This window comes from Thermobia domestica, chromosome 15, assembly GCF_964235325.1.
Source record: "Thermobia domestica chromosome 15, izTheDome1.hap1.1, whole genome shotgun sequence".
NCBI classification, from domain to species: Eukaryota; Metazoa; Arthropoda; class Insecta; order Zygentoma; family Lepismatidae; genus Thermobia; species Thermobia domestica.
Genome location: NC_137468.1, coordinates 71,135,246 through 71,257,141, shown reverse-complemented (window position 1 = coordinate 71,257,141; position 121,896 = coordinate 71,135,246). Strand labels below are relative to the sequence as shown.

Sequence of the window (121,896 nt, the reverse complement as noted above, 5' to 3'; positions counted from 1 at the left end):
TAACTGTTGTCCATCAGAACTTGGTGCCTATTTTTGAGATTTAAATTCTTTTTAAGGCCACTCGTACTTGGCTCTTTTACAGGAATGTTTTTGGTTGGATATCACTTCTTTTTGTAGGCTAATTTCGAGGATTTTTTTTTTTGGGGGGGGGGTATCAAACTCAATAACTTGTAACATGCGTCTTACTTTTCATGTACAAGGGAATTATATCAATATTTTGTAAAGAAAAAAATAATACTACTAATTGTAAAAAAAGAATACCTGTGCCATACACAGTGTGTAGAAGTTTTTATACCCTTCAATATCCTTATAGAACATATTTAGTATTGTACACTACCAAGACTACTAATAAAAGTAATGGCATTTTTATAATTACTACTGCCCCTACTACTACTACAAGCATTCTATAATACTACTATAGGAAATAAAAACAACAACAAAAATAACAATTACTAGTACTATAAAAACTACTGCTACACTGGCCAATTGCTTTTAGAGGACTTGAGTTTTGAGGAGGGAAGAGATTATTAGTTTTGGGGGGGAGTGCGCCATCAGTTTTGGGGGGATGGGCATCCCTGGTTACCTTTATAGTTATGCACAAAAGTATAGCGTTTGGTCCCGGGCAGTAGTTCTTGATTAAGCATAATAAAAACTATCTTGAATATAATTTATGGATAATAATAATAATAATAATAATAATAATAATAATAATAATAATAATAATAATAATAATAATAATAATAATAATAATAATAATAATAGGGTCTAATAATAATAATAATAAACTAAAATAGTGTTTTTAGTTTTCCAGAAGAAAACCAAAATTTTCCTTTCTTTCAGACCTCAAAAACACTAGCAGCAACACTTTTTTTGGCTTTGTACATTGTAGCTGGCCCCCCCTGAAAAACGGCGGCCCCCCCTACACAAACCTGCTGGCTACACCCCTGCATCAGACACTATCTAGCCAAAATAGTGTCTGATGAAGCCAAAATGTTAGTTGGCGAAACTGTAACACGCATGTAGTTTTTTTTTTTATGTGAATATATTGTTTTGCTCAGCAAATAGTTTGTTTGGATAAAGCAAGATTGTCCAAATCTTGTACTTATGCGGTGTATTTGTCACTCTGCCGCCATAATTGCCAGTAAGGCATGTGAAAAATTGCCGCGAACCCCAGAAGAATTGCTTCGTTCAATATCTTCATATATTTCAGGAAGCTCTAAAAGGCATGCCACACTCACAGAAATTCAAGAACACATAAACGTGGCAAAGAAACGAATTTTAAAAGTTTCAGGGACTCGATGGCTGTCTCTTCACCAATGCATTGTTCGAGTTCTGGAAAATTGGGGGGTACTTCAGAACTATTTTCAAGCGGCTGTCGCAGAAGACAAACTAAAAAGTGTTGAGTTCATTCTTGCTGAACTTAATAATTTATACACAAAAGTATATTTTTTGTTCCTTAACCCTTAGGAGCTCTTGGCTTTTTGGGCTATTTTTGAGACTTTCAGTCAAGCAGCTACTGCATCGTCACTATTTATCCTAGGATCATGGTTCATACCTCATTCTCTTCAGAATAGAGCTGGCTTTCAAATGGTACCACTTGCATGCTCATACCATATACCAGAAGCGGGAAAAAATGTCAAAGTGAAATTTTCGGAGGGAAATTTTTTTCTCGAACTTTGGCCCCCCCTGGACCCCCCTGTGTGATCGTAGCCACCTAAAAAAAATCTGATAAATAGTACTTCGTATCCTGAATGTGTGTGCCAAATTTCAAGATTGTATCTTGAATAGTAAGGGCGGGAAAATTTTTATCAAAAATTCCCACAATGCCCCAAATCACCATAAAACACTATGATCTCAGGAAAAAAAATTCCTGAGACATCCCTAATTACCCTAGGACTATAATCCGCCAATCATTTTCTTCAGAATAGAACTGTCTTTCAGGCGGTACCATTCACATGTCTCCATCATGTATCTAAGGCGGGAAATTCCTGGAAAAAAGGGATTTTTGGGGCAAAATTTCCCTTTTTCAACATTTGCCCCTCTGGACCCCCCCCTGTTTTTACGCAGAAATCGAAAAAAAAACTTCTGGTAAATACTACTCGGTGGACTGAATGTTTGTGCAAAATTTCAATCTTCTACGTGAAAAAATAGGCCCGCCAGAAAAAAATTCCCTACCATGCCCCACTTTTACCCTATACAGAAGTATATTTGGATAAAAATTCACTGAGACGGCCCTAATTACCCTAGAATAATAATTCGACCGTCGTTCTCTTCAGAATAGAACGGCCTTTCAGACGGTATGACTCACGAGGTCCTATCGTGTATGTGAGGCGGGAAAATGACGACAAACGGGATTTTTGGGGTAAAAATATCCCTTTTTAAACCTTTGCCCCTCTGGTTCCCCCCTGTTTTAACACTGACATCGGAACAAAAAATCTGGTAAATACTACTCGGTGGACTGAATGTTTGTGCAAAATTTCAATCTTCTACGTTCAAAAATAAGCCCGCCAAAAAATAATGAACATAGGCTTAAAAAGGGAAAAAATACATTTTAAGATTATGACGTCATCACCTCCCATGTCTGGACGCAGGACGGTCTGAAACCATACGTAATGTCTTCTACAATGTCTCTGGACTTGAAAAACAAACAAAAAAAAAAAACGGACGAAAAAGCTCAAATAGAAGAGAAATAACGCAATGTACCATGAAAAACTCGTATGGTACAAAATGTACCATAATATCCCCAAAGGGTTAAGTATGCTTTGAATTATTTAAATTCTTTCAATGCGCTTTTTTAGTCTCGAAAAATTATGCTACCATTTCTAGCTGAAAATTCAAGGAAACTTTTTCGGTCTTTGGCACAAAATTTTCTGCACCCTTCTTTGACATCTGATTATAGCGTCAATCTTTCAAATCCAAGAAATTATCTGCCTTTGGACCAGATATTTCTCGGGCAAGAATGCGAAGATTTCTTGAAAGAATTGCCGCAAGAAGGTGCTAAGAACATTAGACTTCGTGTTCTTGAATTCTATGTTGAAGCGACGGAAGAATTAAAGTCTAGGCTCCCGCTTCATGTAGATATATTTAATGAAATGCAGTTCTTAAGTGCAGATGTTGCACTTGATATTAAAAGAAAACTACGAGATGTTTGCCATCTTCGACATCATTTCGCAATAGCAATGAACTTGTCGCAGAATGGAGGCGCCTTCTCCACGAATTGAGTGAAGAAGAAAAACTAATGCTAAGGGAGAAACCAACAGGTGAAATGTGGTCCTACATTTCTCAACTGAAAAATCTCGAAGGAAATTTACAGTTTCCAAACATTTCGAAGCTAGCTTCCCTGACTCTTTCGTTACCTCACTCAAACGGAGAAGTTGAACGCATTTTCACCGTCGCTTCGGATGTAAAGTGTAGAAAAAGAAACCAGATCAGCTCAGAAGTTATGTCTGCCGTTGCTGTTGTGCGATCTTCATTTCAGGCAAATAATGTAGATTGCACCTCTTTCAAAGTCATTGACGAACATAGGAGAATAAACCTTTTCAGTGTCCGGAAGCTGATGGTGAAACGGAAGACTGAATGTTCAAGCTATTTTTGTGATCTTGTGTGTGTGTAAATAAGTGTAAATATTCGTATTTGTTCCTTCGTAAATGTGTTTCAAATAGTAACTGCTTTAGCTAATAGCTCTGTAAATATAGCCACATACTTATTTTCAGCATAATTCATTGTATATAAATATAATAGTGAACTTACTTTAACTGTGGGTGTGTGGTGTGGACCATATTTTTGTACGTAAGTACTTTCGTTCAAATTGTCCTTTTCCTTACTAGTTAATGCTATATTATGTTTCTATTATTTAAACTTGTGTAAGATTGGTCATGTCATTTGAATATAAGTGAGAAATCGAGACTCTAATTAGAGCTCGGTGGCTCAGTGCTGGAGTGTTGGGGTCCCTGGTTCGATCTCAGATGGCGCCAAGCGAACTTTGTAGTGGACAAACACAGTGGGTGGGGTTTTCTCGGGGTTCTCCCATTTTCTCCCTCTTCCTTCATTTCATTCATTTCTCATCACCGTCTCCTTAGTCTAGCTGCATAACGTGGGACGTAACACTCAAAGATTTCATTTCGTTTTCATTTTCGAGGCTTTAATTGCTGGTTTCTGTAATATCACTCTCACAATACCGGGAACGACCATCAAATTCCTTGTAACTTTAAAAAAAAATGATAAGATGCACACTTGAAGTAGCTCTGGAGAATGTCAAAGAGCATAAGGATAATTCTGAAGCATAATAATAATCTGTTAATTAAAAGAAAAACCAGGAGGCACGGGGGCTCAATGATAGAGCGCCTATCTCTGGTCCCTGACTCTATCCCGGCCAAATAAGTTTGTGGTGGACAACATCGTACTCATGGGTTTTCTTGAAGTACTTCCATTTCCTCCCACTTTCTCATTTCACCAATTCTTCCATCACTCATTTGCTTTAATTATCGTCTCCCTTAATCTAACAAGCATAATTGTTGGACGTTAAATCCAAAGATTCCATTCCATTTCATTTTAAAAGAATAACCTCGGCCTCAGGTACTCCAAGAAAACCCACAGACAAGATGCTGCACACCACAAGCTTACTTGAACGGGGATCGAACTAGAGACCTACCCAGCAGAGGAAAGCGCTATACCACTGAGCCACCGTGCTACCAAGAGCAGTTGATGTCACGAGGGATGCTGGTACAGTATAACAGCTCTTTCAAAAGTACGTACAGGACAATATGTAATTGAAATTGACAATTACCAGTCTCTTTTTCATCTCTCTCTCTCTCTCTCTCTCTCTCTCTCTCTCTCTATATATATATATATATATATATATATATATATATATATATATATATATATCCATGGTGTGTGAAGGGAAATTTGGGTCTCAAACGGGAAATTTCAAGGCTTGTGAAGGGAAAATGCCTACGTAGAAATTGGCAACACTGGTGTGACTTCAAAGATGATAAAAACTAAACCTCTGAGCATCTGAACGTGTGGTTTCGCCGTACTGTGCATGATTTGCGTGAGCTGTATATAAGTGAGGTGTGATTGTGAACTTCGAACTTATTTCTGTTTGAAATGAGTGTGTAATGAAAAAGTGTTCAGTGTAGTATTCTAACATCTAGAAAGTACTGTTTTGTATTTAAAAAGAGCAAACTTTTAATTAGTTCGCAATGGCTCAAAGTAAGTTAAATGACTGGGCTGGAAAATTCGGCGGGTCACCGAAGGGATTTACTCTTGGAATGAAATTGTTGGCTGCGGCAGGAGTTGCAATATATGGTGTTACTCAGTCATTGTATACAGGTAAGTAAGTTCAATATTCAGCGTATAAACAGAATACTAGAACAAATTTATATAAATGAAACCTTTATGGGAAGAGTATCCTCATGTATTTGTTGTTTTTCGTGCATACCGATACTTCAATTGGAACAGAGTTGAGAAGCACCAACAGAAATAATTGTTCAGAAATTACGCTTCTTTCTCAAATTATCTTCTAATGCATTCTAGACATATTTTCTTTGTGTCTGCTTACCAGCTGTGTACACATTTAGGGGGCGCGGTGGCTCAGTAGCGCGTTCACCGGTGCTTGGGGTGCCTGGTTCGATCCCAGCCGGCGCCGTGTGGACTTTGTGGTGGACAAAAACCGTGCTCTTGGGTTTTCTCGGGGTTCTCCCGTTTCCTCCCACCATTTTCACTCATCTCTCGTCGTCACCGTCTCCTTTAGCCTAACCGGCATAAGCGTGGGACGTACAACTTAAAAGATTTCATTTCATTTTGTGTACACGTTTATATAAAGTCCGCAAACCTAAAACGATTACACAGTTCGTTTTCGCAGGTGGGAGCCAAATAACAGTTAAAATTATACTCCATGAGAGTTAGGCGTAAGGAAGAGAAATAAAAAAAAGTGCCCGGTCGTCTTTGTTGGCCACCAAACAAAATAACCTAACCTACCCTACTTTCTAGGGAATTTCTAACTTTCTATTCTCGTGCTAACCCAATACAACGTATTTCTAACTGACCGTGTGCGTTGATGTGCAGAATTATGGTACAGCATGGCTGGAGAGTCCATACAGGGTACATCCGTAGCAAGCACGCTAGCGAACGCATATAGGAAGATACGTGCGATAAACACGCACCAACCTGTACCAAGTAATCACAAGAAGGTAGTTTCTCCATTACATTTTCATAATAAACTACATTTCTTAACGATATTTCTGAGTTTAGAGGTGACTTCATACTCTCCACCTACATAAGTAAATTCCTTAGATATTACTCTTACTTTCAGAATTATTATATTTTACTTGTATTTTTTCTATAACAATGCTCCCAAATTCTTAAGTTATTCCGTGTTTAGAATAAAAGTGTATATGAAAAGATTGACATTACTCGAATAGATTGTTCTACGAAATTTTGACTCATTTCTTTTATTCTCAGGTAAGGTTAAAGCTTTGTATTTCCTTTAGCAGAATATGCACTAAATGAGAAGCTCTGTTACTATTTGCAGATTGACTTCAGGAAGGTTGAGTATAAATACAGTGTGGAAGTATGAAAAAAAAAAGTAAATAGACCACGAACCAACTTGTGCTAGGTGACCACTAAATGCTACCGCCCCCCAAACCTCCCGCTCAAGTATCATAAAAACATCCAAAACAACAATAAATAATACCACTGCTATAAAGCTAGCATAAGGGAAAAAAAACACTTGTTACTAATCATAAATCAGTGCATGACAAAGAAAAATAAATTACATCTCAACAAGACAATAGGACAACCAGCACCATTAAGAGTTACTTTGCTTAATACTCAAATGCAAAACAAATCAAGAATAAAAATAATATGAATTAAAAAAAGAAAACACTCACCATTTCGCCATAGGAGAAGACTTATGAATAATGAACTCATAATTGCTTTTACCCACTTTTACCATACGTCGGAAATATCTTCAGCCTTAGACCACAACCATGATAGGTTTTCTGTAACTCAATTAAACCACACACTGCTGCAAAGCGATATGAGTTAATATCCGAATCTAATACAAACTCATTTAAAAACGACAAGTTCAAAATTCTTTCTATTAAATCCATGAAACGGTTTCTCAATAGCATTTGCTAACTCGATCGTCGCCATGAAACGAAAATTCAATTACGCGCTCCTCGCATGCCACCAACAACAGCACACACATACAAGCACACAGAACATGTGACATCACACTAACAAACTACCATATGATTGTACGCAGACACCTAGTAGGAAAAATATGAACTACGACGTCACACCAAAGGCACGAGCAATTCCAACAAGCGACTCACGCAGAAACAGTTCCAAGAAGTGACTGAACCTATAAGAACCGATTAATGTCACAGTTTGAGTCAAAGTAAAGACTTGCCCTACTGATAATATAGATAGAAATACTGTACTTTGGGGGGGGGGGGTCATACAAACCCAACGAGAGGCATTTACTGAAATCAGAAGTACCTTTGGTATCTATTTATGTATAAATGGGTCAGAACCAAAGTGGACTCAAATAATTCTTATCTTTATTCGCTTTTTTTACTGATATGCAAATTAAGTCGTCGTATTTTTTTTTCTTTCTTTAATTTGGACTAATAAAAGTCGTAGTGAACTAACTTGGACTTAGTCCTTCTGTACTCTGCAACATTTTGAATTTGTCCATATGTAATTCTGTATAATGGTTTCACCTGTGCAACTGTTTATCTTTCTGTCCTTCTCAAATGACTCTTCATAATTTGACAATTATATTTCAAGTATGTAAAGATTAGTGTAACGTATCAGGAGTCCTTCATGATTGAGTCGGCAGACGTATCAAATTTGTGGCCAATTAGTTCTGGTTTCAAGTTCAAATGGAGGACAATTTGTTTCGGATGTAAGTCGAGAAACGGTTTGGACTTCGCTTTAAGCTTATGTGACCCCTTCCAGCATAACCCGGTTGTTGCATAACAACACCAAATTGAAACAAACTTATTTCTGTCCATATGTGATACAAATGCATAGAGCAAATTATTTAAACCAAAAACACTGGTTTAAACCCAAAAAAACAAGTTGGTAAGTCTTTACTTTGACTCCAACTGTGACTTTAATCGGTTCTTATAGGTTCAGTTACTTCCTGGAACTGTTTGTGCGTGAGTCACTTGTTAGAACTGTTCGTGCTTTTGGTGTGACGTCTTAGTTCATATTTTTCGCACTAGGTGTTTGTGTAGTCATATGGTAGTTGGTTAGTAGTCACATGTTCTGTGTGCAGCTGTTTGTGGCATGCGGGAGCGCGTAATTGAATTGGTTGAATTGAGTTAGAGAAAACCTATCATAGTTGTGGTCTAAACTGAAGATATTTTCGACGTATTCTAAAAGTGGACGTTTATTGGTTTCTTGTTTGTAATAATAGCAAGTGTGCTCGGTTTAATAAAACGACGTGTGTGCGGAAAGGAACATTTTTCAGTAATGTTGAGTATTGTGCATGAGTTCTTGGTATCTTATTTTTTCGTGTGTGGAATCAGCAGTTATGAGTTCATTATTCATGAGATTTCTCCTATGGCGAAATGGTGAGTGTTTTCTTTTTTTAATTCTTATTATTTTTATTCTTGATTTGTTTTGCATTTGAGTATTAGGCAAAGTATTTGGTTTGCTGCTGCTTGTCCTATTGTCTTGTTGAGATGTAATTTTTTTTTCTTTGTCATGCACTGATTTATGATTAGAGACGAGTGTTTTTTTTTTTAATTTTTCCCTTCTTATCTTAGCTTTATAGTAGTGGTGTGATTATTTATTATTATTTTGGATGTTTTTATGGTACTTGAGCGGGGGGGTTGGGGGCGGTAGCCCCCCATTTAGATCTCAAAATTCATAGTCACCGCTTCACCTGAATTGATGTTTAGTAACATTGTGGCCCTTGTACTTATAGTATAATTCTTAACTTCGTATAGTAACATTGTGGCCCTTGTACTTATAGTATAATTCTTAACATCGTATAGTAACATTGTGGCCCTTGTACTTATAGTATAATTCTTAACATCGTACATTACTTTCACTGTGTTAGTAATTGTAATCGATTCATGTGATCCGGTTCCGGGAGCAGTTTAGGAATGATTCCTAAACTGCTCCGGGAACCGGATCACATGAATCGGTTGAAGTCACAGTTGGAGTCAAAGTAAAAATTTGCCATCAGTAGTATTAAAGCGAAACATTATTTGAATTTTTTCTTTGATTGCAATTGCGTAACAACAAACTAAAAAAATCACAAAAGAAACATTCATAAACTTATATATATAAATAAAAAGTTGCTTTTGTAGTATAATAGCTTTGAGTAACGAATGGGTAATTTAGGTCTGAATATAATACGAATAATATGCGGGAGTGACACGCGATAACTCACAAATGTGTGTTCATCAAGATTTTAGGAACAGTTACACTTTTACGAACATTTTTCGTTTTTTGGTTTAAACCAGTTTTTTTTTTTTTAAACCACCTTGGTTTAAACCATCCAACTCTGCCCAAAAGATTATTTGATTTTTGGTTTGATAACTATAGGTCTGTCCTGTAATCGTATACTAAGTTTGGAGCTTACCGTTTGGTTTTTAATGTTATGACTTTCTGGCAGGTCATTTACTGCAGTTTGAGAAGTTTCCATTTACTGTACCCTGTAACTAATGCCTTCATTTTGCTCTAGGTATTAATGGGTAATTTAACCGTGTACATTAATTAGATTTTATTTTTTTATTATTTTTTTTTTCATTGTTTATGAGACGTTTCGGATAGTAAGGGCGAACTCAACAAATGTTACGTAATCTGAAGCTCGGAAATTATATTTGAGAGATGTTCTAGTAGTAGTAGTAACACTGCACTGTGGCAGCCATGTCTCGTATCAACCAGGTGTGTGCATAAGTTCCATTCTTTTATGTATATATATATATATATATATATATAAAGAAAACACATAATTTGTTTTCATTCAAAATATTGGCCATCGACTTCTACAAATTTCGCGTATCTTTCAGATAAGTGATGAATACCATACCAGAAAAACTGCTTGTCTTTTGCGCCATACCATTCATTGAGCCATTTTCCAACTTCCTCGAAATTGCTGAAATGGCGTTCTGCGAGCGCGTGCCTCATTGATGCGAAGAGGTGATAGTCCGATGGCGCCAGGTGTGGGGAGTACGGCAGGTGCGGAAGAACGTCCCATCCAAGCGATTTCAGTCTCTCACTGGTTTTGCTGTGTGAGACGGTGCGTTGTCGTGTAACGCAATCACTTTGCCATGTCCTCTGGCCCCTTCCGGTTGTCTTTCGAGCAATGCATGATTTAAATTAATCATTTGTTGGCGATAGTGTTTGTGCAGTAACGGTTTTGCCGGGTTTCAAGAGTTCATAATACACACTATCGCTCTGGTTCCACCAGACACGAAGCATGGTCTTTCTTGCCGAAGCGATTTGACCTTGGTGTTGAAGGACTGGCTTCCCCTGGTGGAAACCATGGTTTTTTCCACTTCGTGTTTTTAAAATAAACCCATTTTTCGTCACCCGTCACAATTCGATACAAAAATGATTTTCTTTCGTGGCATTGAAGGAGCATTTCACTAGTGACTTTGCGATTTTCCATTTGATGATTATTCAACTTGTGTGGACCCATTTACCGACGGGACAGGACGTTTGGGCGCCACCATTTGGGCGCGGACGTTTCGGCGCTGCCGTTTGGGCGCGAAGCCGTTTAGGCGCCAGACGTTTGGGCGCGAGGTACATAGTAAAAATCACAATTTACGAAATATAAAGTAAGCTAGACACTGAAAACTAAGCGCGAATCAAGATATATACATTTCCTACACTTCTATCTTTATCTCACCTCATTTATCTATCTATTTTCTATCTTATTTATTCATCTAAATTAAATATTTTATGCGTTTGTGGCATTTGTTGCCTAACCTCGTCATGGATTGATTTTTCGCTTGTTCACGATTCTTGTACTTCTGATCTAATGTTGATCTAATTTTTGTATTATATAAGAAAGCTAGGAAATGAAGGAGTCAGACGAACTGTTAATAATTTTCTTAATGTTATTTAAAACATATTGATTTAATTTTTATATTTTTTAAAAAAGTTAATAATTACATACTTATGAATATTAAAATTTGCTTTCTTTCGTATTACGTTTGCCAAACTCTTCTTCCGTAAGTCCAATAAAGAACTACGAATAAAAGATTTCCGCGCACTCGAGTTGAGAGAAGTGGCCCCGCGTAGCGTAGTCGCTAACGCTCTCGCCTTCCGTGCGAGCGGTCCCGGGTTCGATTCCCGGTAGGGGCACTCGTTCGAAAAAGTGTAACACGCTCTTTCAGGCCGGCCACCCTGAATGAGGTTTTCCTCATTCACATCAGGCAAATACCGGGGTGATACCTAATTTATAGGTCCAGGCCGCTTCCTTTTTTCCCCAATCCTTTCTTCCTCTCCTTTTCCCGGATAGTGTGCCCCCTCAAACGTGACGGGCTAAATGGCCTTACATGCCGAGAGCCCAGAAATCTAAAAATCCTAATCGAGTTGAGGGAAAGCTGTTAATACAGGGTGTCTAAGACATTGAGTTTCGGAACTGTAGTATGCTGTATTTCTGGTATCACTTTTTTTTTTTTTTTTTAATTAACATTCCAAAATAAATATCAAAACTTAACACTTTTTTTTTCGTCCCATTGTAAGCATTTAATCTGCACTAAAGAAAGTGGCGAAAGGAAAAAAATGATTTCAAAGTGAAAAATAATAGTTAAGTGTACATATATTGGTCATTTAGCCACTAGAAATGTGTTTGACATTCACACTTATTGCATAACTACAGTAGAAGTTTTTTTAATGGAATAGGCTTACTATGTACGTAATGCAGTCAATCATATTTAGTCTGGTCTACTTACCTTTGGCTTGAAAAGTTATCAAACAAAAAGCATACTTAACTTCGGTTGAAACTTAAATTTACAAATTTAATTGTTAATTCAGTTTTTAGAATTTTGAAATTCCAGTATTTCTAGTATGTAAAACAAAATCCAGTATAATTCAAGGATTTTCACTACAGTAGACACCTTGTGATATCTTGATTCGAAGTTAGTACTCAGCGCCTAACATAATGACTTTTTAATTTAACTCGCGCCCAAACGTCTGGCGCCCAAATGGCTTCGCGCCCAAACGTCCAGTGTCCAAACGGCGGCGCCCAAACGTCACGTACCGTTTACCGAGTTTATTGATCTTCCCCATTGCTCGTCTCCTGATTGTTTCTTGTGACACATTTAATGCTTGTGCCAATTGCTTTTGAGTTTGAGTTGTGTCACCATTCAATAACTCCTGCAATTGCTCGTCTTCGCACTTTTGTGATCTACCAGAGTGCTCACTGACTTTCACATTTATATCACCACTTTTAAGTTGTCCAAACCATGTCTCACATGTGCTAATCGATGGAGTGTGTTCACCGTATGTTTGTACCAGCACACGATGATTTTCAGCAGCCTTTTTGTTTTGTTTAAGTAAGAAAAGCAATGTGTACCGCAAATGTTCTCTGCCAGACACAAACTTCGACATGATCACTGAACGATACAACAAAGACGCTAGCTTGTGGTGGACTAAAGTTGCGTGTTTGTACTTCACTGTCAGACGAACAAAATAATGTATGTGTCAAATTAATACGCGGCGTACTTGTTGCTGGCGCCATCTCTTAGTTAAACTGGTTAAAACTTATGCATACACCTGGTATATGTACAAGATAGCCAAAAAAAAAAAAAAAAAACTACCGTTTGTGGTCGTCAGAAATTGACGTACAACACATGCAAAGCGTTAGGTCTTGAAACAAGGTTTTAAAAAGTGTTAAAAATCACGTTCTTTTTTCTTTAAACATCTTTAAGGAGGGAACTAAATTGATATTCTGATAACAATTAACTTACTGTATTTGTTTTACTTACATACTACATTATTTTAATTTCTGTACTTCTATTTATAACTAAAAAGGAAATAGATTTTAAAGTAATTTATGGATTAACATAGATTTCCCAGTGCTTTTTAATATATATATATGTTTATGAAATTTGAAATTAAATGTGTATAATTATAAACAATTTACTACTCTGCTCAACTTTACAATACACGCTCTTCATACTCATCGAAAAGTAAGTTTCATGTGTAAACTTTCCTTTTTCTTTTATTTATTATTATTATTTCTTTTATAATGTTAGGTATCTGCTAGGGATAGTGCTCTTGTTTCTTTTTTATCTTGGTTAGTTATTGTGTCGTTCCTATATCACTCTTTGCTGTTCTGTTTTTAGACAGTATTGTGTGATCACGTAGTACTTGTGTTTCGTGTAGAAGCTTTGCAGAAAGAGTTCGTTGTGTAATTGATGGGACATAAATTTGCGTGAGTTTTCGTCTCATTTGTAGAATAACGAGAAGGAATTGTTAAAGTTGATGGAGAGGCATGATGCCATGGAATAAGAATGCCAAAAGTGTAAGGCACTCTCAAATTATCGTAGGGGCCGCGGTGGCTCAGTGGTAGAGTGTTCACCTCTGGTGCTTGGGGTCCCGGGTTCGATCCCAGCCCCCGCGAAGTGAACTTTGTGGTGGACAAACACCGTGTGCGTGGGTTTTCTCGGGGTTCTCCCGTTTCCTCCCATTTTCTTCATTCCACCATTTCATTCATTACTCATCATCACCGTCTCCTTTAGCCTAACCGGCATAACCGTGGGACGTAAAACTCACAGATTTCATTTTTTTCTCAAATTATCGAAGGATAGAGAGCACTTTGTCTTCCGTTATAACCCTTTCCTTAATGAGATAAAACTTTTCTGACGTGTGTCATCTTGCGGGAAAACAGTTTTTGAAAAGTGGAAGCGTTCAGTAAGTTCGCCGCATCTTGGACTCCTGTCACAGTCTTTGAAGTTCACAGCCACAGCCAGACCTTGGCGTTCGTCCACGGCATCCTCTCCAAATGTCTCACGTATTCGACTACTTGATGGTTCTGCTGAGAGGTCCACCTTAAAGTCAGCAAACAACCTTGAACAAGATCTTCGATATCTGCATTTCTCTTCTACGTTGGTCGAGCTGTGATTGTTGTGTGCGCGTAACGTGCCTGTATTCGGACAAGCCAATAGTTTATTATCCCCCTTTTCCTCAAAGCCCCTCCCTTCTCTCTCTCTCTCTCTCTCTCTCTCTCTCTCTCTCTCAGCCCCCAATAGGTTTTCGTACAGCCTTAAAACCCTCAAGACTTTAAAAAGGAACATTACACAATTTAACAGTTATTTCACGGATCCCAATGAAAAATCGGGTACTTATGAAATAAAATTCAGTTGCCAAGAGTTATACAAGCAAAACGAAAATAAATTTTAAGTCCGAGTAAAGAAGGAACACATTAGAGATTCGAAAGCGGAAAATCCGGTGTTAGGTTTATCGAAACATTTAAAAGAAACGCAACACTGGGTAGAAAATTAACAGATTTTATTTGGATATAGAAATGAAGTAGAAAGACTTATTGAAATTTTATTTATTTATTTTAAAAAAAATCTAGACGAGGGTTGGTTGAATGACGAATGGGATGCAGTAATTACAAAATTTTCACAGCATTGGCATGACAATAAAAGTAACAACATGAGTTGGCAACCTTCCAGCAAGGAACAGGAAAGGCGCGCAAATTGATTCCGCCATATTTTAGTTCGCTTCAACATCATCTTGACAACATGCTTTTTTGTACAGCACAACTGTTCCCTTGGTAAGTCCATTTCTTTTTCTTCCTGTTTTTAACCATTGTAACTAAGACTCCAGGGAAGAGTCGAAAGTTTGGAACTCTAAAAATTTAGGAATTACAGGAATCTGTAAGTAGCATGGTAATCGTAACTAGTTGCACAATACTTTATTATGTATATCTTAATCAATAGACAACACTTTCTGATATATTATTATTCTTAATTAACTTCCTTCTTTAGTGCGTAATACACTATTTGTTAATTATAACTCATCAGTATCGTTAGTTTAACTAAAACGATACTCCTCTTAAGAACTTCTATAGACATACCACATTGACTTGACACCTAGTCTTCCATTCCAAGCATTGCTATAGGCTGAAGGAATTCCACTCCCTTTCCGCTCTCTCGCTTAGCAACAGCTGAACCCTTATTGGCTCAACGCGTGGGTGTGTCGAGGGTGTGAGGTTTAGTTCGAATTTTTGCTACGGATCCAGACATTTTGGCAGCACTATAGTACAATATCTGAAATCGCATTTCTTGTTAATCTTGCTAATCTCTCTTCCACAGACTATCTACATAGACAGCCCAAATCGGCATGTTCTGTTTTATTAAACATTTTCTGCTTGAATTCGTCTAGACTAACTTCCAAGAATATCTTCTGTTATGTTCCTTAGAATAAACCTTTATCCCAATATCCTATCCAATTTTTTCCCCACTTTTGTTGCTTCAAATCAGTTTTTTCTTTTCTCCTATCATTCGTAAGATTTCCTCCGTGCTTTTATATTGGATCCGTTATTTAAATTTTCTGTAACTAACGGGCTGGGCCCGTTTGGGCAAACCCTGGTGGATGCTTAAGCTCACAAGGTGGGGTTAAGAACCCTTCTGTGCCTATTCTTTCTTCTATTGTAATAGTCTTTCAGTTTTCTCTCGTAATAGTTAACGCTCCGCTCAACGTTGTGTGTATGTGTGTGTGTGGTTCATCATGTTCGTCTTGTGTTACGCTTCTTATTTATACTTAAGAGTAGGTGATGAATTTGAATATTTCATGGCTTTGAGAACTTTCAATGCAAAGTTAAATATAATGTCTGAGATGAAGAAATTCGGAAATAGTTCAGAACTGGTTCTACTTACTCAGAAGCTTCTTACATTTGCAAAGTCTGCTTACCGTAAGTACAAAGCATACTTAGAAAATCTAAGAAAGGAGGAAGCTCGAAATGAAGAAGAAACGATGAAACAAAACAACAAAGAGAGAGGTGATGGAGAAATTGACGAAGGGAAAAAGGGGCATGATGAGATTTTGGTAACTTTTTCGTGTACTTTTGGTCACTTTTCAATTATTTGCAAGAGACCAGACCACTATGAGCCCTGATATTAGCTTTGCTATCTAGAAAAACAAAGCAACATTTATTTAATAATAATAATAACTAAATGAAGATATTGGCTTCATCAGACTTACTATTTCTTAAAGTAAACGTTGCTGTGTTCAGTGATTTGTTTTTCTAGTTCAGGTTAACTTTTCTTCTCCATTCCCTTATTTCCTTCAAAAGTGCTGGTTGTATGACCATAATTACGAATATGCGATTAAGTTATTTGTGCATGTAGTCTTCTTAAAAAACAGATTTACAGGATGAGCATGTTACTTTGAAATTGATGAATTATTATTCAACAATGTTAGTGGGATATATGTTCTTGTGTGCTCAAAAGATATATTTTGCGCATTGAAACCGATGGAGAACACGTAGAACATCTGATTTAGATAATCCAACTTATATATTTTGAAACAACTTATAATAAGTTAATACTTTTGTAGTTGATAATTAGTTCATTTCAAATGCATTTTTGGGAAATGATATGGTCGTTATGGCACACCATGTGTATCTGTCTTCAGGTTGATATTTGTCATTGTTCCTTTACATGTTGTTACTTAATTGTCGTTGTTCCTTTCAGTTGAAGGTGGACACCGTGGTATTATATTCAGCAGAATTGGTGGTGTACAACCAGAGGTATATTCCGAAGGACTTCATTTTCGCATTCCGTGGTTGCAGTATCCGATAATATACGATATAAGGTAAGAAATATGTTAATAGTTTATGTAATAAATTACGAAGTAAACACGTATTAAATATTAATCATTTTTGGGTTTCTCTATATGTGTGATAGAAACAAAGCTCTTGGTCTACTATTGATTAGCCTAACTAAACTAGTAGCTTGAGTCTAGCTACTTTTGATTTAGAGTGTGATTTCCTGAGTACTTTGATTATAATATTAACTTAAAAGACTGAAATGCTTGATGTTAAACTAAAAAAGATGCACATTGATTCTCCTACACGCCTATACGTGAGTGAGTCAGTGTCACAGCCTGCAACACTGAAGAGTATAAGTTTGCGTGCTGCTTCCGCCATCGTTCGAACAAAACTCACGTGCGTTGGTTTCTTCATTGATTTCCGTAATAATCGTCATTCGTTTACTTTGCTGTTGTATTCATTAACCTAGAGGGTGTGATATTATAAGCAACAGATTTACCCGAATGTAAACTGTTTACTTTTTACATAATTTAAAAATGCCCCTCGGTTTAAAATTGGTATCGTTAGACAGCCGGTAAAGTAGATATCATTTATCGACGCAATAGGAAAAATTTCGAAAATATTATCATAAACCGCCACAAATAAGCTTTTGCCTTCGTGTTGACTTAAAGTTGGGAAGTCATTAGATAATCTTCTAATTGCAGTGGATTTTTGTTTCTATCAAGAAAGAGATGCGAATTTCATGTTGCTCATGGTTGAATTTACCAGATATTTTAAGTATTAAGCATATTAATTTAGTGGAATTCATGAGCATTTAGCAAAATTTATTCTTTATGCTTAGTATGTTCATTAATAAATTTCAATTCTTTGTTTAACATTTATTTTCGTTTTGGAGTTTCAGAAATCGGCATTCAATCGAATGAATACGATATTAAGATTCCATATTCATTTCATGCCTGCATTAAAATCAATTATGGGAATTTGATGATGAATACTTGAAGAATATCATAATGTTAAAAGTTGTGTTGATAGAGAAAAATTGAACATGATTAAGTAGATATTGCACACTTCGTAGTCGGAAGTCTTTGATCTCTATAAGTAGTGTGTTTCCTCTCCTATCAGCTGAAGGTCATAATTCCTTCGTAACTAAAGAGATATTATTTTATACTAATGCATTGATTTTGATCTACTTTTAAAGGCTAAAATTTATTACAGGTCGCGTCCCAGAAAAATTTCTTCGCCAACTGGAAGTAAGGATTTGCAAATGGTGAATATCTCATTACGAGTGTTGTCTCGTCCAGATGCGATACAGCTTCCTATAATGTATCGTCAACTTGGATTGGATTACGACGAAAAAGTACTGCCTTCTATTTGTAATGAAGTTTTGAAGAGTGTGGTAGCCAAATTTAATGCTTCTCAATTAATCACACAGAGACAACAGGTAATATTTAAATTATGAAAATTGCCGTATTTGCGCTTGTAGAACGCATAACACAATTAAGGTACTCGAAATGGAACACGTTTATAGTAGGAACTAGATAAAAGCCTAATCTTTTTTCTTTCTTTCTTTCTTTCTTTTCTTTTCTTCGAAAACACGAAAGTTCAAAGTTATTGCTGAATATGGTTCGGTTTACGATATTTTCCTGGTGTTCGGAATTACTCCCAAACAAACGTGTGGTACGCTTGTATATCTAAAGTGTTTATATATGAAATTACTTGGGGAGAAGTATTCATAGTTTCATGTGACTATCTCAATTATTCCATGTGTAGTGTTTTTTAAGTTAAAATTTTAAGAAAAAGAGATGTTTGTTATACAGATATAGATAGGTAATTAGTTACATGACTCACAATAGACACCCCATGAAAGGTAAATTTGAAGATATGCATTATAAGCGTATGTTTGATGTTTATTCTATTTGGTCTAGGAATTAATTCGTGCGGTTGGTACGCACACATTGAAGCTGTAGTACAAACACAAAATACATAAATACCTTAAGAAAAATATTGTCCATCGCTAGCCACCACTTTCGCCCATCTGTCAGGCAATGTACGGATTCCGTGGCGAAAGAAGTCCTCATCCTTGGAAGCGATCCAGTCAGAGACCCATGTTTCGATATCTTCTGAAGAAGTAAACCGCTGTCCAATCAAATCGTTGTTCATGCAATCGAACAAGTAGTAGTCCGAAGGAGCAACGTCTGGTGAATACGGCGGGTGGGGTAAAACTTCCCATCCGACATTTTCTAAATAGATTTTGACCGGTTTTGCGACATGTGGGCGAGCGTTATCATGTTGAACAATAAGTTTATCATGTCTGTTCTCCCATTCTGGTCGTGTTCTGGCCAGAGCTTGCTTCAAACGCATTAATTGTCGTCGATAACGTTCTCCATTCATAGTTTCACCCGGTTGCAGCAGCTCATAGTACACCACACCTTTCATATCCCACCATATGCACAGCATAACCTTTGCACAGTGAATATCTCGTTTTGGTTGTGATGGACCTGGTTCACCTGGTTTCACCCAGGCCTTTTTTCGTTTAGGGTTCTCGTAATGGATCCACTTCTCATCACCCGTAATAATTCGATGCAGAAACCCCTTTCTGCGCTGTCGTTGAAGCAGCAATTCGCAAATGGTTTTTCGTCTTTCAACGTCTCTGTCTTTCAATTCATGTGGAACCCAATGTGACATCTTTTGAATCATTCCCATGGCTTTCAAGCGTTTGGAGACTGTTGTTTGATCAACGCCTAATGCTGCTGCAAGTTGTTCCTGCGTTTGACACGAATCCTGCTCGAGCAATGCTGTCAATTCTTCGTCTTGAAATTTTTTTGGCTGTCCAGCTCGCTCTTGATCTGCCAAGCCGAAATCACCACTTCTAAACCGTGCAAACCACTTCTGACACGTTCGCTCAGCTAGAGCATGGTCACCATACACTTCCACCAAAATACGATGACTTTCAGTCGCACTTTTCTGCATGTTAAAGTAATGCAGCAGGACACCCCGCAAAAACACTTTATCAGGCACAAATTGCGCCATGTTCACTTAACTACAAACTGGTGTTGTTGACGCTTTAATCCACTGCCCTATACTACGAACGATACGCGATGACAGGGGTTTGCAACACATGTGTGGATACACGGAACTGTGGGACGCTCCGTTCGTTGCGCCATCTCTTGTCCACCCGCACGAATTAATTCCTAGACCAAATATATGTCATCTGTCTGGTTTTTAGTCTGCTACTGATCATAGACAGAATAGTTTTATTAACAGTTTCGTAAGACAAACTTCAAAGAGAAGAAGTAAACTATGATCTACCAATGACAATAATGACTTTCAGTTTTAATAATCTGAATTCTCACTCATCTCCATGTTTCCTGAAAACAGATAAAGTGCATAAACCTCAGCAATATTTCAAAAACTTCTTGGTTTTTCTTCTTTCGGCAGTAAACATTGTTACTTTTTATCTTACACATTTCATTAGTGAGATTCCTTAGATGTGTCATCTGTCAGACCTTTTCAAAATTTTATAACTTGAAAGATAATACATAGCTGAGCTTATAATTTATACTTACAGCTTTACAATGGTATTGACTTACTTGCATTCAAACACAACAGATGTGCCTAAGTTGTGTCGTGTTCATGATGCCGTTTATTATTTATCCGGAATGATTTGAGGTATCAAATTGCTTTAAACCACATTATGATCTTTACGTCTTTTAAAAACTATTCATGTAATTGGATGTGGTACTTACTTAAGCATTTTTTCGAAAGAATATCTTTAGAAAAAAGGGAAATGTACAATCCTTCGTAACTTCGTAAGTACCTCATAACATGATCATAGTTTGGCAGTACGGTACTAGGAACATGAATTGTCACGTCTGTCCGCACATCTGTAATTTGAACTTTGAACTGTAATTTGAACTTGAAAGGTTCGTAAATATGTGTGTAAAATTTCATGTTCGTATGTCTTAAAGTTTAATAAATATATGCATTCGAAATACGTATATTCTTTTTGAAACAGGGTGTACTTCCAGTGTACTTCTAGGGTATTGATTTTGTTTTCTTCAAGTTTTGCTTCTTAAATTTTGCACGCCTCATCCCGAACAAAACTTTGAACATATAGAGTTTTTTCCGTAACATACATACTTGCTTGAATTTTAGGAATTCCGTCGCTGTGAACGGGGGAAAAGGAGCGAGTTCAGTGTAACGGATGCAAGGAGAGGTGGAAGGCTTTTTGTGAGAACCGATGAATTGAGGGTCGACTGGGTTAGAGGCATTCCAGTGATTTCGAACTTGCTATCAATGTTTGTCCCAATCAACTCACATATCTGAATACCATTGAGATATTTTTCATTAATTTATGTCGACGAAGAAGGGCACCTCCAACTACTGTAATAAATTTTAGGAGTTTTATACTATTTTCAGTAAATTTTCTAGTAAATTCTTCTGTTACGAACTTACTTTATTTATTAATTTACCTCATTTCAGGTTTCATTGCTGGTACGAAGAGAGTTGACAGAGCGAGCACGAGATTTCAACATTATATTGGATGATGTTTCCATTACAGAGCTTAGCTTCGGAAAAGAATATACGGCTGCTGTTGAAGCTAAGCAAGTAAGTTAGTGTGTGCTGGTTGGATGATAATATTGATTTCAGAACCCAAACGTATAGAGACCAATACTATGTTAAAATGATAGTGATGTTGACATGTTTTGAAATTTGATTTTGGTAATTTTTAGTACCGGAAATAACAGTGATTTTATAAATTCTCAGGTCAAGTAATAGTTGAGTTTTAATAATTACTTGACAAATAGGGCAGTGTCATTCTAGTATGTTAAGGAAGAAAGTCATGAAAGTTCCTTATGTTACTGCAAGGGAAGTTTTTCACGTATTTTACGATTAAATATTCTAGTTTATTTTATGCACAGCGCAGCAGTTAGGAAATATTAAAACAACTTGCGGAACATGTGGCATTGATTATAAGTTAATAACAAATTTATATGTCCCAAGAGATGCAAAAGATAGTCAGTCAGTCATGGTATTTAAAAAAGAAATGTAAAAATACTTCTGGAAACATATATAGAAGAAAACATTCTTTAGGTTACAAATTCACTAGGTAACACCACCAAATACCTTCATTTATATGGAAAATTGCTCTTCTGACATCGTCACTTAGTAGTACTCGTCGGAACATTCAGAAGGCTTTTTTTCTTAACCTCCTTCTAATTCATGTATTCATCTTCTGTATAATAATACTTCGTAGTTCTGTAAAATTACTTCATAATTTCCTTCTTTTTTGTTACTATTATCGTAGTACTTTGAATATACATATATATATATATATTGTAGAGGATATCAGGATTAGCGCCTATTTTGAAGTCTCCCTGTATGTTGTTATTATTCTTCAAACAAGAAATTATAATTATTAAATAATAAAGAAGAGACTTCCCTATGTCGTCGCCTTATCCCAATACAAATTCATGCTTATCATTCTCTTCCTAGTTTCCGTAACTTCATCAAAACAAACTCAACCACGCCGTTTCGGCAATTAACAAACTTCCCTATTGACCAAGATAATTTTGTCTTGCTGTACTGTACGGTTACAACCACAGTTATTTGTCTCAAATATCAGTTTTTTACTAAATGAATGTGGGGATAGCACTCCGCATGGCAAGAAAGAAAGCACGTGGGGATCTGAGCAGTACAGCGCTGGAGTGACTAATTAGGGATGAATGAAATGAAATGCACGTTTTCTAATAGAAGAGATCATAGAGACGTAAAGGTTAGGAAAGGAAAGGGTCTTACTGTACCTCAGCCATTTCGATGTGATGAGCCTCTTCAAATATCGGGTAAAGTCTTATCCTCCAATCCGTTGAGTGTTTCCGTCTGGTATCGATCCCGCACCTCACGTTCGGGAGTGAAGAACCTCTCGACCTCAGGGCAACAGCTCCCAGATGTCCTGGCCTCTTCGGAATGACACCTCTGTCATGCAGTGTATGGTGAGGGCCCAGTCGTGCCGACCGTCTCTCAATTGCTGTTAGGACGACTCTTCTGAATAGCGGTCCAAAGTGTGTTTCTGGCGGCTTCTGTCACACTTCTCACCTTGAGGGTCCCGTGTCCCCTGGTTTTGTTCTACTTCCCTGCTTTCGCCTCTTCCTGGTGCTCCGCACGTGGGTGACTAGCTCGTCAAAATTATATTGGTCAATAGGGAAGTTTGTTAATTGCTGAAACGGCGTGGCTGAGTTGGTTTTGATGAAGTTACGGAAACTAGGAAGAGAATGGTAAGCATGAATTTGTATTGGGATGAGGTGACAACATAGGGAAGTCTCTTCTTTATTATTTAACTAGCAGCGTTCACCCCGCTTCGCTGCGGTCACCCCGGAACGCAATAAACTTTGTTACTTAGATAATTTTTACTTTTTCGCTTTCAAGTGATATGATAAAAACCATAGAAGATTGCAGTAAATCTTAACATTATATCGCCTGTCATTTATGTTAACCCGCCCCGCTTCGCTGCGGTCATCCCGGTGCTGGCATATTGTAAAAGTGTCTGTAAAAATAAGCAAATCAATTAAAAAATTTTAAACAGAAGATTCAAGCTATTTTCCGCTGTATATCGCCTGTCATTTATGTTAACCCGCCGAGTGACACGGTCATGCGGGTTGCATATAAATACGTTTATTTTTACCTATGATGAACTAATAACAAAGGATTTGTACGTTATGGACACTTGAATGGTCAATTATCTCAAGACACTGGTAATTAAAAATTAAAGTGATATGATAAAAACCATCTAGGGTCCAAATCCTAATAACCCCCCAAAAATGAAAGAAATTGGTTCAGCCGTATTAGCGTGATGAGCGGACAAAGGATTTTGTACGTTCTCTTTTATATATATAGATAATTATAATTTCTTGTAATTATAATTTCTTGTAATCTTGAAGAATAATAACAACATACAGGGAGAATTCAAAATAGGCGCTAAGCCTGATATCCTTCACAATATATGTAAGTAATTTAAAATTGTATGTTTGGAAGTCCCACTGTGCTTTAGCAACAATTTGATTCCAACATTTTTTTTTAATACCTTTATTCATAACGTATTTAATCATGATGTCGAATTAAAATGTATAATAAATATTTTTCACATGTTCTCGGAGGAAATTAAGAAGAAATATCTGTTGAGATAATTAGAATGGTATTCGCGTATCGAGTTTTACATGTGATGTCTTTGTATAAGTCCCCTTAGCAGATGGCCCCACGTGCTGCTGTAGGCAATATATTGCGTTTTTCCTTCTAAGTCTTCATATAGATTTTTTTCTGATCTCAGTCTCGCACAAAATTCGAACGTCTCGTATGGGCACCCCACTTCTATTTCTTCTACTCAAGGTCAAACATCTAAAAATGCTGAAACACGTGTTTAATATAATGGGCCAAAATACCAAAGTTAATGTCTCTAATTTATTAAAAAGCTCCCTCGTGGCTAAGCGGTTAGCGTATGCGCCTTTGGAGCGGGAGACCCGGGTTCGATTCCCGGCGGGAGCTCATGTGGTTCGGATTCCACGTTAATCGGTAGGTTCACGTCCCTATAGCCTCGCTGCTGAAAGGGGAGCTAAAATCAACTCAACTCAACTCTTAATTTATTAAGGCCCAAACGGGTTTTCCCAATATTGGTAAAAGTTGAATGATTTAGGGATTCACCTTGAATGCTTAAATGATTTCGAGATACTTACATCTCATTATAATAATTGCAATCCTCATCCCTCTTTTTTCCTTCCAAGGACAAATATTTTTAAAAATATATTTCAAATAAGATTTTAAGTATATAATTTCATGAGAAAAGGCGGAAAGGCTATTACTCACCTCAAAAAAATATGTAGCAGAATTTTCTTCTACATGCAACACGTAGCGCTTTCGGAAGATGCTACTTCCTTCATCAGCCTGTGGTAGACTTCAAAAAGGATTAAAAAAAACACGAAGGATGGTTAAAAATGGTTAAAAGGTTAGGATCTGTCAAGCATTAAAACACACGGGAATAGAAACTCACATTGTTCCCGTGTGTTTTAATGTTTGATAGTAGATTTGTTTTTTTTTTTTTTTTTACATATCCTAATCTTTTAACCATTTTTTAACCATCCTTTGGTTTTTTTTATCCTTTTTGAAGTGTAGAAGAAAATTCTTTTTTTTTTTTTCTTTTTTTGTTCCTTCTAAGTGAGATATCCAAAAAACATTCTAACATATATTGATTTTAAATGAGAGGTCCATATACCAAATTTCATGACTAACCTTCATAGATTTCGAGATATGGACATTTTTAATATAATTGCTACCGACCCCCTTCCTCGTCGAACTTCCAAAATTCCTTCCGAAGTGGTGCTTTACGTCACTAGTTTTATGCACTGTCCAAATTTGAAGTTTCTCGTTTAAGCGGTTTGGGGGGGACGTTGATCAATCAGTCATTCGGGGGACTTCTTTTCTGTATGAAGATTGAATGCTAGTATCCAGTAGTTTTATTAGAGTCGTCAAATGAGCCTGATCGTAGTTTCTTACGTAATTTGTATATTGTGTAAAAGATTTTATTTTAATTGTTCTTGTAGGTAGCTCAACAAGAAGCCCAACGAGCGGCATTCGTTGTGGAACGAGCGAAACAAGAAAGACAACAGAAGATTGTTCAGGCTGAGGGTGAAGCTGAAGCTGCAAAAATGATATCCTTTTCATCATTTGGGAAATACTTTAATATTTTACATGATATTTTAACTTTTGTAGATATATAAGCATTGACATAGTAGTCCTTATTAGTATTAGAATTTATCGTTATTTGGGAATCGTGGTTCCACTTTTTAAGACTAAGAATATAGCATTATCAGAAATCGATACGTGATAAATCTGGCTGAGTATTTTGATAGACAGCCATTGCTTGTTGATTCTGAATTGAAAATTATAAGCGTTGGTTTAACCATCTTCTGACTACAGTTCATTTAAAAAAGAAATTCCCAACTTAATCAATAGACGAATAACAACATAAAATGTCTTAAGTTATTGGTAAGTATGTCATTGGAATGACTCTGGAAGTAATATTTTGATTTGAAATGGTCAGAATGATAAAAGCCAGGAATCATATAACAAAGTACTCACAGAAAGGTAGGCATAACCCAATTTTACCATATATTTGTTCAGTTCCAGATAGATGGCAAGCAAGAGAAGTAAATGTCAACGGCAGTACATTAAATAACGCAGTGAATTACTATGAGATGCAACAAAATAAAGAAGTGATCTAGTAAATAATTGGTATAGGTGAATTGATCATGAGACTCGTGTTCCTCTAGTCACACTACAGAAAATAGGAAATTCAGTGTTTGTGATTTTTCAAAAAGCTCACAGATACGCCTTATCGGACCATTAAAAGATTTCTAAGACTGGAATTAATAATGAGTGCACCATGAGGATGTATCACATAGATGAAGATGAATTTGTGAAAGGGGGTAGCAATTCGAATTCGAATAAATCTCGTTAGAAAACAAACAGCGATGGCTGGTGAGTTAAACATTTCAAAGATGTAATGTTTCAATTGCCTAACTGACCTAAGAATAAGAGTATATCGTCTAAGTAGAGGCCACGTTCTTACTCTACAGCTTAAGAGTATAGGACAGTGAGGGCCAGACGCCTGCTTAAAATTACGGAAACAGTGGTCATGGAAAGAGTCCTTCCAGTGGTGAAGAAAAAAATGTACGTCAGTTGAAGGGTCTTTAACCGACAAAAGACACAATTTATGCCACAAATTGTTAGAAGGTCTTAAGCCATTGTCCTGTCTTATCAGGATTTGGTAGATGTACTATGACCCTACGACTGAACTGTATTTCTGTGAAAAAAGGAAAGAAGAAAAGATTTGATACCTGCGTCAAGGTTTATCGATAAAGGGTTTTAGAGCCTGTGGTTAAGTAATTACCTGAGGGAAAAAAAAATCCTCGAAAGGGAATGGCTCCTCCTAAATGTGTCAGACTTACTTCCAACAGCCCTGACATCAGTCCATTAGACAATGTATTGTGGTGCATACTAAGGAACATCGTTTATAGGAAGAAGGTTGGCAGTATTGTCAGTTTTAAGCTTTCGTAGTGTAGAGGGCAGCAGACTTTCCAGTGGTAGTGTGTAATGTGGTTGATGAGTAGTTTCAGTGACAAGAATTGCGTAAAATCTAATGATAGGCATTTTGAAGAATTGGTGGCTCAGATACCCTAACCAGTAAACAGTAGTTCTGGATTCATAATTATCGAATCTCTCAGTAAGGATAATAAAATATTTTTAACATCTTGTTAATAATTTCGTGAAAACCCTGTAACAGGGACTAGTTAGGAACATTTTCCAGTTTGTATAACACAGTAGACACACGTATTTATTACTTATATATTTATTGCTTTTTTTGACTAAGTTCTTTTCATCACTGTAAAATCGATTACTGTGGTATTCCAGTCTTTCAGGTGCATTTGCGAAAAATTAATCATAATTTTTATAGCCAGTATTCGATTATGCTGTGGAAAATTTTCTTAGCGTACTTACAGATAGCGTATTACAACGAACAAAAGTTTGAAAAACCATGAGCAGCTTATAGAAGACACAGTAGTGAAAGTACATTTATGTCGATTATCGAAATTTATGACCACCAATGTTCTAGAAAATATTAATGTGCTCTGTTTTGGAAGTTGCAAACCCGAGAGGCTTTTTACCTATATTGTTTCAGTGCATTTTTCGTATTACTTCAAGTCAACCAGCTTCTATCTTCCATAATATTCTTGCCAAAGACCTTGCATAAATAATTACGTGTACCATTAATTCCAAATTAATTAGGGTTACAAAGAAAAGATATGCTAAGTTTCTTGATATTGCAGACTGTGTATGAAGATGAACATTTTCCTTAACTTTCGTTACTTAGGTGAAGCTGTAAGCCAAAATCCAGGGTACTTGAAACTGAGGAAAATCCGAGCAGCTCAAAATATTGCTAGAACGGTATGTATTGTTAAAAGTTTTCAGTATTTTTGAATGAGAATAGCAGAAAATGAAAGTAAAGTGTATCGAAATAACCTAAGGAAAATTTAATAATTGAGGCTGCCAGTGTGTACAAATTAAAATTGAAATGCAGTCGTCTTCAGACACCTTATGAACATTTGATAGTTACAGCGTGAGCTGCTTCAAAGTTCATAGTGTTATACTCTTATTTAACTGTAGAATTCTTTTTCTCTTGTCCTGTGTATTGTTCCGAGTTAAGTTCCCATTTTATGGGAGGAGGAGATGGCACTTATTCTCAAATAATAGTCCCCATCAGCATCGACGACCTTCTGCCAACGTTCTGGAAGGCCATGGATTCCATCGCGGCAGAACTTGGTGGGCCGTGAAAGGAAGATATCAAATGCATTTTGCACCTCTACTAGGGATTTGAACTGGCGTCCTCTAAGGTGATTGTCCAAGGAATGGAACAAGTGATAATCGGGTGGTGGAATGTCCGGGGAGTATAGCGGATGCAACACTTTCCCATTCAAGGCATAGAATGGTGTCCCGAGTCGTCATAGTTACGTGGAGCTTAGCGTTATCCTGTAATAGGTGCACCCCTTTGCGATTCAGAAGTACTGATTTCAGTTTTGAGTTTTTCTTGAAAACGGCTCAACTGCTTACAGTACACAGTTGCATTGATGCTCTGATCAGCTGGTGCACGATGCTGCGAGCATTTCACCAAACACACAGGAGGACCTTCTTCTGGTGCATTGCTGGTTTCGGCTGTTTTGGAACCGGTTCGTGGGATGCTAACCAATGATGATGGCGCAATGGAGCTTCGTACAGGACCCACTTCTCATCACATGTCAGAAGTGGCTCCTTCTTCAGACGAGACAGCAAAGAAACGCAGATGTTTGCTCGCTTTGCCTTCACCGAGCCTTTAGCAAACTTGTTAAACCACCGCTGCACGTCCGCGTAGTCACGAGACGCCCTCACCAAAGGACTAGCATATCTTCCGCCCCACTGCAGTGTCGTTTAACTCGTACAGCATACACGCCCTTGGTCCAATGCTCACTCTGTCCTTACGCAAGTTCACGGTGTAACTGAAGAGCACAGCCAGGTAGTATATTGAATATACCCACATCAACAACTGACCTTCGCCTTATCCCCATTCACATTCAACTCACGATGTGAAGGTCAGTTGAACACAAACCTCCACAAAAAGCGACAGAACTTTCTTGGTTACCTTCACACGAACATTGTAGAATTAAATTCACAGTGAAAAGCATTATTATAGAAATTACAAGACTGCACTTCATCCGTTCCGTATTGCAATATCTAAACGTCCGCATTTTCGAATTTGTTCGTACTTTATCTTCAGGGAAAAGATTAAAATTAATTAGGTTGGATTAGAGTTTAGCGTCCCTTTCAGTATGGACGCCCTATGAGACATAGACCTGCAACTTAACCGTGGGATCCCGCCGTGAGTTCCCGCCGATAATCGAATTCTGGTCTCCTACGCCGTAGGAGCGTTTGTCAACCGTATAGCCATGAGTGAGCTCCTGAAAAAGCAAAAGGAAGAATAAAGTACGTAAAGCTACTGGGGGTTTGTTAAGATAAAACAAATGTGAAATGTTATTCATTTTCATTTACATAAGTAATAGACAGAAAATGCAGGTGGTTTACAGGCGCCTGTGAAACATGCAGAAACATGCATAAACAGGCATATTTTTACAGGCGCCTGTACATGCGCATGAAAATGGAACACTTTTAAACGCATGAGACAGGTATCGATTTTTTTCACAATGATTGCATGTTCATTTCACGGAAACAGGTAGTTTTCATGTTGATAGGGTTGCAACCTTGCAACGTGAAAAATGAATTGTAAACAACATGTAGAGAGTGGAAAGACATGTACGTAACCGGCATATTCCATGTAGTTGACATATACGTTACCTCATGAGGATCCGACAACAGCTGCTTTTCATTTGATAAAAATGTAATTGACATGTTAAATACATGTGAAATACAGGTTTAGCGAATTAGTGAGCGTGTTAGCAGAATATACATGTAAAGTACATTGCATTAAGTACTATACATGTGTCAGGTCCTTGCATGACAAATTGGAGACTTCGTGCCTGAATATTACATATTTCCTACACTTGTAACATTAATTATTCACTCCAATCAATCTTGTTCATTGCATGCACCTGTTTAACCCATTTATTGGCAATCATGATCAGTGCATGTTCCCGTTCACCTATACATTGCTTGTACATTGTACGTAGGGAGTTACACACTTCGCATGTACACGAAAATGATAAATGTAAAATAACACTTTCTACATCATGCGTTTCCCATGCTATACGCTAATACATGGTATTTACATGTAATGCGAATGTCACACATGTATATTACATGTTGATAAACAGGCATCTTCCTTGTACTTTACATGCACATATTCCCTCCATTTACTTGCATGTGAGTGACTACGTGTACATTGCATGTTCTCTTTTTAAAGTACAGGCTCTGTACAACGCGTGTTTCCGTGCAAAATTTCCAACAGAAGTTTAATACTTTTTCGACATGCACATCACCTGAAGACAATGTGCCTGTAATATTTTCTTTACATGTATTTTCGCCGAAACAGGCGCCTGTATAATGCCTGTCAAAATCTGACAGGCTTTTACAGGCAGTTCCATGTGCAAAACATTGCATGTTTCCTCAAAAATTTCCATAATAGGATTGATAGAAGTGGATTCGAAATGTTCCTACTAAAGAAGAATAAATTCAGAGGAAAAAACTGGTTTCGGATATTATTTCAGAATTTATGAATAACGATTATAGGTACGGACAGGAGATTAAAAATTCATAAAGTCTAAATGTAATAAAGTATTCACATTAATTTTTCGCAATCTACGTGAAGAAAATTATGATTGTTTGTATCTGTAATTTTTTCATAGTTAGGTGGAAACTCTTCAAGTGTATAACTACAGTAGTTATTACAACGGATAAGTGGTGTGATTTGTTGTGATTTTGAATTTATACTTTTGTTAATACCAGTTTTACTAACTTTTTGCTTTTTGCAAAAAGTATTTTGTGTGTTTTATATGCGTAAATGAAATAAAATTTCCAGTTTCACATCTCACAATTATGCCTTTTAGGGCAAAGGAGACAGATTATTAATGGAAGTGAATGAAAGTGAAAAAAATTGTGGATGATAATCAAAAATAAAAATGTGGAAAGAAAAGGAAAAAAAAAAAATTCGAAAAACTCGGACACAATGGTAGCCCCCACAAGTTCTTGAAATGAAAAATAAAAGTTTTAACGTTCTACGTTCCACGCTTATGCCTTTTAGGCTAAACGGGGCCGATGATGGATGAAAGTAAATTTTTAGTACCCTCTCACCGGGAATTGAACCCGAAGCCACGTGCACCAGTGCGGAGGGCTAATACAAATTCTTATGGTTCGGGATCAAGATAGGGCCCTCTCACATCAGAGAGGAGAGTTTTACTACTGAGCCACTCTGGCCCTCCATGGGTTTATATATTTCTATAAATCGTAAATATGAACTAACTTTGTCAATTCTACAAAGTCTTGTGATATGTCATGTAATGTTAAGTATCTGTCTTAAAGATATAGTGAAGGAAGAAAGTAGTAATTTAGTAACCTTAAGGAGCCCTGATGATGGATGACGCATTGTTCGAAACAGGAAATATTAACTACAACTGTACTTTACAAACACAGTACTTTGTAATAGTTTGATTTTAGAGTACATTGATTTTCTGCAAATTATCCATTATTCATTAGGATTGATGATGGCTAAATAGGTAGTTTTCATGTATAGTATATGCAACATTTATAATATTTTTTCTTTATTTTGCAGATTGCTAATTCGCAGAATCGTGTGTACCTCAGTGGAGGTAGCCTTATGTTGAATATTAGTGACGTTGATTTCGATGCCGCTTCTGAAAAGCTAGTAAAAGGCAAGAAAAAGTAGTCATTGACATAAATAATGGTAGTACCTAGTTATAAGAAGAAATTGCCTTTATATTTTATATGTTTTGTAACGTAGGGGAATTATTTCTATATATTTCCTTGCATGTGATTTCTATAGTACACATAGTGGAAAATGTATTGCTGGAAATCACGTTTGTATAAAACAATTTGTTATTTACAAACAGAAATATCAAGAAGAATCAATCATCAGTAAGGCTATAAACAATGTACAGTGCCGGCCTTAAGTGTTAAATAAACTTTCTGAACAAAATTATTTGTTTAATTTGGCTTTCAGCCAGTCTGTTGTTTGGTCGTTAAGCGTGGCAAGCTACTAAGGTTCTCTCAAATAGATTGAATTTTCCATACTTTGTCTAAGAAATACAACAATATGTGGATAAATGTATACACATCATTCAATAATTGTGGGTAAACAAAGAAAAACATTCTGTTTAAAGCAGTATTTTATCCTTATAAATTGGCATCAACAGGTTGCAGATATTGAAGAGTAAACAATCATTAAAACGTGGACCTTCGACACGTGTAGTCTCTGGTGTGATTTCCGATGGAGAATAATGTTTTCCGTGTTATCTAACATTCTGAAGCCTTTGAGTTGCTACTTCTGTTAAGATGACATCGAATTGCCTTTATAATTTGATTTACTTAGCATTATCATTTTTAATACCTATACTTTCAATTTTTCTGAAATTATTATTCTCTTTTACATATTTAGATTATACAATAGTAAACGCAATTTTTTTTATTTTATTATTTTTTTAGGTATATTATATCAACCCTTAACCAGGCGCGCTCTTTTACTCATCGTTAGTAGTCACGGGGAGTAAATTTTACACCCAAAGTTATTTTACTTTCGTGAATTAAGTATTGTTCAGATTTATTGGCAAACAAATTATGGTATTACATAAACTACTACCAGCCATGTTTTGATATAAAATATGAGATAACAATAAAGTAATAAAAGAACAGAAATCAAATTGTGTGGCATTTTATCTCTTGCTTCGTTTACACCTCGGAGTAAAATTTATCCCCACGCACCCAGTTACGGGTTAAAGTAAATTTTTGCAGTTCAGGTGTTCTAGGCAACCAGTTAAAGTGTCAATTGTAAGTTACGTGCGGTCACCTCATTCATTCATTATGCGTATGCTTTTGGCTTTCTGTGCAGGAATTCGCTTCTGCTTAAACTTCTTACCGAATTATCACAGCTCAGGGTTAACGTCGAAAATCAGTTGAATGTCCGTACTGGGAGCTGAACTCTTGATCATGTACCCAATATGTGGGCTACTCATACATAAAATTACATAACAAAATATGAAGTTATATTGTAAAACTTCTCACACTTTTAAATGGTATGTTTTTTTCCTCTCTCTCCAGCTTTACTTTTTTCAATTTCTAAAAATTTACAAAAGAAAGAAAAAAATCTTTTCTATGCTTACCCTTAAACCATAGAAACAGTAGAACATAGATTGTTGAGAAGATGAGATGAACTTAGGTATAAACCACAACTTAGATAAAACAACTAAAAGAGCGTTAGATAGAAACACGTATTTGTTTCAAATCTATATTCAGTACACTTCCGCTTACGGTCACAAACTCAATAATACGTGACTTCTAGTAATGTTTAATCATCACATTTATTTAGAACAGTGTCACTCCTCCACAGGTATTAATTATATCTACCGAGCACTCTAGCTACAGACACTTAAAATTGTAATATTCATTAATCAGCACTTACTATATACATGTTAATTTCCTACCCGAGTAACAACTGCACTTCGAATTACCTGTTGACCCACCTGCAACTTATATATGTATTCCTTGAGAAAACACTTTCGATCTTTTCTGAAAATACAAATACTTTTAACCTTCAATAGATTTTTTTTTTTTTTTCAATTACATCGTTTTCTTGCAAACGAGGTAAGCTTGTGTATAGTTAGTCAACGTAATGCCCATTACAGCATAAAACTCAATCAGCATGTCGGTTTCCTACTCTTTCTTATTTTAAATATTTGATAGAACATTTTTCTAGTGTTACATCAAATCGGAACAATCTTCCGAATCAGAACAAAAATGCACATAAAAAGTTATTATTTTAACAAAATAGTTTAAAAATTGCAAAAAATTGCAAATTAAGTAGTATACACTCTCATAGCTATGTGGTTAACCTACACGCCTCTAGTGCCGGTGACCCAGGTTCGATTCCTGGGGAAAGCTCATGTGGTTCGGATCTCATTTTAATCTGTAGGTCCGCGTTTCATATAGTCTTGCTGCTGAAAGGGCGCAAAACTCCAAACCAACCGACGAATGTTTGTCGTAGTCATCTATGAAATGTAAGAGATTGATAATTTCTCTTCAAACAGTGCAAATTATTTGTAAAAATAAAAGAAAAAGAAAGAAAGATTAAGATCATGCAGTATTTTATATTTGATGAATGACAAGGGCAGAGTGTAATCATGCAGTATTTTATATTTGATGAATGACAAGGGCAGAGTGTAATCAGTTGTTACTCACTGAGTTAGATGCACAGCCAAACGAAATTAAAAACATTAGCTCCGTTGGTAAGTACCTTTGGTTAGTGTCCTCTATGTTACAGATGTTTGGAATCTAAGTAAGACATCTAGAAGAAAATAGTCGAAAATATATATGTAATATAAAGAGAATTATTTATTGATAGTGGTACAAATATCTAGACGAAGTGAAGACATAGAAAATTAATGAGCATGTAATTATCATGTAGTTCCTTAGCAACCATTTTGACGCAATGATATCCTTGATGTATGATAAATACAACAGAATTCAACGTCGTTGAAACTCTGTGCTCCGTTATTTGTAAAGTTCATTAGTTGCTTCGTGAAGTCATGTATATATATATATATATATATATATATATATATATATATATATATATATATATATATATATAAAAAAAAACACGGAATATCCATTGAAATCCATAGAAGCACATTAACTAACCAAAATTGAAATATTATAAATGGCCATTATAAACAAACGTTTTAGTTTCAAATGCATTATATATATCATCGAACAAGAGCTAGTTACCAGATGATATATATTCTTAGTTTCCAAATTAGTTATGTTTAGGTGATAACTTAGAAATAATGGCCATTATTATTGCGTGAAAGCAGGCAAACTGGAATTGGAACTCTTGCATTTTCTTTTTGTGAATTTTGTTTTCTTCCCTAAGCAGTGAATTTGTTTATTGAAGGATTGAAATAGTATTCATTAATTATGTGAACAATTTTAGTACCAATTCTCTCCATTGGTCTATTGGCTAGCGTGCGCATCTTTGTTGCACGGGTCCCAGGTTCGATTCTTGGTGGAAGTCTCTTAAAAAATTTAAACGCATTAAGGTGCTCCGGGTCCCACCCTAAACTTATAAGTATATTTTTTTAAGCCTTGGTGCTGTAAAGAAACTTTAAAATCCAAAGAACCAACCAACCAATTTTAGTACTAGCAGTAGTTATTTTCAGCAGAAAAAATACTCCATAACCAGCGTATCGTGGCTTGATAGTCTTTGTCCTAATCTTTCATACGAGCAAGCGAGTTCAGTTGAAAAATTATTGTTTCGTAATCAGTGGCGGCTCGTGGTACTTGTACTTAGGAGGGCTGCATAAAACAAAACACCTTATTTAGAAATTAATTCCACACGATGGTACATCCTTGTAGTAAACTTTTCGATAACTCTATCATTGAAGTTAGGGATCTTTTCAACCATTTCCTTTTCTATTAATAACATGGCAAATACCATTAACCATTCTTCTTCCCTTGTATTTCTTAGAAACGTTTTCACTCTTTTAAGGGTAGAAGAGCATCATTTAGGTTCACTTGTAGTTAGGGGCAGTGTTATGAATATTTTCAAAAGTTTTAGCACTTCAGAAAAAGTGAAAGCAAGACTATTGTTAATAATATACTGGAGGAAATTCACAGCACCATCAAGTTTTCTGATCTCTTCTCTTGCATAAACTACACTAAGTTCAGTGTGAAGTTCATCTTTATCAAAAACAGGAAAGAGCTCTGTACATTTATTGAAGATTTTTTCGGGAAAGGAAGCACTAAATTGATCAAAATTGGATTTCTGCAGAAGTGAAGATACATAAGTAATCTGTAAAATGGAAGCGCAGGTTTACTTACTTTAAAATAACGTCACACTTCTTTGGCTGCGTTTGCTCTTCACTGTGTATTTGAAACAATTCTCTTTTGGTTTTGATTTTATGTTTTGGTATCAACTAGTCCTATTGATTCCCTGATTTTATTAATTTCAGTAGTGAAGGCAGATAAATATGACTGAACTTTTCCTGCATCTGTATGATGACTATGTAGTTGGTTATGTAGAATATCTAGTTGTTACGTAACTAAGTTTAAAAAAATAGACAGAAACAAAATTCTTCAACTCAGTAAGCATTCGGGTATATCTCTCTCACTACAATGCAGACGTTTCATTTATTGTTGTAGTGCTTGATTCTGACAAAATTTGGAAGCATTCTTTTAGTTCTTCCTGCTTTTCATACATCACATTAACAGTCCTAGATTTAAAATTTCATCTGGTTGGTCCACCGCTGGGTATCCGCTTTGCAAAACAGGAATCTAAAACTGCTGTTCTGTTATGAGAACGAGAAAAAAACCGGGATAGCAGAAAAATTAGAAAATAATATTCTGGTTTTAGTGTTTTGTCTGGTGGCTCTTTCCATTACAAAATGCAATTGATGAGCAAAACAGTGCACAAAATAAGCATTAGGATACACCTTTCTCACTTTGGCCTCGACTCCATTTATAACCCCACTTACTACAGGTGCACCAATAAGAATGCCATTCATAAGAACGAAACAGACCACTCTAAAAGAACTGCAGAAAAATCTAATTGATAGTTTCATATTTCATAATTTTTTTCACTTGTCTTTTGGAAACACTGATACAGAAGATAAAAACCACAAGTAACACCACGCAAATACTGAAAGAATTAAATATAATCGCATTTTGAAAGAATTAAATATAATCGAATATTGCACAGAATAAATCAGTTGCCTACTAGAAACACCCCGCCAGCAGACAAACAAACTCCAAACAACATAAGTATACTCAGCGTTGCTAATCAAAGAAAGAGGGATTATGCCACTCGAAGCTAAAATCACAAACTAAAGTTTTGTATAGGATTGGCCAGAGGATATTTCGCTGGAGTTGGCAAGCCTGAATATACGTATTCATCCCTGATCAAAGCAGACGAACACAAAATGAGAGGAGCGCGCTTGCGCAAACTGTCAAGCATCCGCAAGGACTGCATGTAAAGCAGTCCACACGTTACCAGTATAGACATGCTGAAAAGAGGAGGAAGTAGAATCACAGCATTGTAAGAAAGGCCAGGTGAGATTGTACTGACAGCCCCAGGGGGTGAAGTGGAACAACAAATGTGCTTCAAGGAGGTGAAAAATTGAACAACAAAACGCGCGTAAAAAGGGCATAAATATAAAGATTTGACTATTAAGTCTCGAATCGGAAATATGGAATTACGTTGGGGGGGCTGCAGTCCTGCAGCCTTCCCCCACGGGCCGCCGCTGTTCGTAATTGAAATTCTTGACTTTAAAACATGATGTTACAATTTTCATGACCGTAACTAATTGAAAACCAAGTATGCTTCCATCTTATTGTAGTTTTATCAGCTGAATTTATTGTAATCGCCAAGAGTACCGAAGAAAGTTATGTACTCCAGTAACCTAAGATAATACAGGATAGCTCACATACAATTAGCCCGGCCGGATAATACCAAAAACAAGAAAATAATTGTGTAATTGTGTGAGTAATTCTGACTGACCGGTGTGCCGCCCGATGCGCGGATGTTTAGCACCTCCTGGGGTCTGTTTCCGTCTAGTGCCGCCATGTGGCGCCCATGTTCAGTTGATCAGCTGGAATTTCCTGTGTTCACTTCTGGTAAACAGATTGCTTCGGGATTATGTTACTTTCTGTGCAGTAGCGAGTTGTGATAGTGAAAAAAAAATGTGTTGACAAGGTCAATTAAGAACACACAAAAGGTCTTCACTACCAGGTATTTAGGAAGGACAAAACCACCTGCGAAATTCTGTGTTCAGAACCTAGTGCCAAAATTACGTCAAACCCGATCTGTGGCGAATATGTGTAGACGGAAACCAAATGTCCGAACATCTGAGGTCGTCCGTGATATTCAGCAGCGGATAACATGAAACCCTCTAAAGTTTACCCTTAAACTATCTCAACAGGTCGTTGTACTGAAGTCTTTGAAACAGAAATTATACCGAGTAACGTGTGTCGTATCCACCGTTAACTAAAGAAGCTGGATACAGGTAAACGGGTTGTATACTGTAATAGGTTACTAACAGTAATTGCGGAACACCGGCAATTTCAGAAACATATGTGGTAGTGGCTGCAGCTTTCTTTGAATCATCAGTGAACAGCGAGATTTATCGTGATTTCTTGCAACAATTTTACGATGAACTGACACTACATTGTACTCCTGCTTCCAAGAAGATGGAGCCACATACCACGCTTGGAACGAATAACTGACGTTGGTGTACGAATTGTTTACAGAAGAGCGCACAGTAAGCGAGAGGTGTGCCCCCTCTTTCCTCGGATTTATCCCCCAGTGATCTTTATCTCTGGTGATGCTTAAAGCAAAATGTGTGTGCAAATCACCTCCGTATCCTGGTTGAACCATAACCACACATCACCCACACTATCCGAAACATCGCTTGTGAAGAGCTACAGGCAGTGTTAGCCAATATGCTGCGACGTGCGCAAAAATGTGTTACATGAAAGGGAGCCACTTTCAGTATCTTTTGTAACATGAGAGTAAGGCAGTGTTGACATTTTCCTACTGTCTGCCGACATCCGGTATTACCACGCCGGACTACATTTTTGTGGGGCCATAAGGATATTTTAAGTTATGTATATTTTTTTAAAATAAAATATAATTTATTACAATTCTAAATTATTCGACATTCAAATAAAATAACAACAGGCATAAATGAGGAATGGAACAATAATTGCTAACAGAATAACAGTAAAATATAATAATTTGAATAAAATTGTAACAATTACGTTAAATAAATTTATGAAATAATTGCGAAAAAATAATTTAAGTCAGCAGGAAATATATTTCGATAGTCGAACCAAAGGAAGGGGTAGAAAACCACCTATCAACTGCATCATATCTAGTGTTACTGTCTGTTTTTCTACACCATCCAATGATATTACACCTTATTTGTATAGTATGTCGTCCAGTTGTATAAATGTTCAGTGTTGTCCTTTGTGTTAAGAGAAGAAACACCTCATCTAGTTCTTTTCCATGTTATATTCAGTTTATGTTAGAACTTTCTAACTGCTTATATTCTTTTGACATTGCTACGAATGAGATTACCACGCATGACGAGAATTCGAAATTCGGACTACCAGTAACAATGGAGAAGCGTACTTTGAAGCTTTTGGGAACGGCCCTCCCTGTTAATTTTCTTTTATTTTATTAGTTTTATTGCAGTTAACAACGTTTCTTTGTTTTCTTATGAATTAAAGTTGTCACTTAAAATTGTGAATCAGTCTGATGAAAAAATAAATAACTATGGCACCATTTGTGGAGACCCATTACTCTTAGCCTGTTGTTTGCAAGTTAGCTTGAGAAGGACGCAGGCTAAATAGAATTCGTAGAAACATAGCACAGTTAACATAGGGATCTGAGAGCTCGCCTCGAAGACATATTGTCCATAAATTCTAAAATTACTATATTATGTGATAGTGCCAGAAAATTCAGAGGAAAATGAATTTAGAAGAGCTAAATGATAGGACGATCCACTGTGAATTATTTGCTATGCATAGATCTGGTTCAGCTTACTTTGAATACGATATCCAAATTATAGCATTTACAAATTGGTACGCGCTTCCTAGTCTCCTGTTTTGTATTCTGAGAAACATACTTAATATTTTGAAGTGATTCAAGTAAAGTTTAAGTTTCTGTTCATCTATCTCGTTAGTATGAGTAATTCGTATAAAGTTCATGTTAAAGTTTGCTTGGGATTACGCTTCTCTAGTAATCAGCATGAAAGCGGAGAAACAAATTAGGTGTGTTTTCTTATAATGTGAATACGACTTCTTGTGGACAAGTTATTGAGTGCATAGAGTGAGAGAATATATATGAATGTGTTGATATTTATTCTTCACAGCCTATGAAATGAAAATTTTTAGGATGGCAACATGTCGTATTCATTTGACTACGCATGCTATGCGAGAATCTGTAACTTCGCTTTTCTATATGAGATATGATGAACATTAACTTTAGTTTGTATATTGAATTTTCTTTAAGGATCAAAATGTATACCTTCTTACCCATATATATGTTCTTTTTTTCCATATTCCTATTTTCTAATTTTTCCCTGTTTTCTTTCCCAAAGGTTACCAATCAGGCTTTCTTACTGGTACTTCCGGTGGTGCTTAAGTAAAACAACTCGAATAAATTATCGGATTGTTTTTATATAGATACGTACGTATTATTATAAAATTAATATTGCACTTTTATATATTTACGTTCATAAAAAAAATAAATGTGTATAAGTTTGTATTTTCCTTATGTGTAGATCGATTGATAATTCTTTATATATATATATATATAAAATCAGTTGCATTAACTATACCTTAAACTGTACTATACTAATAAATAATGTAGAAAGTTGGTTTGTTATTGAGAGTGAATGCAAGAGATAGTAGTTGTAGATTAAGGATTTGAAGTTTAAAGTAGATCAACGCACATGTTTTTATGTGCATTTTAAATGTAGGAAGAGAGAGAAATTTTAGACTTCGCGTAAGTATGGAAAGTCTTATAGAACGACTGGATCCATCTGTCTGTCAAACATATCAGAGGGAAACGGTGAAAGATAGCGACAAAGTATCTTTTTGGAATCGATTCTGCGTTCCAAGAATTAGGTTCTATCTTCTCCATTAATACTCTATTCAAGCCGGAATCTGGGGGGCGTGGTGGCGTTCACTGCCACCAAGTGAACTCTGTGGTGGACAAACACCGTGCTCGTGGGTTTTCTCAGGGTTCTCCCTTTTCCTCCCACTTTCTTCATTCCATCATTTCACTTACCTCTCATCATCACCGTCTCCTTTAGCCTAACCGGCATAACCGTGGGACGTAAAACTCAAAGATTTCATTTCATTTTTCAAGCCGGAATCAACCATTTCCGGTTTCAACGTTTGATTACTATAGAACAAAAATGGTAATAAGTATTGAGAAACAGTTTCTTCGAGTCGATTTAGCGTCGGAAGAATATGTTCCTTTTCAACTCGTAGTTTCTACCACTTCCGGTTTCAGTATACGAGGTGTGTGAGAAAAGTAATAAGACTGATTTTCTCCTAACGACGAATTTTATTATTTTTAGAAATCAAGGTTATCCCCTTCAAAATAGTTTCCTTGGGCAGGTACAAGCGATGAATCCGTTGCTTCCATTCTTGGTGGCAGTGCTGGGAGGCTTCTACTGGAATACCCTTTAGTTTGTCCCCAGCCCCCACTAAGTGAACTTTGTGGTGGACAAATACCGTGTGCGTGGGTTTTCTCGGGGTTCTCCCGTTTCCTCCCACTCTTCATTGCACCATTTCATTCATTACTCATCATCACCGTCTCCTTTAGCCTAACCGGCATAACCGTTGGACGTAAAACTCAAATATTTCATTTCATTTTTCCTTTAGTTTGTCGGTTACACTTTTGAATATTATCCGAACTTCCAAAATGGCACCCTTTCAGATGTTTTTTGAGCAAGGAGATGAAAAATAATCCGGCGAATGGAGGACTGAGGAACGACAGGAATGCTTTTTTCTGCCAAGAAATCATTGACGGCGGTCGCCTAACGTTGTCGGTCCGTGCAACAGTGTTGCGTCTCATAACTTTTCTAACGCATCTCGTAGACTTGCATAGATCAAAACCAGTAAGAGATAGTGAGAAATGGCTTTTTGTTATGGATTTACCATCCCAAGAAATCCTCTTTTCAAGTTGGAAGTGGTAAAAATCTTCCGATTTCAACACTGATCGTAATGAAAACTAGTAATAGCTTGGGAGAAACAGTTGGGTTCTTAATATAGATTCGGTATCACAAAAATGGGTTCGATCTCCGGTTTTGTTTCTCCAGTGCAACCGAAGGTGGTAGAAATCGAGCGCCACTTCTTGTTTCACAAACGGCGAGGGGAAAGCGAGAAATGGCTTTCTAATATTGATTCAACATCCCAAGAATAAGTTTCATCTCGACCTTATCGCTCTCTCTAGAAGTGGTGAAAACTACAATTACCGATCTCAGCACTAATCTCCGTATTGTTAAAACCGTAATAGTTGGCGAAAAGCAATTTTTAAATATGGATTCAGTGCCGCAAGAACAGGCTTAATCTTGGACCTTTTCCCTCTATTGCAACCAACCGGTTTCAATATTTATTTCGCTTAGTTTGGAAGTCTACCGTAGTTTCACAATGTTAAACGTAACTTATTTGTTCATTAAGACGTAACGACTGTAAAATCCGGTAATCTTATGCCACCAGTTATATGATTCATTGTCTAAGTTAACGAATTGGAATCAGAATGATCACTATGGTCATGTAATCTCAGTCCTGTAGACTTCGTTGTAATTTTGAAATACGAGGTTTTGGTGTGAAAATTCGGTAATCTGTATTATCTCCAGAATAGAATAGCCACACCAACATCCGCACTGGCTCTTTACAAATTCACAGAAATATGGAGGAGCGTGTGAGAAGTTATGTTGAGAATGGTGTCAGACTTGCGGGAAACGTTTTCCTTTAAGGCATATGTGCTGTGTTGTCACTGGTTACAACTTGTAAGTTACAATAGGGAACCATTTTATAACCTCAATACTAATTACACAAATCTGGGAAGTCATAGAGTGTGCTTTCTTCAAGGAGAGAGAGCTTTCAAGGGCTCTTTCAGTTATGAAAATTACAAAATAATGGATGAAAAAAAAAGAGTTGTTATATACGTTCATAAATAGTAAGCAATTTTAATACTGTTCGTTGTAATTTTCAGTGAGCAGCGAGATTTTTTTTTCTTTAGTCATAGCTGCGAAATTTTTCATCGTTTTTGGTAAGATGCTAGTTAAGAAAATCACGTATTATAATTATTGTATTTGAAATCCGAGTAAGTATCGTACTTACCGAAGGATTTAGATTTATTTTTCATGTAACATAATTCCCCTAGGAACGAGTTTTTCTCTAAATGAAGGAAATTAAAACTTTCAATATGAGGCGATATTTTCTCATCCCTTCAGATACCACGCACGTCGTGAATACATGCAATATTATTTTAAATGTGCCAAATATATTCTGTCAACTAGGCATATAGTGAAAATCAGAAACACAAACGTGGTATTAAAAAAATAATACGAACTAACTTCTGGGAGAATATCTAGAGCCAAATAGAACATGTTCAGTAGAAACCGTACTTCATTAATTTTAGAGGTAGGAAAACTTACCTGTGAAGATTTCGGATTACTTCAAAATGAGTACAATTGACAGTACGTATGCAGTAAGCAGACAAATTGTATCTATATAATTCATCTACAGCAATTGCTCACGGAAATCTCTTAAGGTGGTAAGAGATTGTACTTCCTTTTGAACGAGAAGTAAGGTTTCTGGAATGGCCGGTGAAGTACTTGTAAAATCTATAAAATAATGTACATAAAAGTGACGATGTCCAAATACCAACTGACGACAAATAGGAATCAGATAACAACTAAAACTGTGATAATTTGAGTTCATTATGTGTACTTTAACATATTTTTCTATTACCAAAGCTTCAGGTTAATGTCATATCCGAATTTTATGTACTTCTATGAAGTATTAGAGATATTGAACAAAATACATTACTGCTTGATAAAATTGCATTACCAAGAAAATATTGAGAATGTGACCAAATTTACAGGATTTGTACGTCAGGGTATGACTTACGAACGATTACAAATTCAGGGGGATAGCACATACGTGATCTCAGTATCGCTCTTGAACGGAATAGTACCATAAGAGAATGGTTTACGTAGCACGCAGATAGTAGAGCATTAACAAACAGGAAATATGCAAGCGTTATTACGCCTCGTTGACGATAATGGACGCAATATAAACAGATGGCTGCATTTGGACGGTATCACATGGTTGCCTATGGAAATGAGGCTTCTTGAACCACGCCATTGATATGCGTACATATCATTCCTATACGACAGGAATGCGTATGTGAAAGCAATGGAAAGAAGAGAAACTATGTGTTACGACGATCAGGAAATTGACGTGTAATATGACCATACCCTATGACAGACATCCTATTCGCTGACCGTGATAGACCGCACAATTCATGCGCAGTGTTAGCTCGCCAGTGGAGTACGGTAACGGGTGTGGACTTACCTGTTTTGATAGTTCATTATGCTGAATTATTTACTGAACACATGTTTGCCCTACGTCAGCTTCTATTTACTCAGAACCACAAACACCTCAAGCTTCAATGTGCGAGTGAACACTGTTGCTGCGTGCCGGGTGGCAGATGGTTATCTTATCGGACGAGTGCTGCTTCAGTCTCACCAACAATAACGGGCATACACATTAAACACTGTCGTAATAAGCGCAGTGTGCATTGTCAGCGTCACAATGGCCGAATGATAAATGCATAATGTTGGACGTTATTGGGTACATCACTCGATCTCGGTTGCTATACATCGAGTACAACCTTATCAGTAACAACTACATAAGGAATGTTCTAGAAGGCGAGGTTATTCCCTCCCTTCAGGTAAGTCTGGACTCAATTCAGAGGACAGTCCTTGCTCATATGTATTACGGAATGAACAAGCCTTCTTCGAGTAAGAACGTGTACCATTGCTTCCGTGGCCTACATGGCCGCGTGGCATACACCTTTCGAACATGTGTCATATGGGTAGTCGACACCTTGTTAGTCACAATCCTCCAGCACCGTTTTGAGGCTCACATATAAGAAGCGTAGCAGTCTATTCCACAGAAATATATCCGATGGTTAACGTATTCATTTTTATTTACATACTTGTATATTAATGTATAAAAAGGCAAATAAGATATTCTTATTACGTCGACTTTAATTTTTACCCAATAGGGCCGCGGTGGCTCAGTGGTAGAGCGTTCACCTCTGGTGCTAGGGTTCCCGGGTTCGATCCCAGCCCCGCCAAGTGAACTTTGTGGTGGACAAACACCGTGTGCGTGAGTTTTCTCGGGGTTCTCCCGTTTCCTCCCACTTTATTCATTCCACCATTTCATTCATTACTCATCATCACCGTCTCCTTTAGCCTAACCGGCATAATCGTGGGACGTAAAATTCAAAGATTTCATTTTCATTTTTTTAAACCCAATATTTCGGTAACCAAAGACTGTTATCTTTGACGAGGGACGGAAATTCGACGTAAAAAGGAGTTTTTATTTGATTACATTCCTGTTGTTCCTCAATATTCCTAGTTTAATATCCTGTTATATAATTTTTTTTTTTTTTTTTTTTTTTTTTTTTTTTTTTTTAATATTCAGAATAAATTATGAAAACAAGCGAAAACTATGCTGGTCTTGAGTGTCAGTCCCACTATTTTTTCGGATCCATTTGCTGCAGTGTTGCCACAATAACTTTTCCTATTTATGAGGTGAAGAAACCCCCAAATATGTTAATAAGTAACATTTTTATTTCCTGGGCAGTGTTCGTTGTTTACCATATTGAATTATGTAATCCCTTTATTCATGTATCACACCACAACCCTGGTTTAATTCTAGGTTCTTAGTCCTAGTAAAACGTAATTCTTTCAGTTTGTGAAGATGTCTTGTGAAGTATTTTACCTTGTTCATGGAATGTTTAGTATCCATTAGCTATCTTGATAATCCTGATACTTCTATATCTTGTTCCTTTGAGTCTGTCAGGTGTCATTTTATCTTGTATTCTTCTTCTGGTGGAATATCGTATTTTCATCGAGTTTTTGTCCCTCGTCAGAGGTAACAGTCAATAGTTACCGATTTTACTTTATTATTAGACATTATTATCCAGCGGTTGTTTGATTCGATGTCACATATGAAAGCTGTGATTGCAGCACGTAGAGGCTTCACATCATACTCATTTATCAAGATTACAGGTGTGTTACTGTATCCTCTGATTATAATCTCTAGATTGCTCCTTTCTTTTGATATCAGCTCTAGAATGACGACCTCGAAGCAGTCGTGAGTTCATATATTTGCTAGGTTAAACTGTGTGAACGGCGGTCCTACTATTCTGATGAACAACAGTGCAGAGGTTTTCCATACAAGCAGAGACATCCTAGATGACGTTATTGTAAGATTCATTTGACAAAACAAACCTTCAAATTCACCACAAGATATTGCGATCGAACCTAGTGTGTGATTTAGATTATGAAACATTTCTTGGACTTATTTCTTGAAGATACAGAAACTATGAACTCTTTCTCTTCCATTTAAGCTGTACGTTGCGTGTTAATTTGTTAATTTCTTCATAACCAAACGTCAGCCCGTAATTTTCTGCTCTTTACTTGGAATCTACACTCTTTGCATATGGAGAAAAATTAATATTGTGGCTTTCCAGAATGCACTTTCATACAGCTTCTTTCAGGTCCGTGACAAAAGTATTTAAAACATGGCTACAGACTTGGCCCATAAAAATTTAAGAATGTTGTTGGTATTACATATTGTTGCGCACATTCGGAAAACACTGATTTTTGTATATAATCATGTGACAGATCTATCGTATAAATTTCATTCAACTCACACGTGTTATTTTGTATTGCAGTTTTCACAAACAGAAGTGTACACACTATTACCAATGTATGCATAGATTACAAAACCTTAGATGGATAGGTTCAATGACAAGACAGCATATGTGTAGACTCCTTGACTGTTTGAGAGCGGAGTCTGGAAATTTAGAACTTCAGTTTCGATAATCGCGTGACCATCTTTTACATTTTGATTTTGTTCACCACTGAATGGACCGGAATCCGAGTCTCCATATTCTGGTGTATTAACATAAGGTATAACTAACTACTGGAAGTCGAACTTCGATGGAACAGACAACTGGGATGGAGTCCTATGTTTAAACGTGCTAGCTGTTATTTTAAGAAAATTTGAAAGAATTCCATAATTTGTTAAAATATTTTTGTTTTCGAAAGAAAGAAAAAAAAAAGAGTAGTTGGCTCGTGTTTTGGTATATAAACGTATAAAGCGGCAAAATAATCTGTATCAGAATAAATTGTAGAATGCCAAAGAAATATTCTAATTTTAACAAGAGTGCTAAATGTTTCTGTAATGTAGCTTAATCCCTGAAACACAATCTTATTTATCCATAGGCACTGAGGTCTAATTCGTTTCGCATGTAATGCAGAAAGTCTATTACAGATGCGTATCTTTAATTGTATGCGCGCCTGAACAGCATGCGTTCTTCAATGTATTAGTCCAAAGCTACAAAACCAAATACATTTACTTCACCGCTGTAAACTTCAGGCATAAATAAAAGACATTTTTCGAATATTATGGTTTCTTATGAACAGAGTAAATTTTACAAAATTATTATGGTTTAACGGAAAGTAATTTGTCCAAAGATAAGAGATACTAATTGATACATCATATCGAGCTAAACAAAATTATATGGGTAAGCATAAATAAATCCTCATTAGTACTTTTCGAGAAAAACTTGTTATTTTTATGTAAACCTAAAAATTGATTCTGCATCATAACACCACATATTATGATATTGATACTGGAGTATTGGGGCTTTGCGTAACGTAGTCGCTAACGCTCTCGCCTTCAGTGCGAGCGGCCCTGTGTTCGATTCTCGGTGGAGGCACGGTCGAAAAAATGTAAAAAGCTTTTTCAGGCCAGCCATTCTGAATGAGGTTTTACTGAGTTTTCCTCATTCACGCTGGCAAATGCCTGAGTGGTACTTAACATATAGGTCCCAGGCCATTTCCTTCTATTTCCTCAGATAATGTGATCGCCGAGGGACGTCATCCCTCATACGTGACGGGCTAACATGACCATAGATGCCGAAAGCCCAGAAATCTAAACCCTAAATCCTGATACTGGAGTATTGTCTCATCTAGTATTCCAGGATGGTTCTAGTCAGGTGGCAATACACAGTATTGTGCAGTAAGGAGATATCACTCGATGTAGCGCAAAGATGGTTTCTATTTTATTTGCAGAGTGTGTCAAATCATTTGTTGTTTCCAATGGAACTGATGTTGAAGAATTTGGCTGCAAACTAACAATATCTACAAGAAATTTTGCGTGGTAGCATATTAACAATGTGGGTAGAAATTAGAGGTGGTAATGAAAGCTTAGGTGGAATACCAAACTTAACAATAGAATAAACTCTTATCATGATCGAGCAATACGCGTTGACTCGCTAAGAAATCGTGCCCAATTACCACTATGTGGGGGAAATTTTCAATTACTCGGAAGGGGTGGGTTAATAATTGTCCTGCTAAGTTATTTTGACTAACGCAATTTCGTTCACTCCCTGAGAGTCTCCTGTGATACAATTTCTATTTAACATTTTATCTGACATGACTAAAATTGCTGTCGATTAATAAGGGATATGATTTATTGCCAATGCATTCTTTAATTTGTGGTAATGTTCTTTCATAAAAGAATGATACATAGTTCATTATTCCTTTCTGACTGTTAGCGCACTTATCACTCATACAAACCGGTTGGTCAGTTTTCTGTGTAGTGGTTTTAAAGCTGGTAATAGCATTGACAAAATCAGAATTAAATGCTATGTGAGAGGATTCTCGATCTTTGCATGCGCTTGAGGATTCTGAATAGCTGCTCATCTGCTTCTATTACGCTTTAGTAGAATTCTCACACAATTATTCTTCACACAATCTTTGTATGTGAGAGGAATTCTGCTGAGTTACACGATCGGATAGAAGTTTTAACTGAAGTTTGATTTTTGCAAATTGAACAAATAGAACTTTTTTTCTTTTTTTCTTTCTTCAACAAAACGAATTGTCAGTAACAGCAGTGGAAAAAACATTGGAAGGATCCAGATTTCGCTGTGTTGTAAATCGCTAATCTCAGACGAAAATGAGTCAATTATATGTGTAGGGTTAGTACTGTTTGCTCTTTTTTCTCTCTCCCTTAAGAAAATTAATCCTTCCTTTCATAGCCAAATACTTTGCTAAAGATAAAACAGAAGAAAATTTCTTTCTCGCCCCCAACAAAATAATGTGAAAGACATTCAATTTAAATATTTTTGACTTAACACGAGAATATTGGCATTGTACCATAGTATTAGATTGCATTTTTCAAAATGGATTCATCTGAGTTATGTTTCCTATGTTTCATAAAATTTTCTAGTTTCAGTAATAACGTTATCTTGGAAATCATTTATAATTACGTTTTATTTCTAAGTATGTTAAGTTACAGTACTCTGCAGTTTTTTCTAATGCTACTACAAATGATTTAGCCGTGTCCTCCAAACAATAGGGCAAAAGAAGGGCGCTTACGAACGTCGTTGTAGATGCGAATTACGGCATAGTCTTCGAATACCTCAAAGAATTTGTGAACGTCTTCATTCAGTTTACCGTAAAAAATTTGCGGCTTTACTAGCTGATCTAACAAGGATGGAACAACTATGCTATTTTCCGTATTAATCATTTTCTGTAATAACAACAATTCTTATTCCTGATATACAAATTTCACACACCACAATATATATATATATATATATATATATATATATATATATATATATATATATATATATATATTTTCACCAATGCACCAGAAGATAAGAAACACTCCTTAAATCTAACTTATGTATTAATTCTGATAATAGAAATAGTGTTATGGTACAAAAGAAGAGGGAAAGTTTTCTTGAGGGGAATCTAATATGGGAGAGAGAATGTTAATTGTCCTAAATTGTCAAATATAACAAGGCAAAATAATATAAAGTAACTTTTTGAGTCTGATTACTCTCAATGAGCAAATTCTCTTTTGGAGAGAGGGAGGGCTGGATGTGGAAATGGTGCGCACTTTTCAGGAAATAAAACTTAAAAATTTTGTATCGACAGCTTGTACTGCGAGCACGGGCAGATAAATTACAGAGATTTGAACTCAACTTATCACTACCATGGACAGTGGGGAGATATCAGTCTATAAACCTCAAAGATAGTGTTTAAAATCAAGAAGATGAAATGTGGATTAAAGCTTTATAATTCTCTGTTGCAACGGAAATTAGTTAAATTTATCAGTTATGCATGGAATGCATAAAAAAAATAACACAAAACAATTACAAAATGAAGAACAGACTAGAACAGGAGGGAGAATGACAGGAAGTAAGTTAACTTGGGAATAGGTAAGAATAGTACCTTGTTTGTTTGCATTGATTCTTGGTGCTCCTTCGATGATAATGAATCGATTACGTAGTGGTATCGCTGGCCTGATGGCTTCCGAAGGTAAATGATGCAAAATTTATGTAACTTCGATATGCTTAACTGCTCATCCTTCAAGCTGCTCGGGGCTACGTTACGGACGTTCTCTAAAATTCTATTAGTGGAACCTCAGTCATGACTTGGTCCATATGATAACCTTATCCAAAGTCCTGAATGGTCCTTCGTCTTGGAGACTGTAAGTCATATCTCCAAAATGGATTGGCATAACGATATTGACGGTACAAGAAATCACTCTATAATCCATCACGAGTGCCTTGGCCGATTGATTTTGTTTCGGGCGATGGTGACGTTGATAGAGCAATAGCCTATAGAAGTCTATACCCGGAAAGAAGTAACGTGTGGAAGAAAGGAATACGATTGCAGGGAAACAGGGTGCTTAGTCTGTTGTTTTATTTCCGTTTTTTTCTTACAGTTAGTGTAGGAAAATAATTGATTGTAAAAGTACTTCTCCTGGTTGAGTACAATCGAAGTAAAATGATCTTTGAAGTTGAAGCTGCTAACGTAATTATTTTAAATAAATGTTTTAAAACATGTTCTGTAAATTATAACGAATTATAAATCAGGTTGCGGGGAAGTAATCCCGAAGCCGCACAGTCTGGTTAATGAGATACAGCCTAAAATTATGATTAATGCTGAAACTTTAATTTTTATTTAACCATAATATTGTTCAGAGATAAGATTAGTAATCGATAGATCATATTGAGGTGATTCACGGTAAATTCTAATGCGTAGTTTCCGAGAAAATCGGTGAAGATATTTTTTTACTCTAAAAAGTACATCCTTTGTTGCCAATAATAATTAATAGTCCTTCCGCTGGAGCCGTTTATTCACTATATATGCAGGGGACGAAAATATAACAGTTGAAGTGGGAGCAACAGTTGCGCATTTGGAATATTTCGATATAAGGAATTCACGTATTTGGATATCCATAATTATTAAACTACGCTACACTTTCGACTCTCACCTCCTTACTCTTCGAGAATGAATGCCCGAGCGAGGAAATAAAAATATCAGAAACAATAAGTATTTCTTACCTCCTGTTACTTGATTAACCCCACCCTGGCTGGGATTGTTTGTTAGATACACATGCATACGAGGGATGATCATATAGTACGTACTATTACGAAGAAGCCATGTGGACGAACTTTAATTATACTGCAAGGATCCCCATATTACAACAGACGCACGTGTCAGCTCAACACGTGCTAATGATTATAAACAACCTAGCAGGCAACAAGCCGACACAGAAGACACCGAGGAACACCGAAAGAAGACGGACCTCACGGGAGGACCCGAGGAGGACAAATAAAAGGAGGACCACCGAGGGACCCAGCATCAGTCGACCAACTGATCGCCTAACCTTTACTTTCCTATGTCGCTGTGGACTAGTAGCACCTCTTCCTTACCCTGTGTCGCACTGGACTAGGGATCCCATCTTAAACTTATAATCCAATTCTAACCTACAACCTGCCAAAGTGTTCTGGAAACTACCATGAGTGGAAGGGGCACCCGGCAAAACATTTAGTATTGCTTCACTTGGTCATTGAGGAAGAGATATTGAATTAGACACACTTGTATTTATTATATTTTGTAATAAAACTTGGTGAAGGGGAAAAGACACCCGGTCTGTCATTTGACTCTACCAAAACATTACAATATATTTAGTCCACTCTCTTCATAATCACCACCACCCAAGGAGACACACTTCGACCAGCCACGAATCATTCCAATTAACGTGGTTGTAGAAGCCGACATTTTAGATTTGAATACATGTTTCACCTCAGAAATCACATGGTCGTCGCCCTGGAAATACCTACTGAGAAAAATAGATATGACTCTCCTAAGCACTTGTATACCGAAATTTACATGATACTAAAATTAAAAAATTGAAAGGATGAATGATTAAAGTATAGACTTTTTTTTTTTTTTTTTAAATTTTTAACTTTCACAATAGTGATACAGTTGTTGCCAACTTTATTTGAGTATGGCTGTTCATGAGGAATATATTAGTGAAGCAAATATGTGGAAGTGGTGTAGAATATTCAATCAGAGCAATGTTTCTTAAACTGAAATAAGTAGATCACAGATGGTTCTCGAGATCTGCCCTTGTGGCTCCCTTAAGATTGAACATTAACCCAAAAAGATAGAACAAATTAAATTCAAGTACATTGCATATCATACACTACCTTATAGTAATATACAAGGTGTTTCAAAACAACACGATACAGGCTGCCGAAAACATGGAAAAATGAAGTTTAAAGGTCCATAGCTCCAAACCTATGAGACCTACCGTAGTCTGGAAAGACTTCACTTAAGAACTAATATGTGCGCTATCCAAAAATACGTGTTTCAGAATCTTAAAGTACTTATGCAACAATATTTATAGACGCAGTTTGGCTACGGGCATATAATTTTAAGTACTTACCAACTACCTCTATAAAAATTGTTGTGGAAGTACCGCAGTATTCTAAATCATGGATATTTGGTTAGGCCATATACTAGTTCCTAAGTGAAGTCTTGACCCGACTACGGTAGGTTCCATAATATTGGAACTTTGGACCTTTAAAGTTTATTTTTTTCGTGTTTATGACAGCCTATAACTCCGAAAGGAAGCCTTTGTTCACCCAGGTTGGTCTATACTTTTGGTCTTATCTTGGTGTCAGGAATCACTTCACAAACGTTGTCGGTGTTGTTTTGAAACATCCTGTATATTACATTGCACAGTCTTTTGTTATTCTATAGAGGTATCGTAATAATAATAATAATAATAATAGATTATACAATTTAATCAAGTAAAGATTATACAAAATCTAATAGCGTATATAGATTGTAAAATATTTTTGATAACCTTCGGTTATTAAAGAAATAATATTTTGCATTTTCTTCTATGAACAACAAGATAAAATTAAGAGAATTTTATTAATACCATTCTGAAGCTATAAGTATACACGCTTAGAACATAAAGTAAACGATAAATTTTCTTTCGAAGGGGGAAAGTATAGGGTTCGTAGAACGTTATGTCTCATACTTTAAAAAGTTGGAGAATCGCTGATTCATTAATAGAATACTGGCTATTTCGAGAAAATAATTTCTGTATTGTAGACAATTGTCTGAAATTCTGGAAATAAGTTTTTTTTTTATTATTATTATTTCGTACAGACTCCATATGGTGTATTTACTGTTCATATTGAAATAGTATTAAAGTAACGTGTTAAGTTATATTAAAAGGAAAAAGAAGATAAAACTACGGAAAAATCATTTGCAAGCTAACACATAAGTAGCTAGAGTTTATAACTGAGGGGTGTATAGGTTTATACGAAGTGCAGTGATCACAAAACCATTAGCCTGTTTTTCCACACTAGAAAAATTATTGCACGCATACTGAACAAGCGGCTGGAAAGATAGATGAGAGGTTAGAAGAAGATCAATTTGGATTCCAGAAAGAAAAAGGCACCAGAGATGCTGTTGGATTGATGAGAATATCAGAAAACATTCTCGATGTAAAGGAAGAATTATATTTGTGCTTCATCGACTGGTGGAAAGCTTTCGGCCGGGTCAATTGGACGAAACTTCTGAAAATACGTAAAGAAATTGGAGTCAACTGGAGAGATCGATGACTCATTCAAAACCTGTACATAGGACGACGCCTGAAGTTACGCTTGAATGAAGGAGAACCCAACACTGTGGAGATTGGAAGACGAGTCAGACAAAAATATGCTATGTCTCCCCAGTTATTCAACATTTACAGTGAATGTTTAATGAAGAAAGCATTAATGGGAATGGGAGATTTCAAGATTGGGAGGGCAGATCATTAACAAGATCAGGTATGCAGATGATACGGTTATTGTAGCTAAAACCGAAGGGGGACTACAGGAGATGATTGACAAAATAGTTGACATTGGAAAACCGTATGGAATAAAAAATTACATCGAAAAGTCGAAAGTCATGATGAGAATATCCCATGAAAACATGTCCTTAAGGATCAGAATAGAACAATGAGAACTTGAAGAGGTCGATAATTTCAAGTATCTTTGAATTATTTTGACGAGAGATGCTTACTGCACCAAAGAAATCAAGTCAGGAATTGTCATAGCTAAAGAAGCATTCAACAAGAAAAGATCACTGTTAACTAACAGGCTCAGCATTGGACTTAAGAAGAAGTTGGTCAAGTGCCATGTATGGAGCATTGGACTATGGTTCAGAGACTTTGACACTACGGAAGTAGAGAAGAAATATTTGGACAGCTTCGAAATGTAGTGTTGGAGAGAAATGGAGAAGATAAAATGGACAGAGAGAGAGAGCAACAAATGGACAGAGAGAGAGAGAGCAACAAACGAAGATGTTTTAAAACGAATAGGAGAGAAGAGGACACTTCTAGCCACCATCCTTCGTAGGAAAGCCAATTGGATTGAACACATCTTGCGAAGAAATTGTCTTCACACCGCCATAGAAGGAAAGATGGAAGGAAAGCGAGGAATAGAAAGAAGAACATAGCTGATCATGATTTGAAATATAGAAGAAAATATTGGGAGTTAAAAGAGGAAGCTGAAGAGCGAGAAGCGCGGAAGAAACATTTTCAGGCCCAAATCTAAAATTGAAGAAAAAAATCCTCATTAGTCCTAGGACCTGCCAAAAGGCAGAATACTTAATAGTAATAGCTTTATACGCCCTTTTTTGGCAAATACACAATTAGAAATTTATACAACTACGCATTTCTACCATTGGTATGATCGTTAGTTCTTTTAGAACTAGCATTGATACTTTGTGGCAGGTGCCTTACTTCCGTGGCCATACTGCAGGTTTGAATGCCACGTGGATGAAAATCATTCTTAGTATTGTTAAATGTGATTTTATGCAGTTGTTCCAATTTTATATATTATTATTCATTCATTTTTGTGTTATGTCACATTTTAAATGAAGTGAAAATCATTAATTTTTGACTTATATTAAATTTTAGATAAGGTGAAAATACGTTATGTTGGGCTGAAATATTTTTGTGTATTCCAAGCTTGCTTCTTATTTTAATGACTGGACCCGAAGTCGAACCTACAGTTACAGAAAATGGACCTCAAGTTACTAACTTATTATTCAGAAATATCATATTCTATCTTATTATTATCGGTGTAGGATGATAATTATAAAGAAAATGCCTTTCTCATCCTAAGTAATAATAATAAAATAGAAGTAAAATATTGGTAGTAGCTTAATTGAATTTATAGTTTATTTAAGTCCCGTTATTACGTCTTTTAGGTTCAAGGGAAGGGTAAAATTGTTATATAAAACAAATAGCCTAAATAACGACTTTAGATGGCTTAATTGTCATATTTGTGCGTAGTGCCTCCACAGGTATGAATAATAATAATAATAACATTTACGTATTCCCCAGTTATAAGTTGTATCTGCTGTGGAGAAAAATATTTGTTTTTAATTATACTTGCAGTACGAGGTTATTTTAAAAATTTCTGGGAGTAGTGTTTTCCTTTCAACATACTCTCTCTTGATCCTTATACACTTGGTCCAATAGTAGCTGATTTTGAGCTAGGATAAACGAGAAAATATTGGCAATAAACTACGCGTGAAAATTGCACAACTTCAAAAGTCTAAAAACAGTTGTGATTACCTTCTGATTACGATCATTAATAACTGTAATGTGCAATCGGATGTGAAAGTGATGCTTAGTAAACAGATGAAACAAATTATTGGTCCCTGTCCTGTATCGAACATCAACCAATCTTATTCTAACTAGGTTATTCAGTGATACTGCATATAGATACTCCTTTTTACAGTAGGAGCTCATCCGTGGCTAAGCGGTTAGCGCACGCGCCTTTGGCGTGGGAGACCCGGGTTCGATTCCCGGCGGGAGCTCATGTGGTTCGGATTCCACGTTAATCAGTAGGTCCACGTCTCATATAGCCTCATTGCTGAACGGGACGTTAAACTCAAAATCAACATCCTTTTTACAGTAATTGCCATCTGGCAGTTTCAAAACATTATTTTTAACATCTTACCTACTCTATGAAACAACAAAAGTGTGTCTAGTCATTATCATTCGAAGAAACGTTTGAAAACTTAAAACATTGTTGGGTGAATCAACTCATCACACTCAAGTCGCATAAAATAATTGAAGTTTTGAATGTATATAACGTAAGGAGTATGGCAAAATGGATAGATGCAGCTGGTAAGGCAATCAGTTCCCGTTGAAATCCCTGCCGTCTACTATGAAACTCTCTTACTTGATATAATTCTTAGAGAGGCTCAAGATGGTTAGTATTATCTTTATGTTATGTAACAATTAAAAATTATAAAATATGTAGATATGTGAAATTAGTTAATTTTTTTGAGTTCAGTTGATAAAATTGGATGATTTTTAGAAAGAGCTATTTTAATTTACTAGAAAAATCATTCTAGTAGATGAGTTTCTATTTGAATATGGCTTTTCTTTAATATCTTATTCCTAATATTTCTTGTATTGCAGTTGGTAAGAGTCGGAGCAAAAGTATAGTACTCAGTAGCGCCGAACAAGTACTTTATCCTCAGAAAGAAGAATAATATATGGAGAAAATAGCCTTAAAATTATTAAAACAAGATATATATGATAGCTACTTGCATTTATTACTTATGCTGAATGTTCCATAAAGAGTTGTTCAGTTTAATTTACCAGTCATACGAGAGACCTAATGCTCCAAATAAATTTTTGAAGCTTCTTGAACTGATTTTTTCTTTTAATTGCAAGCAGTGCCATATCGATTGAGAATTATTACTGGTAATTGAAATGTAGTACTTAAATCGTCAACAACAATTGTATCTCTGTTTAATATGTGAATTAGTGGAGTTGTATTATACAATAAAGAAAATGTACAATTGTTGATCCAAATATATCCTGTTAATATATACTTTGTGTTGTTTAATTTCTAATTTTTCTTTTGAGTTGAATTTTTCCACGTCCCCACGCAACACCGAGATTTTGGAGAGTAGGAGTTACCCATTATAATGTAGGCTTCGAACCATGGCCGGGGCTTGAATCCGCTTCAATTGTTGGATATACAAAATTATCATGCAAGATGATATCTCACAATATGGACAGTTTCCCACCAAATTATTTCGGCTCCAAGACAGCTAGGACCATGGCGCCGATCCCGGCTGATTACTTTTCGTATTCAATAAGTTGCTTCTATTAAAATTTTTGGATTAAGTAATTTTGTTATTTTCCACGCATTACAAACCAGTGAAGAAACTTTTAATTTCAGTGACCCCCCTCCCCCCCACACATAAAGTACTATTACGGCAACATATGCTTGTTAGTAGGGCAGCTATACACTATGAGATAAATCCTAGGAAATATCTTATGATTTTTCCTAGAGTCAAAATCTCAACGTGTATGGCATCAGATCGCATTTCATTTCCTATGTTCTGAACGATCTTATGAGATGTCTCTTGTTTAAAGCACGCTCTATTTCGGAAAGAAAATTTGTAAGATTTCGATTTAAGTGACATCAGGTGAGAGAAAGTGAAAACAAACTTGACCCCTCCCCCCAATCCAGCGAAGATGCTATTTGTGCACTTAGTAGTATATACGAGGAGCATACATTTTTTACATAACACGAAGTCAATGCTCTATAACAACAGACATGCACGGCAGAAGGCACTGGAAAACAGTGCTGGCCGTGTGTGCGTTGAGAGACCTGGCACCTCTTCAGAGGATGTCAAACAGGAATAATCTTCACATGTATGGCACAAAAGGGTAGCATTTCCTACGAGATATATCGTAATATTTGTCCGAAGATATTTCCTAGGATTTACTTCATAGTGTATAGCAGGTGTTAGTGAAACTGTGCTGCAGTGCAATGATCCATACCGGGCCATCACATCGAACATGATCGAAGGTGGCGTAGTGGAATCTCGAAGATAAACGAAAACGTTAATTTGTTCGGTTCATTAGCTTTGAGCTCCATCATAGGTAAATCGTCAACTCTCGCCAATGCTTCGTTCGATTCGCAAAGGGAGCATTTTTTTTTTTTTTTCGAATCGCATGTTGAGCGTAGGTACACATACAGATGATCAGAAAAATGGAAACACCTGAACGAAATTGCAACTTACCAGATTAATATGGTGTCGGGCCACCTTTCGCCTTCAGAACAGCCTTGATGCGACGTGGGATGGAGGCATAGAGGTCGTGAATGGTAGCAAGTGGAATTTTACACCATTCCTCGTGCAGGGCATCGGCCAGTTCTGTGAGAGAGGATGGAGGTGGAAATCGTCGCCGGAGTCGTTTCCAAGACGGACCACAGATGTTCAATTATGTTGAGATCTGGGGATTGGGCGGGCCAGGGGAGGTGTTGAACTTTATCCCGATGTTCCTCAAACCACGCTGCAACAACGCCAGCTGTGTGAATGGGTGTATTATCATCCTGGAAGATGGCGTCATTGTCCGGGAACAACATCCGGACCATAGGATGCAAGTGGTCTCCTAAAATTGCGACATAATCGTTGGCAGTGATTCGTCCGCTAAGTGTGACCACAGGACCCAATGAAAACCATGATATGGCGGCCCACAGCATCACCGAACCGCCGCCATGTTTCACAATTGGGCGGAGACACTGCAGATCATAAGCTTCTTTGGGCGTTCTCCACACACAAACACGGCTCGTGTTTGGGAATAGGGTGAAGGATGACTCATCCGACCATATCACACGTTTCCAGTTCTCAACGGTCCAGTCCGTAACAATTGTCGGTTGCAGCACTATTCGGGACTTCAAGTAAGGTTTTCCTTGGGTGTCCCACATTCACACCAGGCAAATGCCGGAATGGTACCTAACATAATGGTCCCAGTCCGCTTCCTTCCTTCCTCCCCTTGCATCGGATAGTGTGCTCGCCGAAGGACGTCAGTACTCGTATACCTGACGGGCTAAATGGCCTTAGAAGCCGACAGCCCAGAAATCTAAATTCTAATCCTAAATCCTAATTAACTCCGCCTAAGAAACTGTTATATCCAGTGGCCCCCAATTTCTTGTTAAATTATATGGTAGAAGCGACTCACTGTGTTGCACTGTCCTGCATGATAAACTACACATGAAAATGGTTGCAACCGGTAGTACTCTACTTCAACCCGAGAGACTCCAACCTACAGAAAGAGCGGCGTTATTTCGCTGCCTACGAGTGCATCCTCAAGTTGTTTCATGGAAGCAACTTTCACCACAGGTGCTAGATCCTCTTGAGTGGGCTGGAAGCTCGAGCATGGGAAGCTGGCACCCATTGTGACTGACCAAGCACGTGCTCCTGATGAGCAGGGGGGGATCGGGGCGATTCCCTCCCCCCAGAAGAGGAAACTTTGTTTTATATATATAAATAAAATCCATCCTAGAGTTTGGAGTCCTTAAAAGTAGCATTATGATAACCCACCGCCCCTTTCCCTTAGAAGTCGGTCCTGGATCCGCCTCCTGCTGATGACCTGCTAAAAGTCATACGTTGTAAATGCAAAATGCCCTCGAAGTGGCTATTTGTAATAAGTATTTGCTTATGCTCTAAGTACGGCCTAAAATGCATTGTAGTCTGTGGTCATTGTAACGATAAAGGATGCCAGAAACCTGAATCTCCGCAAGCTGAAGAAAATCATGAAGTGCTGGAGCATTCAAATGAAGTTAGGTAGAACTTTGTCTCCATGTTACTTTTTGTGCTACTTGTTACATTAAGCTATCAAGGATTTTTCTTTTTGTTAATAGATATTTTCTTCTTCAGCATTCATAGATAAATCAATTGTAAAGAAAAAGAAAGAAAAGAACATAAACAATGAGTGTAAATGATTGAACTACGTTTGTTTACAACAGCGCCCATTGTGAGAAAATAAAGTTTTCTGCAATGTGCTTCTTGAATGAAAGCATATTTATGACCAACAAAAATACCATTATCTCGATGGATTTTGGCGAATTTTGAATATTTTGATAGTAAGTACTTCGATTTTAGCTGTTAAAAGATTCTGTACCATTTTGTTGGGTAGCAATGAAAGTTATTGTAGACATTTCCGTTAATTTCTATTAAACCTTTTGACACAAAAGGTATATTTCTTTAAAACAGTTGCCATACTGAAATATTTTGCAGAAACATGCTGATTTATCACACAACTGAGACAATGTAGGCTATATACTCATCTTTATGCGAAATTTGGTTTAGTTAATAATTTCGGAATAGGTTAAAATTGTGAAAATTACAAATTTTTGAGAAGTCCCAACTTCCGCCATTTTGAAATTTATCATACGGTTTTGCTGGCCAACAAACATATATACTAAGGGATGACAAACTGAAAAGTTATATATAATTTTTCACTAAATTTCTTATATGAGCGTTTATGCAGTAAGTAGCATTGTGAAGAAATGTTCCTTATACGTAAGCGTATCCATAATTTCCAGGACTGCTCATAACGTGTAAACCGCTTGCAGTTCACAAGTTTCCCGCTAGGATGTGTTGCGGTTCTGTCTTGTGAGCCAGTGTGCCGAGTAGCCAGGTTTGAAGTGGAAACGTTTGAATGTTGCACGTGTTTTCGTGTGTTTGCTGCATGAGCCGTCTGCGATTTTTCTTATCTCGGTGGTATGGCGGAAGTTGAAGTACAAAGGGTGTGCATCGAATTCTGTGTGGCATTGCGTAAGGCGAGAAGTGAAACTTATTAAATGTTGAAACACGCTTTTGATGCATGAGCCGTAGTCGAACGTTTAAGTGGTTTGGACGTTTCAAGAAAGGCAGAACATCGACTGCTAATGGTGCTCATTGAAGACGATGCTCATTTGTTTCCTTGACCAAGAGGGGATCGTACACTGGGAATTTGTTCGACATGGAAGCACGGCCAATGCAGACCTTCTACTGTGAGGTCCTAAGAAGGTTGCGTGAAAATGTGCGTCGCAAAAGGCCACAGAAATTGCATAACGATAACCTCATTCTCCACCACGACAATGCACCTGCACACCGTCCTTTAAAGTGGGGCAGTTTTTGGCTAAGAACAACATGGCAGTGGTTCCCAATCCCCATACTCATCTGACCTGCCCCCTGAGACCTTTTTCTTTCTCCCAAGCTGAAGCTTCGGATGAAGGGGCGAATATTCGACACTATTCCAGAAATTCAAGAAGAATCGCAGCGTGTACTTGACACTATTCCAAGAAAGGACTTCCAGAAATGCTTCCAAGCATGGCAGAAACGCTGGGACCGCTGTATTAATGTAAAAGGGAAGTACTTTCAAGGTGATGGAGGAATTTAACTTCAAAGGTAAGAAACTTTCAATTCTGAAACTTTTGGATACACCCTTGTATAAAGCGCATTTAGAAAAGTCGATTTGTATTATTATTAGACACCATATTTAATAAATGGCAGCAATATATGCATAGTATTTTTCACAGAAGTTCTTTCCTGATGTATTCTATAAGAAATGAACCGAAAATTTAACTTTTGTAATGAACGGTAGAGGTTTTATATATTATTCAATGCACTGAGACGAAATTTACGGACGGTCATTTTGATGACGTCATATCTCGATATTCCCGAAGGGGATTTTGAGGATATTGATTATGTTGAAGTACAAACATAAACCTTTCAAACAAACCATAAATAGTTTCTGTATTTTTTTTTTGGGGGGGGGGTCACTCTTCTATCTACTGTACTACGAGTTAAACTGAAGTTGGTAAAATAAACATTCCAATTCTTTTCAAAATTCTCAAAATCAATATAAGTACTAAAGCGACAGGATTATGCTGGAACAACGGCAAAAGATTATCGAATATAATGGAGCATATATGCTTACATAATGTTATTTTCAAATGACAATAAATTATCTTCTCGATTTTGACCCCTGAATGGTAAATATTACTGAGAGAACTTGATGTTACCAAATTCTAACTCACGTATACTCGATATTATTTTTGTTTTTCTACGACGCACTGTGTCATGTTTGATACTGTGTTACGTTGATGAATTGATTAATTAATTTATATTTAATGACCCTTTCTAGCAGTATTATTTTTTATATAAGAGGATACTTTAAAGTGCAATTCGAAACAGTACTCGAGTTTTAAGTCAAATTCAACATCTTTCCTCTTGCGGAAATCGGCATTATACATGATGATTATAATAGAAACAACATACATATTCTTGAATTTCCATAAACGTTATGTCATTTCAAAATGTATAACAAGAAACAAATGAACTATTCTATTTGTTAAGAAAACCTTGCGGAATGATTTGATGTTATAATTCAGAGGTAGTGACCACGCCAACTTGAATTGCTTAGGAAGCTAAGCTGGACGCAGAGAAATTTTGGGAGAGACAGCAATATTTTTTTGTATACCAAAGGTAACAGTTTTATATTACTTGACCCATATTAGAACACAGCGTATTTGGGGACTAGTTACGGGGCAGACAATGTCCTCTTTTTTTCTCTCTAGCGTAATTACTCAGAGTATAATAGTTGGTTAATTATAGCTTAGTGTACTTTTCAACAGCGAGGCTATATGAGACCTGGACCCACAACTCAATGTGTGATCCGAACTCCGTACACTCCTACCGAGAACCGAACTTTGGTATCTAGCACTCGAGAGGATAATAATAGAATACTGAAAATACTTTATACCTATTTTTAGCCATAGCATTTTACATTTACAATTCGTATAATAAAATGAAGGAGTTGATAAAGATTTTTTGAAAGAAATGTTTTCAATATCCGGGTTAGGTTAGGACCACGCATTTTTTTTTTTTTTTTTAACTTTATCTTCTCTAGGGTTTTAATACACGATTAATGAACTAATCGCCCAAATCGCTCGACTACTTCTCACACTATATCAAATCCACTTTGTGTAAAGTAGTTCTCTGTTTCACCCTGAGTTTTGTTAACAGTCAGATAAATTGAGTTTGCGGCATATAATTGGAAATTAAATATCTTGGATCAAATGTATAAACGTATTTTTCGTTCATGTCACATTTTCATTCATGACACAATAAAAGACACAAGATGAATCTGTGAAATGAAGAGAATTAATTAACTAATGATCGACAGGGTCATATGGGCTCGTCAAAACTTACATGAAAATCTTTTAGCTAGTTAACATATTTTGCGCAACCTCAAGACACAGATTAACGTAGGTAAGTCGTTACTATATTGGATTTTCAAGCAGAAGATCGGGCTTCAAGTCCCCGCAGAAGTAAACTTTTTTTTTTAACATACTTCAATTTCAATCCATACTGAATGTCATAAGAAATGTCTTCTGTAAAGATGAAAAGACTTGAGGGAATATGTGGGGACTGGAATAGGACTATAAATGGAAGCAAAAGTTTAGAAACTTATTTCCATCAATTGTTTCAAATTTGATATTTTCAGTTAATTTCAACCATTTTGCAGTTCGTGTATGAGTAGTTTTTTTTTTTTTTTTCATTCTTCTTATACGCAGTATGTAGTGAAATAATACATTATACACACAAGAATTATAGTGTCTTTGATGTGTGGTTCTCATTGGACAACATGTTCCAAACAATAGAGATGAATCTTAAAATGGAGAGTTTATCTTCGTGCATCAACACAGGATTACAGTGCTTTCAGTGCATCACAGGCGTACCAAATGTGTCCGGCTTGAAATGTTAACTGTAAATTGGATTGCAGCTATTCAGGCATTTGCGACATTAGTGAAAATACAAGCCTCAACATAATGGAGTTCTAGCAGGCAGGGGTTCACTTACTTCTGTGACTACCTGTACAATAGAGCTCCCTCGTGGCTAAGTGGTTAGCGTACGCGCCTTTGGCGTGGGAGACCTGGGTTCGATTCCCGGCGGGAGCTAATGTGGTTCGGATTCCACGTTAATCAGTAGGTCCACGTCTCATATAGCCTCGCTGCTGAAAGGGACACTAAACTAAAATCAACTCAACTCAACTCAACTATCTGTACAATACTCCATACAACATTTGATCTGTCTTTGTTCTACTTTCCAAAGATTTCGTTCTCCATTCCTATCCTTGCTTGTCTAGACCAAAAATGTACTGTAAACAAGGCGCCTGTTCCGTACTTTATCGTTGATATATAAACTGATCCTTTCAGTTATCAATTTCTTTGTCTTTACAACGCTTATATATCAAACGTAGTTCACCATTTTTCTTCAAGTTTGTAATATTCTGCTAACTTTTGGCTCAAATATCGCAAGAAGAGAGCTCTGTAGGGATTTCTTTGAAAAAGAAAAAATATATTTTTTGTTGACATCATCTAACTCAACTTCCAATCATTCTTTCCTGTTATTTGTTTCCTCTAACTTACTTGTTGTTCATATATGAATTTCTTTGAACTCTCATCTTCCCATTCAACCTAAACTTTTTCATCATTTCTCAGTTAAATGTGAAAGGCTTAGATTTAGGTTAATTAATATTTAAGATTACATTTCGTTTTCTTTTGTGTTTTGTTTTGTATAAATTTACACGAGGATTGTTAATAATCTGCAACAATGAAGCTTAAATTTATTCTTGTTCATAGCTCTTGGTGACAGAACTAAAATTAATCAATAGTCTTTCATTATCTTTATGTCTTCGACGGTAACGCCTTACGGAAGTCAAAAGTGTTCGTTCTTACGAAATGCTGTTTGAAAGGTAAGATTCTATGATTCAATTAACCATTTGATACTAGGATGTGCCAACTATTTTCTTTTCAGGTCATTTAGTTTCAACCGTTTTCACTCACAATCCAATCCGGGTAAAATCTTACATAATATTCACACATCGGCAAGTCATGATCATTTATCTACATGCCTTGTTTACGTATAAATGTTTTTATTTTAATTGTTTGTTAACTTTTGTATACTTGAGAATTTTTCGTGCGCCTTTGGTGAACATACTCCCGGATTTAACTCCCAGTTCGTCGAATGGCTAACGCTTGGTCATGGTCGGGTTCAATTCTCTATTGGGATAAGTGCTTTGGGTTTATCACGTAGTAATACCGTTCTTTTTAAACTGGGGGAGGTGCGATTTAGAACCCGGTGGAATATCGAGAACTCTATACTGTACTCCTAATTTTTGTTAACTCTGTCGTAGCTAGTGTTGGAAAATTTCATGAAAAGTTCGCGCAAAAGTTCGCCGAAAGTTCGGCTCATTTTTTAAACTGTTCATTAAAAAAATCCCTGTAAAATTACAAACATTTTGGTATATAACATGGCTATATTAAAAATCGAAGTAAATTTATTTTAGTTTTTTCTCTTTCTAATAGTACATAATTTTCACATTTTTTCAAAAGACGTTACGGAGCGTTACAAGCATGTATTTCAAATTCCAAGCCTATACCATAAAACAGTATGTTTTCGGCAGGAACCTTCAATTTTATATGATGCTGACAACCGAAAACTTAAATTTGACTTGCACAAACAAGTTTATATCATAAAAGATAAAGAAAAAACGTTACAGGAAAAACTTAGCAAATTTAGTGTTTTATGAAGTAAACTGCTAAGTTTGCATCAGAAAAGTTGAATTTTACATAATAAAACACAAAACTTGAAATTCCCATTATAAAATACATAGTTTACAAGATGAACTTTGAATTTTACATCATGAAACCCAAAGTTGACATGCACAAAACAAAGTTTGCATAAAAAAATATAAAACAAACTCCACAGCAAAACCTTTATAGCCCAGTCAAAATAGGTTTTGTGTCAGAACAAATTCCCGGAGAGCTGAATTTTTTCCTGTTGATAGACTATGATGAGATATGTAATTTCCCAAAAGTCCCCGGTTCTCCCCCTTGTGCTTTCCCCCCCAGCCCCCCTTAAAGGTGAATTTGCCGTCTCTCAGAAAATTAGCCATAACTCCGAAACCAGTGGAGCAAATGCTTTGCAACTAATTTTATTTTCTTTGACTAATGTTAAGCTACAGAAAAGGTGTCTTTCATTTTTCTCGAGAAACGTATAGTTTCGTGGCAATTGTGTCTTAAAGAGAAAACAACAGTTTTTTGGCGGGAAAAATTCCCTTTAATTTTTTTCTACGATGTAAAGTAAAAAAATGTTTCAAATGAAAGTTTTAGATCGAAGTCTAAGCTTTAAAACGAGGTATATATTGTCACGGTACGTAAAGCCAGAGCTGAGTAATGTAGTTTTGAACATAATAAGAATATGCTTCAAGCCTCATAGGAATAAGATCAGAAAATGTCAGTTTTGGTTCGGGGGGACTATTCCCTACCCTCATATTGGGCTTTCCATTATCCACCATCTATGGACCCGCCGTGTTCCGGACTGGCAACAACCGGCAGCTTTCTTATATTATGAGTTTATTTTAATTTCTATGCTTTTAAATAAATTCATAACAAGAACAGCATCACGGACCACCCACCCACCACTATAACCTAAGAATACTGTGTGCAATGTTTTCTAATATTCATTTTAAAATGAAGCCAGATTATTCGTGTAATTGATCTTCAAAATCTTCATTGTATTGAGGCACATTGTTGCACGATAACCAATTACAGTGCTCACACATAGCTGAACAGGTAAAGTCAGATATTCTGCAGCGACAATAATCTCCACACGCTGCCTTGCAAGAGCATGAAATTATTGCTAGGAGGTCATCAGGAGCAAAAGGTTCATACTTAGTATCGGTTTTAAGACTCTTCTTTTTCCATCACTTTCTTTGATATATTCATGTTTCCAACCCCAATCAGTAGGATTAAGTTTGTTCCCTAACCACAATTGCACCTGTAAGTACACTCTGAAGAGGTGCTGACGACACGCTTCTGAGGTCGGTGGTAATTTAGCTAAATCAAAGTTTGACTTCAAAGAAGTCTTTGCAGTTAGTCTTGTAAATTTGAAATAACGAGCTTCGTTTAAAGTTGAATATTTACTTAGCCCGTACATTGAAAGAACAAACTTTTCTCCATTCTCGACAAGAGTATCTTTTGATGCATCTTGTTGGAGGAAACATTCTGCCTCACATTTTGCCTCTGTGTTTTTTTTAATTAATTCAACTGCTTTTGTTTTCCCAATTCCAAAAAATGACGAAGTTGTATCACAGCCAGAAATAGCATGGGCAAAAAGGAGAAGTTTGTCTATATTTTTGTTGGATCTTTTCAATTTATCGATATCAAAACAAGTGCTTGACGGGTTCTTTCCTCCAACATCTTTTCGAAAGAAAATGGGTCTCTTCTCTGGTGCTAATGCAACTAGCAATATTAAAATGTCCGTGTCATTTCCAACAACAATCACTCTGGAAAAGGTAGCAAGTTTGTCAATTCCAGTCCTTACAATTTCAGCATCAGCATCTTCTTCAGCTATAACTGCTGCTAATCCAACTCTTTACATGTGCATTCAATCAATTTCTTTTTGTTCTTTCTGTTAGAAAGAAAAGGTTCTTTTTTTTACGACACATTTAGTATTTTCGTCGAACTGTATTTCGCATGAGGAATATTTCAGTGTCCTCTTTTGGTGTTCTTCATCTTTCGTAGTTGCCTCTTCTGGATAACCATCGAACACCACCGTACAATTATTTCCATACTTGGACAGTACAAATGAGCAATAGTTCCTAACAATATTTCCATATGTAGCATCCTTAGGCCATGAAACATAATGAAGAAGGAAACCTCCATCGATAACTATCCCAGCATCTTCTAAGCATGGTTGCTCAACGATTCCTTTTGAAAATGCTTTAACTATAGACGATTTAGTTCCTTTCCGAAGATAAGTATCATCAAAAATCGGTGGAGGTACAGAAGACAATTCATATTCCAAATACATTTTCAGTTTATTGGGGCTGTCACATACACATAAAATTCTATTAAAAAGCTGTTGTGGGTTTATGTTTACTTTTAATGATCGAACCGATACAGACTTATGACTGGCTTGAGTAATTACCATGTCTTTTCTTTTCAATTTTAGCTCTCCAAAACTCTTACCTTTCATTTTTTCCATAGCTGCCAAACCCACTTCATAAGCTTTATCACTGATAACACTATCATTTGACACAAAGCCGGAATGTAAAGACACGAGATCCCCTGAAAGCTTGGTAAAAGGGTTGTGCTGTCTCAGCCAAAATGTAAATTTCTCAATATCCTTGTTATCTCTTTCTTTCTTTGATTCCCGCAGTTCAACATGTTGTTCAGTAAAATTTAAGGCTGTTCCTGCAAATTTATCTAAGGCTTCTTGTATCTTTAAACAGTACGGTGTTCCATGAATTCATTTTGACAAAGTACTATCTGTTATTCCTCTTCCATGCGTCAGACCTCCCACCGCTTTCATTGGACGCATTAGGCATTGTTCTATTATCATGTCTGTCCAAGTTCCTGACCAATATTTCCCATTCCTGCGAACGGTAAAATAACCTTGTTTAGTAAATAATTCGTATTCTTCTTTTGATAGTTTAGATTCGAGTTTCAACATTTGCTGAGTATATAAATGCACGGATTTAGCATAGGGCAAGTGGCCTGCAGCATGGAAGTATGGAAGCATGTCTACTACTGTACTCAAGTGCATGTTCCAGTTGCCAGTTCTTTCTGCAAATATAAATTGCAACATAAGATCTATGCACTTAATTAGATTTATCCAAAGCTTTGCTGTTCTGCTAGATTTTTTTATCTCCTCAAAATTTGTTTCAATGTTTAAAACAGTTTCTGTAACTTCGTCCAGGTTAATTTGCTCGAAATCCAGTTCCTTGTCAATAAGCTGCTGACATATGTCTTCTAATTTCTTGCAGTTCTCTTCAATCTTCGGATATTCTTCTCTCATTACCTTAATGAGAGACGCTGCAGTTAAACAATAAGCTCTTATTCCTCTAGAATATGCATGCCCACTTAACATGTGATTAACAGTTGCCGAACCATAAACAGTTTCCCATAGATTTTGTAAGCCACTTCCTTCCATTATGCGGCCCACTGATCCCATATAAGACATTAAAAGGTGAAATCCACCTAACCTAAGAATAACCTTTGATAAGTCACTATTAGGATCTGACCTTTCTACGATTTCTGTTGCTTTCAGATACAATGGTTGGTCAAAAGTAGCAATGCAAGATTGATTTCTTTTTCTACATTGATCTGCAGCAAAAGATAAAGCAGAATAGATGGCAGACATATTATTTGGGTCTAAGTTTATAAATGGTACTGCCATAACACATGTAGATTCAGAAGAATGCTTGGTGCTGCAAATAATGTTCATAAGCCCATTCCAGCCAGGTTGCTTCTTTATACCTCCCATCCAAATTAAGTTTATCGGGTAAAAAAATGTACATAACTCTTCTGTGCTCTTACTAAGATTTTTGAGCTCACTGTAATCTACAAAAATACTAGATAAGGGTTTTCTTTTATTAGGATAAGCCATGATACGTATTCCAGTAGTGTTTTGATTGAATGATCCTGATAGAACTCTTTTAACTCTTATTTTGGTATCAACACATGTCTCAGGAGTTATACACTGTACACCACCCATAGCATGGAAGGTATTCAAACCATCCAAAGTCCTTACATTTACATCTGCGTTGTCAAATGCAAACTGGATGAACCCTTCAGTCCCGATATTAGGTGTTCCAGCACTTATCAGAGAAGATAAATACAGAGTTGTTTCGTAATAAGTGGCACATAACCCTAGTGATGACAACAAATTGATAAGATATTTAGAGCCGAAAAGTCGACGAAGAGTTAGAGCTAATCCTGTTTGAATCGGAGAAATAAAAGATCTTGGCCAGACGCTTGCGATTATGGCATGGTTGATAACAGTTGCTTTCCTCTTCACTTTTTCCGATTCTGACACATTCTTTTTACTCGTAACTCTGTCCATAAATAATTTAAGGGACTGTGGTACGAGGATTTCTTCATTAGTGAGGTCTTTAATATCGGGATATGTATTTGAATCATAAGCCATTTTTTGAATATCCTCTTTTATAATATCGGCAGCTGCCTGTACAATCCTTATTCTTTCAGCATTTTGATCGGAGTCTCGATCCTTATACCACTTGTCAATTATTTTGTGAACTGTCTCGGATAAGCAACATACATTCTTTCTACCGGAAATATTTGAAATAAGAATCCGGTCTCCAAAGTGTGTTAATAGTCGGTCTTTTAAATATCTGTCACTATAAAGTGTGTTTTCTTCGTCCTTGCATTCTTCGGGGAGAAATTTGGCCATAATGTCTCGTAATTCTCTAAGAGTAAATTGGCATTCGTCACTGTTTTCAATATATTCGCACATAGCTACAAAAGCTTCTTCTATTATACTTTTAGGCCGTCCGATAGGTTTCTCAGATTTTTTATAAAAGAAATCCTTATAGCATTCGCCATGATAACGAGCTTCAGGCGCTACAAGATCACTAACACTTAAAATCCTACTTTTAACATGGTCTCCCCATTCATCATTTCTTAAGCTGCATTGTCTTAATATTGTTTCTCTTATTTCTAAAGTTACAACATTGTACACAGATTTTCTGCGATGACATGGGTACTTTAAGTCTATAGTGCATTTTTCTCCACAAATAAAACAGTTCGTTTTGAAATCAAACTTGTTTTCAGCACTTCTGAGACTTACAACAGAATGTGACTGTACTGATGTTGAAGGTTGATTTGAAGTCAACGATGCCTTTACACTGGAAGGCCTTGTATAGTTCTGTCTACACTGGATATGAACAGTAATGGAATGTTTGCCCTCAAGTTCTGTATGTAAATTATCTTTACACTCTAAACTGCAATGAATAAGTTTTGCGATTCCTTTTTTCACTGTGACTGTGGGCAAATTTCCTTGTAAAGAGGTCTTACAAAAAATGCATGTTAAATTATAATGATCCATTTTGAACAACTCCAACACTTCTACACCTTTTCTACTAAAGGAATAGGTATTCGTGAGCCGGTAGAGATGCCAAGGTCGTCAACTGATTTTCGGTAGCTCTGCCTCCGAAGAGGAGAGAATCAAATAAATCGAAAAGCCAAAGGAATAGCAAGGTCGTCCACTTAGGATCAGTTTCGTCTATTTACCTCCGTAGAGGCTTATAATCAATTCGACGGTTGTTTCCTTAACCTCAGAGAGGCAAGTAATCCAACCGTATAAGAGAAGATCGCGATTACGATTCACACAATGGGGATGGAAATCCAAGGACTCGCTTATTTTTCTCCGCCAGCTACGGATACCCTTTTTTTAACCTGGTTAGAGCTCCAGGTGGCCAGTTCGACTGAAGATTTTTTTTGTAATAGTAAAGGGTTAGGGATTTAGGGAATTCTTTATTCATCATTTGTTGTCATTGTGATAATATTCCTAACCCTAGCCATTAGAGGGTTACGCCCTCTCTTTGGCACAGATGTTATTACACATTAATTTCATTGCATTGGTTGATGGACTATGTGCATTTGTGAAATGAAAAGGTTGAAGAAAAATATATACATATCTAAATATGAAATCGTGTTGAAAACATTAAATATAAGTGCAGAAAAAAAGGAATACATATACAATAAACATACATATATAAGGGGTGCAAGTACGTTTTTTTTTTACTATGTAGAGAAAAGAGTGTATAGAGTTGTGTGTTTATGAATAAATATAATGAAGATGAAAGATGAAGTGAAGTGCATGCACGCCACAATCACAGACACAGTGTTAATAAGACAAATGCATATTAGTTCTTCTGTCTCGGGGCGGCTCGAGACTGATGGTGACAGGGGGAAAGCCCAGTGTTAGTGATGAAATTATATATGGTGCAAAGATGGAAACAAATGAGGAAGATGATCCGGTACATGATAAATTTGAAAGATATCGCGCTCGTCGGCTGTAGGATGCTCAGTATTGAGATACAACGTAAGAAGGATATTTAATGGTGTGTGCAAGTACCTATACGGGGCGTCAGTTTCAGCATCAGCCTGTATAGTGTCAAGAAAAAATGGATGTGAGACAGTCAGACGAGAGAGTATGTATTTCAAACGGATATCTGCAAGATGATGAGGCAGTTGAGGAAAATCGATATGCTCATAAGTGAGAAAGTTTGGATATGGCAGCCTTATGCGATGCGCAAGTCGAATGGCATGACGTTCGAGTATTGACAATCGGTCATAGAATTTCGTGGGAGCGTTGCACCAAGCTGTGTCCAAAAGTTAAGATGGGCCGAAGGAACATTTTATATGTATTTAGTAGCAATGGCGCGTTTAGGCCCCATGTAGTTCCAGTTAGGCGACGTAGAAGATTGAGTCGGATAGTAGCCTTTTGGGATATTTTCTCAAGATGAGCCTTCCAATTTAGTTTGGAGTCGAATACAACCCCAAGATATGTAGCCGTTGAGGTAGGTTGAAGATGATGGTCATTAAGTGTGATTTTGAGGGTTCGCGGATTGCGATGAACCTTGGAGCGGCGTTTCGGGGGTAAGAAGACCAATGCTTGTGTTTTCCCGCTATTGACAGTAAGCTTCCAAGTTTTGCACCACTGTATAAAGTCGTTGAGAGTGGATTGCAATCTCGTGCTGATCTGATGCATAGTCTTGCCGAGAGCTAGAAAGGCCGTGTCATCGGCATATTGAAACAAAAACACGTTTTGTATTGGTTTAGGTATATCAGAAGCATACAGTATATATAAGAGCGGACTGAGGGCGGAACCCTGTGGAACCCCACAATATGGAAATATAGGGTGTGAAATAGCAGATCCAATGTAAACATATCCTATACGATTAGTTAAAAAGGAATATATAAAGCGTAAGTAGCAGATCGGGAGGTTAAGCTTCTGTAACTTTTGAATAAGGCCATAATGCCATACTTTATCGAAAGCCTTTTCAAGGTCCATTAAGACTAGGCACGATGGAAAAGCCTTGTTATATTGATTTGTGATTATTGTAGAGCCGAAGTAACTGATCATTAATTGAAAAACCTGGTCGAAAACCTGCTTGGTGTATGGGTAGTAAGTTATGCTCTTGGATATGTAAATGGAGTCGCTGGACAAGAATTTTCTCAAACAGCTTACTGAAGACTGATGTTAGTTGTATTGGTCGGTAAGACGTCACGGCGTGTGCAGGCTTTTGAGGTTTAAGAAACATACAGATTTTGGATACTTTCCAATCCACAGGGTAAAAGCCTGTACGGAGGATAAAGTTGTAGAGTGCAACAAGTAGTACAAGTAAAGAGAGAGGAGCTTCTTTAATTAGCCGGTACGAAATATGATCGATGCCGGGTGCAGTATTTCGTTTCTTATGAAGTGCACGTTGAAGTTCATGGGTAGTGATAGGTGCTGTAAGAGGATGGTCGATATCTATGACGTGTGAGAGTGATGGTTGTAAAGCTGGAATAGAAGACAAGTATGTGCGTTGAGGATTATATGATATTGCAGGCGTAAAGACTGACTGTAATTGTGTTGCAAAAGCATTAGCCTTATCTTGGTCTGTAAATAAAGGAACAGTATTGTCCAAAAGAGGGTACGATATTTTAGTGCTTTTGCCCGTTAGTCTATGAAAGGTTTTCCAATAACGGCTTGGTGAGGCTTCATCGTTGAGTTTATTACAGGCACTGATCCAAGTGCGACGTTTGTATGCTGTGAGATAATTTGTAACAGTGCGTTGCCATTTTCTGTGCTGATGAAGACATTCTTCGTTGCCCGTGCGTTTATATTCTCGAAATTGTTGTCGTGATTTCTGTATTAGAGAGAGATAGTGTAGAGGCAATTTTGGCTTAGACGGATAAATTTTCTCTACAGGTATAGCTTGTTGAGCACCGCTACGTACGGCATCCGTGATATGGTTGACAACATTATACATTTCAGTTTCTGAAGTTGGTGGTTGAAAAGTGGAGACACGGGAATTGACGGTGTGTCGAAATTGAGGCCAATCAGCTTTATCATATCGGTGGATAATATGAGGTTCTAGTTTTTGTAGAAAGGGACGAATCTTTTTGATGGTGATTTTGATGGGACAGTGATCGCTCCCGATCGTGTCAAGAATCTTCACCTCACAGTCGTTCATAAGCGTGAGAGATGTGATTACTACATCCGGGGTTGTTTGGCTAGCTGGTCGAGTGGGACCAGGAAGATTATGAATGTGAAGTTGTAACGTATTGGAAACAAAATCCGTAAAACGTTGTTTTTCTCTAGCGCTTCTGCTATGAATATTTATGTCAGCCATGATGATTATATTTTTAAAATTATGGGCTATATAATCGAAGAAAGTAAATGGTATTGGATGACCAGGGCGTATATATATAGTAGCTACATTGACTGTAAGAGAAGGATAATATATGGAGAATAACAGGTGTTCAGGAAGATGTGCAAATACAGTAGGATTGTACTGTCGATAAGGACGTTTGGGAGAAAAACCAATTAACACTCCTCCTTGAGCACGTGCGTGTATATCGTGGTAATCACATCGTTGAAGTTGGTAGCCAGAAAGTCGTGCTGAAGAGCCTGGTTTTATAGCTGTTTCGTTAAGGGCTACGATATCGATTTGTTCTTCTAACAGAAGAGGCTCTAGAAGTATTTTATGCTGATGGAAAGATCTGATGTTGAGAAAAAGTAAAGTCAGAGCCATAATATGTACTGCCATATTGGTTTTAGACTGCTGTTTCTAGAGGTGCGATGTGGAAGTGAACGAAAGGTCCTGAATATGTTGCAGTAAAGTTAAGGTTAAAGAGAGATTTGGCTGATGAAATGGCAACACGAAGAATGTGCTCACGCTGAAAAGGAAAAACATTTTGTAACACAATTGTAATGTAACGAAGAAGATCTTCGACAGAGAGAGGTTGTGCGAGAGACTGTGAGGGTGGAGTAGCTTTGTCAAAGCTTTGTACTGGCACTGTTAACTCTGGTCGTTCCGGTTCTGCGCGAGGTTTTCCCTTACATCGGTAGCTGTATGTTGGGTGATTTTCGTTACAGGTGGAACAGTTTGGTTGTTGTTGTTGATTTTTAAATGATTTTGTGTCGTGAGGTTGACCGCAATAGCCACATTTAGATGGATTAGGGCATTGGTTTGTAAAATGAGCGTTATAAGTTTGGCATTTCTCACACCGAAGCGGTAACGGCCCTGGTGTCTTGGAAGGCTCGACACGATGAAGTTTCTTATAAATAGGAGTACCATGAGCTAACAGATAGTCCAGAGAGGTCTGATTTTGCGACAAAACGCGTACCATATACGTAGGGCCAGTGCTATTTTTAATGCGAATGCATTTGTGAACCTCGATTCCTTCTAGTTTGAGTTCTTCAAGAACTTCTTCATCGCTAATTTCTGGTATCACACCCCGGATAACAACAGAAAACATGGGTGGTTTTCGAGGAGGGGGTGGTTGTTTTGTCTTCCGATCTGCTTGTTTCGTTAATTTAGCTGTTTTACCAAAGATTTCGTAGGACGCTTTGTTTCGGAGTGTTATGCCAAAATTCGGGTCTTTAGAGCGAATTATGAATCCATTTCTAGTTTTAACAATGGTTTCCATACTAGCTCGAGGCAGATACTTGATTATTTGTAAGAACACCATTTTAGGATGAGTATATTTGGTATCGAAGTCTGTGAGTAGAAAAGAATAGATTGGTTCTTTGGCTGTATAAAAAGATAAATTGCCAGAACCAGTGTCCATAGCCGAGTCCAGGTTAGTAGGCAGAACAGGAGACCGAGACCGATCACGAGGTCGCTTAGTTGATTGAACAGAATCACCAGAATCATTACGATCTCTGGGTCTAGTTGTTCGTAAATTGGGTTGACTGCCCCACGAAAGATGCCTAGTACGTCCGGAGCGAGATACAGTTTCACGCTCTACTGCAGAAGAGCTAGGAGCCGGCGGCCCCACGAACTGGGGTAGGTTCCTGTGCATTGGTCAAAGGACCAGCACAACCTATCCGTGTGATTTGACAAGAATAGTGATGAAAATAATAATGAAGATGATAATGATGATATTCCAAAAATGCAAGCGACCCTCCGAAAGTGTCTACTTCCGTCAATCCCCTAAACAGCGTATGTCTGTGATGCTCACAAGTGCGTATGCTACACCTGATCCTCGCTAACAGATTAACAGCTATAAGAGAGGCTGGGTTCTGCTCAAAGGTAAAGATGACTGAAGAAAATATATTAAAATTATTTAAGAAATGATTACATTCTTCCTTCTTCGCTTATTGTGATGGAAATATTTTTTCTTTTTCACACAAAAGATAAAGCGTCTCTGAGATACAACAGCGGATAAGCAACATTTCAGTAGTTTTACAAAAAAGAAAAAAATACAGTTCTAAATTACAACTGGTGCAATACATAAGCAAAATAATTTCAGGCAGTAGCACAGCCATCTGTTGTAGTGCAGATGTACTATTTCGTCGGATTACACAAGTACTGAGGCACGCTGACCCGGTGGAGCACATTTTTGTTATTTTTCTCGTTATGTGCCAAATAAATACTATCATAATATACCTCGTTTTAAAGCTTAGACTTCGATCTAAAACTTTCATTTGAAACATTTTTTTACTTTATCTCGTAGAAAAAAATTAAAGGGAATTTTTCCCGCCAAAAAACTATTGTTTTCTCTTTAAGACACAATTGCCACGAAACTATACGTTTCTCGAGAAAAATGAAAGACACCTTTTTTGTAGCCTAACATTAGTCAAAGAAAATAAAAGAAGTTGCAAAGCATTCGCTCCACTGGTTTCGGAGTTATGGCTTATTTTCTGAGAGACGGCAAATTCACCTTTAAGGGGGGCTGGGGGGGAAAGCACAAGGGGGAGAACCGGGGACTTTTGGGAAATTACATGTCTCATTATAGTCTATCAACAGGAAAAAATTCAGCTCTCCGTTAATTACTTCCGACATCTAGCTTATTTTTACCTTCATTGACTGGGCTATTAAGTTTAAATCATAAAACACAAAGTTGACAGCAGACAACTTGAGCACAAAAAGCTTATATCATAAAAGATAAACACAAACCTTACTGTAAAAAAAAAAAAAAAAAAAAAAAAAAAAAAAAAAAAAAAAGCAATTTTTCCATACAAGACAGAAAATACTTCGATTCATGAGAAATTGTTTCAATTGTTCCTACATAGTACTGAAAATTCTGACCCATGAGAATTTTCAGATTCTTTAAACGATCTTTCACTTTTTAACATTTCTTGCATGAATTAAATCAATTTTATGAATACTGAGGGATTGTTACTTGATCACTGATATTTGTTAAGAACGGAAAATTTTCCGCAAAAATATAGAAGAAAATTTTCCACCTCACATCATGGCTAAACAACGATGTAGGAATAAGTGGAGTATGTTTTTATGAATCGGAAAATTTTCCGTTTCAAAATTTTCCAGAAAATTTTCATCACTGGGTACAAATAACTATACTGTATAACACATAGCTAGCTCACAGTCATCACACAATGTTCAGACTAAGTTATTATAAAAATGAGTGTCGCTACTTAGCAAATAAAAAAAAAAGAAAGTTCGGGAAAAGTTGCTTATGAAAAATTCGGAAAGTTCGCCTCTAAAGTTTGCTTATTTACACCTCTAGTCGTAGCACATCCACCAAAATTTAACAGTTACGAATGCAAATACAGAACATTGGAAAAGAAAATGGATTTTAAAAATAAATGCATTACAAGGTTCCTATACTTAACCGAATTATTAGTGTGTGCGACTTTGATATGTGTAGTCGAAGTAGTCCAAGTTTGAGTTTGGGGAGATCTGGGGAATAAGGAGGATTATCTAAACGTTGAAACCCCTAGATCGTGCAATGCCAGTTGTGTTTGAAGTGCTCGATGGTGGTGGGGTGATGACTGCCACGGGTGCTGACTGCCACAGCCAATTATTGGTGCTGATTGCCAATATCAAGGTGCTGACTGTCAAAAGAGCAGTAAATAAGAACAATAAAACGAAAATAAAATTTTCTTGTCAATTTAGTTACATTTTATTTTACTAATAAAACACAATTCTGACCAGAGCAGAATGAAATATATTAAAAACTATACTTACAATGTGTTACAGTTTCAAGGACCTAACGTCCTCTTCATCAGACACAAACACGTTAGGTCCTTGAAACTGTAACACATTGTAAGTATAGTTTTTAATATATTTCATTCTGCTCTGGTCAGAACTGTGTTTTATTTGTTACTCTACTTATCCAGAGCCATGGAGTTTGTTCTTTATTTTACTCATTATGATTTTCGTATTTATAATTCTTTTCCTATGAAATTTACCACAAATATACATTTCCTGATTATACACATAATATAAGTATTAAAAGTACTCTGCAAAATTATCAAATTATATTCTTACAAGAAGACATTTATAGATATGCGACAATAATTTTGGACATGAGTGTACTTTCAGTTTTGTCAGGGAGCGGTGCGTACAAAACTGGTACGATTTATGTATTCTCACTTGAAGTCCCTATGTCAGCATGAACTGTGTACAACTGCGCAAATTGTTTCGAGCAGCTTTTGAAAGTTCCATCAAAAAAGCACTGCTGGCTGTCCCTCACAAGGGAAGTTCAGGAGAAAGCACTCGCCTACAGAGAAACTAAGCATGCCATTTGAAGTCCCAATTCATGCTGATTATAACAAGCTAATAAAATTCCTGTACGGTTGAGAATGGTTCGAGATATTAAACTTGGAAGTTTATGATATACGCATTTATACGCGTTAAGTACAACATAATTAGCAACGAATATTGACATACGAATTGAAAGCTATCGGAAGTAACAGAAAAAAAGTGTTTCGCAATAACTAACGGGTTTGTTAGATACAATTAGTTATTACATTGTTCACAATAATCATAGGTTAGAGATGAAAATTGATCACTTTTGTTCTTCTGTTTTATGAAGAAATGACGCTGGCAAAAGACCCCCTTGCACCATGAACATTTTATATGTGCAATTGTGTTGCATCCGTCAAGAGAACAGTTCGCAGAACCAAAGCAAAAAGCAAATTCGACAAGTGATTCAAAAGTTATAGGCCTATAATTTGTTCGTAACCTCCCTTGCAGAACGCAAACTGAAACAATCCAATGTATCGCGGTGACCGGAAGTGATTCATATGGACACGAACTTTATTTGATTGTTTCGTTGGTACATTATAACGTCCAGATGAAGAAGATTCATACTATGTACAAATCTCCTGCCATAACCTTTGATTGATCGGAATCAAAACACATCAAATGGTTGCACAAAACGTGTGCAATTCTTTGGTATCTTCTCAACCATTAGGTTTTTGCCATCCGTCATGCAACTTGTAATGCACAATTTGTCTGTGAATGGACCCCAGTGATCAAGCAATACCAAGTTCAAACCATCAGGCTTCGCCATGGGTGAGAATACTTAACGCATTGAAACGTGCATCCACTCATTTTCTCATATAAATTTCCAAGCTGAATATCTCGAACAGTTCTGAACATACAGGAGTTTTATTACCTGTTGTAATCAGCATGAATTGGTCCTTCAAATGACATGCTTATTTCTCTGCAGGCGAGTGCTTTCTCCCAAACTTCCCTTGTCAGCTGGCTTCAGACCATCATATCCATTAAATAATACAATAAAACAATTAATATAAACAATGAAATATGCAAATTGTACATGTAACAGAAAAAACAATCCATTTATAACATCCAAGTGTATGTCGTTCCACTTAGTGAGCAACTTTGTAACTTATAGGATGCCACATAGATTTGCTGTGATGATTACTAAATTAATCCCTACTAAATCTATATATATAAAAGAGAACGTACAAATCCTTTGTCCGCTCATCACGCTAATACGGCTGAACCAATTTCTTTCATTTTTGGGGGGTTATTAGGATTTGGACCCTAGATGGTTTTTATCATATCACTTTAATTTTTAATTACCAGTGTCTTGAGATAATTGACCATTCAGGTGTCCACAAATCCTTTGTTAGTTCATCATAGGTAAAAATAAACGTATTTATATGCAACCCGCATGACCGTGTCACTCGGCGGGTTAACATAAATGACAGGCGATATACAGCGGAAAATAGCTTGAATCTTCTGTTTAAAATTTTTTAATTGATTTGCTTATTTTTACAGACACTTTTACAATATGCCAGCACCGGGGTGACCGCAGCGAAGCGGGGCGGGTTAACATAAATGACAGGCGATATAATGTTAAGATTTACTGCAATCTTCTATGGTTTTTATCATATCACTTGAAAGCGAAAAAGTAAAAATTATCTAAGTAACAAAGTTTATTGCGTTCCGGGGTGACCGCAGCGAAGCGGGGTGAACGCTGCTAGTTAATTAATAATCATAAATTTAGGATGAGGGATTAATTCCGCTCTTTCCAAATACAGTTTCTCCGAGGCTCGTGGCAGTCAGCACCATCATATTTGCAACCAGCGACAGTCGTGGCAATCAGCACCAATAATTGGCTGTGGCAGTCAGCACCCGTGGCAATCAACACCTATCCTCGATGGTCAGGGCTGTTGTACTCAAGGGGAAATTTAATTATTTTTTTTTTAATTTCCCGTTGCATTTTCGGTTTTGTGAAAAATGCAGAGAAATATCCTACATTAAATGTCTGACCTTTGGGAAGGTAGTCTATGAGTACGACTCCATCCTTATTTCAGAAGAATGTTGGAAACACTTTCCTAGCCGACTTCTGTCACCTGAACTTCTTGGGGTGTGGAGAACCAGAGTGTCACCACTCCATTGACTGTTGTTTCGTTTCAGGATCATAGTGGTATAACTATATTTCGTCCATGGTTACTATTTGTGACAGAAATTGGCCGGCATTGCAACCAACGGCGTTCCGAGAAATGCCCACAATCTCTGTTACACGTTTTGCTGAGATTCTGCGATTTTCAAGAATAATATATTGAATTTCATCCGCGATTTTGAGAACAGTCACTGTTTTTGGTCTTTCTGCATGTGAAGCACCGTGTTGAGAAATCATCACATCTAACTGTGCCACCAACTTCTTTACATGTCGGGAGAGTCCCGTAGTGGTTCACTTATTTCCTTCCGAATTTGCTTCGGAGACTTTCTTGATGAAACAAAAAGGGATGGTATCGAGACGAGACTTTGTACAGTCTCGGTTGATAAGTAGCGGTCTCGGTCTCGATCTCGTCTCGTCAAAAATCGCCGTCTCGGTCAACAGATGCTTGTCTCGATCTCGGTCTCGGTATCCTCTTGAAAGTCTCGGAATAAATAGTGTGAAATTAAAATTGTGAAAGTTTTATTATCGTACAGTCTGTCGTTTCCGCTTCTTATTTTTTGCCTTCATTCTTTACTTAGAATTATGGTATGATGTATTATCTGTCAGGAAAGTAAATGTACACCTATTTTTGGAGTCTGGCATTCCTGCTCTCCATCCGTGGAGAGTATGAGAATTAAATCAATCAAATGTTTACTGAGGGCCAAAAAGAAAAGTCTAATCTGAATAAGACATTGCAGAGGGACACAAACTGTGAATAAGAATAATGCATAGTGTAAATAAAGGACGACACCAAAAGAGAAAGCCAGAAACAGCTGTTAAACTTAGAAAAAAAGAGTAAAAATTGTTGAAGTGGGAACATAAAACACAAATACAACAAATACGCCGATAACTAAACGATCATCATGCCATGATCTTGGTGTAGTGGTTAAGGTGCTGGCTTACAAGTGCAAAGGTCGCCAGTTCGAATCTTCGGTGAGGACATTTTAAAAAAATTTTGTTAATAATACATGCAGCTCATGAGAGATGGTAAAAGAGGTCGTATTTAGTCTTTCGTAGCAATTATTATTGGTAATGTTTAGTACTGACAATACGTTTTGTCTTTGCGTATTGCTTTTATTCTTTTCTTCATTTCAAAAGAGAAGAATATCCGAACAAATGCCACCAAAATTCCTCATATTTTGAATGTAAACGCCATTTGCAATTAGTAAAGAATAAAAATTGAACGTTCCGATGTAGCTGCAAAAAGTAAAAAGACAAACATGGAAGTGGAGTGTTCGAATCCATACTCATGGTTATTAACAATACAATTTCTACATGCCTTACACCTCCCGACCACGTTTCTACGTTAGCAAGTAGGAGGTTTGTGTTTAGATTAGACTGATCAATACGTTTTGCAAAGGGGCCCGGTTTAGCTCTGATGCACCACAGGTGCGAGAAGGGAGCAAAACACTTTTCTCTCTCCCTCTGTGTGTCTATTTATCTATCTATCTGTATATATATATATAACGCTATTTGTGAATGCCATAACCACCCTAATTTTCAGCGGATTGAGACGAAACTTTTCACAAACATTAATTGTTGAAATATCTTGATGAGTTCGTTAACCAGAATAATCAGATGAAAATGTTCAAAATGGCGGCCCTTCAAACTCTCAAAAACTTCCAAGGGAATCAAATTTCGCCAATAAATAGGTATTCAGAAAGTTTGAATAACTTTTCCTCTTTTACTGAAATCTTTGTGTGCAGAGACTTATTGAAATATTGGACCCGATTAATCGCATAAATAGTGTTCACGCCCTTTCGGTCAGTTTTTTTTTTTTTTTTTTTTTTTTTTTTTTGCAGATGGGGGTTATTTTCATATCGGAACAAGATGATTGTTAGTGATGATATGAAATTACACATTGAAAGTGAAGTAACTTGTGAAACGTGCTATTTTAAAGAATAATATAATAAATGTGCTTTCCGCTAACACAGAGAACTATAAATCATGTATTTCGAGTTCGGGAGCCTGAATGGCGAGGGATGTTATTTGATTTGCTTTTTAGTAACACATTGCATTGCAAATAAACGTAGACAACATTAGTGGTAAGTAAAATAATAATAAAATATTAATAATAATAATAATAATAGGTGTTGTTTGTGGCAAGGCAATATCTTCCTCAATTCTTCTTCCAACGTAATAATTGTAACGCCATACCTCACTTACAAACAAAATATTAGCAATTTATATCGAGAGAACGGGAAATTGTAGAGTGATGGGAGCAACATTGGACAGTATGCACTCATAGTAATCAGAAAAATAAGCGATTTCAATGGAAAATGAACGAAGAGTCATTGTCATGGGTAGTCATGGAGCCACGGCAGAGCCCTCTTTAGGCAAAATGTCGATAACATATCGAGAGAACAGGAGGTGATAGTGAGATGGGACCAACATTGGACACCGTGGACCCATAAGGCGCATCGAAAAAAATTAGGGGGGCGCCAGTAGCTAGTAATATTTCATATTATTATTATTATTATTATTATTATTATTATTATTATTATTATTATTATTATTATTATTATTATTATCGACAGGGTCTTTTCATTACGTGTGCATGTTTGACATGAAGCCAAAGAGAAGATCCATCATTCGCAGAAAGAATAAGAGTAGTCAGTTACTTTAACTGTGAACGACAGCGAAAAATACGAAAAGAGTGATTACCTGTAGCCAGGGGCCGATCCAGGGGGGGCGATCGGGGCGATTGCCCCCCAGAAGAGGGAACTTTTTTCATTTTATATATATAAATAAAACCCATCTCAAAGTTTGGAGCCCTTAAAAGTAACAGTATGACAACCCACCGTCCCCCCCCCCCAGAAGTCGATCCTGGATCCGTCTCTGCCTGTAGCGAAAAGAAACAATACTTTCTCTCAAATGGATAAAAAATCAAGCCAAGATAGATTAGAACTCGCATGGACGGCGCGAAAAGTCAGTGCTTTGTTCACTTTTTTTCTTTAACTGACTCACCGAACGTGTTTCAGTAACTTCCTTATTGCTAATTTTACTTGCTTCACTCGTTTAACTTGCTTTTTGTAATAACTTATAACGACAGGGACATGAACACAAAAACATAAGGAACAGTTAAAAATCATAAATGCTCTCCCGCCAGGGACCGAACCCGGGACACCATACAAAAAAAGCCCACTTGCTAGTCACTAGACCAGCGGGCAGGGCACTGCTCACATTCTGTGTCGTTAGGGATTACGACCACTGTATTGCCAGCTATCATTTCTTTGGGTTGTATACTATGATCACATGTCTCTTCTTTGCTGGAAGAGTTAAACCTACATTCTATGTAATACATGAGGTATTTAGACCTACATGCTCTTCATATAATGTAATAAAAGGGTCATGCTGGGAATAAGAAAAAGAACATTCCTTGGACAAAACGGAAACTATTGGCATCAGAAATATTTATCTACGAGGCATGCGCAGTAGTATATTTCAGAATAGTTACTCTTTAGTTCAGTAAACGAAGAAAGGGGTATAAAAAAGCAAATATGTTGCGTCAACGAGATGGACCAGAGTTGACAGAGGCGGAAGCAGATGTGTAGTAATACAACAACTTGGTTAAATTGATAATTGGTTCTTTATTCTGTAGTAGATCGTATCACAACTTTACGGGAGAGCAGAGAAAGACTTACTAACGCTGTCATATAGTAAGCTTTAGTAACACGATCATACAGATACAAATGGATGTAACTGTGAGTACTACAACTTGGATTTAACGAAAGCCGTTTAGATAGATATTCAGTGGTTTGCAGGGTTGTATAAGACAAAATACAATTCTTCATACCTCAGCTTCCAGTAACTAGATACATGCAATTTCTAGATAGATACTGAAACTGCTGTCGGATTTTAATACATGACGTATTGCAGGATGCAAAATGCTTTGCATTACTTGTTTGTTTTGTAGACAGCTACTAGCTTAGTGTTCTGAAAGGTTGTGTATAAACTAGGGATAGTCAATTCCGGAATTATTACTTTTCGGACTCCCGAAAGTAAATCCGGTCAAATTCCGGAGTTAGGAAAATTCCGATTTTGGAATAATTCCGGAATTTGGAAAAATCCGGAATTTAGAAATTTCTGATTTAGTTTACATTCCGGAATTCGAAAAAATCCGATTTTTTTCGAAATCCGGAGTTTTTCTCAATTCCGGAATTTTCTAAATTCCGGATTGTTTCCGAGTTCCGAAATTATTCTAAATTGCGGAGTTTAACTGAATTTCGTAATTTTCCGAAATCCGGAAAGTGAAAGTTCCGCTTCCGAAAAATGAATTTATTTTGGTTAATATGAATCGTGGCGGTAATTGCGACTTCTTTGAAAGAAATGGGGTGTATGAGAATTCAATCTGTCATATTTGTGGTTTCGTGTGGAGAAAAAACAAACTTGTGAACCAGCGGTTTAAGAACAACTCAAGTTATTAATGTAAACTTTTCCGACTTCATAAAAGAAATACGAAAGGCATTTTGAATCGAAGAAATATAACATACAAGTTTGCAAGCGGAGACAAAGAAACCTAACGTAACCATACTAAAAACGAATCTTTTACCGCGTAGCGATCGCGGTTCAATGGTCAAGGTGCATGTGCGAACGCACATTGTAATTTTTTTTTTTTACTTTAGGATTTTTGATGGCGATTGATCAGCGATAACATATGTTTTATTATATTCAGATATTTGAATACTCGGATGTTTCAATATTTGAACTATCACATCTTCAGGAATAATAATAATAATAAACTAATAATAATTATTATTATCTCGTAGAAGATTAAAAGCTAGGAGCTAATTATCGCTCAGGTCATACCATTGGAAGCAGAAACGTGACATTTGGAAATAATATTTCGGTTTGGTTTAATGTTGCTCACGAGAAGAGGAGTTTCTCATCTCGTTTCTAAAACAAAATAACATGAGAATTAACATTTTACATTCGAGACGGTTCAAGGCTAACTCAAAATTTTCGTCTCTCTTTGGAGATGGGTATCGAGACGAGACGAAAAGTATGGTAAACATTTCCCGTCTTGCCTCGATTCTCGAAATAGTGTATGTCCATTCTTTAAGTAACAATTGCTCTGTAGACTGAATCTCATAGGCTATTTCGTTACATTATATTTCAGAGTTCATTGAATTATGCTCTGTGTAGGTATTTTGTAGCAAAGCTTTTATATTTACCTCTGCATATCCTAAAAATTAGTTTATTATATGCCTTACTGTTGCGTGATATTCAGTTATATTAGTTATATTTATTAAAGTTATTTTCCTTAAAACATACAGTAGAATACTTTCTACATGAAACTTCAATGAAACGTTGTAGTTTAAAATGGTAGTTGCAGAGGTGTGTCTTGAAGCAGTAGCGTAGCCAGGATGTGTGTTTGGGGGGGCAAGTGCTGTTATAGGCACATATAGAAAAAATACAAACAAAAAATATATAAACATAAAAATATATAAAAAATTAAAAACATCAAAGTATTATCTGTCAGGAAAGTAAATGTACACCTATTTTTCGAGTCTGGCATTCAGCGCTCCAACCGTGGAGAGTATGAGAATTAAATCAATCAAATGTTTACTCAGGGCCAAAAAGAAAAGTCTAATCTGAATAAGACATTGCAGAGGGACACAAGCTGTAAATACGAATAGTGCATAGTGTAAATAAAGGACGACATCGAAAGAGAATGCCAGAAACAGCTCTTAAACGGAGAAAAAAAGACTAAAAATTGTCGAAGTGGAAATATAAAACACAAATACAACAAATACGCCGACAACTAAACGTTCACTACGCCATGATCTTGGTGTAGTGGTTAACGTGCTGGCTTACAAATGCGAAGGACGTCAGTTCGAATCCCCGGCAAGGACTTTTTTTAAAAAAAAATGTTAATAATACATACCGCTCATGAGAGATGGTAAAAGAGGTCGTATTTAGTCTTTCGTAGCAATTATTATTGGTAATGTTTAGTACTGATAATACTTTTTGTCTTTGCGTATTGCTTTTATTCTTTTCTTCATTTCGAAAGAGAAGAATATCCGAACAAATGCCACCAAAATTCCTCTTATTTTGAATGTAAAAGCCATTTGCAATCAGTGAAGAATAAAAATTGAACGTTCCGACGTAGCTGCAAAAAGTAAAAAGAAAAACATGCAAGTGGAGGGGATCGAATCCATATTCATGGTTATTAAAAATACAATTTCTACATGGGTTACACCTCCCGGCCACGTTTCTACGTTAGAAAGTAAGAGGCTTGTGTTTAGATTAGACTGGTCAATACGTTATGCAAAGAGGCCCGGTTTAGCTCTAACGCACCACAGATGCGAGAAGGGAGCAAGACACTTTTTCTCTCTCCCTCTGTGTGTCTATTTATCTATCTATTTGTATATATATAACGCTATTTGTGAATGCCATAACCACACTAATTTTCAGCGGACGAAACTTGGCACAAACATTAATTGTTGAAATCTTGATGAGTTCGTTAACCAGAATAATCAGATGAAAATGTTCAAAATGGCGGCCCTTCAAACTCTCAAAATGTTCCAAGTGAACCAAATTTCGCCCATAAATAAGTATTCAGAAAGTTTGAATACCTTTTCCTCTTTTACTGAAATATTTGTGTGCGGGGACTTATCCTCTTTTATTGAAATATTGGACCCGATTAATCGCCTAAAGAAGGTTCACGTTCTTTCGCACGGTCAGACTTTTTTTTTTTTTTTTTTTTGCAGGAGGGGGGTTATTTTCCTATCGGAACAAGATGATTATTAGTGATGATATGAAATTACACATTGAAAATGAAGTAACTTGTGAAACGTGTTATTTGAAAGAATAATATAATAAATGTGCTTTTCCCTAACACAGAGAACTGTAAATCATATATTTCGAGTTCGGGAGCGTGGATGGTGAGGAGTGTTATTTGATTTGCTTTTTAGTAACATATTGCATTGCAAATAAAGGTAGGCAACACTAGTGGTAAGTAAAACAATAATAATAATAATAATAATAATAATAATAATAATAATAATAATAATAATAATAGGTATTTTTTGTGGCAAGGCAATATCTTCTTCAAACGTAATGATTGTAATGCCATATCTCCCTTACAAACAAAATATTAGCAATTTATATCGAGAGAACGGGAAATTGTAGAGTGATGGGAGCAACGTTAGACAGTATGCACTCATAGTACTCAGAAAAATAAGCGATTTGAATGCAAAATGAACGAAGAGTCATTGTCATGGGGAGTCATGGGGCCACGGCAGAGCCCTCTTTAGGCAAAATGTCGATAACTTATATCGAGAGAACAGGAGGTGATAGTGGGATGGGACCAACGTTGGACACCGTGGACCCATAAGGCGCATCGAAAAAATTAGGGGGAGGCGCCAGCCAGCCTTACTTATTTTCACATAATAATATAAAATTATATTGTTGAAATGCACACACGAGTTAGCTAATTATCATTATCATTATTATTATTATTATTATTATTATTATTATTATTATTATTATTATTATTATTATTATTATTATTATTATTATTATTATTATTATCATCATCATCATCAACAACAACAACAACAGCGTCTTTTCATTACGTGTGCATGTTTGACATGAAACCAAAGAGAAGATCCATCATTCGTAGAAAGAATAAGAATAGCCAGTTACTTTAGCTGTGAAGAACGGTGAAAAATACGAAAAGAGTGACTACCTGTAGGAAAAGAAATAATACTTTCTCTCAAATGGATAAAAAAAAACAAGCCGAGATAGATTCAAACTCGCATGGACGGCGCGAAACGCCAGTGTTTTGTCCACTTTTTTTCACTGACTCACCGAACTTGTTTCAGTAACTTACTTATGGCTAATTTTACTTGCTTCACTCGTTTAATTTGCTTTTTCTAATAACTTATAACGACAGGGACACGAACACAGAAACATCGAGGACAGTTAAAAATCATAAATGCTCTCCCGCCGGGAATCGAACCCGGGACACCACACACCAAAGACGCACGTGTTAGCCACTAGACTAGCGGGAACGACACCGTTTACTCCCTGTGTCGTTAGAGATTACGACCACTGTATTACCAGCTATCACTTCTATGGGTTGTATGCTATGATCACATGTTTCTTCTTTGGTGGAAGAGTTAAACCTACATTCTATGTAATACATGAGGTATTTAGACCTACATGCTCTTCATATAATGTAATAAAAGGGTCATGCTGGGAATAAGAAAAAGAACATGCCTTGGACAAAACGGAAACTATTGGCATTAGAAATATTTATCTACGAGGCATGCGCAGTAGTATATTTCAGAACAGTTTGTAGACAGCTACTAGCTTAGTGTTCTGAGAGGTTGTGTATTAACTAGGGATACCCAATTCCGGAATTATTACTTTCCGGACTCCCGAAAGTAAAACCGGTCAAATTCCGGAATTCGGAAAATTCCGATTTTGGAACAATTCCGGAATTCGGAAAAATCCGGAATTTAGAAATTTCTGATTTCGTTAAGAATTTTTTTCGAAATCCGGAGTTTTTCTCAATTCCGGAATTTTCTAAATTCCGGATTCTTCCCGACTTCAGAATTCTTCTGAATTCCGGAGTTTAACTGAATTCCGTAATTTTCCGAAATCCGGAAAGTGAAAGTTCCGCTTCCGAAAAATGAATTTATTTCGGTTAATATGAATCGTGGCGGAAATAGGTCTTTGACCAGGTAATGGCGAATGCTTTGAAAGAAATGGAGAGTATGAGAATTCAATCTGTCATATTTGTAGTTTCGTGTGGAGAAAAAACAAACATTTGAACCAACGGTTTAAGAACAAGTCAAGTTATTAATGTAAACTTTGCCGACATCATAAAAGAAATACGAAAGACATTTTGAATCGAAGAAATATAACATAAAAGTTCAGTGGTCAAGGTGCTTGTGCGAATGCACGTTGTAATTTTTTTTCGGATTTTTGATGGCGATTGATCAGCGATGACATACGTTTTATTATATTCAGATATTTGAATACTCAGATGTTTCAATACTTGAACTATCAAATCTTCAGGAATAATAATAAACTAATAATAATTATTATTATCTCGTAGAAGATTAAAAGCTAGGAGCTAATTATCGCTCAGGTCATACCATTACAAGCAGAAACGTGACATTTGGAAAGAATATTTCGGTTTGGTTTAATGTTGCTCACGAGAAGAGGAATTTCTCATCTCGTTTCTAAAATAAATAAAATAACATGAGAATTAACATTTTACATTCGAGACGGGACAAGGCTAACTCAAGATTTTCGTCTCTCTTTGGAGATGAAAATTGGGACGAGACGAAAAGTATCGTAAACATTTTCCGTCTTGTCTCGATTTTTGAAATAGTGTATGCCCATTCTTTAAGTAACAATTGCTCTGTAGACTGAACCTCATAGGCTATTTCGTTACATTGTATTTCAGAGCTCATTGAATTATGCTCTGTGTAGGTATTTTTGTAGCAAAGCTTTTATATTTACCTCTGCATATCCTAAAAATTAGTTTATTATATGCCTTACTGTTGCGTGATATTCAGTTATATTTATTACAGTTATTTTCCTTAAAACATACAGTAGAATACTTTCTACATGAAACTCCAATGGAATGTTTTTTTTTTTTTTTTTAAATGTTGGTAGTTGCAGAGGTGTGTCTTGAAGGTATGGAACCCTTTCCCGGAAATCTCTACTTTTAAGTAAGTTTTGTCAAATTTTAGAGCAAGTTTAAAACTTTTAATGACATTATTATTATTATTATTATTAATAATAATAATAATAATAATATTATATCAACACCGTGTATAATCTTTAAAAGATATGCTTTTTGTATCTGAATAGTAAAAGCTAATTGACTGTCGATCTCGGTCGTCGACAAGTCTTCAGGAGGCAAGGACATCGGTCACGTTCTGGGTTTGAGTTCCGAAGGGGCAAGTATTCGGGCTCGAGTCAAAAATTGTTAAAGGTTATAGGCTTGAGCCAAACATGTTCAAAACAGCTGGGACCAGGTTTAGCTCGTCAACGGCTCGAGCCGCTCGGCTTACAGCTCATTCACTATCGAACCGAACCGAGAACTGAGCCGAGCCAATAGCTCACCCAACCCCAGCCGATTTGAGCTATCGGCTTAGTTGAGCTGAGTTGAACAGTGCCAATGGACTAGTTTCAACTTAGTTGGCTCAAACCCGTTCACATGAGCCGAGTAGGTGACCCATCCCAACCGAGAAAGCTCGAGCCATCGGCACAATTGAGCTGAGTCGATGGCTCGTTCCAACTGAGCCGGCTCAGGTCATCGGCTCAATTGGGCCGAGCCGACGGCTCATCCCAACCGGGCCGACTCGAGCTGTTCGCTCAGTTGATACGAGCCCAGCCGGTTGATATCACTACCCGGGTTGGTCTTCTACTTGGGCTCAAGAATTCGATCGTGCAGGTCTCAGCCTTGATTTTAAGAACTACAGTATACTTATATTGGTGATTACGAGATTTGAGGCTGTCTCGTAATAATAATAAAAAAAACTCTTGTCTTCTCGTTATCTAGACGAGACGAAATACACTAAAATTGCCCCACGAGATGCACTACAATTACGAAATGTGATGCACCCCTGTCGTGAGCAACACTAAAAGTATCCCACATTAGTGCTTACATTTCTCATGGCTTTCGCTTTCCAGTCTATTCAGGGCATTATTTTAAAACGAGTTAAAACGAGCTGAACGAGCAAGCGAGCCATTATCAAACTCGACTCAACTCGAAACTCGACCTCGAAAACAGCGACTTGGCTCGGAACTCAACTCCAGAAAATTATCTTTGACTCGACTCAAATTGAACTCGAGTCGAGTCGAATTTTGGCTCGACTCGTGCTCATCCCTATTCGTACTTGTATTTTATGTTTCCACTTCAACAATTTCTACTCTTTTTTTTTCGTTTACTTGCTGTTTCTGGATTTCTCTTTCGGTGTCGTCCTTTATTTACACCATGCACTATTCTTATTCCCAGCTTGTGACCCGCTTCAATGTTTTATTCAGTTTAGGCTTTTCTCCTTACCTTGACTACACATGTGATTGATTTAATTCTCACTTTGCGCGCAGGACCGATAAAAAATATTATTATTATTATTATTATTATTATTATTATTATTATTATTATTATTATTATTATTATTATTATTATTATTATTATTATTATTATTATACTATTGAACTTGCACGGCGAAATTACTGTATAATACGATATCATTTCTGGAATTTTACTCTATTATTAATGGGAACTAAAGTGTCTCCAGATCAACGAATAAATTAACTACGGCATGCACTTTGGTGGAAATATCATTACAGGAACAGGTTTGGAACGAACCGATAATGTTCCTGTAATGGTATTTCCACCAAAGTGCATGCCGTAGTTAATTTATTCATTGATCTGGAGACAACTTAGTGCCCATTAATAAATTAAATGACATACAATGGAGTAAAACTACAGAAATAATATCGTATTATACAGTAACTTCGCCGTGCAAGTTCAATAGTATAATAATAATAATAATAATAATAATAATAATAATAATAATAATAATAATAATAATAATAATAATAATAATAATTTTTCATCGGTCCTGCGCGGAAAGTGAGAATTAAATCAATCACATGTGTAGTCAAGGTAAGGAGGAAAGCCTAAACTGAATAAGACATTGAAGCGGGTCATAAGCTGGGAATAAGAATAGTGCATGGTGTAAATAAAGGACGACACCGAAAGAGAAATCCAGAAACAGCAGGTAAACGAAAAAAAAAGAGTAGAAATTGTTGAAGTGGAAACATAAAATACAAATACGAATAGGGATGAGCACGAGTCGAGCCAAAATTCGACTCGACTCGAGTTCAATTCGAGTCGACTCAAAAATGATTTTCTTGAGTTGAGTTCCGAGCCAAGTCGCTGTTTTCGAGGTCGAGTTTCGAGTTGAGTCGAGTTTGATAATGGCTCGCTTGCTCGTTCAGCTCGTTTTAACTCGTTTTAAAATAATGCCCTGATTAGACTGGAAAGCGAAAGCCATGAGAAATGTAAGCACTAATGTGGGATACTTTTAGTGTTGCTCACGACAGGGGTGCATCACATTTCGTAATTTTAGTGCATCTCGTGGGGCAATTTTAGTATATTTCGTCTCGTCTAGATAACGAGAAGACAAGAGTTTTTTTATTATTATTACGAGACAGCCTCAAATCTCGTAATCACCAATATAAGTATATATTGTAGTTCTTAAAATCAAGGCTGAGACCTGCATGATCGAATTCTTGAGCCCAAGTAGAAGACCAACCCGGATAGTGATATCAACCGGCTCGGCTCGTATCAACTGAGCGAACAGCTCGAGTCGGCCCGGTTGGGATGAGCCGTTGGCTCGGCCCAATTGAGCCGATGACCTGAGCCGGCTCAGTTGGAACGAGCCATCGACTCAGCTCAATTGTGCCGATGGCTCGAGCTTTCTCGGTTGGGATGGGTCACCTACTCGGCTCACGTGAACCGGTTTGAGCCAACTAAGTTGAAACTAGTCCATCGGCACTGTTCGACTCAGCTCAACTAAGCCGATAGCTCAAATCGGCTGGGGTTGGGTGAGCTATTGGCTCGGCTCAGTTCTCGGTTCGGTTCGATAGTGAATGAGCTGTAAGCCGAGCGGCTCGAGCCGTTGAGAAGCTAAACCCGGTCCCAGCTGTTTTGAACATGTTTGGCTCAAGCCTATAACCTTTAACAATTTTTGACTCGAGCCCGAATACTTGCCCCTTCGGAACTCAAACCCAGAACGTGACCGATGTCCTTGCCTCCTGAAGACTTCTCGACGACCGAGATCGACAGTCAATTAGCTTTTACTATTCAGATACAAAAAGCATATCTTTTAAAGATTATACACGGTGTTGATATATTATTATTATTATTATTATTATTATTATTATTATTATTATTAATAATAATAATAATAATAATAATAATAATAATAATAATAATAATAATAATAATAATAATAATAATGTCATTAAAAGTTTTAAACTTGCTCTAAAATTTGACAAAACTTACTTAAAAGTAGAGATTTCCGGGAAAGGGTTCCATACCTTCAAGACACACCTCTGCAACTACCAACATTAAAAAAAAAAAAACATTCCATTGGAGTTTCATGTAGAAAGTATTCTACTGTATGTTTTAAGGAAAATAACTGTAATAAATATAACTGAATATCACGCAACAGTAAGGCATATAATAAACTAATTTTTAGGATATGCAGAGGTAAATATAAAAGCTTTGCTACAAAAATACCTACACAGAGCATAATTCAATGAGCTCTGAAATACAATGTAACGAAATAGCCTATGAGGTTCAGTCTACAGAGCAATTGTTACTTAAAGAATCGACATACACTATTTCGAGAATCGAGACAAGACGGGAAATGTTTACAATACTTTTCGTCTCGTCCCAATTTTCATCTCCAAAGAGAGACGAAAATCTTGAGTTAGCCTTGTCCCGTCTCGAATGTAAAATGTTAATTCTCATGTTATTTTATTTATTTTAGAAACGAGATGAGAAATTCCTCTTCTCGTGAGCAACATTAAACCAAACCGAAATATTCTTTGCAAATGTCATGTTTCTGCTTGTAATGGTATGACCTGAGCGATAATTAGCTCCTAGCTTTTAATCTTCTACGAGATAATAATAATTATTATTAGTTTATTATTATTCCTGAAGATTTGATAGTTCAAGTATTGAAACATCTGAGTATTCAAATATCTGAATATAATAAAACGTATGTCATCGCTGATCAATCGCCATCAAAAATCCGAAAAAAAATTACAACGTGCATTCGCACAAGCACCTTGACCACTGAACCGCGATCGCTACACGGTAAACTATTCGTCTTTAGTCTGGTTATGTTAGGTTTCTTTGTCTCCGCTTGCAAACTTGTATGTTATATTTCTTCGATTCAAAGTGTCTTTCGTATTTTTTTATGATGTCGGCAAAGTTTACATTAATAACTTGACTTGTTCTTAAACCGTTGGTTCAAATGTTTGTTTTTTCTCCACACGAAACTACAAATATGACAGATTGAATTCTCATACTCTCCATTTCTTTCAAAGCATTCGCCATTATTTGGTCAAAGACCTATTTCCGCCACGATTCATATTAACCGAAATAAATTCATTTTTCGGAAGCGGAACTTTCACTTTCCAGATTTCGAAAAATTATGGAATTCAGTTAAACTCCGGAATTCAGAAGAATTGCTGAAGTCGGGAAAAATCCGGAATTTAGAAAATTCCGGAATTGAGAAAAACTCCGGATTTCGAAAAAAATTCTTAACGAAATCAGAAATTTCTAAATTCCGGATTTTTCCGAATTCCGGAATTGTTCCAAAATCGGAATTTTCCGAATTCCGGAATTTGACCGGTTTTACTTTCGGGAGTCCGGAAAGTAATAATTCCGGAATTGGGTATCCCTAGTTAATACACAACCTCTCAGAACACTAAGCTAGTAGCTGTCTACAAACTGTTCTGAAATATACTACTGCGCATGCCTCGTAGATAAATATTTCTAATGCCAATAGTTTCCGTTTTGTCCAAGGCATGTTCTTTTTCTTATTCCCAGCATGACCCTTTTATTACACTATATGAAGAGCATGTAGGTCTAAATACCTCAGGTATTACATAGAATGTAGGTTTAACTCTTCCACCAAAGAAGAAACATGTGATCATAGTATACAACCCACAGAAGTGATAGCTGGTAATACAGTGGTCGTAATCTCTAACGACACAGGGAGTAAACGGTGTCCTCCCCGCTAGTCTAGTGGCTAACGCGTGCGTCTTTGGTGTGTGGTGTCCCGGGTTCGATTCCCGGCGGGAGAGCATTTATGATTTTTAACTGTCCTCGATGTTTCTGTGTTCGTGTCCCTGTCGTTATAAGTTATTAGAAAAAGCAAATTAAACGAGTGAAGCAAGTAAAATTAGCCATAAGTAAGTTACTGAAACAAGTTCGGTGAGTCAGTGAAAGAAAAATGGACAAAACACTGGCGTTTCGCGCCGTCCATGCGATTTCGAATCTATCTCGGCTTGTTCTTTTTATCCATTTGAGAGAAAGTATTATTTCTTTTCCTACAGGTAGTCACTCTTTTCGTATTTTTCGCCGTTCTTCACAGCTAAAGTAACTGGCTATTCTTATTCTTTCTACGAATGATGGATCTTCTCTTTGGTTTCATGTCAAACATGCACACGTAATGAAAAGACGCTGTTGTTGATAATAATAATAATAATAATAATTAGGGCCCGGATAATTATTTAATTACATATTTTTGTAGGGGTTATATTTTTATACCAAATCAGGGTAATAATGTCATTTGTGACCCATAGTGCCTAAAAACACCCATTTGAAAGTACATATATTTACATATTTTACATTTATGTACATATAATTACATATTTTACTCATGAGCACATAATTTTACATATTTCTTGGTATTTTCATGTTTTATAGGGATTTTTCGTACAAAAACTGTTCAACAATAGACTTTGAAAAGAAGAAAACACTCACCTGTCTTTGAATTTAAAGTGCTTGCTTTATTTTTAATTTTTAATTTTTATTTATTTACTTATTTATTTATTATTTCACTGCGTTTCACCCTTTTAAAATAGTATTGCAGCGTAGTTTGGCGGATTGATGGAGAGAGTTGGAAACAACCTGATTTGATTAGCAATCGTATACTCTCGGTCGCGGTAGTAGCGCTCACATCCTTACGTGAGATTAATAATTCAATCGAATTACTATCGCGACGCGGCTTTACGATTGCCTATCGTGTTTTTGTCGCAAACTCGCCCCAGTAATATTTTCCTTCGGCGAAAAATATTAAATCAGGTGGGGAAGTTTGCATTCACGCAATTGGTAAGGCTGGACTCTTGATTTACAAAAGTGAAGCGCCTGCCGCCACAACGCATGCCGTAGGGAAAGTGTGAGCTATTTTATTGAATATTTAATCTCCTGTGCTGTCAGCAAATCCTGTTTCCAAGATGCCAAAGGACAAAACCCCGTCGTCAATAAGACTTAAGCATTTCACGGAAGAGTTTGAGCATTTTTCCACCGATGGAAAAGTGCTTTATTGCCAGGTTTGTGAGAAGGGTGTCTCATGCGCTCAACATTCCCAAGTTGTGTATTCACATCACGCCATCAGACCCGAGCTTCAAAACCTAAACCACAAAAGCAGTTGCTAGTAAGTTAATCTCAAGCTCAAAGTAGTCCAGGGCCACGGAAGTCTCAGTTTTCAAGTGATCTATGCCGTGCTAAGGTATGTGCTGATACCCCTATTTGGAAACTAAACAATACATTACTTCGTGAATTTCTGCAACAATACACACACAAAACAGTTCCAGATGAATCTACAATCAGAAAGCATTACGTGCCTGATTTATATGTGGAAAGAATGAACTCGATTCGTGGGGAAAACGATGATGGTCCTATTTGGGTGTCAATTGACGAAACAACTGATGTAGAGGGGTGACGTGTTGGTAATGTTGTAATAGGTTTGTTGAAAGATAATTAAGTCAGCTAGCCTATCCTGTTAACTAGTGATTTGTTGCCGCGATGCAAAACTCTTTAATGATGCTATGGGACTTTTGTGGCCTGATGGTATCAAGCATAACAATGTCTTCCTTCTAGTGACTGATGCAGCACCGTACATGTGCAAAACTGCAGAAGCTTTGCAAATATTGTATCCGAAGCTGTTACATCTAACTTGTCTTGCCCACGAATTTCATCGTGTTGCAAAATTTGTTCGTTCTAGATTTTCACAAGTGGATGCATTAATTTCAAATACAAAGAAGGTATTTTTGAAGGCTCCCAGTAGAGTTGAGAAATTTAAAGAACTGTTCCCTGAACTACCTCTTCCTCCTCAGCCGGTACTAACGAGGTGGGGAAGCTAGATTGATGCTGTGTGTTACTATGTTACGAACTTTGATGCAGTGAAACAAGTGTTACATTTTTATTCTGAAGATGCATCTTCCATAGAAAATGCGAAACAAATGTTTGATGACGGGAAGTTGAAGCATGATATTTCCTACATTCAGAGCAATTTTTCATGTCTCAGTAGTACTATTTAATCCTTGTAGAGATCATCATCTACCCTTTCAGACAATCTTGAAATTGTTCGCTCAACAGTTGCTTCTCTGGTAGGTGTGAAAGGACCGGTTGGGGATGCATTGAATAAGAAGATAGCTTTCGTTTTGGAGAAAAATCCAGGCTATAAGACAATTTATGCTATTAGTGGAGTGTTAAGTGAAGCTAAATCCATGTCGTGGCTATTGAACACGCACCTTCTGATTTGTGCAAGTTTAAGTATGCACCAATTAATTCGTGTAATGTTGAACGATCGTTCAGTCAATAAAAAGCTCTGTTGCGTGATACCAGGAGAGGTTTTGTGTTTGAAAATTTGAAACACATTTTCGTTCCTTACTGTTACGGAGATCGACTGTTGAAATAGTGAAAAGATTAATTGAGAATCTTTTGTTCTTCACGATATTTTTACTAAAATGTTTTGAGTGTGTAATGTACGGGAAGGTTCTATAACGCTGGACGCTAATTAGATGTACAATGGCATAAACAAAGTTTTCGTAAAAATTCCTTTCTAAATAAGGTTAATTAAGATTAATTAGAGATTAGAGAGGTTAGGCTATGTTATGGTAGGTTACTATCTGTTGTACAGGTAGCGGGCCAGTGTTCTAGAATTCTCCCGTAATGTACAGTTGAACGACCTTTGGATGATTTCTGTAAGTATAAATATGCAGCAAGACTTTGTGTGAAGCGAAACGACCATTTAGTGCATAGAAACTCTTTTATACGCGATAACAAGATAAGTTTTCTGACTGAAAATTTGAAACTCATTCTGTTTCTTAGTGTTGCGGAGATCATGCTGGAAAAGTAACAGATAGTAAACATTGTAATTGAATAAATATTGTATTTACCACATCAAATGTAGAAAACGTAATAGAAAATGCTGGTATTTTCATTTTACATATTTTGCTCTTTTGGAAGGGTTTTATTACATATTATTGAGATTTTATGTACATATATATGTACATATTTTCATTGTTTTTAGTACATAATTATCCGGGCCCTAATAATAATAATAATAATAATAATAGTAATAATAATAGTAATACTACTACTACTACTACTAATAATAATAATAATAATAATAGTAATAGTAATAGTAATAATAATAATAATAATAATAATAATAATTAGCTAACTCGTGTGTGTATTTCGACAATATAATTTTATATTATTATGTGAAAATAAGTAAGGCTGCCTGGCGCCTCCCCCTAATTTTTTCGATGCGCCTTATGGGTCCACGGTGTCCAACGTTGGTCCCATCCCACTATCACCTCCTGTTCTCTCGATATAAGTTATCGACATTTTGCCTAAAGAGGGCTCTGCCGTGGCCCCATGACAATGACTCTTCGTTCATTTTGCGTTGAAATCGCTTATTTTTCTGAGTACTATCAGTGCATACTGTTCAACGTTGCTCCCATCACTCTACAATTTCCCGTTCTCACGATATAAATTGCTATTTTGTTTGTAAGGGAGATATGGCATTACAATCATTACGTTTGAAGAAGATATTGCCTTGCCACAAAAAATACCTATTATTATTATTATTATTATTATTATTATTATTATTATTATTATTATTATTATTATTATTATTATTATTATTATTATTTTACTTACCACTAGTGTTGCCTACCTTTATTTGCAATGCAATATGTTACTAAAAAGCAAATCAAATAACACTCCTCACCATCCACGCTCCCGAACTCGAAATATATGATTTACAGTTCTCTGTGTTAGGGAAAAGCACATTTATTATATTATTCTTTCAAATAACACGTTTCACAAGTTACTTCATTTTCAATGTGTAATTTCATATCATCACTAATAATCATCTTGTTCCGATAGGAAAATAACCCCCCTCCTGCAAAAAAAAAAAAAAAAGTCTGACCGTGCGAAAGAACGTGAACCTTCTTTAGGCGATTAATCGGGTCCAATATTTCAATAAAAGAGGATAAGTCCCCGCACACAAATATTCCAGTAAAAGAGAAAAAGGTATTCAAACTTTCTGAATACTTATTTATGGGCGAAATTTGGTTCACTTGGAACATTTTGAAAGTTTGAAGGGCCGCCATATTGAACATTTTCATCTGATTATTCTGGTTAACGAACTCATCAAGATTTCAACAATTAATGTTTGTGCCAAGTTTCGTCCGCTGAAAATTAGTGTGGTTATGGCATTCACAAATAGCGTTATATATATACAAATAGATAGATAAATAGACACACAGAGGGAGAGAGAAAAAGTGTCTTGCTCCCTTCTCGCATCTGTGGTGCGTTAGAGCTAAACCGGGCCTCTTTGCATAACGTATTGACCAGTCTAATCTAAACACAAGCCTCTTACTTTCTAACGTAGAAACGTGGCCGGGAGGTGTAACGCATGTAGAAATTGTATTTTTAATAACCATGAATATGGATTCGATCCCCTCCACTTGCATGTTTTTCTTTTTACTTTTTGCAGCTACGTCGGAACGTTCAATTTTTATTCTTCACTGATTGCAAATGGCTTTTACATTCAAAATAAGAGGAATTTTGGTGGCATTTGTTCGGATATTCTTCTCTTTCGAAATGAAGAAAAGAATAAAAGCAATACGCAAAGACAAAAAGTATTATCAGTACTAAACATTACCAATAATAATTGCTACGAAAGACTAAATACGACCTCTTTTACCATCTCTCATGAGCGGTATGTATTATTAACAATTTTTTTTTAAAAAGTCCTTGCCGGGGATTCGAACTGACGTCCTTCGCATTTGTAAGCCAGCACGTTAACCACTACACCAAGATCATGGCGTAGTGAACGTTTAGTTGTCGGCGTATTTGTTGTATTTGTGTTTTATATTTCCACTTCGACAATTTTTAGTCTTTTTTTCTCCGTTTAAGAGCTGTTTCTGGCATTCTCTTTCGATGTCGTCCTTTATTTACACTATGCACTATTCGTATTTACAGCTTGTGTCCCTCTGCAATGTCTTATTCAGATTAGACTTTTCTTTTTGGCCCTCAGTAAACATTTGATTGATTTAATTCTCATACTCTCCACGGTTGGAGCGCAGGAATGCCAGACTCGAAAAATAGGTGTACATTTACTTTCCTGACAGATAATACCTCTTCGTAGCTTATTTGCTATCGCTAATGCTTTCCATGCGTGTGTTCCAGGTTCAATCATCAGTGGGTATAACATACCTGGAATAAAATCCTAATAGTAACCCATATTTCACTTTTCAACAATAGATTTTGTCTCATATAGCCTCAGTACTGCCTAGCCTATACAATTAAACACTATTAAATTAACTCCAGTACTATACGGGAGTTCATTTCCTTCCTTTGAATCAGAATTGTTGAATACCTGCTAACGGATAACGCAACACACAGCAGCACGAATGTATTAAATCGTACCTAAATTCAAATTTTACAATTTCTTATTTATTATCCAAAACATTCTGCTTTGACTGTCATTTTAAAACATACTATAACGGTCATTATCTTAACAAATAGGGTAAATTATTACAACAATATACTTTGTTTCAAATTGGTCTGAATGCATATATTTGTAACTTCACTAAAGTACAATGACAATGCCATAAAACAATGTTCAGTGGACTGTAAGGCTTGATTCGTATACCACATGAATGCAACCAAAATATAATTTCACTGTATTTAATGATTACAACTTCAGTTTGCACACAAAAATAATACACGAGAATAAACAAATACACAAGGTCTTTAGTTGTAAATGTTTGTAATACGATGGCTTACTGTTTGCGCTATATTGTATGATGTTCAACTATGATATATGGTCCACCAAAACTGCATGCTCTTGCCTCCACACTCACACACACTTCACCAAACAATAGAAAAGCGTTAAGCAACTTGAACACTGTTGCCAGCTAAAGACACACACTGTTAAACACAAATAATCACAAACATACTCCCCCTGTTGGTCAGCTAAGGTCTGACCAAATAAAACAAAATGATACATATAAAAAACGAAACAAACACAAAACTTGAAGCAGTGTTACAACTGTACTTATTTTTTATTACTCAAATCTCAATTCTAATCCTTGTTATATGGTAATGCAACTAGTTTGTTGATGGAACGTTTATATGTTCCAGTTGTAGTACGAACCGTCACTACACGAACTAAGAAATCCTTTCTTGGGAACACTTTTTCAATGATGCCCAATTTCCACTGCAATGCAGGAACGTTGTCTTCAATCAGCAAAACTACATCTCCGACCTTGAGATTGTGTTGCGGTGAAGTTGTCTTAGAGCGTTGTTGAAGACCATGTAAATAATCTCGGGCCCATCTGTTCCAAATGTGTTGTTTTAGTTGTTGTATCTTCTGCCAACGAGATAAGCGGTTGTATGGTAGATCGGCGAGGTTAGGCTCTGGTAAAGCTGTAAGTGCTTCTCCAATTAAAAAATGTCCAGAGGTGAGAACACTGATGTCGTTAGGCTCACTTGATAGCACTGTAAGTGGTCGAGAGTTGAGACAGGCCTCAATCTGTGTGAGTAATGTTACAAACTCTTCATGTGTTAACACTGCACCTTTTGTAATACGAACTAGATGGCATTTCATTGATTTTATACCGGCTTCCCATAGTCCTCCAAAATGCGGCGAATTTGGTGGTATGAAGTGCCACTGAATTCCTTCGGTCGATGTAAAATCATGAACTTGAGAACTAAAAGGATCTGCTGAAAACAGCTGATACAATTCTTTCAATTTGTTGTTGGCTCCAAAGAAAATTGTGCCATTGTCGCTGTATATATTGAGACATCTTCCTCGTCTGGCTATGAATCTGCGTAAAGCTGCTATGAATGACTGCGCACTAAGATCTGTTACCAATTCCAGATGTATTGCCTTGGTGAATAAACAAACAAATAACGCAATGTATGCCTTGCGTACAGATCTATTTCTAACTGCTCCTGATTTTATGTAAAACGCTCCAGCGTAGTCCACGCCTACGTTTAAGAATGGTCTGGCTTCCTGCACACGAGCTGCTGGCAACTGTCCCATAAGTTGTTTTGAACCACTGGCCTTTAACTTGAAACATGTGACGCAATGATGGATCACTTGTTTTACTACCTGTTTGCACCTGATGATCCAATATTTCTGGCGTAGTGATGATATTAATAATTGGGGTCCCGCATGAAGTAATCTTAAGTGTTCTGCTTCAACTATAAGTTTTGTTAAGTGTTGATTTGAAGGCAGAACTATTTGATGTTTGGCGTCAAACGGAAGTTGAGTATTCTCCAATCTTCCTCCAACTCGGATCATGCCTTCACTATCTAAAAATGGATGTAAATTGTTCAGTTTACTTCTTGGCGGAACAATGCTTCCATCACGAAGATGCTGTAAATCGCTGTGAAATCCAATTTCTTGTGTCCATTTGATGCAAACATGGAGCGCTGTATGGAATTCTTGTACCGAAAGACCTTCTGTTAGTTTGGTTTGCTTGTCTCTGATGTTATGAACAAAACGTCTACAATATGGTATTGTCCTAACTAACTTTGACAATTTTGAGAATATTGTTATGGTTCCATTCCACCAATTGTCTAAAGTGACTGTCAATGTTATGGTTCCCTTGCGTGCTATACACTATAGGACAGATCCTAGGAAATCTCTTACGATTTGTCCTAGAGTCAAAATCTCAACGTGTATGGCATCAGATCGCATGTCATTTCCTGTGTTCTGAACGATCCTATGAGATTTCTCTTGTTTAGAGCACGCTCTATTTCGGAAAGAAAATTCGTAAGATTTCGATTTAAGCGACATCAGGTAAGAGAAAGTGAAAACAAAACAAGTGAAAACACAACTGATGAGGAATCGTCTAATCGTACAGGTTAACTTTAGGTGTACCACTCGAAATAATTGTTGAAAAATTATAATTTATCACTGTTTCCTAAATGATTTACGTTGACCGACATGAAAATTATTCACATAGCATAAATAAAATCCCTCAAGAGAACCATCAAAAGCAATTGATGATAAACTACAATTCTTTTACGATTTACGTACAAATACAGGGTGCGGATATATAGCATAAAAACTATAATGCAAAAAACGCAAACCAAGTTATGCTAGGTGGCCTCTGGAAAGTACGAATGCTAACAGTCAGAGCAGGGCGAAGCCGGGGCCCCAGCGTCAGTCAGAGGGTGCAAGCGAAGGAAGCAGGCGCGTCAGTTAATATAGTGAAAACAAGTGGGTTTCGGCAACGATACGAGTTTGAATAGTAATTGTCATGGTATCGTGGTGGTAGCGCTGCACTTGTAAACATAAACTATAGCTTCTGTAAACTATACAGAAACAAACCGGTGGTGGAAAATAGTATTACCGGTCATCTTTCATATGCATTCACTTAGGTAAATGTTTCGCAGAAGGGTCCAAAAGTAGGCATAACATACAAAATTTACAGGACAAATGGAAGATACAAGTAATTGGACCTAACCAAATCTAACCTAATGAAATTAACTAACTTAAACTAACCTAATATTAATAGAAGTAAGCGAAATTCTATCACTTTTTGAAAATTAGCTGGAGCCATATACTAATATAATCTAATGTAACATAACCGTAACTAACCTGAATCAGCCTAAACTAAACTAATGTAAATAGAAACTACCGAAATTGTAACACTTCTTAGAAAAATTAGCTGGACCCTTTCTGCTAAACATTGTCTCTCACCTATTTTATCGGTCGTTAAAACATTTATAATAATTTTACACTAGTAACCCTACAATTGTAAACATAAAATACAGCTGCATTACTTTGTATTTAATTCTGTTGTTTGCAGAAATTTGATCCTTATAAATATATCTTTTCATGCAAAGTATTAAATTTTATTTGTAAATCTTCTAACATGTGGTGCACCAAAAGTATACAGCACCCTTCTGACATTTATGTTCTTTTTTAGAGGTATCCAATTTAACAATATAACGTTTGTTATTAATATCAGTGGGATGTGCAGTATGGTTAGCATAGTAATTCTTCAATTTTGTACTTTTATTAAATAGAACTATTTCACAATGTTGATACACGTCATTCGGTCAGACAGGAAACTCTTCACGTGTATGGCACAAAAAAAGGGTAGGATTTCCTACAAGGTATGTCATGTTCTTTATGGAAACTGCATCTATTCCTCTTGAAATCAAGTCTCCAGAGTTGTCTGAAGAAGTTACATGTTTCCAACAGCTAACGTCAGTTAAGTCTTGAATTTGAGCTACTCTGTTGGCCACGAAAGGTTTCCATTTATTACACGGAGAAGCTAGCCATGCCAACACGATTTGGGAGTAAGCTAGCCATGCCAACACGATTTGGGAGTCGGTCCATAAATGGACCCTACTTATGTTCAATTTTAAAATTGGTAAAATCTTGTGAACTAATTTTGCCAAAACAACTGCTGCGCATAACTCCAGACGTGGGAGAGTGATTTTCTTGACTGGGGCCACACGTGATTTAGCACATAATAACTTAACTGATATTTCTCCTTGTTGATTGATCGATCGCATATAAATGCAAGCTCCATATGCTCTTTGAGAAGCATCTGAAAAACCATGGATCTGAATCTCCGCTATGTTTCCTTCAACGAGTACATATCTGTCGAATTTAATCTGATTGATTAATGGAAGCTGCTTGTATAACTGAGTCCATTTCTTTGCTAATTCCATTGGTATATTGTCGTCCCATTGAACCTTTTGCCGCCACAATTCTTGCAAAAATATTTTGTATGAAATAACAACTGGTGAAATTATTCCTAATGGAACGAATATAGTGGCAATGATGGAAGCAATCTGGCGTTTAGTAATGCACTCTTGAACCTTCATTGGTGACGTCTTGCTTTCAACGAGAAATATATCCTTGTCTGGATGCCATGACAATCCTAATGCCTTGACGCCTTGGCCCTCATGGAACTGGATTGGACGCTGCACTTCTTGAAGCTCTGGCGAGATGGATTCCAATAACCTTGGATCATTCGAACTCCATTTCCTAAGTATAAAACCTCCTTTTCCCAGTAACTCTATCAATTGCTTCTGGACCTCTAGAGCTTGCTGTATGTTGCTCATGCCACTACAAACATCGTCAATATAGAAATCTCGACGTAATATTTCTGCTGCTACAGGATAATTATGCTCTTCTTCGTCTGCTAATTGCTGTAGGCATCTTGTGGCCACAAATGAAGCACATACCGTACCATACGTTAGTGTTTTCAACTCAAAAACTTGAATCGGTTCATTTCTAGATCTTCTCCACAATATACGTTGTAATGGCGTGTCTTCTGGATGAACATTGACCATGCGATACATCTTAGCGATATCTGCAGTGAATACTACCGAATGAGTTCTAAAGCGCAAAACGATAGAAAACAAATCTTGCTGTATTGTAGGACCAACTAAGAGAATGTCGTTGAGGCTTTTTCCGCTGTCAAATTTTGCTGAAGCATCAAACACTACACGGAGCTTCGTTGTAGAGCTTGTGGGCTTAAAAACTGCATGATGTGGCAAATAGTATGCAACGCTGACGTCTTCCTTTTTACTCTCATCAATCCTTACCATCTGACCAAGATCTTCATATTCTTGCATGAATTCCGTATATTTAGCTTCAAAGTCCGGGTGTTGATCGAATCTTCTTTCCAATTGCTTTAATCTAATCAATGCCTGCTGATAAGAATCGCCTAAAACTGTACGGTCTTCAAGCAAAGGCAATCGTCTTTGCTATCTGAGGTCTCGGGTTGGATCGCCAAATAAGCTAGATTCAAAGTCCGATGTTTCGTACAGTTCGCGTCTCACTTTAAGTACATTCTGTTTCTTATAAAGTTCATAAGGTCGTAATATATTGCATAAGCATATATCCAGTGCCGTAACATAGATTAAGCTAATTCCTGGGCTCTCAGCGGCGCATGTGATCTTTATTCGAGAAAACTAATCGTGTGTTCATTACGTTGAAATTTTATATTGTTTAAAAATTACTTGCGAAACATGGACATACATATTATATAAGTATATAGGTAATTCGAACTATCTGTATCTATTTTCTCTCTCTTACCAAAACAAATGATTCTTAACTTTCTAGTTTTCTTTTGTATTAATTTTCGTAGTTTTGGTGCAACACGAAAAATTGATGAGTCAAAAATATTTTTTTGCTGTACGACTTTCGTTAAATTTTGGATCCATTTTTACCCTAACTTACCTACTAAAATAGAACCGAATCCAGGATTTCTTGAAGGGGATGCACCAATAACTACCACTACATTTTATGTAAATTTTTAAGTTTTTAAATGCCTTTAGGCATTTGTGGTGTGAATGAGGAATATTTGTTCAGTGAATCCTTTTCCTTCAACCTTCAGAAAATCGATTTAATCTATGGCTTTTGAAAAAGTAAGCTTTCTTTTAAGCCTAAAACGGACACATGACAGCAAAAAGTTTCGGACAATGTTGCTTTTTCACTGCTGGGTTCTCATTTTAGATAGGGTATATTTACAGTGAAGGGGGTTGCATGTGCTCCGGTGCACCCCCTAAATCCGGCCCTATGTCTATATATATATATATATATATATATATATATATATATATATATATATATATATATATATATATATATATATATATATATATATATATAACTTAAGAGCTAGACTATGCTAAGTCACTTGGGCTAAATGGAGTTAAGAATACTTTTTAATAGACTATGTTCTTTCTAGTGGTGTAATAATGTAAGTCTAAAAGCATCCTATTACTTTGTAACTACTTGTTAGTATAGTTTGAAAAACAGTACTGTCGATCTTACTTAAGGAACCGGTTTTTCACTTTTCCTGTAAAATTACGAAATTATGACTTTGCTTAATTTACCTCTTAGGTCCAGATATAATAAAATCATAATCAACCATTATCAATTAAGGCCTTTCCAAGTCTTCTCCATTCTGTTTCTGGACTATCTATCTTGAGCAATTCTTGTTCAGGTTACTCGCCAGTTATTATTGATTTCGTCAAATCTTCTTGTATAAGGACGTTTCCTAGGCATGTTTTATCCCGTGGTATCCAGTCTAGAATTGTTTTCGTCCATCAATCATAATTTCTTGCAATATGTCCACCACATTTTCCAGCCCATGTTAAAATTATTTCATTAGTACCAGTCATTAGTTACCAAATAATTCATTTCTATATATTTAGGCTACAAATAGTTCAAATCCGCCACTTTTGGAGCACACACACACTACCTATTTGATCTTCGAATCTGACTCAATGATTTAAATCAACACAATGTGAGGACTTCCATTTGGTCTAGCGGTTAGCACGCTTGATTCGGTTTACGTGGTCCCGAATTCGATTTCCGGTGGGGCAATAGTTGAACGACCTAAGTGGTTCGAATTCCACTATAATCAGTAGCTCCGCATCTCCTTTAGCCGCCCTAGCATATCCGTAAGATGTTAAACCAAAGATCAACACGATGAATATTACTAACTGTACAGTAAGTCCTTGAATAATTGCATGTAACTATATGGTACCGTCAAATGGGGCTACTATGAACATGGGGGCTTCTTTGAACAAAACTGGGAAAATGTTTCAATCAAAATTTTCATGCCCTGAAAAGTCATTTGCGGCTCATTTGAATATTGCAAGTAGTAGTTTGGAATGTTCTGAATTCAACCATGACAAATCTATAAACTTTACTAACAATGATGTATGAGAAAAAAAATTAAATATGAAGCGATGTTTTTTCTAATTTTTCGTCGACCAGAAAATTGTGTCTCTGGAACTCTGGTTTAAACTGCCTAAATCAGTGTTACTGATGAAATCTCAGCCATTATCTACCGATTCCAATAGGTTCTATTGTTGTCTATCCTATATTCAAATTTTGGTGAATTTTTGAAAACCACATGTCATTTTAGGTAAGAAATGGGGCTACTATGAACAGCTGATTTTGGTGGGTCTAAAATCAGTTCGTGGGCAATAGTACGGTATATTTTAAAGAAAGGTAAATGGCATTATACTGGGCAAGTCATAGACAAAGAGAGCTGCAATTGGAAAGTCAAGTTTACGCGCATTAATAAAACAGGTACCAGAATGACATTCTATTGACCCGAAAATGTAGACAGTGATATGGTTTGTGCAAAACACATTGTTCCGATGTTACCAGAGCCCATTCTTAGCAATCGAGGGCTTCTTAAGTTTGATGGTATCTCTTTTGAAAGTCTCTATTTGCAATAAGGCCAAGCATGTTCCAATTGTATACAAATAGTTTCTTACCATCGTGTATAGTGTAAATAGTGCTTATCCATCGTACCGAAAAAAATATTTGCGTATCTTTAAAAACGTCTCTGTTAGATTCATATGAACATACGGACCTCTTACTACAAGAGAGACCTTTTAAAGTTTTAAATATTCAAGTTGCAATAGTGATACGATGGACATCAACCTTTAAGAAATATTGGGTAAGTATATTTTAAAAATATTTTCTGTAGACCGTTAGGAAAATCGCACAACTATGTAATATATACCTAAATGTTCATAAAACTCGCTTCTTTTAATCTCAATATCAAAGAATACCATAGAGCTTATAGGAAGAATTTTATAATAACAATTAACATTATGTTCAAAGTAGCCCCATTTATGGTGCTACTTTGAACACTCCTATTTCATTTTTTTTCTAGCTGAAGACATTATCTGACAACAATGGTTATCAACAGAATGATAGTACTCTTTTGTGCCATGGTTTTAAAAATATAACATTGGGCTTACAGTATGTTGTTTACAAAATATTTAAGAACATGTTTTTTTTTTTTTTGTATCAAAGTAGCCCCATTTGACGGTATGGATTAAGTTTGAGGTGATCGGTGGTCAAAGTGAAACAAGTGAAATGTAACTAGGGTTTAATTAGAACTTTTAATTAAGCGCGGTTTTCTGTATATCAGGCCTAAGGCTAAGGAGAAGTTATCAGTTACGTTTAATTTCAGTTACAATTTGCATTTACATGTATTGCTGGAACCAAAACTTTGACATTAGCATTAACATTATAAAGACTATGAAAATCATCGTCTTTTGAAAACATCTTTGCATCATAAAACAAATTCGAGTAATTTTAAAATATTTTGCACTTTAGCTATTTAATACATTATTTGCACTATATTTAGAATAATATTTAGCAATTTATTTAAGTTGGCAGCACTTCTTAAAATAATGGAACTGCGACTTGTTGTAATTAAAACCACCAAAAACTATTGTTGTAATGTTTTAGAAGCAAACGAAAGCAACAATCATTATAAACATTTAACACATGTACGTTATTTTAAGGGCTGCAGGGAAGCAAACTGGTTCACACTGGTTTTTCATGAATCTAGTAAATTAGACCACGAGAAACATGAATCTGAAGGAATTTTGACGATTCGAATTTCGGAACTCGAGATATTCGAATTTGAAGTCACCAGGGAAGCAAACTGGTTCACACTGTTTTTTCATGAATCTAGTAAATTAGACCACGAGAAACATGAATCTGAAGGAATTTTGACGATTCGAATTTCGAAACTCGAGATATTCGAATTTGAAGTCACCAGGGAAGTAAACTGGTTCACACTGGTTTTTCATGAATCTAGTAAATTAGACCACGAGAAACATGAATTTGAAGGAATTTTGACGTTTCGAATTTCGCAACTGGAAATATTCGAATTTAAAGTCACAAGCGAAGCAAGCTGATTCACACCGGTTATTGACAATTATCGTAAATTAAACTGTGAGAAACATTGATTCGAAATAAATTTGACGATCACACTTTTGAAACTGAAGATACTTGATTTTGAAATATGGATGCCGTTGCGACGGTTTCCTGCATAATTTTGATATGAACCTTTCTGTGGACTCCGATACATGAAAATTTGTTTCCCTTTTCCTTTCGTATGTAGTAATTAGGACTTTCCGAATCGTAATAGTTTGTTTGATTTATTGATAAATAGTAGTGTATAGAACAAATAACTCTTGTTTATCGAATATTCTACTTTTTAGTTTTTGGCACGTAGCCTACTATATATTTTTCTACTAGCCTACTATATTTAAAGTACTCCTTTATATTTTATTGACTGAGCGGCACGCTGAAGCAACATAAGTAGAAACGTAGAAAATAGGAAATGGCACTACCTAAGCATAATATACTTAAAAAGATCGAAATATTTACAAGTGAATAAAACGAGTGACGATCAATCAGAAGTAAGCATGTTCATCTGCTTTGGATATATTGGAGTAAAAGTTCTCTTCCACCTCCTCCTCCTCCTCCTCCTCCTCCTCCTTCTTCTTCTTCTTCTTATTATTATTATTACAGTAAAACTTGTATGAAACTGAATGTATTGGATTCAACATTTTCTTACGTTTGGGTCAGATTTCCGTTTTGCACAAATTTGGGAAGAAATAAAATTAACCATTGGGACTTTAAAAGGTTTCCGATATAGATAAATTTTCGCCTTATTTAAGTTTTGATTAATACAAATTTCACTGTATATGAAAATGATTTGTTTTACTCTTATGTTATGTGGAGTTCAAGAAACTAGTGGAAAATATTAACTATAGGAGCATTTTATATATGATGCCGTATAGATGGCAGAAAAGAAATAATGTTTCCGGTACATAAAGTTTCAGCTTCATGTTTGATGTAATTTGTAACTAACTTACAGGTTATTTTGTAATAATTAGTTATTTCCTGGAAATTAATATTTAAATACAAATTGCATGAATCGTGAAGTTTATGTGAACTACTTTAAAACAAACTGTTATATTTACAGTATCCTGGTAGTATATAATTTCTGTTGTTTAAATCTTGTCACTGTTCCTGTTGTTGAGAGTGCATGCCAATTTTTGGTGATTGATTTCAGGCAGCAGTTTGGTTTTTCAACAAACTCATACTATGTTAAACAAAAAAGAACAGATGAAGCAGTGGCGAAAGCCAATGATTACAACAGAAAAGAACGACGAGGGCATATGGCGCGAACTGGTAAACTTGACAAAAGACAACTTTCTTAGCATATTCAATTCTGAAGAGTTCGCAATTAAATTTCTGCAGAAATACCAGTTAGTTCATTGTCCAGAAGATGAGTACAGGGAGGAGTTCACCTGCTTTGTGTGCCACAGTCACTTACGGGTCATAAATCAGAAAGATCTGAAATTGGGTTGGGGCTTTCGCTGCTCGAACCAAGGATGCAGATCACGAAATTGTTCAGAATGTAAGCGTCTCAAGCGAAAGTGCAAACCACCATGTGGACAGCGATACTCCCCTCTTCACAACACAGTTTTTGAGAACACCCATTTGAAATTTACGGAGATCCTTCATCTCATTTACATTTGGCTACAAGGAGACGAATCACGACGAATGGATGCTTTTGAAAGAACTAACGTTACCCCACGTGTTATTTCAGAGTGGACAAAAGTGTTCCGAGAAATATGTCATTATGCTGTCGGTAAGCGGCGAAAACTCACCGGAGAAATCGAGATGGATGAATGTCATCTGTATACTCGTAAAAATCATCAAGGCCGGAAACTGAGAGGAGATTCTCTGTGGGCCGTTGGTGCTGTTGAAAAAGACACTGGATACTGCTTCGTGGAAATTACAGAAACGAGAAATGCAGAAATCCTGGAGCAAATAATCCGTGATAATATTGAAGAAGGATCAACAGTGACAACAGATCATTGGTCTGGATATAATAATATATCCAAAAATTGCAATGTTAACCACAAAAGAGTAAATCATTCACAGTGCTTTACAAAACTTAATGTAAAAATCACGAGGGAAGGGGATTCATATAAGTCCGACCTTGTAAAAGTAACAACAAATCACTGCGAAAATATGTGGGGGGAAATGAGACCTCACATCAAATGTGTCCGCGTATACAGAAATAAAGAAGGAGAGCTCATCGAATTCGCATCCACGTATTGCGATCAATTTGTGTACTTCCAGAATATTCTCAGGCCTTTCAAATACAATCATAAAGGCTATACATTAAAAGATTGGCGGCGAATGTTTCAACAGTTCTTGATCGACATTCGGAACGTTTACCCTGGCATTGGTGGAGTGCGATATGAACACCCTAAAGATGTAGAAGAAGAACTTGATGTCTATTTGGTCGAGGAGCCTCGTCGACACAACCCTTCCTTACTTGAGATGGATCTTTCTGAAGCTCATTTAGAGTCACTAGGAACGCATGTACAACGTAAGGAGGTGACATTCTCTGAAACACTAGCCAAGCCAGATCAACATTCATCTTCCCAGCCATTGGGTCAGTTTCTGGAAGAGCTGAACACCCGATCTCGTGATGCTCTCACATGGATACGCTTTCATCACGCAGCTGAAGATCTCAATGCTTTTCTCCCAACTCTTCATTGGGTTAGTGAAGTTTTCCAAACTGTTCAACATCAAGAATAGATCTGCGGCTGGCATTAGTGATTTCACAATTCCACATATAAATGGTTTGGGTAACTGTTTGTTCAACGCAATTAGCCTTGCTCTCTTTGGTCATGAGTTTTACGCCTATTTTTTACGACTCTACACCGTCAAATATATGTGGGAAAATCGAAACTGGATACTCACTCCTCGAGCAGATCCTCAAGATGAACTTCAACGCGTCCAATTCTTTATTGACAACGAAGGAGATCTCCTAAACTATATATATCATAGCTCTGAGGTAGTTACTAACGAAAATATGAATGAAGGAGGTATAGCTCGAGAAGGCTGGGGAGCAAATATCCATATGGCCATTCTAGCAAGAGCACTTTGCAGACCAATACACTGTTATAGTCCGAGTAGAAGAACAGGATTACCAGCAATTGATCAATGTCAAACTATTCAAGAAAAAGTAGAACAATTATTGAGGTGCGGGAACCGATATACACTTGATGTTAACAATGAACATGAGCCCTTAAGAATTTGGGTTCTTGACGCACATATTGAACCTCTAATCAAGATTCGAGAAGATTTGAATCCTCATTTTCTTGAGTTGTAAACATTTTGAGACTGGTACTTACTATACATTAAACCTAGCCTATATAGTGTAATTTGTTATTCTGTATATTATATCTATGTTGTACCTGCATGCCATTCATCTAATTAAAATGCATAAATTTAGAATACAGAGAGGATGTATGAGCATTTAAACAAGTGCCATTCGTAATTTTCAAATCTATATGTAGGAACATGTGAAGCAACCTATCAAGAACCGCAAAATTATCATTAGTTTACAAAGTGACTGAATGTCTTGCATTAAAAACTGTTGACTCAACGAAAGTTAATACCCATACCCTAAACAAACAACATGCCCGAAAGTAGAATAAATACACGATTGAGTCACAAATTGCTAATCCTAGAATGCCTGTAGTTGTTCAAAAAATCTAAATCAAAAGCAATAATACAGTACTCTGGTAGTGATATACAACAACAACAACAATAGCAATAATAATAATAATAACTTTGAGCCTCCCGAGGAGTTATGGTACTTTCAGATATGTTTGTTCACAGTATAATTTCAGTCGACGACTACTCAAAATGTGTCAATTTAAAAAGACATAAAGAGGCACTTTGTTCACAACTAGCAGCCTCTAGTTATAGCTCCGAAAATTGAAAAAAAAATCCCCAAATGTTAAAAAAAAACTCAAAATTAATTCACTTGCGACCCTCGGTCCATGTAGGCAAAAATGTTCCAAATTAGTTGTAGAATACACCCTCTAATTAATACATCGAATTTCCAGTTACTCTGCATACGAACAGTGAAACCTTTTATGAATCAGAAACAGGAAAAGAACTTCTTTCAAATATTATGCTGAAAATCATCTCCATTATGTCATATTAAATTTCAAATTTGCAAGTATTCAACTTCAAAAGTCTTATCGACAGAGAGTATTGGAATCAATATTCATCGTAGTGTAATTTACGATAATCAAGAAGAAAAACCAAATAAAAAAAACAGTGTGAACCAGTTTGTTACCCTGGTGACTTTAAATTCGAATATCTCGAGTTCCGAAATTCGAATCGTCAAAATTCCTTCAGATTCATGTTTCTCGTGGTCTAATTTACTAGATTCATGAAAAAACAGTGTGAACCAGTTTGCTTCCCTGGTGACTTCAAATTCGAATATCTCGAGTTCCGAAATTCGAATCGTCCAAATTCCTTCAGATTCATGTTTCTCGTGGTCCAATTTACTAGATTCATGAAAAACCAGTGTGAACCAGTTTGCTTCCCTGCAGCCATTTTAAGTAGTATAACAATCACTATTCATGTGTTTGGTATCCCTAAAACGGTTTGAAATAACAGTTGTTGTAAATAGCATTATGATCATTTAAGTCTTTTAGAAGTATCTACATGATGAGACATGATATGTCAGCACGTTTTCGAAGTAAAGACTTTAAAAAATCTTAAACTTTCCATTTCTTGTAACTTTATTCCTTCATTCATTCGAAATGCATTATACCATGATCATAGTATTTGACGCTAAGATACAAATGATCCGCATTGCATCGTCTAGGCCATTTGAGTTATTAGAGATTTCCAAAATGTTGATGTTAGTGATATTATATTGTCCTTAGAGTATCTAGAAGAATTTTCCCTTCAATATTTCACATAATATGGTACAAAATTTCATCATTTTAATATATATATATATATATATATATATATATATATATATATATATATACAGAGAGAGAGGATGAAAGAGAGAGAGACGCGTATCCAAGGGAAGAGCTATAGTAGTGGAGTAGGGTAACGTCACGAGATAGGGGAATCTTGCAAATCATGATACAAACATGCCACTTGGTAATGTAGTAGATATATACCTAAGAATGAAATTTAGATGTAGACCCCAAAAATCAAACCCTTTATTTGCCCGTGTGACGTCGTCATACAACATGGCTGATATGGGCATTACAGAAACCAGTAAAGGCACATAAATCGTTGATTACAAACGATATATTCTATATTTTGATGGATAAACTGAATTATGTATTGATTAAAGTCTTCCACATTGCCATAATAGAAAAAGTATCACTATATAACGAGTATTAAACAGAGGCGGCTCGCGAGGGAAGTCACACAGGTAAGATTTAGATTTTCTATTAAAACTAAAAGATGGAAACTTTCCTCATTTACTGATTGTTATATATAACAATTATTATACTAATTAACTTTTTTTTACTTAATTTGAAGAGAAAAACATTAATTTTTACCGGTGCAACTTCCCTCACAAGCCGCCTCTGGTATCAAGATATCAAGAGTGTGCAGATTACACGATATTTCTTTCCTCTAACATTAGCATACTTCCACCACTCACAGATCACTAATTTCCATTGGAAGTATTTGTTTTACACTGACTATCGCACACACACAAAGGTGTGCAGGGAAGAGAGAACTTAGTACATTTACATGCACGCGAACACAGTGATTTACATCCACAGTGAAAATGCTCTTGGGAGTGTTCAGACATTTGTTTCAGTAAAGACCATAAAGGTGAGTATGAAGCATCAGCTTTCTTCCAGCCCCATTGCTGAGGATCGGGTATACTAGGTTTTAACTTATGCCACTAAGACCAAATATATCCACCTTGAAACACTGCTTGTTTCACATGCTGAAGAAGTGCTCCCTCAGTTGGAGGTACACTTTTCAGTGAACGACCTTTCTTGGTGACGAGCATTTTCCGACATTCTTTAACACTCTCTGCGGTGCTTCTGCGATCATACAAGTACACAGTAAAGCGCTGCACTTCCCCGAAAGAACTGTCTGCAATTTCCGAAGGACACTGTGAAAGCTCTACAAATCCATCAGTGACATATGAGTTTGCTTTTTCAAGCTTCCCAGGCTATTTTCTTCCCACGTCCTGCAAAGGCTGATACCGTATCGCAGCCAGTGAATGCGTGCCAGAATGGAATTGCTTTGAAAATCTTGGTTCCAAGCTTTTTTTGCGTACTCATGGACAGGAAGGTATCTTCGATTCCTTCCAACTCCGTAATCAATCCATAGATGAGAGAGCAGGGGTGGATCCAGGACTGACTTCTGGGGGGAGCGGTGGGTTGTCATACTGCTAGTTTTAAGGGCTCCAAACTTTGGGATGAGTTTTATTTATATATATAAAATAAGAAAGTTTCCTCTTCTGGGGGGGGGGCGATCGCCCCGATCGCCCCCCCTGGATCCGCCCCTGTGAGAGAGGGTTAGGTTGGGAAAGGTATGTAAAGCTAGCACCACCACATCAGAATCAACTGTTCTGATGATAATCGATTTGTGACCGAGTCACTGGCCTGTTTGGCATGCAGAAGTAGTCGCGTATTGGCCTCTTCATGTGTACAGGGTGCGAGTTTGGAAACATCAACATTGGGCGTGCTCCATATGCCAGTGTCTTTAGTGCAGACAACAGTCTTGCCTTTTGGTGTTTCAATATTTGACAAGAAGTCTGCAATGAGTTTTAATAATCGTTATTTGTGTCTTCATTATGCAGAAACATGGTCCAATTTTTAGGAATCCGCGTAGTGTCGAACTCGTACTCGTGGCGAAATTCCTCGTTTTCGACGCTCTTCAGTTTTCAGGCTGCCTGGTAGATAGCGGTTAAAAACAAAGTCCAGTCCTAGTTTTGTCCGTGAGGATTGATAATATATATGGTTTCACTTTCGTATCAAAATAATCTCGGAAGGTTTCTGCAGACATGTGTATGACAGCAGAACCATCAAGTATCACACATATGGCCTTGGGAGCATTATGCTGGGAATCTCCTGAACTTTTTCAGACACGTAACAACATCTGACTTAGTTCCCTTGCGAATGAAACCATCGTCAGAAAGTGATGGAGGATACTCCAAATTTTCATGAGCAAAGAAGTCAGAAAGATCGCCTTGTCGGCTCTGACAAGCAATAAACATTCCGCTGAAAAGAGAACAATCATTTTTCATGATATTAACCTTGCGGTGTGCGGCAGTGGTCTTTGTGATTTGTTTGCGGTGGAGGGTTAGATTATTTCGATGAATTGGTTCAAAAATTGATTTACTTCACTGCATTAAGCGTTCTTTTTTGAAGCTGTCGTACTAGTCTCTGCCGAGCTTTTCAGCATTGTACACTGATGCAATTGCATCTTCGCTCAAAATTACGTCAGATACTATGCTTACAAGGTCAGTGCCGTTTTGCGTGAAAGGATTTCTGTCGTCTTCTGAAAATGTACACACCAGTCTTGAGACGTCTTTTACAAATCGTTTATTGGCAGCCAGAGTGTCTTCGTGATGAGTCTGACAATCACTTTCATCAAGTAACAATATATATTCTTCTTCAAAATTGGAAATGAGATTGGCAATAACTGGACCAGACACCATCCGCTTCAAGAGCGCTGAAGAATTGTCAATTATTCCATCTGCTACGCCTTCAGACTTGACGACTTTGTTGCATTGTTCATGCATTTGATCATGGCCCATACAAGAATGAGGACGACTTATCTTAGTACTAACGAAAACTCCTCGCACAAACTCTTCATAAATGGTAGGATGTTTGCAACTGAGCTCCTGTAATGACTTAACAAATATTGGCATATAACGTGCGTAGTGCGTGTGGTCCAAGGCGAACATCCAGGGACACAACTCTGATAGGGAACTGATGTAGAGTTCAAAATCTGCAGATCGCAAGCTGTGCAAGAGCCTAAAGAGAAGCATTTCAAGTTCAAATACTTACACCATTCATTCTGTCTAATTTTAACCCACTGTTCAATTCTTTGGGGACATTCAGGCGATGCACTTTCTGAGTATGCTTTCTTCAGCATTTAGTACAGGGCTGCAGATGTCACTTCGCGAGCATATCTCCCTCGCTTCACGTGGAATCCATGTAAGCAACTATCTGCTTTTCCAGCAGTGGTTACGCCTGCTTCCACTAGAAGATTAGTCCACCCACTCTCAGTCAACCAGTTACCCAACATTTCTAAGGTTGTCATTTCAATATAAAGTGAGCCCATCATAACTAACATCTTATCTTCCTCATACTGAAGAGGCTGGGACCACTGAACTTGCTTCGCTACAGCAAAAACGGGTTGATCACAGGTAACCACGGGGACTTGGGAAGGATTAAGTGATGACACAGTCTGAATGATTATGTCAATGTAATGACAAATCATGGCAGACGAGTTTATGGAGTCTGGCAACAAGGGTAGTAGAACACACCTACTTGTAGGTTGAATCTTATCACGAAGTTGCTGAGAATGGAAAGCTGCCGAGGTAATATGTTCTTCAGAAATACTGCGCCTTCTCTGTGTCAATAATCTCGATTGCTTTCAACCACATATTTGATAAAATATCATTCTGTAGCGGTAATTCAACACTATTGACGGTAGAAAGAGGCACATATGATTTAAGCATTCACATCTGATGAACATTTGTGAACCATGCAGGCAAGTCACCTTTGCATTTGCCGGACCACTTGTTGATTATAACTCCAGTATCACCGCGAGGATAAGATGACTGAATTATAGATATCCCTGTGCCGTGAAATGCTTGCATAGAGGTTGCTGAGGATGGGTTGTGATCGATATTGTCTATGGCAGCACAAGTAAAAACACCTGTTTGAAGGTTATCTTGATGTACTCTCTTCTTAGTTTCAAATTGTTCACACAGTGCATTGGTCATGGTGGCCGATACCTCCAGAACTCGATCATATGAAACACTCACACCTACTTTATTCAGTCTATCTACGATCCCTCTGTTCCGCGCTTTTGAATGGATCATTAATCCAATGTACAGGGGCAGCGGAGTCTCGCTAGATAGTGGATGGCGTACATTTCCCTGTCCTTGCTTTCTTTCTCGTTTCACTGCGTATCAGTAACTGAGACACTGACAATGCAGCACGGCTTACATTAACAGTTTCTTCATTTGCAATATTAGGGCCTTCAAGAATCATAAGTACAAGTGTTACTAGTGGTTGTGGAACTGATTGCTCCTGGCAAGCTGTGGTAAAATGCCCATTAAATTGTGGGAAAGCTTTAAACATGTGCTTCCGCACCATGGATGCAGCCCTAGCCAAACACATTCCATAATCTTCTGAATTCTGTAAGCAAGCACCGTAAATCAATTCTGCAACGTCAATTCTGCAAATGTCCGTTGCAATAGGTAATCTCAATTACATTTACATTTAACATTGGGGTTCATAACATTGTACGGTCGCCCAGATATGTACCTGGAATTTTGACTATTATAGTTCCATTACTTGAGGTCCAGGTACTTGTGTGGGTGACTGTACAGCACAAAGTCTGCCCAGTTTTAAACGTTACAACATATTAAATTGAAGATTACATATTTCGAACAATTTTGCTCTCTTTACATTTCTTTATTTCTGCAATAATAACGGAGTTGGCCGATTTCAACGGACTTTTGTTTCACCCTGTATAATACTAATTACAGAATTCAGTGACAAAAAATGTACCTTTTATTAGCAAATATGAGTAATACGAATTCAAAATTTGATGTGAATCGTTTGTAATCACCCTTTTATGAGCCTTTATTGTGAGAAACGGTGTTTCTGTAATGTCCGGGCGGCCATGTTGTATGATGACGTCACAGGGCCAAATAAAGGGTTTGATGTTTGGGGTCTACATCTAAATTTTATCCTTAGGTATTGGTCTACCACGTCACCAAACGGCATGTTTGTAGCACGATTTGCAAGATTCTTCGGTTACCCTACCCCACTAATAGGGGATATAGCCCTCCTTAACGCTGAGGTATGCACTGGATAAAATGAGCTTCAATCCTGCTTTACACTGAATAAAGCGGCAAAGTATGGTTTAGTCTCTCCCTTGATCATATCCTGGATCCGCTGCTGTATATATATACTAGAGAGAGAGAAAAGATTATATACATCAGCGGTGGATTTTGTTTCGGGAAAGGCTTGAGGAACGGATAAGAAACATTTGTGTTGTACGTGCAATGCGAAAAATGATCACAAATTTATTTCGAGAGGAACTTGAACCCGATATTTACCCCCTAAATACGCCACTTTACATGAGTCAACCAATCCCATATTAACTCACGCAGCAACGAAACGAATTTTGAGTAAAGGTAAAATAGCTATCAATATTCGAGACGAGACCGAGACTTTCGAGACTGACCTAACTCTCGTTTCGATTTATAGAGGTCTGTCTCGGTATATAGAAGTTCGTCTCGGTCTTGGTACCATCCCTAATAATAATAATAATAATAATAATAATAATAATAATAATAATAATAATAATAATAATAATAATAATAATAATAATAATAATAATAATAATAATGACGGGTGATCTGTTCGTGAATTTTATTGACTGGACATACATGATCAGTTTAAAGGCCTGAAAAACACAATAAGAATTTCGTTATTAAGAAAATTTGTATTTGTACAGAGTAATGTTCTTTAAAACTGTAGGTATACAATTTCATCATTCTACCTAATGAAATCTTTGTTATGTGGGCTAGGCTAAAGGAGACGGCGATGATGAGAAATGAATGAAATGGTGGAATGAAGAAAGTGAGACGAAACGGGAGAACCCCGAGAAAACCTACACACATGGTGTTTGTCCACCACAAAGTTCACTTGGAGCGAGCTGGAATCGAACCAGGAACCCCATGCACCAAAGGTGAACGCACTACCACTGCGCCACCGTGGTCCCTTTTACTATATAAGGATATGCAAAAATCGTACTTCTGAAAGAATATAGGATTGAATGCTTGAACTCCCCGTGATAAAATTCTGCGTACGCCAATATCAATTTTAATATCCCCGAGGGCTCCATGTTCTGTACTAATATAGTAAAGTCCGAAAGTCTTGTTACCCGTCTTGTTCCAGCTTGTTTAGTGATCCACAACATCAGTATGGGTACCACCATTATCGTAACCCAATTTGAGGTGGCGCCATGTCCTGTGTGAAATTTTCCGCCGCTCCAAATTTTTCTTGTTCACACACACACACAAAAAAACTCCCCTATTCCGACAAGGTCAATAAATT

At 36.7% G+C, this 121,896-nt stretch overlaps 2 protein-coding genes and 1 non-coding gene across 4 annotated transcripts; 2 read left to right on the top strand and 1 right to left on the bottom strand.

The window, feature by feature from the left end:
* Positions 1-5,001: 5,001 nt before the first annotated feature.
* Positions 5,002-57,125, top strand: Phb2 (prohibitin 2). 2 transcript variants are annotated; one of them, XM_081739818.1, is made up of 9 exons: positions 5,003-5,334; positions 16,683-16,803; positions 17,975-18,200; positions 21,242-21,367; positions 25,351-25,458; positions 27,677-27,754; positions 31,623-31,722; positions 40,180-40,268; positions 56,708-57,125. In XM_081739818.1, exons 1-8 carry the CDS (start codon positions 5,205-5,207, stop codon positions 40,221-40,223), a joined length of 933 nt encoding a protein of 310 aa, XP_081595944.1. In that variant the 5' UTR covers positions 5,003-5,204; the 3' UTR covers positions 40,224-40,268; positions 56,708-57,125. The 2 variants fall into 2 exon arrangements, with proteins under 2 accessions (XP_081595943.1, XP_081595944.1); XM_081739817.1 differs by lacking the exon at positions 40,180-40,268 and having other exon boundaries at positions 5,002-5,334.
* Positions 11,264-11,337, top strand: TRNAG-UCC (transfer RNA glycine (anticodon UCC)). The gene has a single exon. It is a non-coding gene; the product is annotated as a tRNA-Gly (tRNA).
* Positions 57,126-101,992: 44,867 nt separating the features above from the next.
* Positions 101,993-106,518, bottom strand: LOC145671525 (uncharacterized). Its single transcript, XM_081740715.1, has 2 exons — positions 105,040-106,518; positions 101,993-103,537 (listed from the first exon to the last, which is right to left on the bottom strand). The coding sequence occupies exons 1-2, from the start codon at positions 106,516-106,518 to the stop codon at positions 101,993-101,995; spliced, it is 3,024 nt and encodes a 1,007-aa protein (XP_081596841.1).
* Between the last annotated feature and the right edge of the window lie 15,378 nt (positions 106,519-121,896).

What these genes read in the sequence shown, in the direction of transcription:
- LOC145671525 (XM_081740715.1), bottom strand. Translation starts at nt 106,518, where the DNA reads ATGCAAGAATATGAAGATCTTGGTCAGATGGTAAGGATTGATGAGAGT. An exon ending in TAAAGAACATGACATACCTT is followed by an intron (nt 103,538 to 105,039) that starts GTAGGAAATCCT and finishes TCTGTCCTATAG; the next exon opens with TGTATAGCACGCAAGGGAAC.
- Phb2 (XM_081739817.1), top strand. Translation starts at nt 5,205, where the DNA reads ATGGCTCAAAGTAAGTTAAATGACTGGGCTGGAAAATTCGGCGGGTCA. An exon ending in TAATCACACAGAGACAACAG is followed by an intron (nt 18,201 to 21,241) that starts GTAATATTTAAA and finishes ACCTCATTTCAG; the next exon opens with GTTTCATTGCTGGTACGAAG. An exon ending in AAGCTGAAGCTGCAAAAATG is followed by an intron (nt 25,459 to 27,676) that starts ATATCCTTTTCA and finishes AACTTTCGTTAC; the next exon opens with TTAGGTGAAGCTGTAAGCCA.